This window comes from Dermochelys coriacea, chromosome 24, assembly GCF_009764565.3.
Source record: "Dermochelys coriacea isolate rDerCor1 chromosome 24, rDerCor1.pri.v4, whole genome shotgun sequence".
Taxonomy (NCBI): Eukaryota; Metazoa; Chordata; order Testudines; family Dermochelyidae; genus Dermochelys; species Dermochelys coriacea.
Window position 1 is genome coordinate 7,721,044 of NC_050091.1, and position 125,835 is coordinate 7,846,878.

General features: G+C 55.1%; 3 protein-coding genes across 9 annotated transcripts; all 3 read left to right on the forward strand.

Annotated features, from left to right (window-relative positions):
- Positions 1-7,957: 7,957 nt before the first annotated feature.
- Positions 7,958-14,648, forward strand: C2CD4D (C2 calcium dependent domain containing 4D). The gene is made up of 2 exons (XM_038383284.2): positions 7,958-8,290; positions 9,905-14,648. Exon 2 carries the CDS (start codon positions 10,023-10,025, stop codon positions 11,178-11,180), a length of 1,158 nt encoding a protein of 385 aa, XP_038239212.1. The 5' UTR covers positions 7,958-8,290; positions 9,905-10,022; the 3' UTR covers positions 11,181-14,648.
- Positions 14,649-24,293: 9,645 nt separating this feature from the next.
- On the forward strand, positions 24,294-104,655 carry RORC (RAR related orphan receptor C). Of its 7 annotated transcripts, XR_006276953.1 has the most exons (13): positions 69,153-69,452; positions 77,487-77,572; positions 78,058-78,199; positions 80,915-81,433; positions 81,988-82,109; positions 84,934-85,066; positions 85,891-85,998; positions 87,316-87,426; positions 88,987-89,096; positions 89,916-91,650; positions 95,733-95,736; positions 100,205-100,211; positions 104,646-104,655. XR_006276953.1 is itself a non-coding variant. In XM_038383332.2 (11 exons), the coding sequence occupies exons 1-11, from the start codon at positions 24,435-24,437 to the stop codon at positions 90,075-90,077; spliced, it is 1,569 nt and encodes a 522-aa protein (XP_038239260.1). In that variant the 5' UTR covers positions 24,294-24,434; the 3' UTR covers positions 90,078-94,393. The 7 variants fall into 7 exon arrangements, 6 of the variants coding, with proteins under 6 accessions (XP_038239260.1, XP_038239258.1, XP_043358152.1 ...); XM_038383332.2 differs by lacking the exons at positions 69,153-69,452; positions 95,733-95,736; positions 100,205-100,211; positions 104,646-104,655 and adding exons at positions 24,294-24,480; positions 45,469-45,498 and having other exon boundaries at positions 89,916-94,393; XM_038383330.2 differs by lacking the exons at positions 69,153-69,452; positions 95,733-95,736; positions 100,205-100,211; positions 104,646-104,655 and adding exons at positions 39,348-39,529; positions 45,469-45,498 and having other exon boundaries at positions 89,916-94,393.
- LINGO4 (leucine rich repeat and Ig domain containing 4) lies at positions 95,230-119,272 on the forward strand. Its single transcript, XM_038383475.2, has 5 exons — positions 95,230-95,484; positions 97,665-97,714; positions 99,919-100,148; positions 114,239-114,371; positions 116,501-119,272. Exon 5 carries the CDS (start codon positions 116,513-116,515, stop codon positions 118,322-118,324), a length of 1,812 nt encoding a protein of 603 aa, XP_038239403.1. The 5' UTR covers positions 95,230-95,484; positions 97,665-97,714; positions 99,919-100,148; positions 114,239-114,371; positions 116,501-116,512; the 3' UTR covers positions 118,325-119,272.
- Positions 119,273-125,835: the final 6,563 nt, after the last annotated feature.

The following is a 125,835-nucleotide window of genomic DNA, read 5'->3' on the forward strand; positions in this document are numbered from 1 at the left end:
TGGCGCTCAGCATGGAAAAGATGTTCTCTCCTTGTCAGGTGCTTTCTGGTACTGCTCCATGGTCTCCCAGGGGAGTGGTGGACTTGTTTTGGCCAAGCTGGGGAAAGGAAGTTGGAAAGCAGGGATTGGGTTTGCCTTTAAACCTCTGGGACTTGAGGCAAGGGGCTGCTGGGAACAGTGGATCCCTTTCTGGAGCAGGCCAGCAGATGGGAAGCTGGATGGGCGTGAAGATGATCGCGTCGGAAGCCGGAGGTTGGGAGTTAGAGCTATTGGCTGTAGGTGGCGGGTTCAAAGCCGGCTTGAGTGCTTATGGACTCTCATTAAACTCCCTTCTACCACACTGCCTATTTAAAAAAAACCCTCACTAGTGGCTAGGCAGCTGCTGTGCTGTGAGTGCGGCTTTCGGTGCAGGCTAATATTGTCTCATTGTCTAATTTCCAAGAGGAGTGGGGCACCTCTGAAAATGGGTCAGGCTCTCCCATCTGCCTGACTTTATTCACCTGCTGTCCTATACATCGAGTGTAAGCCTTTTGGAGCAGGGGCTGGCTCTGTTCTGGGCTTGTACAGCACCTAGTGACGGGGCACTCTGGTCTATCATTGAGGGGAACCACATTTTTTAGAGAGCAGTGCCTGGTGGGTTTTCAAAGGGTGCCTAACTCCCATGAAAAACAGCCTGAAGGCTTTGCACACAGATGACCTGTTTCACTAGGGCACTTTTTCTGTGTACCTGGCAGCAGCCTAAATGCGCTTGGGCTAATGGACAGGGCATGTGAAGCCAAAGCTGAGGAGGTTCGCGCTTATCCTGGGAGTGTTTTGGATGAGGACAGAGGTTCGGTGCTTTGGGAAATCCCATTAGGTGCCTCTCTGCATCTTTAGGCACATAAATACCTTTGTAACCTGGCCTTGGAGCACAGCTGTGCTACAAATAATAGCAATTGAAGATTAGAAGCATAGCAATACCCGGCTGGAAGGGACCTTGGGAGGCCAGCTAGTCCAGCCCCCTGCACTGAGCCAGGGTCAAGTAAACCTAGAGCACACCGACGGGCGTTTGTCCAACCTGTTCTTAAAAACCTCCAGTGACGGGGATCCACAACTTCCCTTGGATGCCTGTTCCAGAGCTGAACTACCCTGAGAGTTAGAAACATTTTCATAATCTCAGTCTAACCTAAATCTCCCTGGTTGCAAAGTAAGCCCATTGCTTCTTGTCCTACCTCCAGTGGACCTGTAGAACAATGGATGGCTGTCCTCTTCACATATTTGAAGACTGTTATCAGGTTCCCCCCATCCGTCTTCTTTACTTGACACTAAACCTACCTGTTTTTTTTTTTTTAACCTTTCCTCACAAGTCAGGGTTTCTAAACCTTTGATGATTTTTGTTTCTCTCTTCTGGACTCTCTCCAGTTTGCCCACATCTTTCCTAAAGGGTGGCACCCAGACCTGGACGCAGGTCTCCGGCTGAGACCTCACCAGTGCTGAGTAGACTGGGAAAATGACCTCCCATGTCTTACGTGCGACACTCCTGTTGATACACCCCAGGATGATATTAGTCTTTTTTACACCTGCATCACATTGTTGACTCGTTGTCAACCCCAACTGCGGGCAGCTGTTCAGAGGTGAAATGAGCCTGTTCTTTTAAGCTGGAGCTCATCAGATGCGTGTCACCCTCCCAAAACTTCCCCCAGTGACCGATCCCTTTCGTTGGTTGCTGCAGCAGAGATGTCTTGGACTGAATGAGTTAACCCCCCCGCCCCCTCAGTGTGCTGCAGTGGGGGCTCGATTTGGAGAGCACGGGGGCAGCTTGCCCTGCTCCCGCTTGGAGATGAACAAGGCGAGCTCGAGTGCTCTCACTCCAGCACTCCATTATGGGAAATGGGTGTCGCTCCATTGAGATCAGTGGCGCTGTGTCATCTGCTTCCCTGGTGCATTTGCCATGGAGTTACCCGGCTGGTGCGCAGTCTTAACGAGGCCAGCCCTCCTTGCTGAGAGGCCTGTGCTAAATGATTGCTGGAGCGTTCGGCCCAGCAGGTGCCGCAGAGATTCCTTGAAGACATTCGTCTGGGTCTCAGTTCTCCAACTGAGCTCAGCGCCCCCCCCCCCCCGCACTCCCCCCCCGGTCTTCCTTGTTGCATGTGCTGTTTGACTTGTGCGCCTTTCCTGTTACACGTAGCGCAAACACGTCCCTCGGAGAAGGCATTAAGGGCTGCGTTAACAACAAAACCAGCTGCTGCTGCTCTGAACAGTGCAGCTTAGAGAAGAACTTCTGGGGCTGGGAGTTTCCAAGGGATGATAGCACTCCAATTCTCACTGATCTGGGCCCTGGTTTGCCCGGTGCACTGTCTGTGCAATAGGAGAAGGGGAGTTCAGTGGGGCAGCATTTCCAGGGTTTATTTAACCAGACCTCCTCCGTTCCCTGCTGCCAGCCTGTTCCCAACACACACAGCGTCAGCGATGTTGGGAAGAATTTGACCTATATCAGTGAGGTGGTGACTTAAAAATGGCCTGAAGCCACAGTCTAGGCCAGGGGTCTCAAACTCAATTTCCCTTAGGGCCAGGGCCAGTCCTCAAATCCTCCCAGCGGGCCAGTAAGGTCACTGAAGATGGTGTTCAGACAAGAAAACGGTTGTCTTGTTTTTTTTTTTAAATAGAATTTCTTAGAACTAATAAAACTGTCATACAACTTGATACAATTCTTCCCCTGCCAGAGAGTTTTTAGTGTTTGCCAGACACCCGGCAACGCTTCCCTTCTGTCAGTTTGTTGATGTTTGGCCTCAGGGACGGAGCAGTTGAAACCTGCAGGATTGCAGCAAGGTGGGCGTCAGATAGTTGTGTTCGGGATTTTGATGCTGCTGCCATGGCTGACTCTACCCAGCGACTAGTGATGGTATCGCTGTCCCTCTCCCCCAGCCAATGGGAGCTGTGGGGGGTGGTGCCTGCAGCAGACAGAGCCGGCAGCATGTCTGCCTGCGTCTCTCCTCCACCAGTTGCAGTGGGGAGGTTCTCGGGCCGCAGATTGCCTGCGGGCTGGGACTTTGACACCCCGATCTAGGCGTTCCTCCTCCTAAAGGTCATGATTTTCTGAGCCCCTGCCCACCACGTGGTGCTGCAATCCTTGCTTCAGGACTGAAAGGGGACACAGGGATGGCTCATTTAGCCTCGTTCGTTGACAAGGTTGAAGTCTCGGACGAAAGGTCACTTGTCTGGCCTCGTCTTAACCTCCTTCCTGTTTCAAAAGCATCTTCCCGCCCGGCCGGGGTCCTGCCTCCTGAATGGGAGGCATGAAACTGCGTCACCGCACAGCGGCGCGGGAGGGTAGAGCCTAGCAGTAACTTTGCTCAGAAACTCATGCGGTCAAAGGAGTAAGCGTGTGCCGATCTGGCTCAGGGTAGGCCAGATGGGAGCCTACGCTGGTATCTCCAGCTACTGTGTCTGTGGTACCTGGCTGATCTCTAGAGCTGGTCCTCCCTTGGCCAGGGAGTTTAGGGGTCTCCTAATATATCAGGCTCTGCAGGCAATCTCCTCTCCCTGCCATAGGCCGAGATCCAGACTACCTGCCTGGGGTGGAGGGGTGTTGAAAGGGCCACTGTTAGGGCAGTGAAGCCGGGTCAAAGCACATCATTCCTATGAAGTTCAGCTGTGCAAAGAGATGCCTACGACGTTCCCTGCTGCCATTAAAGGCTCAGAGGATGTCACCTCCAGGTGAGCCCATGAGCTGGTTGGCAACAGAAAAGCAGATGCCAATCGCTTAGCAAAGAGAGCAGAGCCCAATCTTTCCTTCCTGCAATGGCATCACACTGGCGGCAGACCTGGTCTGGTTTTGTCCCCCAAGCGCTTGTTGTGTTGGGTTTCACCTGCTGCATTCCTCTTACTCATCGGCAGAACACATTAGTGTGTCCCAGTTGGCATTGTGTTCGAATATCATCCCAAACAGACCCCCATTGTACGGAGCCGGTACGATGCTGATTGACGCTGCTGCCATCTCTCGCAGTGGTCAGAAGTGCCCACGCAATATCTGCACTGAGCAGCTCCTCAGATTGACTTTGATGCCCACCAAGCCCCACGGCCTGTGTGTTTCTATGGAAATGACACGGACATCAGCCTACAGAGTACCTTAAAGCACAGAACGTGCCTCTTCCATCCCAGCTCTGCCAAGGACCTTGGCTGCTACCAGGAAAACTCCAGGGCCTGCTGGAAGAAGACTTTTTCCTCTGGTCTCCCTTGCACCCTGCATTGGTAGGACGTAGCTTAAGAATATAAGAATGGCCCTACTGGGTCAGACCAATGGTCCATCTAGCCCAGTATCCTGTCTTCCGACAGTGGCCAATGCCAGGTGCTCCAGAGAGAATGAACAGAACAGGTAATCATCAAGTGATCCATCTCCTGTCGCCCATTCCCAGCTTCTGGCAAACAGAGGCAAGGGACACCATCCCTACCCATCCTAGCTAATAGCCATTGAAGGACCTCTCCTCCATGAATTTATCTAGTTCTTTTTTGAACCCTGTTATAGTCTTGGCCTTCACAACATCCTCTGGCAAGGAGTTCCACAGGTTGACTGTGTGTTGTGTGAAGAAATACTTCCTTTTGTTCGTTTTAAACCTGCTGTCTCTTAATTTCATTTAGTGACCCCCTTGTTCTTGTGTTCTGAGAAGGAGTAAATAACACTTCCTTATTTACTTTCTCCACACCAGTCATGATTTTATAGACCTCTATCATATCCCCCCTCTTTTCCAAGCTGAAAAGTCCCAGTCTTATTAATCTCTCCTCATACGGAAGCTGTTCCACACCCCTAATAATTTTTGTTGGCCTTTTCTGAACCTTTCTAGATCTTTTTTGAGATGAGGCGATCACATCTGCACGCTGTATTCAAGATGTGGGTGTACCATGGATTTATAGAGAGGCAATATGATATTTTCTGTCTATCTTATCTCTCCCTTTCTGAATGATGCCCAGCATTCACCGTCTCAGTGATGTCTGATTTAGTTTGATGATTTAGTTGGGAATTGGTCCTGCTTTGAACAGGGGGTTGGACTAGATGACCTCCTGGGGTCCCTTCGAACCCTGATATTCTATTCTATGATTCTGCAGAACACTGGGGGCTCGGAGGGGAAGGAGATGAGAGATGAACTATTTTGTTTCTATTTCTGTGGACGTTCTTATACCGCACTCATCACCGCAGTGTCTGAGCGAGCAGCATGACTAATATCTGTCTCGTGTGGCTTGGTTGCTCATCCTCTCTCCCCAGGGGAGATGTGTGTGCAGTGGAGTGTCTGATGTTGGTAGCACACACATGGCTCTGTGGTACAGAAGGCAGGTCAGAGAAATGTCCCTTGCCCTTGGATGGGCCTTAGTTCCTGGGAGAGTCGTTCCACAATCTGGGATTGGCCCCCGGAGAAAGTTCTGCTCCCGCTCAGATGAGTACATCATCCCTACGGCACCCCGTGTGTCAGAGGAGTGAAGTTATCACCCACAGTCTTCATCCTGCAGAGTCAGGCTCTGTCAGCCTCCCCGGGCCCAGGCCATGGAGCGCCTTGAAGAGGAGGAGCGAGACCTTGACTGGGATTTGCTAGTCAGTGGGGAGCCGGCGCCGTGAGCGGAGGACAGGTGCGATGAGCTTGCGACAGCCTGTGTTGCTGAGGAGATGCTCAATGCTCCGGGGCGCTGAAATCTTCGTGCCCAGGTCTGCCCGATGCTGCAGCAGAGCCGAGGGGTGACCAAAGCGGGACTAAGTGAGGCCTTAGCAGAGCAGAAATGGCAGAAAGTGTCACTTGCATGATCCAGCCTCATCCCCTCCCATGATCACTCCCTTCCACCCCAGGCCAAGATTTTGACAAGGAGGCTTGCGGGGAGGCCTCCATTTCTGGGTCCAGATTCTCAGAGAGTGTCTGCCAAGCAAGTTAGAGTCAGAGTCTAAAATCAGCAGGGACCCCCCCACAACATTGCGTCTGGCCTGCGCACCACGGGCCACCAAATGTCACCCTCGTATGGAGCCCAGCAACCTGGATTAGATGCAAATCTCACAGCCCTCCAGAGACTAAGCCCACAGGAGGCAGAGCCTGAGGTCCCTGCTATGGCAGGGGGTGATGAGGTGAGATATGCCCTGTGACCCATGCCACATGCTGGCAGGGAAGGCGAACTTCCTCCCCCGCACCCAGTCCTTGCCAGTCAGACCCCAGGGGAAGATTCTGAAAGTGACGATCCATATGAGACGCTTAACGTGTTCATCTAAGGCCAGCTGGGACCATCATGAAGCACCGCTCTCACCTCCTGCCTGGCCTAGGCCCAAGATTCCTGCTCCAAATCTGGGACTTCTGTTTGAGCCAGAAGCCGATCTTTCAGAAGCCATCCCGTCTTGCTCTACCGGCTCCCAAAGATGGTGACTCCTCCCTGTCTATCAGTTAGTGCCCCTCCCTCTGTCAACGCTGGACTGCCTGAAAATCTCCTTTCTTTGTCACCCTTTTGCAACACTGGGCCAACTTCAGGCCCACCCTAAGCAGGTCTGTCTATGGTTTTTATACAGCCCCCATCACTCTCCTCTTGAAGCACCTCCAGGTCTTTAATGTAGTTATTTTCATAGCCTCCGCTGTAAAGCAGGACAGTGCTCTTAGCCTCATGGGACAGATGGGGAAACTGAGGCACAGTGCAACTCTGGGATTTGCCTTGGGTCATGCTGGGAGTCTGTGGCAGAGCGGGGAATTGAACCCAGGTTTCCCACAAGGCAGAGGAGCACCCTAAGCCTTGTTAGCCTTCCCGTACCCAGCTAGCTCAGCCAAGAATCTCAAGGAAGGTGCTGCTATGATCTACCAAGAGGCACAAAGGTTCTGTGCGTGTCCCAAACACAGCAGTGAAATCCAGCCACAAAAGCCTCTTTGTCTGTGTTATTGGATGTGACCCAGTGCAATCTTGGGCAGCGCGAGGGGAGCAAAGCCCTAAGAAGAAGTGGCATCAAATTAGTCAAAGTCTGTCAAGCGTTTGATAAGGGGAGGGAGGAAAGATGCAAAGTCCCAGGGGTTTCCTGGTGCTGCAGGGACTAGTGAGATGGGCCTGGACCAGGGAAGGGCTAGCACGGGCAATGGAAGGGCAAACTGTCCCCACGCTGATCAGTGGGGACAGCTCTTAGGGGAGGTCAGTCGTCACAGCCCATTCAGCTGCCAACGGACACAATCGCAACGGAGGTTTTCCAACGTGGCCGCCTGCCCATGGCGTGGGGGCTGAGACCCGGCAACTTCTTTCCCTGAGCAGCCACCGGCTGGCAGAGCCTTCCCCTCGCTGCCAGCCGGGGCCGGATTCAAATCCAACCACCAACGGCTCGGCGCGGTGTCTCGTTATGAAGCCAACCAGTTCTGCCAAGGAGCCGCGCCGGCCTGCAGCGCACTATTGTTTGGCCAGCACCGCTCTCAGCGAGGCAGGATGCGGCTCCCTTTGGTGTGGAGCCGGAAGGAGTGGGGCCAGGGGATCAGCCTCTGGTAAACAGGGAACCTACTCTTTGCTCCTTCCCCAGAGGATTATCCTATTAGTGCAACTAACCATTGCCAGCCGGGATTCAACCATGGGCCACCTCAGCCAAAATAAGCTATGTAGAGATTACAGGGATTTAGGCCATTATTTTTGGGGGAAAGGAGGAGATATTCACCACTAACATCAAAAGCTGGGACAGATGATGTCAGCATGCAGCTATAGTAGGCTCTTATCCTTTATGTGAGTGTGATGTAACTGAGCTGTGCGCTCCATTCATAAGGGCCGTAGAGCCCTGCGGGGAGAGTCAGGAACACCGCCTTGTCCGGAGGCCTCCACCTTGCAGGAAAAGCGGCATTTCAGGGCATCGGGATTGGAGTCGGGAGATTTGAACCCAGCGCCATGGCAAGCGCAGCAAGAGACTCCAGCAGGGGGAAGAAAACGCCCTTTGTACCGCTCCTCCCAGCCACATTGCCTGAGGCACTCTCCCCTGGTAACACAGGAGAAACAAAGTGGATAAAGTGCCCAGGCACGAACTGGAAACAAAGGCATCTTGCCTGCCGCAAGTGGCGTCTGTGCTGAGCCAAGTTGCGGCCAAGGGGCTGCTTCCTTCCTTCCTCGATCCATGCGTCATCATAAATATCCAGCGCTTCCTCTTTATAAAGGAGCCCCCTGCTGGGGAGTGAATCTGCAAGCACTGGGCTCCTTGTCTTCCTTCCCAGCAGCTGGCTAACTAAGAAAGTGACGCTGGGAGCCAAGCGCTATGAACCCCGTGGCAAAGGCAGGTGGTTCCCAACTGCTCTGGCGAGCGTGAAGCTGAGCTCTCTGCTGAGGAGAGCAGGTAAGGACGGGGGCTGTAGTTCTGGGCCAAGCCTTGATCCCACTTTGAAGAGGGAGCTGTTTACACCAGTGAACTTTTCCAGCTTGGCTTGTACAGGGGCGGGAGAGAAAACCAGCCAGGATGCAATGAGGGGCTTTGATGGCAGGTAATTCAGGCCTGGGGTGACAGGAGAGATGGGGATGGCGGGTACAGTTTCTAAGCATGGCAGTTGTTTTTTTTTTTTGTCTTAGTGACATGGCTGATTACCCTTTGGCGAGGCAGCGCTGGCAGCTCCCCTGGCCAAGGCGTCTGGGGGAGACACACGGCCTTTCAGAGCAATGCCACCCCAGGGCTCAGTAGTGCAGAGGACGGAGGACTATCCCTGTGGGTTTGGGTTGGGAAACGCAAATCGGGGCCTGCTGGCTTTGCAGATGTGTGTTGGGGGGGGGCAGGATGTGAGGTTTAAGAGCTTTTAAAAATCTCCCATTGCTATTGACAAAAACAACTCCAGTATTTTAAAACATCAGCGCTGCTGATTAAAGCAGATGGGGGCTGGGAGTTAGGACTCCTGACTTCTAGTCGTAGCTCTGGGAGGAGAATGGGGCTAGCAGGTTGGAGCTGGTGATGCTGGGAGTCAGGACTCCTGGGTTCTATCCCCAGCTCTCAGACAAGAGTGGAGTACGGTGAGGTGGAGCAGGGAGCCAAGGCTCCTGAGATACGGAGGCAGTGCTGTCCAGTACCTACAGTCCTGCAAACCTAGGTTCTAGTCCCACTGGGTAAAGTTCTAGGACTCCCTGCTCCTCTCTGCCACAGTTACCCCATCTGTGAAATGGGCACAATGATATGTGAGGTTTAATCCACATTTGAGATCCTCCAACCCAAGGGCTAGACAAGTGCAACGTGTCGGCTGGTCCTTCTTTGCCACTTGAGCAACGGGGCAGATTCTTCCATCCCACCCGAACTGCTATGCGCCTCTCCGGCTATTAAACCACGAGGCCGCATATCAGGGCCCTAGCCCTTTGCTCCACGGCCCAGGCCCCTAGCACGGCTCCGCCCTGCCCCGAGAGATTACTGCCAGCCCAGGGACTCTGGAATCTAAGCAGCTAGATGGTTTCTAGCAGAGGAAAACACCCGTTCACAAGGGGCCACAGGAGATGTTTGCTGGGCCCAAGGACGTCACTGCTCTGCCATGAGATGACGCCTGGCTCCTTTCTCCAGCTGTGCTGCCTGAGCACCACCCTTTAGGCCAGGGCATCATCTGCCCCTTTCCCCACAGCTCCTTGCGCGCAGGGCAGCAGCGCCCCGGTGCCCTCGGGCGTGAGCCATGCTCCGTCGGTAGTGGGTCCCAGGAGTCATTTGCCTTGAGGGGGCTGCTGGCTGGGGGGTAGCCGCTGTGAGATGAGTGCCGTAGGGGTCTGCACGGCATGAGCACTGGTGCTAGCGTTTGCCTCCAGGGCTGTAAGGCGCAATAGAGCCCAGCCCCTGCCCGCAACAGCTCTGAATCCCTTCCCCACCCTCAGCCCCACTTCAGAAGCAGCTCTCTAGGGTGAGGGGAGGACAGGGGCCTCCAGGGCTGGCGATCCAGCCCCTTGCCACCCTCCAAGGCTTTAATGTGCTGCTTCTGGTTCTCCCTAGGAGGCTTTTGACTCCAGGCCCTGAATCAGGTTTCCTCTGGAGGGGGCACCTGCCCAGCGACCTGCTCCCTGGTGGCTGACTCTCTGCCCCTGCTCCCTCAGCCCCCGACTCCACCGAGATGTTTCTCTCCAGACAGAGGGCCACGAGCAAGAAGCCGGGCCCGCTGCCCACCTGTCCCAACGTCCTCACCCCCGACCAGATCCCCAAGTTTTTCATCCCCCCCAAACTCTCCACCCTGTATGGCAGAGCCCCGGGCGGGAGCCCTGGTTCCCAGCAGAGCCCCCAAGGGACCAGGAGCCCAGAGACACACATCACCCTGATCAGAGCCGCCGATCGGCATGTCATCCACACACAGGGCCTGCACCAGGACTCTGCGGCTGGGGCAGAGGGTGAGGCTGGCCAGCAGCTCCTCCCTGCCTGCTCCATGCCCCAGCTCCTCAGCCTGGGAGGCTTCCCCCTCCTACCCGAGAGCCCCCACACACGCCGACGGGAGTCCCTCTTTCACACCGTGTACCCACCCCACCGCGTCTCTCTCGACCTCTCCCCAGAGCCCGGCGCCAGGCTCTCGCCCCCGGAGCTGCGGCCCTGGCGGCCCGTCTCCCAGCCCGGCGCCTTGGACAGCAACACGACCTCCTCTGCAGGTTCCTCGCCCTTCGGCTCCCCGGTGCTGGGGCGCTCGCTCGCCTGCCAGGCCCACTGGGGCCGGCCCCTCTGCAGCCGCACCCCGGATGCCCAGGCGATGGGCCGGGCCAGCTCGCTGTGTGCCGAGGAAGCCAGCTCTACGGATGACAGCCCCAGCCTCCCGCGCCGACAGGCCGAGCCCAGCTGGGGGGCATCAGCCAGGTTGGCCCCGCCACCCTTCTTCCCCTTGCACTTCATCTGCCGCCCCGCGCCGGTGGCCCAGGAGAACATGGTGGCGCTGAGCCAAGGCGGGTGCCTGCATCTCTCCTCCGAGTACATCCCGGCCAGCAGGCGCCTGCACGTCCGGCTGGTCAGCGCCGAAGGCCTCTACCCGCGACCCTGCGACCCCCGGCACGTCGGCTGCTGCGTGGCCCTTCAGCTGCGGCCGGGCAAGGCGCAGAAACAGCACAGTGCCGTGGTCAAGAGGAGCCGGAGCCCCATCTTCAATGAGGACTTCTTCTTCGAGGGCCTGGTGCCCCACGAGCTGCCCAGCCGCCACCTCAGGCTCAAGGCGCTCAACGCGGGCTGCGGCGTGAGGTGGGACGCCGTCCTGGGCAAGGCCGAGGTCCCGCTGCCTGCCCTGCTGCCCCCCTAGGGCCCGGCGGGGCCACACGGCCGCAGCCCAAGACCTGGTGCTCGGGCCCTGGCTTCTAGCGGGGGCCTGGGAGGAGGGAGAATGAGAGAGCCAAGGTTTGGGGGGGCTGGAGGAGCTATGGCTACTGCCCAGCAGCCCACCCGTTCCTCCCCTCTGCCCTAGCCCCAGCCCCGGATGGACAAGGGCTCGGTGCCCCCATGCCCCTGGCCCACCAGGCGTGGGGGCGCTCGGTGGGGCCGCATGCTGGCCCCCAGGCTCCCTGTGCAGGGCGCACAGAGAACTGATTGTTTATCTTTTGATGATGAAAAGGAGCCTGCACTGCATGGGATCCTGGCCATGGCTGCATGTGGGGTGGGGAGGGGGGCAGGCTGAGCCGGGGGCACGGGGCGCAGATTGCAGCAGAGCGAGGGCCAGGGCTTCATGGAGGGAGTGTTGCGAGCCACCCCTTGCCCAGCCCCCCAGCCCCTCCCCTCCCCTTCAATTGCCTGCCTCCTTCCCATTCCCCTCCCATTGCCCACCCCCGCCCCCATCCCCTTCCCTGCTCTGACTCCAGCAGTTTCTCTCCACCTGGCAATGGGGGGAGGTGTCTTGCTCTGCCCGCAACATGCCCCACCTCTGGATCCGGTTCCTGCTGCAGGGAGGGGTGGGGGGGATGGGGAGAAGAGACGGGATAGCCGAGTTTGCAAATAGAAGAGAAAGCTGACAGCCAGCAGCCCCCTCCTGCCCCGGGGCTCTGGGCTGGGGGAGAGCACAGCCCCTCCTGGCCGGGGTCTGAACCGGGAGCCTCCAGTACTACATGCAGGAGGCCCTACTGCCCGCGCTGCAGGTGGAACTCTAGCAACAGCTCCCCGTAGTAGGTTCTTACCCTCTTCTGTGCATCGGCCACTAGAGGGCGACCTGACTCACACTGCAGGTGCCACAAGGGTAGAAAGCAACAGCCTCCTCCCCCCACCCCGCTCCCCCGGGGTGGCTGAGCGGGACACCCTCAGGCTGCAGGGGGAGAGGCGGGCGCAGGACGATGTGCACCCCAATGGGCCTGGCTGGCATGAAAGGGCCAGCCCCCCTTGCCCTCCCATGGGGCCTGAGTGAGGTAAATGAAAGGGCTCCAGCAGGCTTGGCTCAGGCACCGAGGGGTCTGCGCCAGAGCTGGGGCAGGCCAGGGACCCCCCACCTCTCACTGGCTCAGGGCTCCCAGGGGTGCTGGCATGGGCACCACGCAGCATCATTAGTTGCCCTGCGTCTCCTGCGCTGAGCAGCCTTTTGCCAGCCCTGGGGGCACGGACGGGAAACCCACAGGTGGCCATTCTGGGGGCACCCCACAACAGTCCCTGCTCCGTGGCCAATTCCTCACAGGGGAGGGGGGATGGCAGCATGGGGTGGACTCTGGCCCTGAAGTCGGAGGGCAGACCTGCAGAGGGAGATTGGAGGGCTTGCAACAGGGTATTCCACACCTCTGCCCCCCCGGGGTGGGCATTGCGAGGGGCTTTGGGGCGTTGTTCTCAGGAGAGCGTGCGGCACCCGGCACCGCAGCAACCAGAACGCGCCTGGCGCTGCACGAGCAGCTCTGCTGGCCAGCCTGCACCTCTGCTCCTCGGGACAGGGAGAAGAGCGAAAATTTCTGGAGAAGTCTCCCCCGGTGGGTCGGAACAAGACCTTGGGGGAGCTGACACAGAGCCCCCATTGCCATTGGACCTGAGCATCTCATAACACCTTGATCCTGACAGCCCCCACCCCTACCCCGCAGTGCACTGGGGTGCGGAAGGGGAGATTGGCACAGATCTGGGGGGCTGCCGTGCCAGCAGAGAGCAGGGGCAAGACCTGGCACATCCAGGCTGTAGGGAGCAGGGAGGATTTAGTTCATGGCAGGCACTCAGGCCTCATGGAGGGAGGAAGCCCAGCTAGCAGACCCCTGTGTGTCTCACCCAACCGGTCTCACTGCAGTGCCCCATGGCTCTTCCCCACTCTGGCCCAGCCCCCCCAACCCCAGTCCCTTGTGCTCCCCACCCCCAACAGATTCCCCTCCCAGCCATTCAGCTCTGTTGATCTTTGCAGCGGGCAGGGGAAGGTTTGTTTGCCAAGGCCCCGCTCTGCAAACAGCAGGATGACACCGCTGCCCTCCACCCCAACCTCCCCGCCACTGAGAACCACCCCCTTCTTCATTCCCATCAGTGGGTCTGTGGGGGAGGGCATGTGGGGCTCAGATTGGCGCTGGGCTGGAGAGGATCAGAACCAGGGCATGGGGAGGCATGGCCGGTTTTGTCCCATCCTTTCCGGCGCGAGATCCTTGTGCTGCCCCAAGCAGGGTGCGACTGCGACATTCGGGTGGGTCTATAGGGGCAAGCGAGGCCCCTAAATCCACCCCTGAAGGGGCAGGGTGTTGAATGGGCAAGATGCCAACTAGCTGGGAAGGATGGAGTGGCTCAAAACCCTAGACTACAAGCAGCTGGCCCATGGGCTGGGCCTGGTCTGGCCTGGCCTGGCCCGGCAGGATAGCTGCTGGCCTGGGGGGGAGTCTGGTGTGCCAAGCCCCCGTGGAACAACGGCAAAAACGGCCTTCAGTGGGATGCCCAGCAGAGGGCACTGCTGGGCAAAGGATCGGCCTGGCTGCAGCCCCGTTCCCCACAGTCTGCCTCGGCCCAGCCAAGGGGAATCAGGTGTAGGGGCTTTTCCTTAATCTGCGGGGGGCAGAGTGGGGCACTGGGAGTCAGGAGTCCTGGGTTCCATTCCCAGCTCTGCCACTGGTTTGCTGTGTAGTACTGGGAAGGGCGGGGGAAAGACTCTCTGTGCCTCAGTTTCCCCTCATAGGCGTTTAGGAGCCAGGGCAGGTTTCTGTTTTTTGTTCTGGGAGGGGAGAGGGGTCTAGTGGTTAGTGGAGGTGACATGGAATCAGGACTCCCATTCCCATTGACTCACTGTGACCTTGGACAAATTGCTTTCCTTCTCTGTGCCTCGGTTTCCCCATCTGTAGAAAGGTCTCCTCGTATTGGGGTGATGAGGCTGAATTAATGAATGAAACCCTCCAGTGGAAGATACTAGCAAAGACAAAGAACCCTTGATTGTTTGATTCTCTTTTGAAACCTGTTGAACTGGAAGGAACTGGGCCCCAGGAATTCTTGGAATAAACACAGGTAAAGCTGGGGGAATGTTCTTTAACAATGAAGCTAGATCTATTGTGTAATTAGAGAAGAAGAAATCAAGGGAAATAATTTTTAATACCCACTTGTTGCATCTTGTCTTAGCTTGTCTGTGGCTTCTTTGGGGCAGGGACTCTCTCTCAGTCTGTCTGAGCAGCACCCGGCATGACAGGGCCCCGATCTTGGTTACTCTGCATCTGGGCAGCGCCTGGTGCGATGGGGCCCTGATCTTGGTTACTCTGTGTCTGGGCAGCGCCTGGCACAATGGGGACCCGATCTCGATTACTCTGTGATTGGGCAATGCCTGGCATGACGGGGCCCCGCATCCGATGAAGTGAGCTGTAGCTCACGAAAGCTTATGCTCTAATAAATTTGTTAGTCTCTAAGGTGCCACAAGTACTCCTTTTCTTTTTGCAAATACAGACTAACACGGCTGCTACTCTGAAATCTGTGTCTGAGCAGCACCTAGCATCACGGGGCCCCAATCTTGGTTACTCTGTGACTGTGCAGTGCCCGTCAGAAGGGAGTCCCTGATCTCAGTTGCGGCATCTCAGCGCTACTGTAATACAAAGGAATAACAATGGAGAGTTGGCTGAAAAGCACTTGCTTGCTTTCAGCGGTGCCCAGGAGACATACACTGTACCCCTATCACTGGCTCAGAGGGGTGGGAAGGGGATATGGATTCACCCAGACCCGCAGCATGAACAGTGGCCAGCTCTGCCACCAGTTCTGCTGGGTGAGGCTCCAGGCTCTTGGGAGTTCCCACAGGACACTATCGGGAAGACACCCAAGGGGGTGATGGGAAGGAAACGGGGCTGCCCTGACAGGCCAAATCAAGGCAGGGATTGGGAAGGCTCCTCCCTGCTGGATGGCCCCAGGGAGCCCTGCTATCTCTGCATCGCTATGGCAGAGCCTGGAGGACACAAGCACCAAAAGTTGCACCAAGTCAGGAGACGGATTCCAAGAGACGCCAACCTCCAGTGAAACGCATTAACACAGAGCCTGCGCTCCGGGACGGGAAGGCTGCAGCCTGCTGAACCCAGGAGAAGATCAGAGAGATTGCTATTATGTGTAGCGGGCAGTACCTGGCTGAGATCAGGGCTCCCCATGGTGCCCAGCGCTGCCCAGATCCCAGGGCTGCTCATGCAATTCCATGCTGGCTTGTAAATCTGATCTACCCATTTCACCTTCTCTTGTTTAGTTGCCCCATGGATGGTTGTTGTCCGACTACAAATGGCCTTTTAACATCTAGTACGAGGCTGGCAGCTGTAGGGGCTCTGGGGCCAGGTAAGCTGCCCAGGCAGGAGGAGGGACCCGGAACCCATGCCAGCACCTGGTTAGCCACTGGCCCCTAAGATCTTCTGTCAGTGAGGAGGCCAAGCGCAGGGCACGGAGGGGAGTGGAAATTCTGGCAGGGCTGGAAGCCAGGTGGCTGGATTTAATTGCCTTTAAACACAAATGGGAGCTGGTTTCTAAAGGAGGGTCTGCCCAGTTCACTGCTACCTGGCACCAACCCTCCCAGAGGTAACAGAAGAGATTTGCTGAGCAAGTACAGCTGTGCACATCTGGCTCACACATGCCTCTCCACTTCTAGATGCTGGCCACAGCTGGTCCACACATGGCTACGCACTGCTGGCCTCTGGGCACAGCTGGGATGCCTGTGCCACATCTGGCACAGGGGGTGGAGCCTGTAGCCTGGCCAGGGCTCACCTGGGTGGGTGAGGAGGGAATCCTGTTGCCACAGAGGAGAGAGGCTTTGAGACTGGCTGCAGGAGCTGCCCCAGGCCAGGCAGGAGCTGGGACATTCGGTGACGCCCCCAGGGTCACACCAGGAGCCTATGGCCACACTGGGAACAGAAGCCAGAGCTCCTGGAGCCCAGCCCAGGGCCCGACTCACAAACCCACCCTTCCTCCCGCGCGGGAGGGGAGGTTCAGCTCCCACTCCCCCAGAGCCACTGCATTTAGCTGGGGCGAGGGAGAGGGATCAGGGGACCCAGCCCCGCAGGGAGTTGGGAAAGGGGCGATTGGCAGTGTTTGACTTCAAGTGGTGGCTGTGGTTTCCGGCAAGCAGGGCACATGAGCCAGACAGGAGCTTTGCCGAGTGGCCGGCCCGAGATGCCAGGGGCAGATAAAGGTCCAGGGCTGCTCCTGTAACCCTAACACCATGTGGGCAGCACTTACCGTCAACCCTTATCGCAGCCCTCCCATGACGCGCCCGAGTCTGGTGCAAAGCATGCATGTGAGTTAGCTGCATGGCTCCACTCTGGACCCTGGGGTGTGGAGATGCCCCTCAATCCCCACCCCTCCCACCCCCGCTGCTATTCCAGCCCTGAAGGCGGGGAGCTGTAGATCAGGATCAAGGGGTGTCGGGAGATCTGTGAGAGTGCGGGGAGGGGAACCAGGGCTGGGATAGCAGGGGGCTGTGGGTCAGGATTGAGGGACACATCCCTCTGTATATGTCCCCCAGAGCAGAGCTGGTTTGCATGTTACTGAAGCGTAGCCAGAGAGGAGGAGGGGGTTAGCACATCCCTGCCCCCACAGGCTGGAATCTCTGATTCACGTCCGACCACAGGTTCTCAGCCCCTCTCAGGAGCGTAACCGTCAACACGCAACTTCCTCCACAACCCCCGCCCCCCACCCCTCCGATCAGCCCCAGGCTGCCTTGTTTGCAAGTTGCCCTCAAACTCAGCCCCGTGCCTGAGCCAGCCTGGCAGCTGCAATGCCCCTGGGGCTGGCACGGGAGTAAATAGTAAATCAAGGACCGACAACCCTACTGACAAATCTCATTCCCTGCCCCTTCTAGGCCAGGCTCTGGGGGTCATGCTGCCCTTAGCCTCTCTGCGGGCAGCACCAGCCAGGAACAATCACGGCCAGTGTTCGCAGCCCTATAACGCTGCACAGGGACAGCTCCCCCAGTGCTGAATTGCAGCCACTTCTCGGGGGGAGCCTGGCAGCTGGTTCAAACCCGCACTGCATTGCAGCACGGGAGAGTAAGAGAACAGCAGGGGCTGGGCCCAGATGCCAGCTGTCCAGGGCCAGGGGCTTGCGAGCTGCTAGGATGCCCGGCCACAGGCCCATTGCTGCACTCAGCCAGGTAACTCCCTTGGGATACAGCGGCCAGAGCTGGAAGGAGGCAGGGGCAGGGCAGGAGCTGAGCCCTCAAGTTCCCTGCTGAGGGCAGGGCCACCAGCAAGGGGTGGAGACAGGGGCCCTGCAAGAGCACCCCAGTAACAAGGAGCAGGGTGCCGGGTGTGGGATCCCGGGGGATTCTGGGTAACAGAGGATGGGGCGCTGGAGCTGAGCAGGGGCCCCAAGGCCCTGCAGAGGGTGACGTCATTTCTCTGATGTACCCCACTGTCCTCGCAGAGCCAGCCCTGTCTGCCACCGCCTCTGTGACACACCCGGTGCCCGACCTTCTGGGCCTATTCCGTGCCAGCAGCCAAAGCAGTTTGCCCACAGCTCTGACGGCACATTACCAGAGACATGAACCTCCACGCTGCACCCCACAGGGACATGCCACAAACCCAGCCCCGCCCACACCCACCAGTCACAGCCCTCACAAACCCACCTCCAGCCACACCCACCAGTCACAGCCCTCACAAACCCAGCCCCGCCCACACCCACCAGTCACAGCCCTCACAAACCCAGCCCCGCCCACACCCACCAGTCACAGCCCTCACAAACCCAGCCCCGCCCACACCCACCAGTCACAGCCCTCACAAACCCACCTCCAGCCACACCCACCACTCCAGCCCTCACAAACCCAGTCCCGCCCACACCCACCACTCACAGCCCTCACAAACCCAGTCCCGCCCACACCCACCACTCACAGCCCTCACAAACCCAGCCCCGCCCACACCCACCAGTCACAGCCCTCACAAACCCAGGCCTGCCCACACCCACCACTCACAGCCCTCACAAACCCACCTCCAGCCACACCCACCAGTCACAGCCCTCACAAACCCAGTCCCGCCCACACCCACCAGTCACAGCCCTCACAAACCCACCTCCAGCCACACCCACCACTCACAGCCCTCACAAACCCAGCCCCGCCCACACCCACCAGTCACAGCCCTCACAAACCCAGGCCCGCCCACACCCACCAGTCACAGCCCTCACAAACCCAGTCCCGCCCACACCCACCACTCACAGCCCTCACAAACCCAGCCCCGCCCACACCCACCAGTCACAGCCCTCACAAACCCAGGCCTGCCCACACCCACCACTCACAGCCCTCACAAACCCACCTCCAGCCACACCCACCAGTCACAGCCCTCACAAACCCAGTCCCGCCCACACCCACCAGTCACAGCCCTCACAAACCCAGCTCCGCCCACACCCACCAGTCACAGCCCTCACAAACCCACCTCCAGCCACACCCACCACTCACAGCCCTCACAAACCCAGCCGCCCCACCACACCCAGCAATCACAGCCCTCACAAACCCAGCCCCGCCCATACCCACGAATCACAGCCCTCACAAACCCACACCCACCAATCACAGCCCTCACAACTCCCCCCGGCCACACCCACCAATCACAACACCCCCCCACCACACCCACCAATCACAGCACCCAAAACCCACACCTGGCCACCCCCATCAATCAGAGCCCTCATGAACCCACCCCCTCCAGCCACACCCACCAATCACAGCCCCACAAACTAATCCTGGTGACACTTGCTTATCACACCCCCACAAACCCATCCCAGCCACACCTACCAATCACACCCCCACAAACCACTCCTGGCCACACCCTCCAATCACACCCCTCCACAAACACACACCCTGACCACACCTACCAATCACATCCCTCAAAAACTCACCCTGACCACACCTGTCTATCCCACCGAACAAACCCATCCCTACACACCCATCAATCACCCCTCCACAAACCCACCGCAGCCACACCCACCAATCACATCCCTCAGAAACCCACCCTCGGCCACAGCTGCCAATCACACCCGCACCCCATGCCACACCCTGCCCCACAGCAATACCTATCAATCACATCCTGCACAAACCCACCCGGCCACGCACATCCACATGGTGATGCCTGGGGAATAGCTTGTAGCTGGGGCTGGTACAGCTTGAGACGAAGAGCCAAGGCCCAGAAAGGGACCCATCACGCACACTCCCCAGTGGGTGTAGGTGACACCCCCAAACCACACACCTCAGTGCGACACAGCTCACCACAAGGGGACACACAAACATACCTGAGGCCCAGACACAGCCCCTCCGACACACCTCCATACCTCCTAGTCCCCCAAACACCGCCAACCCACGTCTTGCAACCTGGCGCTTGTGGCCACCCCACAGACACCCCCTAGGTCCCAGTGAGAGACCCTCCCCAATACACACAGCCCGGGCCCTTTCCCTCCTGCTCTGCGCAGCTCTGCCCTCTCTCCCTGGCTGGGTGGTTCAGGGCCAGGAGCCCGCAGCACCGCCCAGCTGCGTGCCAGCTGCGTCTCTCGGTGGGCGTAGCTCCGGCGAGCGACTCACCTGACGAGAACCGGGAGACTTGTCCCGACACCACCTGGCTGGCCCGGCCTGTCCCTGGCTGTTTTGGCCCGGGGGAGGGATGCATGGAGGGGTCCAAGTCAGATTCTGCTTAGCCGAACCGTGGGGGCATGCAGGGACGTGGGACGGGGCAAAGGGCATCGTCCTTAGGGACGTTCCTGGGAGACCCCCTTTCCCACTCCCGATGGAAACAGCAGTGCTTTGTGCGAGCCTGGACTCGGAGACCGTCCGCAGTAGGGAGCCAGGGAGAGCCACAGGGTCTGTCTGTGTCCAGCAGCCTCAGTCCAGAATCCCCCTTCGGATCCAGCCCAGCCCTGGCTGTTCAATAACATGAGGGACATTTACACACCACTGAGGGAGGCAAATCGGGATTGAGGAGCACCACAGAGCGGTAGAGAAGCCACGCACAGGAATAGTGGGGGAGCGAGTGCTGCAGGTTGGGACTGGGGGACACTGGCAGAGCTGGGGGCTAGGGCTGGGTGGGGGAGAGACCAGGGCTGGGATAGCAGGAGGCTGCAGGTGGCTAGGAAAACAGGATGGGGGGTGGCGGATTGAGTCTCCTGAACAGACAGGTGATCCTGATTATTCCAAGCAGCCTGGTGGAGTAGGGCCTGCCCCACACCCTACCCCAGTCCACACCTGCTGCCCCATGTTACACTGGTTGCTCTTTGGGGCTGAGACAGGGCAAAGGACCCTGTCAGCTTTACTGGGACACCTAATTGCCTGGGACTGGGTGCCACCCTGTCTGTGAAGGGGTGGGGCAGTGCAGGACTATTCCCAGCCCTGCAAAACCTGGGGCAAATGTCTCAAGTTACACGTCTGTCTGGGAGGGTGGACCCAAGGGCCTTTCCCCTGCCATTTCAACCCAAATTTTACCCCAAGGAAAAGACAAAACCAAAACAGTAGCACTAACGTGGGGTAATTTCTGTGTCATTTCCTAGGGTCCAAATCCTGTTCTCAGTTACCGTAGTGTAAACAGGGTGTAACTTGCTGGAAGTGAAGGGAGGGACATGGTGTAAATCAGGAGTAGCTCCCTGAAAATGAATGGGTAGCTTCATGGAAGTCAATGGAGTGATATGGTGTAAATCTGGAGTAGCCCATGGCAGGCAATGGGGGATGTGGTGTAAATCTGGAGTAGCCCACGGCAGGCAATGGGGGACGTGGTGTAAATCCGGAGTTGCCCGTGACAGGCAATGGGGGATGTGGTGTAAATCCGGAGTAGCCCATGGCAGGCAATGGGGGAAGCGGTGTAATTCGGAGTAGCCCATGATAGGCAATGGGGTATGTGGTGTAAATCCGGAGTTGCCCATGGCAGGCAACGAGGGATGTGCTGTAAATCCGGAGTAGCCCGTGGCAGGCAATGGGGGATGTGGTGTAAATCCGGAGTAGCTCATGGCAGGCAATGGGGGAAGCGGTGTAAATCTGGAGTAGCCCATGATAGGCAATGGGGGACGTGCTGTAAATTCGGAGTAGCCTGTGGCAGGCAATGGGGGATGTGGTGTAAATCCGGAGTAGCTCATGGCAGGCAATGGGGGAAGCGGTGTAAATCTGGAGTAGCCCATGATAGGCAATGGGGGAAGTGCTGTAAATTCGGAGTAGCCCGTGGCAGGCAATGGGGGATGTGGTGTAAATCCGGAGTTGCCCATGACAGGCAACGGGGGACGTGGTGTAAATCCGGAGTAGCCCGTGACAGGCAATGGGGGACGTGGTGTAAATCCGGAGTAGCTCATGGCAGGCAATGGGGGAAGCGGTGTAAATCCGGAGTAGCCCATGATAGGCAATGGGGGACGTGGTGTAAATCCGGAGTAGCCCATGATAGGCAATGGGGGATGTGGTGTAAATCCGGAGTTGCCCGTGACAGGCAACGAGGGACGTGCTGTAAATCCGGAGTAGCCCGTGGCAGGCAATGGGGGATTTGGTGTAAATCCGGAGTTGCCCGTGACAGGCAACGAGGGACGTGCTGTAAATCCGGAGTAGCCCGTGGCAGGCAACGGGGGAGGCGGTGTAAATCCGGAGCAGCCCTTGCCCATGCTGCCCGCACGTGCCGCCCGGGGGCGGGTCCCGGCTGGGCAGGGCCCGACACGCGGCGGCGGCGTGGCGCGCGGGGGGAGGAGCGGGCAGCTCGCGGGCCGGTCCAGCCTCCTGCACCGGCGCTGGTTGTGTAACAGGGGCGCCCAGGCCCGGCTAATCGAGCCCTGCTCCCGGGAGCCACCCGTGGAAAACAGTCAAGGAGCCTGGTCCCTGGGGAGGATCCCGGTGCGGGGGCAGGGGAGGCAGTGGGTGCTCAGCTCCTCTGGAAATCAAGGGTGCTGCCAGCGCCTCGGGTCATGGGGGCTGGAAAGGAGAGGGGGCGACCAGGGACATTAACACTCCCCCAGGCCCTCCTCTAGCCAAGGATCTCAAAGCACTTTTTAAACACCCACTAGCTTCCTCTCCCCCATGCAGGGTGTTACTGTCCCCCCACCTTCACATCTGGGAAACTGAGGCACAGCCAAGGCAAAGTGACTTGCCCCATGCCGTGAGGCTGGGAAGGGAACCCAAATGTCCTGTCCTGCAACTCTTCCAGCGCCCCTATCTCCCACCGGCATGGGGAGTTTGCAGTGGACAGGCCATGAGTGGGAGCCCAGCGAGGCCATGGGGCGGGGAGGGGGATTCCCTTGGGGATGTAGGCCTCTATGCCTCTTCCCTTAACTCTGCCCCCTACTAGGTTGCAGTGCCCTGCACTGCCACTGGGGGGGAGTTCCTATGCCCCCTCCCCGCACCTCTGTGCAATGGTGTCAATCAAGGCCCTGATGAACTGCCGCCCCTTTCCCCCTAGTTAGGGGGGCTTTTGCTGTTTTGTCCCAGGAGCATCCCCTTCTGGAGGGGGCCTGGGCTCTCTCCCCGCCACGTTCAGAACTGGGTGCTGCCATGCACAGGATGGGGGTGACCTCTGAACCGCACCCTCCAGCACTGTGGGGAGAGGGTGGGAGGGTGTCCCTAGGGGAGAGCTATGGAGGGAAAGTGGCAGGGGGGGGGCAAGGGGGAAATGGAGTCGGGGTGAAGCCCTGCCACTCACGGCATTTACACATGAGTCCTTCAATGCCCTGGAGAGGTGATCGCACAGAGCAGGGGCAGCAATGTGGGAACCACTGAGTCGTAGCCCCCATTGCTGCCAGGCATTCACAAGACTCCGGCAGTTTTGCTCCTGTCCCCTCTGCAGGGAGGGGCAGGTTGGGCTGGGGGATGGGGGCTCTTCATGAGTTTTGTCCCACCTCTCAGGGCCCTGAGTCAGGGCTCTGCGCAGCCTGAGTGCCCAGGCCGGGAAGCTGGGGCACGGGGTGACTGGCATGGGAAGACAGCAAAGTCTGCCAGTGCTTTGCCATTCTCCAGCCCCTCCGCAAGAGGTGGAAAGCAGCAACGTCTCCATTGGACGGGGGGGGTGGAAAACTGAGACACAGAGCCAGGCTTTCCCCCAAGGTCACATAGAGAGCAAGAAATAGAACCCAGGAGTCCTGACTGCCAGCCCCCCCCCCCCCCGCTTTAACCATTAGACTTTATTCTCTTTCCAGAGCTTGGACTAAAACACAGAAGTCCTGACCCCCCACCCCCTTTGGTGACCACGAAACCCCAGCTTCCCTAGGAAGCTCACGCAAACCATGTTCCAGGCATGGGCAGTGCTTGCAGCTTTATATCCAGGGAGCAGAGAATTGCGGGGGGGGGACTTCCCCTACAAAAAATCTGAGCTGGGGAGGCAGGCAGGAGCTTTTCTCTGAGGGGTTCTTGGGCCACACTCCTGCTCAGCCCCAAGCTCTGTGCTGGACCCATTGACGCACCTCAGGGTGCCCGGGTACCAACTACAGGGGATGCGATGGGAGGGTGCAGGGCTGGGCTAGAAGGAAGGAGGCTGTGGGGTGCAGGGGGCAAGAGGAGGGATAGGAGGTTGCGAGGGTCATGCAGGGCTGGGGAGATGCTGCGGTGGGAGGAGGCTGGGGTGTGTGCAGGGATGCAGTGGGGAGACGCTGGGTTGGGGGTTCAGGGGGATGCTGGGATGGGGGGAAGGGATGCAGCGAGGAGATGCCGGGGTGGAGGATGCGGAGCTGGGGGGAATGCTGGGAGGGACAGGGATGGGAGGATGCAGGGGAATGCTGAGGGTGCAGGATGCAGTGGGGGTGGGAGTGGTGTAGGGCAAGGCTGAGCTGCGCGGCTGGGCTAAGGAGATGCTGGGTTTGGGGGTGCGGAACTGGGCTGGGGAAGACGCTGGGCTGGGGGCCCTGGGGAGTATGGGGCGGGGCGGGGGCAAGGATCCAGCGGGGAGATGTCGGGGTCGGGGGTGCAGGGCGGGGGACACGGATGGGGGGGATGCTGGGGGGGCAGGATGCAGCTGGAGATGCTGGGGCGGGAGGGGACCTGGGGAGCGCAGGGATGCAGTGGGGAGCTGCTGGGGGTGCAGGGGGCGGGGCTGGGGAGCCGGGGTGCAGGGGGCGGGGCTAGTGCAGCCGCCGCTCCTCGGGGAGCGACTCCTCTCCCCTGCCCGGCGCGTCCCTCCCTCCCCAGCGGCGGCTGCAACCGCCTGCCCGGGCAGAGGCGCCGAGGGTCCGGCCCCAGCGCGCAGCGGAGCCCATGGAGCCCGGCGGCGGCAAGCGGCCGCGGGACGGAGCAGGCAGAGGTGGGGCTCGGGGGAGCTCGGCACGGCGGGCCGGGAGCGCCCGGGGAGGGGGGCATCGGGGCAGCTGGCGGGAGCGGAGCCGGGGGGGGGGGTGTCGGGGCAGCTGTCAGGAGGGATCCCCCAGGGGGTACTGGGGCAGTTGTCAGCAGGAGCCGGGGGGGGTAATCGGGGCAGCTGTCAGGGGAGAGTGGGGGGGAGTGGGGGTATTGGGGCAGTTGGTGAAGGGGATCAGGGGGGTATCAGGGCAGCTGTCAGGAGGGATCCCCCAGGGGGTACTGGGGCAATTGTCAGCAGGAGCCGGGGGGGGGTAATCGGGGCAGCTGTCAGGGGAGAGTGGGAGGGAGTGGGGGTATTGGGGCAGTTGGTGAAGGGGATCAGGGGGGTATCAGGGCAGCTGTCAGGAGGGATCCCCCAGGAGGTACTGGGGCAGTTGTCAGCAGGAGCCGGGGGGGGTAATTGGGGCAGCTGTCAGGGGAGAGTGGGGGGAGTGGGGGTATTGGGGCAGTTGGTGAAGGGGATCAGGGGGGTATCAGGGCAGCTGTCAGGAGGGATCCCCCAGGGGGTACTGGGGCAGTTGTCAGCAGGAGCCGGGGGGGGTAATCGGGGCAGCTGTCAGGGGAGAGTGGGGGGGAGTGGGGGTATTGGGGCAGTTGGTGAAGGGGAGCGGGGGGGTATCAGGGCAGCTGTCAGGAGGGATCCCCCAGGGGGTACTGGGGCAATTGTCAGCAGGAGCCGGGGGGGGTAATCGGGGCAGCTGTCAGGGGAGAGTGGGAGGGAGTGGGGGTATTGGGGCAGTTGGTGAAGGGGATCAGGGGGGTATCAGGGCAGCTGTCAGGAGGGATCCCCCAGGGGGAGTATAGGGGCAATTGTCAGGAGGGAACCCCGGGGGGGAGTATCAGGGCAGCTGGTGAGGGTGGAGCAGGGGGGTATCGGGGCAGCTGTCATGGGGGAACAGGGGGTGATAAGGGGGAATGGCTGGTGGGGGCAGTGGGGAGCGAGGGGCAGTTAGGAAGGGGAAGCGGGAGGTGTCGGGGCAATTGGTGAAGTGGAGTGGGGGGGCATCGGGGCCATCTGTTAGGAGAGAGTGTGGGAGGGTATTGGGGGCAGCAGTCAGCAGGGAATGTGGGGTTGGTAAGGGAGTATGACTGGTGAGGGGTAGTTAGGAAGGGGGAGCGAGGGGTGTCAGGGGCAGTTGGTGAAGTTGAGCGGGGGGCGTCAGGGGCAGTTGTCAGGAGGGAGTGGGGGATATTGGGCAGCTGGCGAGGGTGGAGTGGGGGGGTATCGGGGGCAGCTGTCAGGAGGGAGCGGGAGGCATCGGGGGCAGCTGTCAGGAGGGAATGGGGGTATCGGGGGCAGCTGTCAGGAGGGAGTGGGGGTATTGGGGGCAGCTGTCAGGGAGAACAGGGGGGTGGTAAGGGGGTATGACTGGTGGGGGCAGTGAGTGGTGAGGGGAAGTTAGCAAGGGGGAGCAGAGGGGGTCAGCAGACGTCATGGTGGCTGGCAGAGCAGCAGAGGAAGCTGGAGAGCAGTGGGAGCAGGGGATGTCCCTGGAAGGGGCAGGGCAGAGACCTGTGGGCGTCATGACACCCAGCGGGTGTCAGCAGGGCACTGTGGGCATCGGTGGCAGCTGCCAGGGGAGGTGGGCCGAGCAGTGCTGCAGGCGTCACGCTGGTAGGTGCATGGGGGGGGGACGCTGGAAGGAAACTGGGATCACATCTGGCCGCGATGGATGGCTTGAAGGGATCACCCTGTGTGCGCTTCCCAGCCTGGCCAAGGACCTGGGGACAGGCTGACCCCTCTGCTGGGGGCACCTAGATGGGTGAGGGAAGTTTTTACCCTCTTGCTCCACTTTGTCCTGTCCCATTTTGCTGACTTGGCAACCTGGTCTCTGGCCCAGTGTTGTTTATTCTGTGTGCTGTTGTTTGGTTTTGCTTTATTCCCGTGCCCCTCTGCCCGCCTGGTGCATCAGCAGTGGAGCTGTGCCAGCCAGGACCCTTCCCTGGGTGCTGCAGTGTACATGTTCTTATGCAACATTGCCCTCTGCCAACAGGGATCAGAACTGTGCAACTGTGTGTCATGTGCCCTATACTGCTCAGCCAGAAGGGAGAGTGTCCTCTAGTCGGGTGGTAGTGGGGCTCTGTGTCCTACCCCCTTGCTTAGAGAGGGAGGATGGCCTGGTGGATAAGACACTCTCCTACAGCAGGAGAGATTAGTTCCATTCCTTCCCCTCTCTGGGCCTCAGTTTCCCCAACTGCACAGTGCGGACAATGACTCTTCCTTTGTCTGGCCTGTTTATGTGTGATCTCTGTGGGACAGGGATGGTTTCTCAAAGGGGACCTGATCCCAGCTGGGACCCTCCTAGGTGCTGCCGTAATCCATCTAATACGGTTTCCTTTTGCCGTGAGGTTCCGAGAGGTGTAAAGTCCCTGCGGATATTTTTTTTAACAGTTCAGGTCTCTCCAGGTTGTGATGTTCCCTCCCTCTTCTTTTCTCCCTGAGTTGTAAACAAAATCAGCTGCTTCTGTCCAGAACCTTCAGCAAGTGATTTGCACGGTAGCTGCGGCGTGGTGCTAGACCAGGGAGCGTCTGACCATAGGCTCGTTTCTGCACCGTGAATACAGATCTTGTGGCGGCCTGTCCGGTGTCCGAGTTACTGTTCCTTGCTCCTCTGCCTTTTGGAGGGAGGCTTCTTAATCGCCTTCCGCATGACTAGCGGGGGGAACGGCTTGCAGAATTTTGCCTGTTGCTTGCAAACTCCCTGCTGCAGGCACCTGTGACAACAGATGCTTCCCCTGTGCAGAGGAAACAGCGAGGGGCTGGGATAGGCAAGGGCCCTGTGGGGGCATTTTCCTTGGTGGCCTATTGCTTGACTCTGAGCTGTGAGGAGGGACCATAGGTCCCAGGCAGGTTTTAGAGGCAGCGCCACCCCGATCCCAGAAAACTGGGGTGGAGGGATATTGCTAGGCCCGGGGTGGGGGTGGGACCAAACCCTGGCTGGGCTCTGAGTGAAATCCTGGAGAGGCAGGATGGCTTAGTGGTTACGGCCCTGGCCATTTGGGGGACCTGGGTTCACTTCCATGCTGTGCAACCGGGCAAGTCACTTAGCCTGTGTGCCTCAGTTTCCCCACTGAGTCAGTGCTCAAGTCAGTGTTTCTTCACCCTCCTGCATCCCCATATAGACCCACTTTAAGTGCAGGCAGCAGTGTTGTCTAGTGGCTAGATCTAGGGACACGGCACCATAGCTGAGAAGGGGGAGTGTGGTCAAAGGGCTGTGCGTTGGGACCTCTGGGCGTTGGGAAGGGAACGGGGTCTAGTGGTTGGAGCAGTGGACTGGGTTTTAGGAATACTTGGTTCTGTTCTGAGCACTGGGATGGGGAGTGTGTTCTGGTGATTGTGTGTTTAGGGCTTCTAGTTTCTGTGCTGGTTGTGGGAGGGAAGGAGATAGCTCCAGTGGACAGAATGGGGCAGAGGCTGGAAGGTGGGATTCCTGGGTTCTATCCCTGTCCCTGTGAGAAAGGGTGACCTTATGATAGAGCAAAGGGGGAGCTGGGGGGTCAGGAGTCCAGGGTTCTTTTCCCCAATTCTTCCACTCTCCGTGGGGCTTGAGCAAGTGATTTCTCTGTGCCTCAGTTTACTACTTCCCTTTGTCGCTGTCCGGGAGGGTAGAGGTGTGTGTCATGAGGCTAAGTGAATGCTGGTGAAGTGCCCAGGGATCTCAGAAGGCAGCGTTAGCAGCCGTCCAAGTGTTCTGGTACATGTGCTTGCCCCCAGGGCCCCGGCTAATGCCGCCATGCAGGAGCAGCAGGTGGACAGTGGTGGATGCACTGGGAGGCGCCGGGGTGACTGGCAGAGGCTAACGCCGGGTGAGTTGCTGTCATGCAGACGAGGCTCTTGGTTTCCCTTTAGGTGTGTGTGTCTCCTTGGAAAGGGCCAGCGCTGGCAGCGTAGGTGCCCGCACGCTGGTGGGGGTTGTGGTGGAGGGATATTGGCGAAGCTGTTCGGTGCCCAGCCAGGGGACCAAGCACCAACTGGGATGTGAACATGTTACTGGAGGGGCAGGATGGTCCAGTGGTTAGCAGACTAGCCTAGGACTTGGTTTGATTCCACAGACTCCCTGTGTGACCTGGGACTCATCACTTAGTCGCTCTGTGCCTCAGTTTCCCCATATGTACAATGAGGATGATACTCTGGCCTCACATGGGGGCACTGAGGATAAATATGTTGACAGTGTGTGGTGCTCAAATACTATGTCATGGGGGCCAGATAGCTCCCGGCCGATGGAAGATTCAAGTAACCATGAAACCCTGAGCCTAACACCTCCCTTGTCCTCTCCCTCCGCAGGGCTTGGACCTCTCCTGGGGGAAGTGGAAAAGCCTGCCTCGCATCCCCCTCTGATGGCTGGTCTGCTAATGCATAATAGCCTACTGCTGCCGGGGGATGGAGTTCCTCCTGCAGTCCCAGTGACAGAGGGGCCTGGGTGGCTGTGTTGGAGACTCTGGGTTCAAGCCAGGGTGGGGTGGGGTGTCAGGGCGATTGTTATAAAAGCATCAGAGCGATGAAGCCCCTTTCCCATTGGGAGAACAGAGCATCCAGGGCGCACAGATCTCCTCACGGCAGTGGCTTTGGTGTATGAACACCCTGAGCCCTTGGGAATCCCAGCAGACACCTGTGGACTAAGGTTAGCTGCTCTTGGATCCTAGGCTGGTCGCATTTACACAGAGGGAGGTAAAGCGGTTAGAGCAGGGAGGATTGGGAGTCAGGTCATATTCTCCGCTTGGGGAGAGGAGTGGGGTCTAGTGGTTAGAGCAGGGTGGGGTTTGGAAGTCCGGAGTCCTGGGCTCTAATCCCAGCTCTACTGTTGGCTTGCCATCAGACGCTGGGAGTGTGTCTCAGTTTCCCCATCTGTAGGAAGGGCATAACAATACTGGCCAAGCAAACTTTACAAGCGTGTTATATAAGAGCTAATTGATGTTGTGAGTAGCAGCGAGGACTGGTCAGCTGGCTGAGAGCATGTGTCGGGTGTGATTACTAGCGAGCGCGTCTGTAACCACCTCTGGGATACACAGTGGCACATACCACTAGGGAATTTGCTAGGGAGGTGCCTCTGTGTTTCTCATCCCATGCAATACTCAGGGTGGGGTCAGCCCAGCACAGAAGCCTGGGCATCGCCCTCCCCTGGGATCACCATTTTCCCATGGCTTTATTTCAGCAGGGATCCCCGGCATAAACCTCAGTGACTGATCCGTGCCCCCATCCCTCATCTCTGTAGCTCGGCTCCCAGTGTCGCCCTGGGAGGGACAGAGGACCTGGCTTTGGGCCGTGCCACAAAATTTGCAGCCAGGAAAGAGCCAACATGGCTGATGCCAGCATGACCGAGTAGCTGGGGCACTGACGTGGGGGACCTGGGTTCTGTTCCCCGCATAGGCAAATTACTTCCCTCCGTGCCTCAGTTTCCCCTCCCACCCTCCATCCGTTTAGACTGTCAGCTCTTCGGGGCTGTCTCTTGTTCTGTGTCTGTACAGCGCCTGGCGCAGTGGGCCGCGCTGGTGCTACTGTAATGCACCTAATAATGCCCTGGTGGAAACCAAGGGGTACCCCCAGGCACCTTGAGGCTGATCTTGATGGCTTGCTTCACAGACGGGGCCGGTGAGAGTGGCACTGTCCCTTGCAAACTGCACGTACTTATGCACCCCCCCCCGCTTTTATTTTTAACCAGAGGGATGTAAGCTAATTATGTTAATGCTCTGGCTGTGGCGCGGGGCAAAGCCGGCTCATGGCGCTCGACGCTGCCTGCTGCGTAATCCCTTGGTAATCCCCACCCGGGGGTCACCCCCGTTTCCGCAGCTAGGGCCTGGCTGAGGTGAGAGAAGACGCAGGCAGCACCAGGGACACAATCCTGCCAAGTGCGGCACTCCCCCAATCCATGGAGGGCATTTGGCAGGATTGGGCCCGTCTGCACAACTCCCTCTTTGCCAGGGGAGAGCCACCCACCGGGCGAGATGGGCCCTTGCTCTGCTCCAGCCTTGCCCGCCCTACTTCAGCCTGCAGCTGCTGAGTGTCTGCACCCCTCTCTCCATCCCTGCTAGTGGATCCAGATTTGGCCAGCGCTGCTAGCGATGACCAGCCCCGGCCCAGCTCAGCCAGGTGCCTTGTCCGAGGCACCCCGGGCTAGCGAACGTGGGGGGAGCTGCGCCCCTCGGCTGCTATTGAAGCACAGCCCGTGCCGCCTTGGGTGCACCTCTTCCACCTTTCTAGGCTTCGCGCCGCCTTTAATTGGTGTGAATCTGTGCCGGAGCAGCCCACGCCCACCGGGCGGCCTGTTGTAGTCAGCATGTGGACGCCTCTGGCAGACGGAGCTCTTAGTTTCCTTCGTGTGAGGGGGCCATCCTCCCCCGGCCTTTCCAGCCCCCCCAGCTGCAGGGGCAAGGGGCTTCTGCATTAGCCCAGCACACAGGCTGGGCCCCGGCATCAGACTCAGGACATCTGGAAAGGGCAGAGACCAGCTCCTTCCGTCTTTTAGGCCCAAGAACCCCCTTGTGCCTTCGTCCCACAGAGAGGGGATCCGCAAGTACCCTGGCACCCCTGGGGGCTGAGATGGAGAGATGGCATCCCCTGGCGTGAGTGGGTGCAGTTCACAGTGGAGAACTCCAGGTGGTGTTTAGGAGTGGTGTCAGCAGTGGGATAGTGGCTCATAAACTATCGGAACGAGTTAAAATAAAGAATCTGGTGTAATCAAAGAGGTTCTTCACATGGAGAGGAGGTTGCTAAAGGTGGCAGGGGACCACCTGGCCTGGGGTCCCAGTATGGCAATGAGGACCCCAGTGTGGAAGGAGGTCAAGCACCTGTTGGCGTTGTGCCTAGAGATTTCACCTTGCCGGTACGACAGGCCGCAATCTGACCCTCTATGCAGATGCTGCTTTGGCTGCTCCTCGTATGGGATGCTGATGCTTTGCTTCTCGCTCCCTTTAGCCTTGTCTCGCTCAGTTATCTGGGACTCGGCTCACGCTAGGGGCTGTACAAGCCCGGGACAAAAGACTGGTCCCTGCCCCAAGGAATGAAAGGTCCCTCCATCAGATCTAGGCCCCCATGCGAGCCAGTCAGAGCCCTCCCATCTGTTCCCTTGGGAGTTGCTCTTGCTGTGGCTGGATTAGATGGATTTGTGCCCCTTCCAGTGCTGGCTAGTCTCTGTCCTCCTGATACAGTCTCCTCCCCACACCTGCCCCCTGGCCCCTTTCCTGTAGGGCTAGTGAATAGCAGCCAAGGGGGAGAATTCACAAGTCACAGGCCAATGAGGGCAGGGGTGCCTTCAGCCGAGTCTCAGAGTGACATGGGGTTTTGGAGTTGGATGCAGAGAAGAAGGCTCTTATGCCCCACAGTGACGGGCTGGCAAAAGTGGCTGGTGCCGGGGTGGGAGGTGTGGAGGAGAGACTGGCAGGGTATTGGGAGCTGGATCCCACAATGCTGGGGTGGGGCAGTGGGTGGTTGGGTGCTGTGCTTGGCACAGGAGCGTGGAGTGGTTGGCGGGTGCTGTCCTTTATGAGGGCTTCTGGATACCTGCTGGGCACGGCGTGGGCTCCACATAAGGGCATGGCGAATGCCATGTGGGGCACAGGCCAGCAGGTAGGTGCTGAGCGGCGCTGGGCATGGGCAGGTGCCGTGCGGGCACAAGCGCTGGCAGGAATGTGAACTGGCAGGTGGGGGCTACCGGTGGGTACTGTGCATGGCCTGGGTGCTACATGGGGGCAGGGTGTGTTGTTGCTGCATGGGGCGTGGGTTGGCAGGTGGGTGCGGGCATTGTGGGTAGGTGCTGTGTGGGTTGCTGCTGCATGGGGTGCAGGCTGGCAGGCCAGTGCTCTGTGGGGGCCTGGCGGACAGTTGCTGTACAGGGTGCGGGCTGGTGAACAAAAGAACGGCCACACTGGATCAGAGCAATGGTCCATCTAGCTCATGTCCTGTCTTCTGACCATGGCCAATGCCAGGTGCTTCAGAGGGAATGAACAGAACAGGGCAATTATTGGGTGATCCATCTCCTGTCGGCCAGTCTCAGCTTCTGGCAGTCAGAGATCTGGGGACACACAGGGCGTGGAGTTGCCTCCCTGACCATCTTGACTAATAGCCATTGATGGACCTCTCCTCCAGGAACTTGTCAAATTCCTTTTTGAACCTAGTTATACTTTTGGCCTTCACAACATCCTCTGGTGGTGAGTTCCACAGGTTGACTGTGTATGTTGCTTGAAGAACGAGCATGTTATGCTCGTTATGTTAGTTTAAAACCTGCTGCCTGTTAATTTCATAGTCTGACCCCTGGTTCCTGTGTTCTGTGAAGGGGTAACTAACACGTCCCTCATCACTTTCCGCGCACCGGTCATGATTTTATAGACCTGTCATATCCCCTCTTCGTCGTCTCTTTCCCAAGTTGAACTGCCCCAGTGGTTTTAATCTCTCCTCCTATGGAAGCTGTTCCAGCCCCCTAGTCATTTTCGTTGCCCTTCTCTGAACCTTTTCCAATTCTAATAGATCTTTTTTGGGGGGCGTGACCAGAACTGCCCACAATATTGCAGGTGTGGGCGGACAATGCCTTTGAATAGTGGCGTTCTGGTATTTCTGTCTTGGTGCCGTGCTGTGGCAGGGATGGGCTGGCAGGCGGGCGCTGCATGGGTTTGCTTGCTGCGCGGGTGCAGGCGGGCGCTGCGTGGAAGGCAAACGCTGCGCGGGGCACGGTGCAGGCCGATGGGCAGGGACTGGTGACGGGCGTGGGTCTGGCAAACAGAGGGGCTCGCGTGACACCAGGGAACCCACAGAGATCCGCTGGGGTCAGGGTCTTCCTGCTGCCAGCTGGGATCACATCTCCATTGCCGCTGGTCCACCGGAGTAGCCCGGTGCCCCAGCTGCCCCGGCCAAGTTATGTCACCAGGAGGCTGCTGGGGAGCGGGGCGGAATGCACCTGCCAGCTGGGGTTAGCGCTCCAGAAGCCCCCACCCGCCACTCAGCTCTGCCCCGCTTCCCCCATCCCACCCTCTCCTGCTCCCACAATGCCCTTTGCCACCCGTGAGCCACCTTCCATGGGTCCCCTCCCCTCAGATCCAGCTGTGCTGGGCCAAACGCCTCCCTGGGGATTTCAGTTGCCTTGCCTCAGAATCGGGTTTGGCATGATGTCCAAGCAGGGGAGTGGGGTCTAGTGGTTGGAGGGAGGTGGGGGTCCTGGGAGTCAGGACTCCTGGGTCCTGTTCTCAGCACTCAGAGGGGATTAGGGTCTAATAGGTTAAAGGAAGGAGGGCTGGAGGGTTAGAACTCCTGGGTCCCTTTCTCACCTCTCAGAGAATATATGGTCTGGGGCAGGGGTTGCGTGGCCAACCTGTGGCTCCAGAGCCCCATTCGGCTCTTCAGAAGTTAACATGTGGCTCCTTGTCTAGTTATCGACTCCGGGGCTGGAGCTACAGGCTCCAACTTTCCAATGTGCCAGGGGGTGCTCACTGTTCAACCCCTGGCTCTGCCATGGGCCCCGCCCCCACTCCACCACTTCCTGCCCCCTCCCCTGAGCCAGCCGTGCCCTCACTCCTCCCCCTCGCCCCCAGAGCCTCCTGCATGCCATGAAACAGCTGATCGGGAAGGAGGGAGAGGCACTGATAGGCTGCAGGTGGGCAGGAGGTGCTTGGAACCGGAGGACCTGATGGGGGGCTGCTGACGTATTACTGTGGCTCTTTGGCAATGAACATTGTTAAATTCTGGCTCCTTCTCGACTCAGGCTGGCCACCCCTGGTCTAGGGGTTGGAGCAGAGGGAATGGGAGCCGGGACTCCTGGGTCCTATTCCCAGCTCTGCCACTGATTTGCAGTGTAATACAAGGGAAGTCATGTCTCTCTGTGCCTCAGTTTCCCCTTTTGTAGAACAGAGCGGCGCTTAGCTTAGATTCATAAATTCCAAGGCCAGCAGGGACCTGGAGCAGTGACCATCTCGTCTGACCTCCTGAATGATAACCAGCCCGAGAGCTGCCCTGAATTAATTCCTCTTTGAATTAGAACAGAGCTTTTAGAAAAACATCCAGTTTTGATCTAAGCGGGTTAATTTCTCTTTGTAAAGGACTTGTTAAACCCTTGGCTGCGTAGCTACTGGGCATTTCCCCCTGGGGAGCAGATCAATGTGTGTGTGAGCATGCGGGGAGAGGGGCCTCTGCTTGCCAACTCGTAACCCTCCGTGCGGGGCCGTTCCAGCCCTGTTTGCTTTGCACTGAGAGGCTCTTTGTGTCAGGGGGCTGTCGCTTCGTCCAGCTGAAATAACAGCCAGCTCTGGGGTGGGACCCGGTTGCTCTTTAACAGCCCACAGCGACAGGCCCGGGAAGCAAAGATCCAGTCAGACCAGCAGGGGCGGCTTGGGGAATGAGGGTGTGCTGGCTTTGGAGAGTCGCCCAGCGCGGTGTCCCAGCGGGGTGCCGACCATTTGGGGAACAGGGAGGCTGTGATGTGCAGGGAGCAGCTGAGTCAGCGCCATGGAATGCTGGGAAGGCTGCCATGGAAATGTTGGCTGTAAAAGTCCCGGCGGGCCACAGCAGCACCTCTGGAATAGCACCTCTTTCCTCCTGAGCGAAGTGCAGGAGCTACTGGCGGGTGCTGTACGGGTGGCAAGCAAAGCAGGGGCTGTTTGGGGAAAGGGCAGCCCCCGTGTCTGTCCCACTCCACCCTCCCCGGGCATCTGCCCCCTTAGGAATTTACAGGACTGGATAATGTTAGAGATTGCAGCCTCACGGCCCCCGAGAAGGTAGGTCCATACTTTAATGCCCATTTCACAGAAAAGGAAACTGAGGAAGCTGAGAATAGAACCAAGGAGTCCTGGCTCCCAGTCCCCTGCTGTAACCATTAGGCCTCACTCTGCACCCAGATCTGAGAAGAGAAGTCTGCAGTCCAGGGATGGAGCATGCCTAGGTCACGGGCACAGAGGCCAGGAGTCAAGGCGCATGTGCTCTAGTTCTGCCTCTGCCACTCAAGTCGCTCTATTGTTCCGTGCCTCAATTTCCCCATCTGTGACCATATTCCTGGGGGGGGATTGTGAGATTCGCAGAGTTCCTGTCTGCCAAATCCTGGTTCATCCTCCATCCAATGGTGGGGTAGGAGGGCAGAGTGCTGTAGTCAGACGTGTCCCATCGTGGGTGAGTCGGTGGGAAGAGTTCCAAGAGGGGACGTTTTGGGTGCAAGATTTCACCCCAGGAAGGGATCGGTACAATTCCGTGCAGGGGTTCAAGGCGTCACGTGTTGCTTGAGCATTTCACAGTGGGGACTCACCTGCCTGGGGGATCGGAATAGAGGGTCCCCTCTGCAAAGCTGCTCTCTGCATTATTATTCCTGTCAGTTTCCCTGCATAGACCAGCCCTTTGCCCTCAGCAGGGAGTGTCTCCTGTCCTGGCTGGGTGTGCTGGGAACCAGCACTTCCCTTGCATTGTAAATCAAACCAGACCTCTGTCCCTGCCCCTTTTGCAGCCAGGCCTCCAGGATCTGTTGCCTTTAGCCCCTTCCCTCTCGCCGGCTTGCGCGGCCCTGAGCCGCCCGGCTTGGGGAGAAAGGGGAGCTATTTGTAAAGGGATTTTTACCGCAAGCTGCTTTGTGACGCCTGGCGAAAACCTTTCTACTTTCGTCCCTCTCGCTTGGCAGCACTCCTGCAGGTGGGAGATTATTACATTGACGTAAGGGAGGCAGGAGGTTAGTGATGGCTAAGCAGTATCCTTTCCCAGGTCGCCTGCCGCTCTCCGGAGCCCCGATCGAAGAGCATCGGAGCTGTGCTCACTTCCTCGGAGGCGGCAGAACTGGCTGCCGAAGGATGAGACTTTAGGCTAATGCCGAGAGCATCTGGTGGGGCCATCTCCCCAGGAGAGCCCCGTTGCTTGAAACACTGCCCCTTGAGGGGAGGCACGCTGCTCCTCGGGGTGGAGGGGACGCGGTCGTGCCTAGATGGATGGCCCTGCTTCACAGAGCTTACCATCCAAGCAGAAGGGTCACGATCCCCATGTTACAGACGGGGAAACTGAGGCTCGGGGGCGGGGAGGGGGACGAAGCGATTGGCCAACAGGCGTGTGTGGCAGAGCCAAGAATTGAAGCCGAATCACCCCAGAACTGTAACTCCAACACCCCGCGTCCCTTTCTGCCGGCAATATATCTGGGCCTCTGTCCCAGCATCCCCTTCTCAAACCAGCGGGGCCTGGGGCTGGTCATTTGTCCCATTTCATTTCCCTATCTGCAGCCTAGTCCTGCTCCTAATAGCCCTGAGCTCTGGGGCGCAGAGCTGGTGACCGGGACCTTGTATTGACCAGCAGGGTCGCTTGGCCTTCCCAGGAGCCCTCAGCAGGGCAACTGCTGCACAGCTGGGCTGTGTCATTGCAAACATCTGGGCCGTGGGACCGCCCCACCCCTCCCTGGGCGGACCAGACGCAGCAGCCAGCCCTAGGAAGCCAGAATCCAGCCTGTGGCAGTGGGGTGGAGAGGGTATGTGGCACCGACTGGCACGTGGTGTTAGCAGCTTCCCAGTAATTTCTCTGCAGGGTTTTTAGTTAGTTAGTTTTTTGTCCTCCTTGATGTTGGCAGGAATTCGCAGCAGAGCCCAGGGAAGGGTTGGGCTGGAGGAGGCTGCATCTGGCCTGGCGGTGCCATGCAGTGGGCTCAGTTGTGGGTCAGGTTTACACCCCGCTGCACATGGTGAACGGCAGGCTTCAGCCTGAAGACCCCCGGCCCAAGGTTCCCCCCACAGCTCTGCCGGTGTCCCTCAATCCTACTCCCCACCCCCCTGCTCTGCCAGTGCCCCCCAATCATGACCCACAGCCCTCTGTTTTCCAGACCTGCCCATGCACCCCAATCTGGCCCATATTCTCCTCTGCTGTTCCTGCCCTAATCTCAATTCAGCTCCGGCTGTGTTATACTTGGAGGGAAGCAGCCACTAGTGGGTAGAGCAGAGAGGGGTTGGAGGCAGGACTCCTGGGTTCCCACTCTGCCACTGACTTCGTACAAATATACGATACTGGGCAAGTCACTCCCTCTCTCTGCCCCGCTGTGATGTGGGGTGCAGTTCACATTTGAAAAGCTCCCTGTTATTCTTCCAGGCTGGTTTCTCAGCTCACTGGCGGTCGCCCTGGCGCGAATGACGACTGTTCGGTGGATGGTATCTATGATTTGGACATGCACTTCTTGGCAGTGTGAAATCCCCGCCAGCCATGTCAATTTGCCATCCATCCCAATTTACACTCCTGCATTGCAGCTAATGCTATATCTGGGTTTAGGTCTCCAAGGTTGAAAACTGCAATCTTTCCGTTGTCTGTTTAAGTTGTGAGGCAGAGACCGTCTCTCATTGTGCGTCTGTGCAGCTCCTGGCACAACAGGACCCTGATCTCAGCTGGGCAGGGACTGTCTCTCGTTGTGTGTCTGTGCAGCACCCGGCGTGGCGGGGCCCTGATCTCAGCTGGGCAGGGACTGTCTCTGGCTGTGTCTGTGCAATGCCTGGCAGAACGGGGTCCTGATCTCAGCTGGGGCAGGGACTGTCTCTCGCTGTGTGTCTGTGCAGAGCCCAGCACCACGGTGTGCCGATGGGAGCTGTTTGGGAATTTTTTCAACAAAATGTTTTTTGGCCAAAAAACGCTAATTTTTTGGAAAGTGAAGTTGGCTGAAACGTACCGGGTTTGATGAAACTTTTGCTAGGCAGGTTTCTCAAGTCCGGGGTGGAATTTCTGGAGGGGGAAACCCCAGCATAGCCAATGGCCTAGTGGTTGGAGCACTCCCCCGGGGCATACAAGACACAGATTGAAATCCCTTCTCTGCCTGATTCAGAGCAGGGACTTGAACTTGGGCCTTCTGTGCCCCATAACCACTAGGGCATGGGGTATTCTAAGGTCTCCCCCTGGGGTTCTGTAGAAGATTCCCAGAGCTCTCTGTGCCCCCCCCCATGTGGAATCAAACTGAATGCGACTCATTTTGAGGTTTTGACGAAATTGAATTCTTGTTTTCTGGCCCGGTCCCGGCCCTGATCTTGGCAGGGGCGTTTCTGTGCCTCCATCGCACAACCAGGCAGTACCAGGAATAATCCAGATGCTGAAACAGCCCATCTGGATCTGAACCGAGGAGCGACTTGGTTGCTGTCCAACAAGCTGCTCTCGGCTGAGGGACCAGCAAAGCAGCTCTGGGCTCTGTGTCCCACCCCCGCTTCCAGCAATCTGCTGCTGCAGCACCTTGCACAGCAACAGTTGGCACATCCCTGACTTCCCCGCTCCTAACCGGGGAGAGCTCTGATCCCTGTGCCAGCAGGGTGTGTGTGTTGGTCGTTATGTAATAGCTGCCTACTGAGGGCGTGTTGTTTGCCTAGGTGTGAGATTATACAAGAGCTGTGGGTTCTGGATACTCCCTGTGCAGATCACAGGAGCCAGAGTCCTGAGTGCCGACCATTACGCCATGGGAGCAGCTCTCCTGGGCGGGGAGAGGGTATCCGGCCGCTGGCCTGGGGTTCTAGAGAGATGGGTTTGAATCCTGGCTCTGCTGCTGACTTTTTGTACGAGCCCTGGCAGGTCCCTTCCTCTCACAGGCATCAGTTCCTCCGTCTGTAAAATGGGGAGAAATCAGCCTGCCTTTGTGTAGTAGATTGTGAGCTCTGTGGGGCCGGCATTGTCTCTCGCTGGGTGTCTGCAGCGCCTGGCACAATGGGGCCTTGATTTCAGGTGGAACAGGAACTGTCTTCGCTGTGTGTCTGTGCAGCGACTGGCGCAGCAGGGCCCTGATCTCAGGTGGAACAGGGCCTGTCTCTTGCTGTGTGTTTTTTGCAGTGCCTGATACAACTCTTCTAAGCGCTGCTGTAATATAAATTATAATGACTTGGGATGTGGTTCTCTGTGGGCTTTTGCAGGGGCCTCGGATCATGGATTTCTGCTGTTTTTTCCCCTCCGCCATGTGGGCAGGGCTTTGGGCTTCCAGCAGTGAGCTACTGGCAGTATCCCAGCTGAGCCTGGCTGGGTATGAACCTGGAACGTTCTGTGCTACAAACACCATCTTCTAACCCTGGAGCTAAAGGAGCAACGCCATTAGCGGGTAGCTATAGTAGACTCTTATCCTCTTAGACAGACCAGCTACTAGAGGGGGAACAGAACCCTACACTCTCCTAGCGAGGCGTTATTATTACTGCCTGCGCTGAGCCCCAGGCATGGACCAGAACCCAGGGCGCTAGGCGCTGTACAAACCCAGACCAGAGATGGTCCCTGCCCCAAAGAGCTGACAGTGTGAGATGGGGCATCTGTCCTGTGTTGGTTCTTGGGACTGAGGGAGAGGGGAGATGCCAGATCCTTTAATCCCTAGATTGCGAGTTCACCCCCGGCCCACATTGTAGGCACGAGGTGACTCAAGGACTGGGAGTGAGCACCCCAGGTGAGGGGGTCCCTCCAGGTTGGCAGGGGAGCAGTACAAGGTTCGCCTGTTGTCTGCAGAACTGCCAGTCCAGCATGTAAACAGCCAGACCAGGTAGGGGGGCTGCAGAGGGCAGCGCTGCTAGCCGACGTGAGGCTGCTTGTGTCAGGCGCAAACCCTCTGGCGCTGCCCTGGAAGAGCTGGTGCTGCCAGCCAGCTCCCAGAGGGTGGCTGGATGGCAGGGCCACTCGGCAAGCAAACGGGGCACCAGCCCAAGCATCAGCCCCAATCAATGGCTGCGACTCCCCAGCGGGGGCAGGCTGAGAGCTGGCAAGCTAAGGGGCACTGCGGGGGATGTCTGGGCCCGGCAGCCTCCTTAGAGCATCACCCTCTGGGCTCCTGCAGTGCAGGTTGGGTTGGAGTCCCTGTCACTCCGCCGGAGGGGAGCCCAGTGCTGCCCCTTCCCCCCTGAGTTTCGTGTAGCGTTGCTGTGAGACTGTTGTAAAGCCCCGTTTCCTCACCCCAAAGGTGGCTGCATCTCAGTGCTGGGCAGGGGATGCCTGTATGAACAGCCCTGGTGCCCCACCCCAGAGGTGGCTGCATCTCCATGGTGGGCAGGGGATCCCTGTATGAACAGCCCCAGCGCCCCACCCCAGAGTGGCTGCATCTCAGTGTGTGCTCCAGACTGGGATAAAAAGCTGTTGGGAGGCAACGTGGCTGCTGGGTGTGCAGGCGATGGCTGCGAGGGGTCCCAGGCCCCATGTCTGTTCAGGTGCCTCCCTGCGCTGTGACTCAGACACGTGTGGCTGGCAAGTGGCCAAGGCACAGGAGCTGGATTATGTAAGCAGGGAGTTCAGGCAAGGCCAGCGTGGGGGTTGGGCCACACTCCCCCACCCTGTCCTGCTTCCCCTTATTCAAACCCCACCCAGCAGGGGGCAGCAGGCAGCTGAGTGGGCACGGGGTGGCATGGTGGGGCTGACAGTACAGGGGTGCCTAGGGGCCCCGACCTGGATCAGTGTGCTGAGTTCTGCGTTTGACCTAGAGTGGGGTCCCAGTTGTGTCAGTGCTGCATAGATCCCACCCACCCACACATGCTCACCCTGAGATCGGGGTCCCCCTTTGTGCCAGGCGCTGCCCAAACCCAGACCAAGATCAGGCTCGCCACAGGAACCCAGGGATTGTACAGGCTCAAGTTCCAAGATCAGGGGCCCCATGGGGACGGGACCCAGGACTGGGCCTTACAGGCCCCAGGACTGAAATCAGGCCCCCCACGCTCCAGAATGAGACAGTCGCTGTCCCGCAGAGCCCACAGCCCAGGGGGGTACAAGGCCGGGGAGAATCTCGTCTCTTTCGGCCTGAGATTTTTCCTCAATTCTTCTCTATCTTGTGCCACTAACTCTCGGCCCCGCACGTGGCCGGTGCTTGAGCCCTTCTGACTGGAGGCTGGCTGGGCTGCCAGATGGGACGAGAGCACCATGGTTCCTGCCACAAATTCAAAACCTGCCCCCCCACCCGCCCGCCACACCCACACTGCGAAAGGCCCATGGGCGCTGGCTTAAACTGGGCCAGCTCTGCTTGGGCCTGAGGGGGTGGGAGGCTTGGAAAAGGGAAATAAACTAAAAGCTGCAGGAGTAGACTCTGGGATTCTCTGCCCATCAGGTGCCCGGTGCCACGGCTGACCCGCCCTGAGGGGGATCGGTCCCCCTGTTACTCCCCCGAGGGGGATCAGACCCCTCGATAGTTCCCAGGAACAAGGGTCTGTGCTGGGCCCCGTCTCAGAGCCCCTTACTCCCCCAGGTCCATGGGCCACAGCACTGGCTGCTGTGAAGTGTCTCTGCCCTTGAGTGGGGAGCATGTCCCAGATGGGGAGAGGGCCGTGAATTGGGGGGGGGCAGGAGGGAGGTCCCCACTTCAAGCTTCAGCACAGCGAGCCGGGACAGTCTCAGCTTCTAGTAGGGCAGGGCCCCCTCCAGCCCCCCAAACCACCAGCTGTTTGGGAGAGAAAGGGCCAGGCCCGAGGCCAGACCCATTTCCTCTGCAGACGGGGCTGGACTCTCCCAGCTGCAGCAGGGGACACACGGGACCCTGAGTGCACCTTGAAGCCCCAACTGCCCCCCTGGGGGAGCTCTCCCCACTTGGCCAGCTCCGTCCTGGGGTACCAGCCCCAGCCCTGTGCAGAGATGGCCCCGGAGCCAAGGGGGTTAAGGTGAGGAGCGAAAATAGCAAAGCGGCTTAGAAGGGTGGCATGGTGAACGTGTGGCTTTCTCCAGGCTCAGCACTCAGGGACGCTCAGCAAGCTAATCAGATTGATTTTCCCTTTTGCGGGGGCGGGGGGGGTGGAGGCGCAATTAACCCTTTGTTGTAGCCCACAGGTCGGGATTGAGGGGCACTGACTGAGCTGGAAGGGGCAGGGCTGGGCTAGCAGGGGGCTGTGGGTCAGGATTGAGGGACAGCGACAGAGCGGGGGGGCAGGGCTGGGATAGCAGGGGGCTGTGGATCAGGACTGAGGGTCAGCGGCAGAGCTGGGGGGGCAGGGCTGGGATAGCAGGGGCTGTGGGTTGGGATTGAGGGGCAGCAGCAGAGCAGGGCGGCAGGGTTGGGATAGCAGGGGGCTGCGGGTTGGGATTGAGGGGCAGAGGTGGGGGGGCAGGGCTGGGATAGCAGGGGGCTGCGGGTTGGGATTGAGGGGGGGCAGGGCTGGGATAGCAGGGGGCTGCAGGTTGGGATTGAGGGGCAGCGGCAGAGCGGGCGGGGGCAGGGCTGGGCTAGCAGGGGGCTGTGGGTCAGGATTGAGGGGCAGCGGCAGAGCGGGGGGGCAGGGCTGGGATAGCAGGGGGCTGCGGATTGGGATTGAAGGGCAGCAGCTGGGGGGGCAGGGCTGGGATAGCAGGGGCTGTGGGTTGGGATGGAGGGGCAGCGGCAGAGCGGGGGGGCAGGGCTGGGATAGCAGGGGGCTGCGGATTGGGATTGAGGAGCAGCGGCGGGGGGGCAGGGCTGGGATAGCAGGGGCTGTGGGTCGGGATGGAGGGGCAGCAGCAGAGCGGGAGGGCAGAGCTGGGATAGCAGGGGGCTGCGGGTTGGGATTGAGGGGCGGCGGCGGGGGGGCAGGGCTGGGATAGCAGGGGGCTGCGGGTCGGGATTGAGGGGCAGCAGCAGAGCGGGGGGGCAGGGCTGGGATAGCAGGGGGCTGTGGGTCAGGATTGAGATATTTCTCCCACTATCCCAGCTGTGGGCTCCCTAGGTCTGCCGATGCCCCCTCAGCCCCCACCCTCTATCGCAGTCATCACCCCCCGCCCCACCGCCACACACCCAGCTCTGGGATGTACTTTGGTTCCTGGAGGGGGAGGGGAAGTGGAAACTCTCTAAGTAACTTACAAAGCGCAGGGGAGGGGAGGGGGGTGGGTGGGTGCTGGGGGAGGCTGAGGGGGAGTGTGCTGTGTCTCCCTGGCTCAGTCCCAGGGGGCACGAGGTTTCGTGCTGCCCAGGTTCAGGTGCTGTGGGGCGCAGGCAGGCTGGGCTGGGTTGTGCTCTGCCCCATGTGATTCCTAGAAGAACTGACCCCGCAGGGTCCTAGAGCATTGCAGGCCTGGCCCTGCCAGGAGCCTCGGGGAGTGTCCACTGCAAGTCCCGCAAAACTCCCCCAACTGTGTCCACATATCTATTCAGGGGACACCATCATAGGGCCTAATCACATCAGCCACACTATCAGAGACTCGTTCACCTGCGCATCTACCAATGTGATATGTGCCATCATGTGCCAGCAATGCCCCTCTGCCATGTACATTGGCCAAACTGGACAGTCTCTACGTAAAAGAATGAATGGGCACAAATCAGACGTCAAGAATTAGAACATTCAAAAACCAGTCGGAGAACACTTCAATCTCTCCGGTCACTCGATTACAGACCTGAGGGTGGCAATTCTTCAACAAAAAAACTTCAGAAACAGACTCCAACGAGAGACTGCTGAATTGGAATTAATTTGCAAACTGGATACAATTAACTTAGGCTTGAATAGAGACTGGGAGTGGATGTGTCATTACACAAAGTAAAACTATTTCCCCATGTTATTTCCCCCCCCACCCCCCACTCAGACTTTCTTGTCAACTGCTGGAAATGTCCCACCTTGATTATCACTACAAAAGGTCCCCCCCGCCCCTGCTCTTCTGCTGGTAATAGCTCATCTTAACTGATCACTCTTGTTACAGTGTGTCTGGTAACACCCATTGTTTCATGTTCTCTGTGTATATAAATCTCCCCGCTGTATTTTCCACTGAATGCACCCGATGAAGTGAGCTGTAGCTCACGAAAGCTTATGCTCAAATAAATGTGTTAGTCTCTAAGGTGCCACAAGTCCTCCTTTTCTTTTTGCGAATACAGACTAACACAGCTGCTGCTCTGAAACCGTTTATTACTGAGTCACTTATTAATCCTCCTGATAACCCTACCCAGTCACTGGCTTATTAATCAGGGTATTTGGTATGAGCTTATGGGGAGAGATAATCAATAAGCGATGGCTCCCACTGAGTAATGACCAGCTCCGGTCTTTCCTCTTGGCTCGCCTCGGCAGCTTGCAGCACCCCCCTGCCACCCTCCCCTCTGGCCTTGGTGCGTGCAGCCTGCTGCAAGCCAGTACTCCGAGCCTGGGGCTTTGCCATCTCACCCCTCCCCCCCTTGGCATCTTGTCCCCTCCCTCCCTGCCATCCCGCATTCGCTTCCCCCCTTTGCTCAGCCCGTGGTCCCAGCCTCCAGCACCCACCTGGTCTATTCTCTCACCATCCCCTTGGCGCTCTCTCCTGTGCAGCCCCGCGCTCCCGGGAGGAGCTCCCTGCGAACCTCCGCACAATGAGCTCATCTCCTCCCGCACGGCCCTCCTTACACCTTCAGAACGCCTCCGCCGGGGCTGGCCTGCCACCATGCTGCGAGCCCGGCCCCCCAGCCTGAGCAGAGGGGGTTCACTGAGCTCCCCCAGCTGCCTGGGTCCGGCTGGTCTTGTGTTTAGATTGTCAGCACGTTGGGGCGGGGGCCGTCTTTGTTCTGGATTTGTACAGCGCCTGGCGCCAGGGGGACCTGGTTTGTGACTGGGGCTCCTAGGGGCTACTGTAATATACCTAATCAATAATGTACAGCGCCTAGCACTGTGGGGACCCGGTTCACGAATGAGGTGCCTCGGTGCTACCCCAGTGCAAACAGCGATAATAATATTGTTTTGACATACCAAGCACTGCGTGTGCGTCATTCCGAGATGCTCTGGTTGGTCCCTGCTGTAAGGTCTGCAATGGGGCATGGGGTCACTTGCACTGAAAGGGGGAGGTGCTGGATAAATTGGGATGGGGAATGGGTTGTAGAGCGTTTCTCCTGGAGGGTCTAGTGGTTAGAGCGGGGGGGTGAGAGCCAGGACTCCTGGGTTCTATTCCCAGCTGTGGGAGGGCAGTGGGGGCTAGTTGAGGGGAATTGGGGGCTGGGAGGACTGGTAATCAGTCCCCTGGGTTCTATTCTGAGGGGCTGGGAGCCATGCTTGGTGCCTCAGTTTCCCCATGAAGCTCCAGTAGCCAGCAGGCTCTTGGGGGGGATGCCTGCAGGGGTCCTGCTGCTGCTGCCGTCTCACCCCGTCTCTCTCTTGGTTGCAGGCCCGATCGCCATGAAGAAGACGCACACCTGTAAGTACAGTGCCTGCCAACGGGCCTCTCCCCCTTTGCACTGCGCCAGGCATCCTGTCCCAGTGCGGATCGCGGGCCCTGCCCCTAATTGTCTACAGAGCACAAGGGAGATCTGCAAAGCCCAGCACAGCTTAGACCCTCTCGGCTCACATGGGGATGTGCTGTAGCAGAGGCAGCATGGTCTAGTGGGCTGAGCAAGGGGACTAGGACTCCTGATACTGTTGAAATCAAGCCAGGCACCCACACCGTGCCTCAGTTTCCCTCCTGTACAGTGCGAACAGGGATACCTGGCCAACTCTCCGGAGTTGGGCAGTTCTTTGCTCCTGATTATGGTTCTGCTTATAAAGGGCTAATAAGCAAGGGAGAGGTTGGTTAATTAATTATAGAGTCTTGTAATACCCAGGAGCTCAATAGCTGGTTGATATTAGTCTGTGGTCCCTTCTCACAATGTAGATGCAGCCAGCTCACGCCTGGAACAGGCTTATGGCGTCTGTTCATCCTTTGTTGCAGCAGGATAGAGTTACCATTGAAACTCGTTTACCACTTAGCAGCTGGCTTTGTCTCAGGGCTCTAAAACCCACCGGCTGGCTTGGATTGCTGTCGGGCCTCGCCAGGGTGGGGGGGGGCAGGGCTGCAGATCCAGAGTGGGCATTATTTGATCCAGGGGTTCCTGAGATACAGCCCCCCTGAAAAGTCACGTGACAGCCAAATGTTAGGGGTTTTAAGGGGAAGGGGGCGATGGGGGGACAAAGAGCCCTTGGCATGGGGGGAAAAGGGCACCCAGAGCCCCTGGCATGAGGGAGGAGGGGAAGATGGGATGCAGGAGAAGGGGAGGGTGAGGGTTGACACGGGGGGAAGGGGAGGGAGGCGCCCTGGGAACGGGTGGCGAGAATGGAGAGCTGCAATGAGCTCGGCCGACGCAAGCTACTCAAAGCCGGCGTGGGACGTTGGTCCAGAGCCCCCCAGGTTCCTCCCCACGCAGGGGGTGCCAGCACTGAGCGTGAGTCTTTAGGGACTGTCCCGTCCTGCCCCGGGAGGGGTGAGATCTTTAGCAGGTGGTGGATCAGCCTTGTCCCAGCTTTGACCAGCCGGTGTGTTGGGGCATGAGCAGGCGCTGCTGGGAGAAGCAGAACGGAGGCCAAGAACCCCCCGCCCCCTTCCCACCTTGCTCTCAGGAGAGGAGCAGACAGAGCTTGTATATATTACACCCAGCTCTTCCTGTATTTGCTGTTCCAGCATGGCTCCCTGTCTCTTCATCTGGGCCGACGGAAATGGGGACAACGCTGGGGATATTTCCAAACAGGGCTGGGTAAACACCATCCTTGCAATATCGGCTTTGCAAGCCTCTTGCGTGCCAGATTTCTCTGGCATCTGTGCCTGCCAACCCCCGCAGCAGCAGCCAGCGCTTGGTGCCGCACAGAAAGGCTCCGGGTCCAGTCCTGTGATGCTGCCCTGTGATTCCTTCCTGACCCTGAAGGCCTGAAGCATGGGAGTTGCCATCATTAAAGTATCGTCTGGTGTGCTCTGTCTCCCTCTGGTGGCTGGATTATGCCAAGAGGTCGACTCGGCTGCTGCTTTTGAGCTAACAGACGAGCTGCAGCCGAGGCTCGTGCATTCGGAACGAGGGGGCTGTGGGTTCGGTGGCTAGCCCGCCCTGCCTTGGCAAGCCCCAGGTCTGGGTACCCGCCTGTCTGCAGCAGGCATCCCGGAGGTGCACAGCCCCTGCCTTTCCTTTTCTCGGCAGGCTGCCCTGTTTAACCCCGTGCTGCTGGGGCTGGCTGGGCCTAGCTGCGCCTGCCAGTGGGAGGGAAGGGGGGCCCATTTCTCCCTGGCTCTGCCTGGGGGCTCCCTCTCAGCCAAAGCCCCTGCAGTGCACGGTAAAGGAGAGTGCTGCGGTGAGCGGCAGGTTTGGTTTTCACAGCGCTGCGGTTAACTTGTCCCGAGGTGTGAACGCTCCCGGTTGGGGGGGGAGCGGGGAGGAGAAGGAAGCCCGGAGGGGGGTTGTTCTCTCCCCAGCCCACCTGCTGCAGAGGCTGGTCTCCCTCCCCCCACCTCGCCACAGGGAGAGAACCAAAGCACAGCTGCCCCGGGGCTGAGCTGGTGGCGGGGGGCCCCACAGGCCACTTCCTCGGGAGGGGTGGGGGATCTGGCTGGGGGGATGGGGACCATGCCAAGGCAGCAGGGGTTGTATCAGCTGAGCCCTTCCCAGCGGGCCGTGCGGCTCCGTTGGTGTCTGTGTCGTGCCCGGGAGGGAGTGGGTGAGGGCGGGCGTTAGCAGGGCCCTGGTTGGCGCAGGCGGTTGTCGTGGGGCGGGAGATCCTGCTGCCTTTCTGGTTCGAGCCCTGCTTTCATGAACTGAGGGGGGCCAGGTCCCATCTGGCTCCTAGGGGACCCCTCCCTGCACCTCCTCCAAGACGAGGACCCTGAGCTGAGAGACCAAAGGACTCGGTGAGCCATGGGCACCCATCTCACCCCTTGCAGGGCCTAGGCATTTCAGGAGGCCTGTATTGCTGTGGGGTGCCCCTCGGCCGGGGCCTGCTTTGCTGCTCTTCAGAGACAGCAGGTGTCTGTGCCCCCCGGAGCTGCACACCCTACCGATGCATCGGGCCCCTGCCGCCAGGGTTGTGAACCGTCCGGAAATCTTACTGTGCAGGTGCAGGGCAAACCACAAGGGTTTCCACGGCAGGTGTGCCAGCGATCTCCCTCCACCCAGCCCTTCCTCTGCAGCCAGCGCAGAGTGGGTGTGCACTGAGCTTCGCCACGCTTTCGAATGCACGCCATCAGGGAAGCAGCATTGCCTAGCGGTCAGCTGAAGGAGGCTGGGCGGCAGGACTCCTGGGTTCTAGTCCTGGTTGTAGGAAAAGAGTGCGGTCTAGTGATTATAGCGAGGTTACTATGAGTCAGGACTCCTGGGTTCTGTTCCCAGCCCTGTCTGGGACTTGCTGATGGCGGCTCTGGTGCCTTGCGGAGTCTGCCGGCAAGCTCAGGGCGAGTGGAAAGCACTGTGCCTGGTTCTGTTGATGGGAGTGTGCGGTGTTTCCCGTGTTGCCGGTGCTCCAGGGTTAGACATGCTGAGGTGATACCCGCACCGTGCCACGGCCTGGCCAGGATCCGTGCATTTTGTATGCCAGGCGGCGATGCTGGGGAAGCTTGAGAAGCACAGAGAGGATTGGTATATAAAGAGCCTGTGGCCCAGGAACTCAGTGTAATTCACTAGGAGAGAATTGGAGAGATTTTAAAGGGCTGGGATTGTATTTAGTATTTTTTCAGCTACCCCATTTGGATCAATAGCGGTGTAGATTTGCCTGGCACCCAGTAAAATCCACGTTAACCTCCTCGTCTATAAAACCCTGGTTCGTTCCGTTCGGCCCTGCTAATATTCCCTTGCATACAAAATTCTTCTCGTTTCCTTTGTCCCACCCTGTTGTGTTGAACGGCTCCCACGTTCCACACCAGAGGTGGTTGCATTGCAGCGCCGTCACACGCCCCACATTCCTGAAGTGTGCTGGGCTGCAGGGTGCTGTGGACAGGGCGGATGCGGTGCTGCCATTCATGTCGGGGTGGGTGACTTTCCCTGTGTCACTGAGGCTTGCACAGCTCCGGGATGCAGAGCTGAGGTGCTGATGTGTCTCGCGCCTGGGGCTCAATCCGCAGGTGGGTTACCTTTTCCTCTACTGGTGGAGGAAAGACGGCACACAAAACGCACGGCTGCTCACCGTAGCCTTGCTGGCCTCCTTGTCCTCCCACCCTGCTGCACTGCCCATCGGTGTAGCAGCTTCAAGCCTGACGCAGCTAACAACTCACCACATGGCCAAGCTCGGGCCCTGGGAGCAGAGTTGAAGATTCTGCCCTCTGGGCTGTGGCTGGAGGGAAAGCAGGTCACTAAATGACACCAGAAGTTGCGGGGGGGGGGGGGGGGGGGAGATGCGTGTATCTATATACACACATGATTTAGTTGGTGTTGGTCCTGCTTTGAGCAGGGGATTGGACTAGATGACCTCCTGAGGTCTCTTCCATCCCTAATATTCTATGATTCGATGATATAAACAGGATTTGGTTAAATTCACTGCAGGATTGAGGCACCTGGGTTCTGCTCCTGACTCTGGGAGGGTAGTGTGGCCTAGTGGTTAGAACACGCTGCCAGGAGCCAGAACTCTTGGGTTCTCTCCTAAGCCCTGGACGGAAGTGATTCAAATTGGGCGGCTGGGAACCAGAACTCCTGGATTTGTCTCTTGCCAGCTCTGGGAGGAGAGTCGGGGGCTAGTGGGTAGCTCCAGGGGCGTGGAATCAGGACTCCGGCACCCTCTCCCCGGCTCTATCCAAGGGATGGAGTCTAGAGAAGATTGAGTGGGGAAGGCTGGAAGAAGCAGCATGTTGCAGGGCAAGTCACCCCCCCCCCCCGCGCCCTCTGCCCCCCCTCCCCCACACACACTTTGCGCAGAGCCTCAGGCTCCCTGATTGTGAAATGGGGAGCCTGGTGCCCAGTGCTTAATTTGTGCCAGGGTTTGCCAGGGCTGAGCCCCGGCACCTCTGGGCCGGGCAGGTGGGAGCCCCGGCACCTCTGGGCTTGCCATATCAGTTATGAAGGTAAAAATGTGCTTGAGCCCCGGCACCTCTTTCCTTACAAATCAAGCGCTGCTGGTGCCGACCCACTGCCCCGGGGGGCTAGGAGTATATCGGCAAAGAGCCCCGTGCCGGAGAAGGGGGCGCAGGTTTTAATGCAGGAGAGAGTCACGGACTGTCGCCGGAGAAGCACAGGCTGGCCGGGCCCAGGGCTCGAACCCCCGGCCATGCTGCCCCCCTCTCCCCCAGCCCATCTCACTCAGCAATGGAAACTCGGCCTCTTGTGGCTTGTGGCTTTGGAACTTTCCAGTCGGCTGCCATTGGTTAGCCCCAGTGCATGGCGGGGGCCCTGATTGGCCGGGGGGGACGCCTGTCAACCGGTCTTGCAAAGCCACCTGTGCTGGCAAGGCTGCTTTCAAATGCAAGCAGCCCTGGGCAAAGCATGGCACCCCGGGCCCCGCGCTGAGCTCCCCAGCTGGCAGCCAGAGGCAGGTGCTGCCGGTGCCCTCCCCAGCCGAAGCCGCCCCACAGAGCCGCTCACGCCGCCGGCACCATGAGAGGTGGGTGGTTTTGGGGGGAGATGGGAGATAAAGGGCCACCTGGAGCAGCAAGCTGGAGGGCTCCGAGCTGAACGGCCCTGGTGCATGGCACAGACGCAGCCCTGTCTGCCTGCCTGTGGCGGCGAGCGGGGGTTACGGCTCAGGGCTGGCAGGCGGGATGTCTGGGTTCTCGCGCTCTGGTCTAGAGGGGAGCAGCGTCTAGTGGTTAGAGCAGGGGGGATCAGAGATCAGGACGCCTGGCTTCTCGCACCCTGCTCTAGCGGAGAGCGGGGTCTAGTGGTTAAAGCAGGGGAGATCGGAGATCAGGACTCCTGGGTTCTTGTGCCCTGCTCGAGCGGGGTCTAGTGGTTAGAGCAGGGGAGATCGGAGATCAGGACGCCTGGGTTCTTGTGCCCTGTTGAGCGGGGTCTAGTGGTTAGAGCAGGGAAGATCGGAGGTCAGGATGCCTGGCTTCTCGCGCCCTGCTCTAGCGAGGAGCGGGGTCTAGTGGTTAGGGCAGGGGAGATCGGAGATCAGGACTCCTAGGTTCTCATGCCCTGCTCTAGCGGGGAACGGGGTCTAGTGGTTAGGGCATGGGAGATTTGAGATCAGGACGCCTGGGTTCTTGTGCCCTGTCTAGCGGGGAGCGGGGTCTAGTGGTTAGAGCAGGGGAGATCAGAGGTTAGGACGCCTGGCTTCTTGTGCCCTGCTCTAGTGGGGAGCAGGGTCTAGTGGTTAGAGCAGGGGAGATTGGCGATCAGGACTCCTGGGTTCTCGTGCCCTGCTCTAGCAGGGAGTGGGGTTTGGCAGTCAGGGAGCAGGGTCTAGTACTTAGAGCTGGGATGTAGCAGTCATGAATCCGGGTTTCTCTTGCCCCTCTCTAGGAAGGTGTGGGGTCTGGTATGTAGCAGATGGGTGGTAGTCAAGTCTCCGGGGCCCAGATTGTCAAAGGGGGCTAGTGATTTTGGGAGCCTGACTTGAGACACTGTGACGGGGCCAGACTCAGATCATTCAGGACAGCTGCTCTATGTAGATCAGGCTCCTTTAAGGGGCTCCCCGAAACAGTAATTGCTTTGGGAAATCTTGGCCCCTTGTTTCTTGCTCTGTGAGGGAAGTAGGGTCTAGCAGTTAGTGAGTTAGACAATGGAGGCTGGGAGTCAGGACACCTGGGTTCTGTCCCGGCTCTGGGAGGAGAGTGGGGTTTTGTGGTTGGAGTAGAGTGGGGCCAGGAAGTGAGGACACTTGGGTTCCGTGCCTAGTTCTGCTGCTCGCTCTCTGTGGGACCTTGAACAAAGCACATCCCCCCCGTCCGTGCCTCAGTTTCCCCATCTGTAAAACGGTGAAAAAAGTCTGACCGGCTCGCTGGGGGGTTGTTGCGAGGCTAAATCGATTTACATTGGCAGGTCATTTCCTGTCCCTCGGACAGAAGGCACTAAGTACATCCAAAATCTTCCTTCAGGTGGGGAAGGCCTGGCTCGGGGGTGAAGTGGGGGCTGAAGTCCAGCTTCTACCAGCCACGACCCATCCGGATGCAGCTTTTCAGAGCAGCTCAGGGTGTTGGGTGCGTGCGGGTGACGGGTCTGTGTGCCGATGTGCATGCTAGGGAATGGTGCCACTGACTGGGTGGCAGGGCTATGGCCAGATGTCGAGGGGCCTCTGGGTCACTAGGATCCCAGAGGGGGTCAAGGTCCAAATGGACCACGGAGATCGGGCTCCCCGCCCTCTCTTGGGCTGAGGCACATTGGAGGAGATTTTCTCAACTCCTGCTTGTTATGTGCACGGACGCCAGTCTTGGACGCTACCGATTCTATGCCTTTCCGCACTGCCCAGCTGGCTGTTTGAGAAGCCCCCTGTCATTGCAACCACGTCCCTCACGGCCTGATTTCCCCGCCGCCCCCTGCAAACCGGATCCTGATCTCGGTCACCCCCGTGGTGTAAATGTTCTGGCCATCAGTGGGGTCACTCTGCATGGTTGCAGAGAACAGGATCCAGCCCGTCAGGTTCTGAAGCTGACGTTTGGAAGGCGGAATGTAAACCGTTTCCCAAACTGGGACGTCCTCGCCTCTCGGTTCCGAAAGAGCCATGCCAGCATCACAGCCCATATGGGTTCTGGAGGAAATCCCACGGCAGGGAGCTATGGAGCCTCCCTGGGGTTTGCAGCGGGTTTGGAACAGCTGGTCTGTGAGGTTGGAGCTGCACGTTGGCAAGGGGAGCCTGCTTTTCGTGTGTGTGTGATAATGTGTCTTTGTCTTTTTTATACAAGTGTATGTCTTTGTGTGTGTGTGTGTGTGTGTCTAGATTAACAATGTGTGTATTTTGTGTGTGTGTCTCTGGAGTAATCGTGTGTGTGTGTGTCTTTGCTTTTCTGTGTACGTGTCTGTGTTTTGATATATAACATGCCTGTATGGGTCTGTCTTCCTGTCTGTGTCTTTCTTAAATATGTGCGGGGACCTTGTCTGTGTGTGTGTGTGTGTCTGTTCGGATACAGAAGATGTGTGTCTTTGTGGGTGTGTTTATTTAGACATCTTTGCTATTGTGTATATGTGTGTGTCTAGGTTTAGATAGATAATGTCTGTGTGTGTGTGTGTGTGTGTGTGTGTGTGTGTCTCTCTGGATTAATCGTGTGTATTTTTGTGTGTGTGTGAGGGCACATTGCAGCAGCTGAAACCATCTAAAGCTGCCCCATACGGCGGAGTTCCTATTGCGTCGATACACCCCTCCTTTCCCTTTTTCTTTTCGACACGGATTGGCTTCTGGTCCTGTTCCCCTCCCCCCCCCCCCCCCCGGAAGGGATACGTGTCAATTACATGCATGTCACCCCCGGCTGTGGAACAGGGAGGTGCCAGGGTGTAAATCAGCCTGCAGAAGTATCGAGGGTGAGATGGGGAGCCCGGTGCTAAGCCGGCTTCTGCAGGCCTCGCAGCTTTCGCCTGGCTCCGAGTGGTGACGGACGAATCCCCGGATACCCACAGCCCTGTGCGCTCTGGCAGAGCTCCTTGTTAGCTAATGAACTGGCCGAAAGGCCCGGAGAAAGTGGACAAGGACAGAAATAGCACGATTGCCACCCTGGTGGGAGTGTGGCATCATACACTGGGGCCGCTGCACTTGTGTCCCTGGCCGATGCCCGGTGCTCAGCACAGCTGAGCCGGTAACCCACGGCTGGGAGCAGGGCTAGATTTTAGAGAGACTGGGGTGGGTGAAGGGGCACAAGGAGCTGGTGTGGCTGGGGTGAGCCATGCGGGGAGCTGGGGGAGGGCAGGCATGAGGACCCAGTGTCCAATGGGTGGGGGGCACATGGGAAGCCATGGGGTGGTGCAGGCACAGGTACCTGGTGTCAGAGGGAGGATCTGAAGGGGGAGTGAGGAGATGGGGGGCTTGTGGGAAGCAGAGGACGTACAGGCATGAGGACCTGGCAAGGGGGGTGGGTAGCCTAGGGCGGGGGCACAAAGGTGTGAGGACCCAGTGTCAGGGAGATCAGAGGCTGGGGAGTTGAGGAGCCAGGTCTGGAGGAAGGCTGTGGGAAGCTGGAGGGGGTGGCCACAGGCACCTTGGGGAGGTGGGAAACCTGAGGGAGGGGTGTGAGGAGCCAGTGTCGGAGGGGGGGCACCTGGCACTGGGGAGGTGGAAAGCCTGTGGGGGGGGGCAGGTTGAGGAACCGATGTCTCAGTAAGGCATGTGAGAAGTTTGGGGGGGCACAGACACGGGGACCCGGTGTGTGTGTGGGAATGTGTAGGAAGCTGGGGGGGCACAAATGCGAGGACCTGGCATGGAGGAGGCAGTGTAGGAAGCTGGGGGGGGCATAGACATGAGGACCTGGCGTGGGGGAGGCTGTATGGGAAGCTGGGGGTGTGTGCAGATGTGAGGACCTGGTGTGGGGGGATGTGTGGGAAGCTGGGGGGGTGCAGACGTGAGGACCTGGCCACGGGGGAGGCACAGACATGAGGACATGGTGTGGGGGGGGGACGTGTGGGAAGCTGGGGGGGTGTGCAGACATCAGGACCTGGCTGGGGGGAGGGGGTGTGGGAAGCGGGGCGGGGCGCAAATACGAGGACCTGGTGTGGGGGGATGTATGGGAAGCTGAGGAGGGTGCAGACACGAGGACATGGTGTGGGGGGGACATGTGGGAAGCGGGGGGGGTGCAGACATGAGGACCTGGCCAGTGGGGGAGGCACAGACATGAGGACATGGTGTGGGGGGGCATGTGGGAATCTGGGGGGCACAGACGCAAGGACCTGGTGTGGTGGGGACATGTGGGAAGGTAGGGGGGCGTGCAGACATCAGGACCTGGCTGGGGGGGAGGGTGTGTGGGAAGTGGGGTGGGGCGCAGATACAAGGACCTGGTGTGGGGAAGTGTGGGAAGCTGGGGGGGCACAGATGCGAGGACCTGGTTTGCTGGGGGGGCACACAGACGCAAGGGCATGATGTGGTGGGGACATGTGGGAAGCTGTGGTGGGCGCAGACACAAGGGCCTGGTGTGGGGGGAGACATGTGGAAAGCTGCGGGGGGCACAGATGCGAGGACCTGGTGTGGGGGTGTGTGTGTGGGAAGCGGGGGGGGCACAGACGCAAGGACATGGTGTGGTGGGGACGTGTGGGAAGTGGGGGGGGACGCAGACGTGAGGACCTGGCTCGGGTGGGGGGGGCACAGAGACGCAAGGATATGGTGTGGGGGAGGTGGAAAGCCTGGGGGGCGGGTGCAAGACTGAGACCAAAGTTTTCAGCATGTGGGTGCCTGACTTTGCAGGCCTCAAAGGGCGCTGATTTCCAGGGGGCCGGGGGCTCAGCACTTTCTAAAAATCAGCCCCCTTTATGGTGTCTCAAGTGGGGCCCAGAAAACCAGGAGCCGCCTTTGAAAACCTTGTCCTAGTGACTTGTCCACACAGTCACCCAGGGAGACTCTGGAAGAGCCAGGAATTGAGCCCAGCTCCCCCAAGTCCCAGAGGCGCAACCTAACCATTGGGCTGTCCTGCCTCTCTGTTGAATTCCCCGAGGATTTAGGCAGCTGATTTTGGCAGCTCCTTTTGCAAATCCCTAGTTTAGGATCCTCAAGCCAGATAAATCCCTCTCATCCTGGTGCAAACCCGGCATAACTCCAGTGACTTCACCCCGGAGGGAAGTAACCCATAGATAACAGAGACATGGCGAGTCCCTGTCAGGGCACTGAATCCATTTTTCTGCTGTGCATGCTAGCACCCAGCTACCGGGGATCCTGCTTCTCTTCCCTTTGTTCTGTGGTTCGGCACGCCACCCTGTTTGAACTGGAACCCCTCCATATTTCAGATGGGCACTCCCTGCTTCATGCCCTGATGCTGAGTCTAGGCCCAGGATTGGAGAGCTCGCCCCCCCGCCCTTGAGGATTAGGCGTTTGGCCCCAGGGGAACAAATATCTCCTCACCTATAGAACCTTTGAATTTCCACCCAGGCTCCCAGCCTGTTCTTACGTCACTGACTCTTCAGGGACGTTTTAGACTCACTAGGCCAGATGCTCGGCTGATGTGAATCGGTGTCACTCCGTCTAATCAGCAGCGCGATGTTGATCCACAGTTGGCTGGGATCTGCCCCGTTGGTGTCAATGGGGCGATGTGGATTGACACCAGTTAGGGGGCTGGCCCATTGACGTCAATGTAGCTGTGCTATTTTACTCACACTGAGGATCTGTTCCATTGACGTCAGTGGAACCAGCTGGGGATGTGGCCCATTGACATCAAAGGAACTACGTCCATTTATGCCAATTGGGGTTCTGGCCCAGCATGTTGTTCCATTTTCTCCCCTGTGCGAGTGGAACAAATGGTCTAATTTAAAACCCCAGTGAAATTGTGTGGAGTGTCGGATGTCACGCCCCTCTCACAGGCTTTTAGCAGACCCTAAAATCGACAAGGCAAAATAAAAATATACAAAAAAGAAATTAACGAAGCTAAAATAGATAAAGGAATGGCCCATGTAGATATAGTGTAGACACCACTGAGAATGAGTACTTGTGGCACCTTAGAGACTAACAAATTTATATGAGCATAAGCTTTCGTGAGCTACAGCTCACTTCATCGGATGCATCCGATAAAGTGAGCTGTAGCTCACGAAAGCTTATGCTCAAATAAATTTGTTAGTCTCTAAGGTGCCACAAGTACTCCTTTTCTTTTTGCGAATACAGACTAACACGGCTGCTTCTCTGGAACCACTGAGAATGCAATCATATTCCTTTAGCCATTGTCTGAGCTCAAAAACACCCCGACACTGCAACCCCCCTGGCAGCGACCTTGAGCAGAAATCCAGCCCACAGATACTTAAAGTCCCAATCCAGTAGGATCTGGGCTGGGGGACCCCTGCACCCATGTGGATCTGGCCAATGTTTGTGATCTCGCTAGCTTGGCAATTTGTCACATCCATTCCTCGGCCCTGAAAACTGTTTCTTGCCCATGACGGAGGGAAATCTGATGGTTTGTGTTTCTAACTTTTTTTTTTTTTTTAAAAAAAACAAACAGCGGACGAATTTAGGGGTTTGGAACAATTGAACTCCTTTGGGGAAGGTGGATATCTTTGTTCCTTTTTGCCCCACGTACCCAGCGCTGACCTCTCTTCAGGCTGCAAATACTCTGTAGAGCGCACATTTATCGTGGGAAACCTGTAACCTTATCCCACTTCCTTACCTATGATGATTATTTATTTATATTTCAATAGCATCTCATGGCCCCAGCCGAGATCTCCGCCCCATTGTGGTAGATGCTCCATGAACACCGAGAGAGAGACAGACCCTGCCCCAAGAGCTCACAGTCTTTAAACAGACAAAACAGGCAAAGTGTGGAAGGGGAAACTGAGGCACTGATTAGGGAAGTGACTTCCCAAGGTTGCATAGCAAGTCAAGGGCAAAGCAGGGAATAGAACCCAGGAGTCCTGGCTTCCAGTCTTGCTCTAAGAACAAAGGCCAGGCTGTCTCTCAAAGCCTGGAATAAACCCCACAAGTCCTGGCTCCCTTTGTCCCCTTCTGACTCCTAGGCCACACTTTTGCTCAGAGGCAGGAATGGACCCCAGGAATCCTGGCTCCCAGTGTTGTGCCCAGATCATGAAACTCCCCCCCCCCCCCCGTCGCCTCCTTGGGTCAGCGCTCGCTCCCGGCACGGAAATTCAGCTGGGTTTAGAGCTTGTGTTAGCTCGTGCCTTCAGCTCAGACTAGCTCAAGGGGAATTTTGTTTAAACAACTTTCTGAACAGTTCCTTTCAAAGAGCCCACCCCAGCCAGCCACAAACAGCCTCCTGGCCCCCTGTAGAAGTCAAGGTGGGGCTGGGCTTTCTCTCGGCTCCAGGTTCAACCAGCCACCACAACTCTGACTCGGCTCAGCCCACCTGAGCTGGAGACCCTTTGCCCCTCACCCCCTTGCAGCCACTGCCTGTGGAGGGCCCTGGCAGCAGGCGAAACAGAACCTCAGGGCGGGAAGGGAGGGTTGTGGGTTTTCTGCATTCGATGCCACACGTACAGGTTAGTGCTGAAGAGGTGGAGGGAAAGTTGCTGATTAAGGTTTTTTTTGATCTGCTGAGGGACTCTGTGGTCTGGCTCTCCGTTCACCTCCCCTCCGCTCAGTTCATGCGCTGCTCCCAGGCTGGGGCAGTCAGATGTGTCAGCGCCTTTAACTGCTCTGGCCAGGAAAGGCAAAGCAAGAGCTGCAGAAATCTCTGATTATCAGCCCAATGGGCTCCTTCCTTCCTTGGTTTGTGGCTAGTGATGCTCGGCAGTCAGTAGCCAGATTCCCCTTTGCAGGGAGGTGCAGTTTCTTCTAAGGCAGTGGAGCCTGGTGGATTTGAACCTCCTCCCCCTGAAAACAGTCGCAAAACTACAGCCAGATCCCCAATCTCCATAGCTGGGTTAATTTCATTTTAACTGCCCCAGTTTACACTGGCTGAGGATCTGGCCTGGGCTGGTTTAGGTGGTGCAGGATCGGAGCCCTATTCACCAACGCAGTCTTCCTCCCCGCCCATCTGCCTGCCCAGCTGTTGTGGGACTCTCCTCTGTCCCTCTGCCACTTGCGGTCAAAACCGATTCCAGGCCCACCCCACCCTCTCCCGTTGCCGTTCTTTTGATGACATAACTCGCCCCATTCCACCGCGTGTGTCTGTGGGTGGCAGGAGATGGTTTCCTGAAGCCATCTGAGGGCATGGGAGCAGGAACCCCAAGCAGAGAGGGCCCTAATAACAACTGTGGGCTGCTTTTCAGACCCTGCTCCCCCTGCTGTCCCGGGACCAGGACACCTGGGTTCTATTCCTGGGCCCTCACACACCTCTCCCCTGAGCAGCCACCTGTCGGGCGTGCTCCAAGGGCAATGAGCAGCCCGAAGCCAGAGATTCCTAGAGGCCAAAGCCAGGGAGAGCCCATCGAGCCTCCTGCAGTCCACTCTCTCCAGGACTTTGGCCAGTCCTTCCATCAGGCTCCCAGGCTGTTAGACCTTCCCAGCGACTTCCAAGCACTCAGCCCCCAGCAGTATCCCTGGAGAATAACAGAAGCTGTGCTGCGCTGCGGAGAGGGGCTTAGTGGTTTGTTGTTGTTTTCTTCCCTCTAATCTTCTGGTGTGTGTTGTATACACCTGGGCAGAGCGAATACGCTACTGTCGGAATCACAGACATAAAATCAACCCACCAAGCAAAGGAATTAAAATGTTTATTCTGTGTCTATACAGTGCCCTGCAGGGCAGGGTTGCAGTCTGGGACTTCTAGTGCTACCGTAGTATACCTAATAAATAATAATGTGCAATGCTCAGCACAATTGGGTCCTGCTCTATAACAGGGGATCCTGAGTACAGATAGTATACGGGAAAAATTAGCGTATCAGTTTCTGCTTCCTTACATTTACTATCCCCTTTTATTTATCCGATACCTCTGCTGGGCTCTCAGCCCACTTCATTCTTCTCTTAAAAAACGTTCCGTTTAATAATTGGCTGTTCCAGTAATTTGTGTGTTTTTGGAATTGGTGAATTTAAAAATGATAAACCTCAAACCCCACTCCCCCAGATACAGACCTGACCTCGGCTTTCCCTAGATGCAGTGACTTACAGGATCTCTGTAAATTTGCAATAGGAAATTTCAGATCCTTTTTTCTTTCCAAGAGCCTTTTGAGAAACAACGGGCCAAATCCTTAGCTAGTGTAGATCAGTGTCATTCCATTGAAATCAAGGTAACAACCTACTTTATACACTCTGAGGATCTGACCCAAATCCTTTGCTTCAAGATGTGTTGAGGGTTTTTTCAATTAATATTTTGTGTTACCAGAAAAAAAAAGATTGCAACTCATAATACTGTTTCTAAGTGTGTCCTGCATACTTGTATAGTTTCAGTAGAATTGCTTTGAGGTTTTGCTTGTGTGTGTGTGTAGAAAATGGGGAGACATCAGGTGGATTGATTTAAATAGAAGCGATTTAAATCATCACTTTTAATCATCTTTTAAATCAGCAAATAGGAAACCTTAATTTAAATAATCAGGTTTAATTGTGCTTTGTGTTTGTCCCTTTCAGTTATCTTCCTAAAGAAAAATTGATTCTCATTGGTTAGTAACCATTAGAACATGTTGCTTTGCAACTAAAGATAGCCTTCACACAAAATTTGGTGCTGTTTTAGCTAGGAGGCTATGCTATATCGACACGCATTTATTTAAGCAATTTATTTATAGCATTTAACTTACTTTTATTCAGATTTTAAATTTTTTATGATGTTAGAAAATGGTGAGTGATGCATTTCTCATTTACTGTATATGATTAATTTTTTATTTATGATTTGTGTCAAGTTGTATATGGATGGACATTGCAATTCAAACAAAAATGCATAAAAGCAGTGTTTTCAATTTTTTTAAAGTTAGTTGAATAAAAATACCTTTAAATGTGCTGTATTCATAAGAAACAAAAATAAGTGAATCAAAACATGTTTTGTATTTCAAACTAACTGATTTTCCTGGAAGATTTTAGAACTAATAGAGTTTGTCCTCTCACACCTTAGCTTTTATTCATAGATTGGAAAAAGGAAAATAAGCTTTCCTGCTTTGTCAGCTCCCAGTTGGTTTCTTAACTTTGAATGAACTAGCGATTGAATAAACTGAAATGACGAAAGTGTTCTTTCTGCCTGTGCTCAAGAGGTTGCAGCTGTCAAAAGCTGATTTAGAACGATTTCAAACTCTAGTTGCAGGCGCATAGCCGGTGACTAACACGAATTCAGTGGTTTGACTTTCTTTAAAATTTGGCAGCTGCTTACTGCTTAATATTATTTTCTGCATTTGATTGAAATGATTTTAATAGATTATAATGAGTGTAGGTCTTAACATAGGTGCAAATTTATTTTTAAATAGTTCACTTAAAAATGTACCTGTTTTTAATTTAAATTTAAAAATATGATTTTTAAGGGTTTTTTTAAGTCATTGATTTTTATCCAGCCTGGGAGGCATGTAGAACTGGAAATCTGATGTTAGGGCCTGATTCTGCATAGCGCTGAGTGCCTTCAACTTCCATTGAAGACGTTTTGCAATCTTTATAATTATGTGTATTGTGGTTGCACCCAGGAGCCCCAGTCACCATGGTACTAGGTTTGGTACCGAGGCAGAACACAAAGATGATATGAGTTTTGCTACACATTTTCTGCCTGGGGATTGTAGCGTTTGTGGTGTGGTTTAGCGCGTGTGTAACCCAAAAGTAGATACAGCTGAATTCTGTCTGAGCTCTGATAGAATTTCCACTGATCTAAGAATTCAAAGCTCTTAGGATAACCGGTTCCCAGACTGCATCTTCTTTGTTGTGTGGTTTTCTCTCAATGTTGTGAATCCCAATAACCATTGCAGTTTCCTAAAGGCAATATATAGAAGTGACTAAACTAGCTAGCCGTGCCCCAAATCAGGGTATTTGAAATGTTGTTCTGTAGTGAAAGCAATTGTAATAACGTAGTTTGAACTGATTTGCGAAAGTGATTTCATCTCCTGTGATCAGTTAATGCAAATATATTTAACTCTTGGACAAAATATAGTTTCCTTGTCAGTGATATTCAAGCCTCTTATCTGAGACACTGAGAATATAATGAAAGTGTATTCATTGGGAGAGTGTTTTGCTTTGAAGGGAGGCGATAAACAGATACATACAGAGAGAAGAATAAAGGGTCGTAGCAAGAGCTGAGGTTTTACAGACTATATTGATGCGTTGGGTTCTTAAACCCGAAACTGCTTTTAAAATACATCTCTTTTCCTTTCCCACATTTCAATTAGTAATGCCATAGTCAGATAAATACTCAATGGTTTTTTCCAAAGCCAGTCAGTTATCAGAGTGGGACAGAGAGGAGTGGGGTTCGTAGCAGTAAGTGAAATGCCACTGTTGTCTCTTAATCTGAGCGCATATTTTGTCAAATTTCATCTCCAACTACATGTATATTTCCAGTAAGATCCAGGGCTACAGCTCTTACAGTAGAAGCCATGGGCAAATCAGACGCGGTATGAATTGGATGAATATGGGCTATAAAAGATTTGCAAAAGATTTACAAGGAATACTTCCGCCAGCAGTTCATTCGTTCTTTCTTAGAAATGGTAGCAATTTGGGGCCAGATTCTGCCTCCTGGCTAGACCGGACTAGACCTCCAGCCCCACCAGAATCCAAATGTGCTTGCAGACAAATTTATTTTTGATGCACGATTTTATCTCTGCAAACAGGAAATAATTATATTCTCCCCTCCGATATAAAATGCTTTGAGGTCTATGGATGAAAAGTTCTACGTAAGATATAGGGGTTATTATTTCTTCATATTACACACAGAGGACGTGATGATGTGACTTCTAGAATCAGAGTCCCCTGGGATCTAGTGAAATGATTTAAGGTCTGGTGACCAAATGATTTAGAGGATTGAATAGATCTGGTGATTGAGAAGGGGGATAGTTATAGTGTAAGAGTATACACAGGGTTATAGTGTAAGAGTAAGGAGCAGAACTACAAGAATGGGTTGAGCTCTGGAAAACTTGCCTGAGAGAGAGAGACTGAAGAAGTTCAATCTATTAATTTATCCACAAGAAGGTTAAGAGATATCTTGATTACGGCCAACCTGGGGAAGAGATTTTTGATCGTAGGTAGTTGTTTAATCTAGCAGAAAAAAAGCAGAATTAAATCCAGTGTCTGGAATCTGAAGCTAAACAAATTCAGACTAGAAATAAGTGCACATTTTAAGCAGGGAGGGTAACTAACTATTGGATCAGTTTGCCCAGGGCTGTGGTGGATTCTCCATCTTGTGGAAATTCTCAAATCAAGACTGGATGCCTTTCTATAAGGTAAGGTTGAGTCTTTAAAATGCCACCGGACTCCTCGGACTCCTCGTTGTTTCTAAAAGATAAGGTCCTGCTCAATCAGAAGTGAGGCAAAAGGTTAGACCAGAATAGAGGATCATAATGATCCTTTCTGGCATGAACTTTCTGATGTGAACTCTTTCTCTACCACAGCCCAATCTTGTGACTGGGGGAGTCAGCCTGGCCAGGATCTGTGGAACAATTATAGTTTTCTGTGAGTGTGGAGGCTATGGGGGACAGGGGGGAAATGCGTTTGCAGTATGGGATTTGAGCATAGATTGATTGTTGATGCTTCGGCATGGTTCTGAATTCTTTTCAGCAAATTGGGGACCTGATCCTGTGAAGGATTGAGCTTCCTGATCTCAGAATGATAGGTGCTCAGATACTCTAGTGATTGATCACTCCAAGTCACTAGAGAGAAGCAAATCAGTCAGTAATAAAAGAGACAAATTAACTTTCTTAGAGATGGGTCCTAGAGATTGCTGCATTCTCAATCTGAATTCTCTCTGTAGAGGACCTAGTGTGTGTCTTGCTGGGTCTATTTTGAAATTGACTAAGGTCAGAATTTTCCAAAAGACCCCAACACCAATTTAATTATTATTATTTATTTCAATTTAAACCATACTTTTAAAAAATGCCCGTGCAAAATGGCTCTAAAATTAATTAGAGTCACAGCCACAAATGATTACTACCCATAAGCAAAATAAAACAAACTTTGGGCACCAAAAATATTTAGACAGCAAACTAAGTGGCTAGATCTTCAGACAAAGTCACAACGTCGGTTGCTGAGCCCATGAAAATCTGGTTTTGTATGTCATAACTTTTTGGGTTTCTTTTTTTAGTGTCTGATTCAATCTGTTACTGAAATAAACCTCTGATCTTGGTCAATTCATCTCTCGCCTCAACTGACTGAAGATGTTTATATGTGTTCAAAATCCCCAAATTAATAAGATGGAACAAAAGACTTAAAATCTTTTCACTTCTTTCCAAGAAGTATTTCAAATCTGCATCGATTGGAAAAGTTGGGACAACACAATTAGGTTTTGGACAGTACAAAAATATCCTGAAAGTATATCTCAGCCTGTTGCTGTTTAATAACACAGCAGAATGCAAAAAGTTTATTTTATTAATAAAAGCCATTTGCTATGTTGTGAGTAAATTTCATTTTCACAGAATATTTGAGGATCTGTTAGTGGGGAGAGATATCCCAATGGTCCTTTTAATTCAATTATAAAGACTAATTAAGTCCTACTCAAATCCAGCTGGTATCAATGCTAAGCATCTTTCTAATTAGTGTAGTGCTTAATGTAAATTTTAAAAAATGTTTGAGATGTAAAATAAAAATAAATACTCAGAGGGAGAATGAGACTCCTAAATATGTAGTCAATTTAACAATAGTGAAGTAGTGTTGTATTCATTAGAATATGCTGATTATTAAAACTTTATTTAAGAATTAAGCAGATCCATATCTTGTGCACAGTTATGCAATTGCTTTCGTTTTCGCATAAATGAGTTTGACTTTATAGAATAATTATTGTGTGTTAATTAAACACCACATTATGGTGGTTTAGCAAGATACACATCTGTCAGCTCTTCACTCCTCCATTGTGTTCAAACATCGGTTTGCTTAACATCAGTTGCTTTTTGATGATACAAGATTATGAACTGTTTGATAATGAAGTTTCACAGTCAAACCAAAACGACTCTTAGACCTTCTGAGCAACGGCTATGGAAAAACAATACGATCTATCAATTATTATGAACATCTTTCTTGTGTATAATGGGTGTTTAAAAATTCTTCGGGCCAAATCCTCAGCTGATGTGGTGTCTGCTTCGTTTTATTGGCTCTGGGATCTGGCTCTTAATTTCTGATTTGTGTGGAATTTAGAGCTAGATTTTCAATACAGTTGAGCTCCTGTAGGTGCTGAATTCTGGAAAATCTTTATTTTGGTGCCTAAATAATAGCTGAGGTCTTTTGAGGAAATCTCTCCCTTATTGCCACTTGCGAATCTGCCCCAAAATAAATGCGTGATCCTGCAGCGTTGAAACTTGAATTTAGTAAGAGAAACAGCATCATTCTACAAATTTTTTATTTTAAATCAGTAAAACATCTTCAGATGCAAATGCACAACCGAGACTTTTGTCAAAGGGTAATAACAGTGTTGTTCCCTTTGCATGTAAAAGGAACAGAAAGGAATGGTTAAACTTTAGAGCAAGATGCTGGATTGATCAGACGCATGTCCTAAATTAAAAAAAAAAACACCTCTGGGTCAAAACTTTTGGAAAATACACAATGGAAAGTAGACACTGCTGAGTGCAGCATCTTGCTGCTTATGTTAATTGCACGTTTCTTAAGCTTCTGCTATCTAATTAGCATGCTGCTTCCCTCTTAGCCCAGGTCTACACTTCAAAATTGTCCCAGTATAATTTATGTTGGTTTGGAGTGTGATTGACTGATTGGCTTGCTTGCAGATATAGTTATATCAATATAACCCCTAGTGTGGGTGCAGTTATACTGGTATAGTATAAAGGTCCCTTATACTGGGATAGCTTCTTCCCCAAATTGGTACAACTTTTAGTACTGACAAACCTGTAAAGTGTCATCATTTTTTATGTGCAAAATTCTCTTGGAAGAATCTTTCAGCTGCTTTCTGTTGTGAATTTAAAAAAGCTTTCGATTGGTTTGTTAATTTTATATATAATATATATATAAATCTTGCATTGCCTAAGCAGGGACAAAACTCAGACAGACAACAAAAGACCTGTAGACAGTATTTAGTCGATGAACGAGGATTATTTTTTGCTAACAAATGACCTGATTTTTTTCAGCACTAGCCCAGTTTATAGAGGTAGGCAATTGACACACCATTAATATTCACTGAGGAGTCATTTTTCAACTGTAATATGCTGCCCAGTCTCCCCATTATTCATAATTTATCTGGATTCAACATACCTTTATTTTTTATTTTAAACGCTGTCTGTCTAATCTAGTTTATCTACTTTATCTATCTGTCGATCTGCCTGTCTGCTGGTCTAACCTGTTTTATCTTCGTACTCCCGATTGCCATGATATCCGGGTGTCTTTCACATAACATCAATAGCAGATAGCTGGGTCTCAGTGGACTTTCTCCATTTTTCGTCGTCAACATCCTGCTTGTGGCTGGGTTTTGGGGGCTGGGTTTTTTTATTTCAACTTTTAGCATCACTGCAATTTTATTTCAAAACTGTCAGTAACAAAGACTTTCAAGAAATAATAATGGTGATGAGTGACCCACTTGGGGGACAGATATTTAAAACCAGCTCAGCACCCACTTAGAGACCAAAATAACAGGCTGGATTTTCAGGAGTGCTCAGTATATTGGGTTTGGAAAATCAACTGCTTGGAAAACCTGGCTGTAAGCAGGTCAGTGGGAGCTGGGAACTTCAGAGCTGTGCTTTTTGGAGGACCTGGCCCCTGGGTATGACAGCGAAAGAGACTGCCTACAGCCAGGGCTATCACGAAACACTGGCCCTAAACTTGTGATTTTTTTGCACAGCCGACCTGTGGGAGGTTCCTTACCCTCAAAAGTGGGGGAAGGGGGGGCTATTTGCCTTTTTTCTGCAGCCCATCTTGTCTTCCCTGACCGGTTTGGCACCCCCAGAACAACACCTATCTGAGGCGCTGTCTCAATCTCCAAACCTAAACTAAAAAAAAACCCAATCTTTTTAAGCTGGGGGATGGGGGGGAAACCCAGCCTGAGACACCGCCTCCACGTCTAGACCCTGTGGGCCTGTTTTTGAAGCTGTGGGACTCACAGGGCCCCCAGATCTCAGGATCTGCTTTGTTCTGCAGACACCCAGAAAGCTGAGTAACTAGTTGGGGGCGTGGAATGTGCCTTGACATCGCCGCGAGTTCATAATCGGGTGTTTTCAGTTTGATTAATGTGGGGAAAGTGTTAACAAGTCACCCCGCCCTTGTGGACACTCAAACCCATTCCAATAAGTCACTTTTACTCAAATAGCCCAGCCTGGGCCACGCACTGAGTTAGTTTGCCGAACAAGAGAAGTAAAAAAAACACCTCTTGATGCTTCCTCACGGGCGTCCCCATCGAGGTATGCGAGGGAGAGGAATTTTGCCTTTCTCTCCAGCCTGGTGACACTGAGAGCCCATGGGTGTCAAGGCGGGGCGGCTACGGCGCTGGAGAGATGTGCCAGAGGGTATTGCAGGCTGCTTTCTAAAGCCAGTCCAGGAGGCAGAGTTGCAAACGATGCCTTGTTAGGTCACAGCCTGTCATCTTTGCTGATTTCAAGGAGAAAACAGTAACGATCCATCCCCATGCTCTTAACTAGATAAGAGAGCTCCTGGGGAGAGCTTTTCACCAGTACATCTCAAAGCCCTTTCCAAAGGAGGTCAGGATCATTAGCCCCATTTTACATATGGGGAAACTGAGGCACGGGGCAGGGAAATAGCTCGCCTGAGGTCACCCAGCAGTAGAGCTGTGAATAGACCCCAGATCTCTTGAGTCTGAGAATCTGTCTACGCTGCAGTCAGAGGCTTCAGAGTAGCAGCCGTGTTAGTCTGTATTCGCAAAAAAAAAAAAAAAAAAAAAGGAGTACTTGTGGCATCTTAGAGACTAACAAATTTATTTGAGCATAAGCTTTCGTGAGCTACAGCTCACTTCATCGGTGACTGCATCATGTGTAGGCATACCCCTGCTGGCTTTGATCTAGCCGGCTCCAGTGCCAACAGCAGAGAAGCTGCAGCAACATCGGCTGTACAAGATTGCTGGGGATCCTGGGGACATGCTCGAACAGCTAACCCATGCGTCCAGGGTTTCACTGCTGCTGCTGGTTTTCGTGCTGGCAAGATCAAAGCTAACCCAGGGGTTTTCTCCGCATGCTGCGGTCACAGCTGTGTGTGCGATGTAGGTGGATCCTCGCTCCAGGACTCTGTCCATTAGGCCATGCTGCCTTCCTGCTACAGCCTCTGCGCCCACCCTACAGAATGGACTCAAGCTGCCTCACTTTAGCTTCGTTAGCATTCTCTGCCCCTGGCCTTTGAGAGTTAAATTCCCCCGCGGTGTCTGTCGGGAGGCCAGGAAGGCTGCGCGTGTCAGGCTGCAAGTTCCCCATGGCAGGAGGGAGTCCCAGGCCTGACCCACCCGGTGTCGCCTGGCTCCAGGCATGCTGTCTCCTGCCTCGCGGCTGGCACCAGCACTGTGGCTAAGCTCCAGCCGCGGCCTCTCTTTGCAGGGCTCCAACTCGGGCCCCTCCATGGCGAGTAGATGGGGTGGCGGAAGGTGCATGTGGGCAGGGCTCAGCCCCATGGCAGCCGCTGGCTTTGTCCTGTCTTCTTGCAAGGCAGCACGGAGACGGGGCTACCGGACTGCCCTAGCTCCATGCCACGCGGGCAGCAAGCAGGGAGCTGGCCAGCACAGCAGACGGGCACCTGCCCTCTCTGAACTGGGCCGGGTCCTGCATTCAAGTAGGCAGCCAACCCCGCCAGAGTCACTTAGCCCTCAGATTGGCAGCTCTTTAGTGCTGGATGGGGAGCGGGGGACAGAGATTGGACAGGCCTGTTGCGGGAGCGGGGGGTCGCTGGGAAAGAGGAGTGTGTCGTGAGTAGAGCAAGGGATTGGGGAGGGGGAGAGGTAAGAGTCCTGGGTTCTGTTCCAGGCTCTGGAAGAAAGTTTGGTCCAGTCTGGTGGTGAGAGCAGAGGGTCAGGACTCCTGGGTTCTATTCGTGACTCCACCAGGGGCTGCTTTCTATCAACAAACCAGGAGCGATCGCCCTGCCTGTGAAGAGCCTGCAGCTCAGCTTGGTTTCCTCCGCCAGGCAAGGAAGCTAGCCCCTGCTGGTGCCAAGTGAGGGGAGGGGCATCTGCTTGCACAGGGGATAACCCTCCTCCACCCCGCCCTGCCCTGCCCCTGGTTTTCCTCTAGGGCGGAGGTGTTGCTCAGTTCTGTTTTACGAGTCTTCCTTGGCCCCGGTTCTGTAATGTTTTGTTAGGACAGATCAGTCACCTGGTATTAACTGAGCCTCGTGTAACACCACCACCCCGCGCCCACGCTCCCCTGGCAGCCAGGCATCCTCCCTGCAAACATGGCTAAGGCTGCGCCGCTAAAGGTTGCCGTCAGCCGTTTCAGACGGGGAAAACGAGGCACACGCCGCCGCAGTGACTCGTGTGAAGTTACACAGCAAAGTCAGCGGCAGCGCTAGGGAGGGGATCCTGGAGTCCTGACTCCTGTACCCATGAGACCTCTCTCCCAGCGCTGGCAGTAGAACCCAGGAATCCTGACTCCCAGTCCCCTGCTCTAATCACTAGATTCCGCTCCCAGACTTGTGGAAGGAACCCAGGAGTCCTGGCCCTGCCTCTTCCAGCAGATTCTGCTCAGATGTCGAGGGCGACGTTTCCACCCCTCACATTGGGCGTCCACGTTAGATCCGGAGCCACCGCTGTGCAAAGGGCCCAGTTTGCAAAGGTGCTGAGCTGTTGTGGTTTGCGGCTGTTCATCATCTTCAGCAAAGCAGGTCACGTTGAGCACCAAAATCTGAGATTGAGGAATTTAATTCTGGCCTTCAGGTGTGAAGGTAAATTTTAGTTTTCAGCAATTAAAGCTATTGACACCATCAGGATATCTGACATTAAATACACAGAGGGGTCTAATAGAGCAGCCAGCTGGAAGGCAGGACTCCTGGGTTCTCTTCCCAGCTCTGGAGAAGGGAGCAGTGCCTAGTGGTTAGAGCAGGAGGGAGGCAGGGCGGCAGGACTCATGGATTCTATATCCAGTTTTGTCAGTATGTGTGACCTCGGGGAAGTCTCATCCATGCTCTGTGCCTCAGTTTCCCCACCTGAGGCATTCCCTCCTCATGCAAAGTGCAGTGAGATCCAAGGGCCGAAAAGGGCACGTGCAGGGCTAGGATTATTTTGCTGGCTATGGCTTTGCTGGTAGGTCCCGAAAGCCCTGTAGGTTCTGCCCGAGACCTGAACTACGGCCCGGAGGAGTGGGGAAGGGAAGCACATCTAGTTCCAAATCAACCTGTGATCTTACCAGCCCCTCCTCCTGGTGGCTGCTGCATGGACGATTTTCTGTTTTCTATTAATATGTAAATAGGCTGATCTTTCCTGGAACTCAGCGTGGGGATCACCACTACGCACCCCTGTGCACCCCACAGCTCGAAATGCGACCCCCTCCTCCCCACGGCCACCTGATTTTTGAAAAGTGGAGCAGTGGGAGCACGTGCTGGGGGTGGTGGGGGATTAAACCACCAGTTAAAGTATGGATCCGCCAGGTTCTTGTGCGGTTGATCTAAAAGCCTCAGCTGCTGACTGGGGGCAAGGAAGCCAGTGACTGCTCAGCATTATACAGGCCAGGAGTGGCCTTCAGCTGGGGATCTCAAAGCGCTTTGTAACCCTTACGTGAGTCTCACGAGCCCCATTTTACAGGGTGGGGAAGCTGCAGCACAGGGGAAGCGGGGAGCGGCTTGCTCAGTAATTTATCGGGCAATGCGACCCCGGTGTCCTGACTCCACCCCTGCTCTAGCTACTCAACCCTGCTGCCTCCCAGAGCTGAGAAAAGAACCCCAGAGTCCTGATTACCAGTTTTCTGATCTAACTACTAGACCCCACTGCCCCCCCCAGAGCTGGAACAAGAACCTTGGAGTCCCCTGCTCTAACCACTAGTTTCCCCTGCTCCCCAATTAGTGTGAACACCTGAGTAGGCTCTGAGAGTTTTGCAAGGGATCCTCAGAGTTTAGTCTGCGTATTGTGATAGCACCCAGGGGCTCCAGTGTGAGATTGGGGCCCCTTGGGGGCCGGCCCTGTCCTCATGCGTCGCGTCGCTCTCCAGGCCGTGGTGCAGAGGCGACTGAGAGGGCCATGACCCAACTGTGTAGCTTATAAGCGGGGACGAAGAATACAGAGAAATCCCTCCACCTGCGCCCATCCCCATAGCATCTGGGCTTGGGCTTCCTCCCCTCTCGAGTGTAAACACGGCACATTGCACAGCACCGCTGGGCAGCAGGCTATTGGCTCGCACAGACAGGGAGCTGAGCCGCAGAGGTCACCCAGGGAGCGTGTGGTCAAGCTAGGCCCATGCCTGGCCTAGTTCCCTAACCACTGGGCCATCCTCCTTCTCCTGCGGGCTGGGGTAGGAGGGGTTGGGCCATTTCTGGCCCCGCTGCCTCCGTGCCTCTCTAGTGTGCCTGCCCTGCAGGGCATAGGCCCCTCAGCTCCGTAGCAGCGCTGAGCATCCCCGAGCTTTCCCTTCTCCCGGCCCCGGCTCAATGCAGGCCCCTCAGACGGCCGAAGCCAGCATAAGGAGCAGCAAGCACAGGGTGGCTCAGCCTGGCTTTAAGTAGGCTGTGCCGTCCCCGATGGGCCAGCAAAGCCTGGGCGGGGGGGCAGGAGCGGGTTAAATGATATCATGGCAGATGGGGGGAGATGTGGGCCCAGATTCTCAACGGTCTGTAGGCTCCTCATTTCCATTGGCAGGAGCCTGCGTCCCTTTGAGGACGTGGGCCTTGGAGACTCGGCTAGCCAGCCAAGCTAGAGCTGGGAGCCCCCCCAGTTGGGACTGAGCCTTGTCTACATGGGAGCCGCCGGTCCATGCATGTTACATGGCCCCCTTGGGAGGTGTCTCTTAGCGGCCCTGGCTCTTTAGCTGGAGCTGCAATGACTCTTGCCTTCGGTTTTGGAGGCCCACGGAGCTGACGGGGGGGCAACCGACACCTATCACCCGCACACGTGCTGGGTTAATTAACGCTCTGATTTCGGCCGATGGGTGCCTTGAGCCTGCTCCTAATCGATGCAACTTAAGCCGGTTTAAACGGGACCGAGAGCAGCCCCCTCCCGGCCTGTTGCACTGGTTTAGCGGAGCAGGTTGAACGTCACACTCCGCGTTAAACCTCTGTCGCCCATGTGTCCGGACAAAGCTGCGGAGGGGAGAATTGGCCTCCCGGAGCCCTGCTTTCGTGTCCCACGCTGCATCTGCTTCCCTGCTCCATTACCCACATCTCATGACTTAGCGTGTTTTCCCTGCCCCGTTCCCATGTGACCCCCATAAGTCCCACGTGCCCTACCCCACCCCCAGCGCGGGCGCATGGAACTTCTGTGACGCCATGGGAAGCGTGACACGGACCTGCCTGGTGACGCCCCTCAGTGGTTAAGTCAGGAACGTTGATCGGGGCCAGTTCCCAGCCAGGTTACGCTGCACTTTTTTGGTATCAAAGGATTTTGGGGGGGGGGGGGTTGTTGCTTCCTCCCCTCCGAAGTCTTGGCTTCATCCTCTTACTCAGCCACCCGCGGGCATCACACATCGATCATGGGGCTGCTGTGGGGGAATTCGCCTGAGACCTCGCTGACCTTTCTCAGGTCGAATTTACTGGCATCAGCCATCACCTGAAAATGAGAGTTACTGGCAGCTTGCTCTCTGGCTTTTGAATTTTTTGACTAATTCAGGCACTGGGTTCCTGTTTCTGAGTCAAACCCTGAGCCCATTCCCACCGATTTGATTTGCTATAGATAGATTGAAAAGACCAAAAACAACAAAAAAAAAAATTACAATCATTCTGTTGTGAGGTTAGGGGCGAATCAATTGAAGCTTGTGGTTTTTTCTTCTCGTTGGGTCTGAGCAGTGGGTAGTTGCAGAGAGGAAATGGAATGCGTAGGATAGAGGATGATTGTTATCAGACAAACTTACTAGCCCCCATGTTGTTTAAGGAAATACAGGAATGTATCAGCACGCAAAAGCCAGCCCTGGCTGCGTTAGGGCAACCTGAAAGAATTCCCTTCCTGACCCCTGGCTTATGTGATGCCCTGACGCAGGGGAGTCGACATCCCTTCCAGTGCTTGCTATTGTAACTCTGGCTATTTTCGTTAGCCCCATAAGAGTCCAGCCCCTTCTGCTATGCTGCGGAGCTCTTGGCTTCGGGCAGATCTTGTCTCAGTGAGTTCTGCAGGCTAATTCTGTGCTGTGGGAGAATTGGATTGAGGGGGGTTGAGAGTGCGCAGGTGTGTGCGCACCAATTGTATATGCACAGTGTGTGATGTAAGCACAAAGCAGCAGACCTGGGACCAAAGGAACCCCTGGTGTAACTGTGCAGAAGTCCCTGGGTTTGGGCTAGTTCTTTGCTCCTTTTTAATGGTCTGCAGAGTCCTGTTGTATTCTCTGGGGTGCCATGGATCGTCTGAGTGTACTTTCTCCTGGTGAATGACACCCGTAGCTTGCCCACAGCTCCCACAGGCAGCAGCAGGGTGAGGGTCAGACACACGGTACCCCCGGCCCACCTGGAGAGGGGAAGTCAGTCTCCATTATGATTCCACCCATGGGAGTTAGGCACCTAAATCCCTTCAAAGATCAGGGCCTTAGTGTCTCGGGTCAGGGCCAACTGTAAATGTTCTCAAACGTGCTCCTTTTTGCGTCGGTCTCGTTGCAGCCACAGCTGCAGTCTGGGTGGCTCCTTGCGAATTTAGTTAATAAATCTATCCCAAAAGGGGTAACCTATGAATACCGCTGTCTCTCTAACGAGCCGCGGCCCAGCAGGGGGCATGGTTTATAGAACGGCTACAAGGGGGCTGCAGGGTGCAGAAGGTGTCTCCGAGTCACAAGTGGCTGAGCCTGGTCATAAAGGTCTGTACAGCTGTGGTCCCAGCGGGCTAGGAGCTCTGGCCCTTTATCGGTGTTGCTGCTTGTACCAGGCTGAGGGGAAAGGCCTGGGTCAAGCGAGGTTCAGCCCATCTCGCTGCAGCCACATCAGGATATCTCAGTGCTCCGTCCCGCCTGCTCTCCCAGCTCCCCCCTGCACCAGATCAGACCATGGGACTCACCTTGCCTTACCCCCTCCCCCTGACTGAATCACAGCTCGAAAGGCCGAGGGGAGCAGACTAGACAGGGCAGATCAAACATTGTGACCCATCTAAGCCAGGATCCGCTCGCAGCCCCGCCGATTCCATCTAGTCCCATATCCTGCTTTTGTCTGGAGGCTAGGAGAGAAGCAACTCTTTAATTCCACAGTCTGGGCCTCCTCCCTTCCTGACCCCTGCCTGTGCAATAGCCCTGGAGCCTGTGATTTGCTAGCCTCATGGGGCCTTTAAAGCCCTGTATCAGCGTGTTTGTGCCGATGGAAAGTTTTGGTGCTTCCCCCGCCCCGTGGCCCCATTAGCTCGCTCCTGCCGGGGGGTGATGGGGAGTTGTTTACTGGTACCTGCTTGCAAGCAGCAGGTAGGGGTTTTCACCTGTTGGTGTGTGGTGAGCAGTGGAGGGGAGGCCGTGAGATTTCTCTGCCCTGGAGAAGTTTCTGCCTTCCTGCGCGGTGGGAGGTGCGTCCCAATTGTGGGTTAGCGTCAGGCGATCTGCTGCCTGCTGAGGTTTCGAAGACGATGGGGGGACGAGTTCTCGGTCCTTATTTAGGGCGCTGATTGCCTGGGTTCATTACGCAGCAGGGTGGGGGAGGAGGAAGGGGACATCGATAAGGGAAGCTCTAGAGAGGAAGAGCAAACCAAATGGGCGCCTGGCGTATCACAGAGCAAACCAGCGCAGGAGCTGGGCCGGTGCCAGGGGGCTGCCTGCGGGGAGGAGTTGCTCGGGAAAGCAGCTGTTGGGCCTGGAAGGTGCAGGATGTGGTTACGCGCGGCCCTTCGTGAAGGGCTTTCAACTGAGGGACTGGAGCTCTTTGATGCTCATGGCTCCCTGTGGCCAGAGGCCCAGGGGGTTCAGGAAGACGCAGGAGCTGCTGTCCTGCTTCTCATCCCTGTTGAATCTGCCCCTCCCAGAGCTCAGCATGGATCCCAGGAGTCCTGATGCCCCGTTGCCCCGTTCTAACCACTAGGCCCCACTTCCCCTCCCAGAGTTGTAGATCCAGGAGTCCTGGTTCCCAGGCCCTCCTGCTCTAACCACTAGACCTCACTCCCCGCCCAGAGCTGGGGATGGAACCCAGGAACCAGATTCCCAGTCTTCTGCCTCACATACCCTCTCTCTCCCACTTTCCAGCTTAATTTTGGCATCACATTCCCACCACAAAGCAGCAGGGGACTCTGTGTCAGTCCCCACAAACCCCTTGCTGTCAGCAGAGCCCCCAACCCCCTGCTTGGCTCATGGGCCTCGACCCTCGGAGACATGCGGACTTGGTGCCAAACTCTAAGCCCCAGTGACACTGGTCGGACCCCAGGTGTTTACGCACGAGCAGGGCACAATTCCCCAGTTTGCTGTTTATTCACCATCCCGACCCTCCTTTAAAATTGCATGCCAGCCCCCAGCCCCTAGCAGTGACAGGCTTGGGGTTTTTGCAGGAATTATTTCAGTGGTAGATTTTGTTGCCCTTCTTGGAAAAGTTTACTCGGCACCAGATTCCATGAACCGCAGTCTGGGGCCTGACACATGCCCAGCAATAGCCCCGCCCCAAACCGCAGCCCCGCCCCTCCTGGGACCAGCAGTAGGTTGGAGTCCCCAGGAACGAGGCTGTTCACACCTCTCAGAGCTGTTGGTGTCGGCTGTCTGCAGATTCAGGCGGGCATTGGTTACGCTCGGGGCCTGTTTTCGAGCTTCTCTGTGCATCCTTGGGGAGTAACTTTTCTTTTTTAAATGAAAGCTGAATTTCTGCGCTTATCCCCTAACTCCAGCAGCTGGGGCATTAGGCACAGACTTTAGTGCCTGTGCCTTAATCCAGACTTGATCCCCACAGTACACCCCTGCTTATTACCGCACGATCCTAGGTGTCTCAGTGTCTTCTGAGATGATTTGTCTCGGTCCCAGGTATTTCTCAGCTGTGGTTACAGCAGGGTGTGCCGGGGAGGCTGGGAGCCAGGATTCCTGGGTTCCGTTCCCAGCCCTGGGGCGAGGGAGTGTGGCCTAGTGGTTAGCGCAGGGAAGTTGGGCGCCAGGACTCCTGGGTTCCATTCGCAGCACTCAGAGGGGAGTGCCCACGCAGATGCAAGCCTAGGGCTGCCAATCCAGTTCCCTAACGAAACCCCCCTGGCGAGCAGAGTGCCCAAGCAGCAGCTGCCTGCGAAGGGGTTAAGGGGGCCCCTGCAGGCCTGGCCGGCCGATTATGAGATGATCTCCAGGTTATGTAACGGGCCATCATGTGACGATAATCTCCGGGGGGTGGGTAGGGTGCTTATCAGTGCGGAAGAGCTTTACTCTGGCTGGATAAATAACGCCCAGAAAGAGGAGCTGCTGGGCTGTGCAGTGGGGCACAGGGGTGTGGCTTAGGCCCAGGGGGCAGCCTGGCACAGGGGAGCATGGCCACAGGGTGACCCCCTGGGCTGGAGCAAAGGGGTTATTGCCAATCTGCGACTCGCTGGCTCTTCCCAGGACACGCTGCTGCCCTCCCCAGCCCCACAGCCCTCCCTGCCCTCCGGGAAGCTGGTGCCCTGGCCTGTCCAGAGCTCCAGCCGCATGTTGTTCTCGCCACAGTTCTGCTGAAGGGTGGGGATTGGGACCCTAGTTTGGTGGTTCCTGGGTGAGTGTCTGGGGTCGCTTTCCTGTCCTGGCTCCCTCTTGTGACCCGCCCCTTCTCCCTGGCTTTCCCCACCCTGCGCCCTTGGCTAGGCCAGCCAGCACCACCGCTCGCCTTCTTTTGGTCACTGGGCTGGAGGCCTTGGAACATGCCCTGCACTATGGCCGGGCTCGGAGAAGGCTTCGTTGTGCAGAGGGATGTGCCATGAGCCACGCTGCCTAGTGGTTAGAGCAGTGGGTTGGGTGTTGGGACTCCTGGGTTCTGTGCTCTGCCTTCGGAGGGAGAGTGGGATGGTGTGGGGGCGGGGGTGTTAGGATATCAGGATCCCGGCAGGTTTCTGTGGCTGACGCTCAGCGGGATAGGAGCCAGGGCTCCTGGGTTCCATTCCCAGCTCTGCCCTTGCCTTGCTCTGTGTTTGAGCGAGTCCTTGCGGCTCGCCGTGCCTCAGTTTCCCCATCTGTGACATCGACCCCATTCCTTCTCCCTCCCGCGGGCCCTGGGAGCATGGCTGGGTTCTGCCCCTCTCTCCCTGCTGAGCTTGGCAGCTGACTGGAAGGCATAGGCGGGACTAGCAGAGGTGCGCTGTCTGAGCGACAGTCCCAGCAGCCAGTTGCTGGCCGGGTTACCGCAGCCTGTGATCCCTGCGCACTGCTATCCAGCGGGGCGAGCGCCCTGTGCCCTGGGCAGTCTCTGGCATCCGGGTATGGGAGGAAATGTGAGACGAGGGTGCCCCTGTGTGGGCAAACTCTGCGTAACACTCAGCACTTTGCTGGGGAGTTGGCAAGATAAATCCTTCCTCGCTGTTGGCGCTAAGCTAGTTTATTCACATAAAGGCTCCATCCGCAATCCTGGTGGCTGATTTAGCCACTTAAGGACCCCAACTCTGTTCTCTCTTAAATGGGGTCACCCCACAGGGTTCATTGAGATGGTCTGTGTAATAGAACCCAGGAGTCCTGGTTCCCAGCCTCCCTCCCGTGTTCTAACCCATTAGGCCCCACTCCCCTCCCAAAGCTGGGAATGGAACCCAGGAGTCCTGACTCTCAGCACCTGCTCGCTGTAAGAAGCATTAGACGACAGTACCAAAGAGCCAAGCGAACACATGCAGGGCATGCCTAGCGCACTCCGGCCCGTGCTCATGCTCATGATCTTTCTCTCTCAAAATCCTAGCACAAATAGAAGTGATCCCATGTAAGATCTGTGGGGACAAATCGTCAGGGATTCACTATGGGGTCATCACCTGTGAAGGCTGCAAGGTGAGCAACACCCCAAATCCCCACTCCCACTCCACTCCCCTGCCCCTGCTTGCCTGATCTCTGCCACCGGGGGCGCCCCGGATGTGGGATTCCTTTCCAATTCCCTTGGTGCTCCCAAATACACAGAACCCTGGAACAGCGCCCCCCCCCCCCCAGAGGGGGCCGTGGGCCAGTGCCGGAGCAGATGCTGCCCAGGGTCTGCCAGTGGGGCTGTGGGACCATTGAGTTCTGGCCCTGCTTAGCATTCGCCCATCAGCTAATCAAGCATGCCCTGGCCCCTTGGCCCCTTACCGCCACACCAGAGCGGAGATTGGCCCGTCATGGCTTGTCCAGCTCTGGGACCAATCAGCACCAGCCACTGTGTTGATTTTATGCCGCAGATGCTCCTCCCCCAGGCGTTGGTACCCCTGGTTCGCTTCACACACAAGCCGCCAAGCTGCCGTGGTCAGTCTGTGTGCCTCTCTCTCTCCAACCCGTTGTTTCAGGGGTTTTTCCGCAGAAGCCAGCAGGGCAACGTGACGTACTCCTGCACCCGCCAGCAGAACTGCCAGATTGACCGGACCAGCCGCAACCGCTGCCAGCACTGCAGGCTGCAGAAATGCCTCAGCCTGGGGATGTCTAGAGATGGTAAGATGTTTGAAACAGCTGCCACACTCCAGCCCAGAGGTGGCTGCATTTCAGTGCTGGGTGAGAGATCCCCATTTAAAGAGCTGCCATACCCCATCCCAAAGGTAACTGTATAATAGTACTGAGTGAAGGATCCCTGTTTAAACAGCTGCCAGGCACCACCCCAGAAGTGGCTGAATTTTGGTGCTGGGTAACGATCTCTGTTAAAACAGCTGCTGCCTCCCACCCCAGAGGTCCCTGCATTTGACTCATTTCTTATTCCCTGAAGTTAAAAATACCTGGCTCTGGCTGTAAAAATAGGGACATTTCTTTTGCGTCTGTCCTCTACTCCATCTAACCCGGTCTCATCTCTGACAGTGGCTGGTACCAGCTGTTTTTTGGGGTTTTCAAACAAAAAAAACTAAAAAAAAAAAACTGTATTTGTGGGAGGGGGGGTTTAAATGTGGTTTTCAATTAAAAAAATTGTTTTTGTTGAAAGTAAAACATTTTAACTGAAAATATTCAGCTTTTGACCAAAAAAAGTTCAGGTTTTGGTTTTAAAAAACCTGAAAAATGTCATCGGGAAAGATTTTTTTTTCCCTATAGAAATGTTTCTATTTGACCACAAGCCATTTATCACCAAAAATCTGTGATGATGGACAAACAGCAGCTGGCCCCTGTCGCCATCCCACTGGTTCCCAAGTCCTCCAGTTTAAGAGGCTCAATGGGAGAGGGTCTAAGCTCCACCCCCTGCAGGTGCCGATGAGAACCTGCAGCCCAGGTGCGCACCCTTTTCCTTTTATGCTACTCTAAGGGTTGAAAGCACCTCCTGTGTAACTTGGAGTAGTCTAGCGTGCTCTACGTCTGGACTAGTGTCCCTATTGTGCAGATGGGGAAACTGAGGCACAGCTTGCTCACAGTCTATAGCAAAGCAGGGAATTGAACCCAGGTCTCGTGAGTCAGAGGTTAGCCCCTGAACCAGTGGGCCAAACTATCTCTAAGTTAGAGCAGCCTCTGCAGAGCTACTTGTGGCACAGGGTAACTTAGCCATAGCTGCATGTGCTCTGGCCCTGCCCCCAGCCTGCCCCCTACACCAAGGCTTGAAGTGGGGGTAGGGTCTGCAGAAGGCCGCCAATGGCAGCCCAGCGCAGTGCCGGAGCCTGCAGAATTCCCCCTCAGGCCCTTGCAGGCTGCAAAGGCCTCTGAATGCCAGCAGAGCGGCGTACAGGAGCTGGGGCATGAGCAGGGGAACCGCCCTCCTTTGCAGCCCGGAGAGGGGTTGAACCTTCATTCTATTCCACCCCCTGGGCATAAAAAAGGTTCGGTTCTCGAGACGACATCAGACTCCTCAGTGAAGGAGGAGTCCTTGGGCTGGGGATTATTAAAGGTGCTAAAAAAGCTACAAGTGGAGGCCAGAGGAAGTGAAAGAGAAGTGCAAATAGTGAGGGTTAGAGCTGGTTAGGTAGCACCATCAGCGCACAGCCCTGAGCCAGGCGGGGGGTGGGTGGGTGTTAAACCAACCAGGAGGAGAGTGAAAGTCGCAAAATAGCACACACACACACACACACACACACACACACACCACCAACCCAATCCAAAGAGGATGGAAAAAGTAGCTCAAGCCTTTAGCTGGGTGTCTCTCAGTGGTGAATATGTAGGTCGCTCGAGAGAGCCAAAGAGCCTGACCACGTGGCACATGCGATCAGCCTCCCGTTGCGACCGCGGTTTCTCTCTGCAGCTGGGTAGATGAGGCTCCTGCTCAGACACGCGACCACATACAGACCCACACGACCACACGCAGAGCACGCACCATTGTCCCCGCTCCCAAGTGAGTGTGCTGAGATAGCCGTCCCCACCCCTAGGGCCACATTCAGATCCTGGGCGCTTCCCTAGCGCGAGGGATCTCAGGCTGGGGGTCACGCTCTCTGCCTTTCCCAGATTGCTGGAGGGGAGGGAGCAGCTGGCAAGATGGGAGCTTCTGGGGGGAGAAAGTCTGCGAATTGCCGCTCTGGGGCCTTTCATCCCCAAGGATCCCAAAGCATTTTATACCCCCTGTGTTTGTCTACTTCTGAAATTCAGTCACCTCTGGGGTGGGCTATGGGAGCTGTTGAAGCAGCCGCAGAGCGGTGTTGTCCTAGGGCGAGAAGTGAAAGGGATTGAAACTGCGGGGCAGAGTGTAAATGACCCGAATTGGGATACGGCCAACAGCCCTGCTCCAGAGAAAACGCCCAGGGCTCGCTAGTGATCCAGGTTGCGTCTCTTCCGCTTGGTGGGCTTTGCTGCTGGAGGGCAGTGATGGGGGTTTATTGACTTTTTTGGGGGAAAGCACCTCTGTTAGGTAGTCACCTCCCTGCTGCACCACTGTTGGTGTCTCCCCATCCCGTCCGAGTGCTGCCTGGGCCCCGCCCGCTTAACAATCAAGACAAACCTGATGGGTCTTGATAGGCACAAGGAGCCAGACTCCACCGCTGTCAAGGGAGGGCGGCTCCATCAGTCACTCGGCAGCTCTTTCTGCCCTTTCCATCCCTGGCACCTCGCGGCAGGCTCCTTATGGGACCTGCTGCCCCATTATGTCACCTGGATTTCCCAGGAGATGGAGGCCGCTGCTCAGGATCTCCAGGGAAGTGGCTGGGGCCAGCAGAGGGAGCCCAGGGGCCCCCTCACAACGGCTCCAGCCGTGAACCCAGAGTCAGTCTCAGCCTCGACTCGACTCATCCCTGCCCTTTCATTCTCCAGCCGTCAAGTTTGGCCGCATGTCCAAGAAGCAGCGCGACAGCCTCCACGCCGAGGTGCAGAAGCAGCTGCAGCTGCAGCAAGGCGGTGAGGTGGTGGCCCCGGCCTACTCCCTGGGCCTGGCTAATGGCCAACTTAAGCTGGCCTCCTCCCCAGACCTGCTGGAGTCCTCAGCCTGCTCCACGGCCCTCCTGAGCGGACAGGCGCGGCTGAGCCAGTCTCCGGACGAGCCGGTGGCTCTGGCCTACCCTAATGGACTGGCCAAGGGCCACAGCCGGCTGAGCGACAACCTGCGCAGCCCCTTCGCCAGGGACTACAGCCCCGAGCGGATCAAGATGGAGAGCAGGGCCAGTGTCTTCTACGCCCTGGAGATGCAGGCGTCACCAGACCTCTCCCGGCTGGACATCGGCGGGGGCAAGCGGGGCCAGGCTGGGAGCGACATCGGGGAGGCTGTTGACTTCTACACGAGTCCCAACTTTGCCAGCATCCTGGAGTCACCCAATTCCTCGGTGACTGAGATCGGTGAGTCTCTTGGGGCAGGAATGCCAGGCTGGGCAGCCTCGCCCTTCTAGGACCCCCACTCAGGCAGTATTACTGGGGGGTGCAGGTGGGGTTGACCATCCACAGAGGGATTACAGGTCTCATCCAGCTGTCAGCCGCGAGTTTAGTCTCTTAGCTTGAGCTGCTCTTTGTTCTGTTGGTCTTGGATTCGATCCCCGGAGACAACTCAGATGATGGTTCTTACACTCAGCTCCCATCATTTCATGGGAACATCTTGCTCCATAGAGGATAACAACCTACTGCAGCTACCAGCTAATGGAGTTACTCCCCCACTGATACAAGAGAGGCCCATGCTATTAACACTGAAGGTTCAAACCCTGCTAAGTGCCGGGCTGGGGAGGGAGGGGGCAGATCGTTACACACACAGGGGCCTGTTTGCCAAAGCTGGCAGTGCAGAGCGATAGACTCAGGAAACCACAGAAAAAAAGTGAAGGGAGAATCAGGGCTGCGGCCCAGGGACAGGCCCAGCCCTTCCCCACTCGCCCCCTCTGAGCCTCGCCGCCTGCCATCCACAGAGCACCTGACCCAGAATGTCCTCAAGTCCTACCGGGAGACCTGCCAGCTGCACCTGGAAGACCTGCAGCTCCTGAGGCTGGAGACGTTCTCATGGGAGGAGGTCAGGAGCTACCAGAAGAAGGTAAGAAGGGGGATGGGGGACGTGGCTGGGAGCTGGTGGAGACTTCTGCCAAGGGTGGTGCAGTGACTTCTATGCTCGACTGACGCCCGGCACGGGATAATCTGGTAGCCAGATAACCTGGGAAGCCAGCACACTATGGTATGAGGCTAGGATAAACACCTCCCTTCCGGGTAGCTAAGGGATCAGTGGGGAACGTGAGCAGAGCAGCGGGAAGGCTTCCCAAGCCCAAATTCTGTTATGTGGGCCAGTTGAGACTGGACCGGCGACTGGGCAGGAGGTCACATCTCTAGTGGTTTGGCCGAGAGAAACCACCAATGTTCTGCTCCTGGTTCTGATTTACTCTCTGGCCTTTGGGCAAGTCCCTTAGGGCCAAACTTGTTCCAGACTGAATCAGTTTTCCCAGGAACAGAATCAGACTGTCCACCTGGAAATAGCCTGGGGGGATTTAAATAGAGAAGGGAGGGATGGTTTTTCTGCAGACATTCTAGACCAGCCTCCAGGATTTTCTAGCAAGGATATAAATTCTATAAGGTTGGCTTAAAAATTCTCCCCAGAGGATGATCTCTGTTCAGGTCTATGGGACCTTATTAAATTTTGGAGAATTTTTCCATAGCGGCTGCCTGTAAATTGTTTTCCTAAATGACACCAGTTCCAATTCTGGTGTTTCCTCTTGCACCACAGTGGAAGAGAATATAGCAAAGAGTTTTTAGCTGGCACGAAGCCCTAGCAAGCTTGTGGTCAGCGTCCGCTCAGCACTGGCTGCAAGAGGGGACTCGACTGAGTGACCCAGCGCGGGGTGTCTCTGACCTTTTGTGGCACTTTGGGGTTTAACATTGGCTGCATAGAACAGATGCTGACCCTTTATTGTTTATTGTGACTTCATTCAGCGCACAGGGGTTTGTGTGAGTCACTGCTCGCTCGGTTGGGTTCAGATGAGGACTTTGCAATAAAAATCAAGGGGTGGGACAGAAGAAAGAAAATGAGTTTGTTTGATTCAGCAGCTAATTAAGATCCATTAACTAAATGGGAACCTCTGTCTGGTTTGCTAAATGCTTCATCAGCTTTCCAGTTGTTTTGGAGCAATTCATAATGGCCCTGGCATAAGAATATTCAGATCAATACAGACTCCAGCTTTGGGCCCGGTGGAGAGAGCAAAGGAAAATGGTTAATGTATGAGCAACCGCTGGGCTTCTGTCCTCTGGGGAGGAGACTAAAGGGTTAACTGCCGTGGCAGGACTCCTGGGGTAGAGGTGCAAAGTGCAGTAAAAGGGGCAATGAAAACCCAGAAAGAACTGGGGAGGGCTGCTCAAAATATTCTGTGGTAAATGGTTTGGGGCAGAAACTTGGGGTTTCAACTCAGTGAAATTTTGCCCAGAAAATTTGCCCTTCTAATGGGAAACTTCAGTTTTTCATCAAAAAACCGAATGCCCCCAAAATGGAAAATTTCGGCTGAGAAATGCCCCTGTGGTAACTCATGCCTCTGTTCTCCTCTCTGGTCTGGGATCTCCGGCCGGACTTCATCCCCCACATTCCACCAGGGCCAGGGACACCCATGATGCACTGCCTCCCCTCGCCAAGAGGGGAGACCGTGGTGCATCATGGGAGATGTAGTCTAACCAGGGAGCCCGGCCTCTTCAGCAGAACGGGAGTGTAGGGTATTGTGGCAAAGGTCCTCCCCTGCCTTGGTGGGTCCTGTGCTTATTGGCAGATTTGCTCGCCCCAGAGGTTCAGGGCAGCCCTCAGTTTGGCCACTTTCATGGCTCAAATCTGCCATTCACTCAGTTAGCCTCATCACTGGCCAGCATGGGGAAAAGGAAGAAGAACAATCCCCACAGCCTCTGCTGATTCACCTAGTGGATCGGGGACCAGGCCAGAGACCTTCCCCTCTGGTGGAACCCAAAGTCCAGGTCAACTCCTCCAGTATCAAGTTAGGAATTGGGGGGATGGAGGAATGGGGGGAACCCAGGCCCACCCTCCAGTCCAGGTTCCAGCCCAGGGCCCTGTGGATTGCAGCTGTCTACAGTGGCTCCTGTAACAGCTGCATGACAGCTACAACTCCCTGGGCTACTTCCCCATGGCCTCCTCCCAACCCCTTCTTTATTCTCACCATAGGACCTTCCTCCTAGTGTCTGATAATGCGTCTACTTCTCAGTCTTCCAGCAGTACATCTTCTCACTCTCAGCTTCTTGTGCCTCTTGCTCTCAGCTCCTCCCACACACACACACCACAAACTGAAGTGAGCTCCTTTTTAAACTCAGGTGCCCTGATTAGCCTGCCTGTCTTAATTGATTCTGGCAGCTTCTTGATTGGCTGCAGGTGTTCTAATCAGCCTGTCTGCCTTAATTGTTTCCAGAAAGTTCCTGATTGTTCTGGAACCTTCCCTGTTACCTTACCCAGGGAAAAGGGACTTACTTAACCTGGGGCTAATATATCTGCCTTCTATCACTCTCCTGTAGCCATCTGGCCTGACCTGTCACAGCACCCAGACTACAACTCCTATGAGGCACAGCGATAGTATTTCCAAATTGAAATATTTCACTTTTTTGACTATTTGCCAACAAGTGGGCTTATGGGGCGGTTGCTCCACATGACGTAGGGCACACGGGGTGGCTGCATCAGGCATGGCACACGGTTATGGGGCAGCCACGCCATGTAGCATGGGGCACATGGGGTTTTGGGGCAGCCACACCAGGCATGGTGGGTGGGGTAAGGAGCAGCTTTGCTCTATGGGGCGTGGAGGAACCAAGCGTCATGGGACACGGCCCGTGGGCCGAGGGGCAACCAGCCGTATAGCGCGGTACAACTGCGGGCTTCTCTCTTCCAGTCCATGGAGGAGATGTGGGAACGCTGCGCCTGCCGCATCACGGAAGCCATCCAGTACGTGGTGGAGTTTGCCAAGCGGATGGGCGGCTTCATGGAGCTGTGCCAAAACGACCAGATCGTGCTTCTGAAAGCAGGTACGCGGCTGGAACTGCTGCAGCCAGGCCCCAGCAGGGACGCCCCCTCCCACAGCTGGGTCAATAACGAGGCCATCCCTTGAGCTCTCAGTGAGAACGACCTCCCTGGGAAGCAGACCCCATAGGCTCTGTATTCAGAGGCACAGCCCACGGCCTGCAGGGGCTGTTTGCACCTGGATCTATGCTTTGACATTCAGCCCGTCTCCTGCTGCAAGACCCTGTCGTGCAACCGGGGCTGCCATGCCTATGTCCAAACCACGAGCATCCTTGGGTGGGAGCTGTGGGCTCAGCCCATGTCCAGCACGCCCGCTGTCTCCGATAGTACCTCCAGGGTGGATCGTACTCTGCGAATTTCCCAGCAGCTCTGGACGGGACAGCGTGACTCAGGCCACATCTGCGCTGCAGTCGGAGGGGCGCGGTGGGGTGACTGCATCCCTGCACCAGCTTTAATCTAGCTAGCAGGGCTAAATAGCAGCGAAGCTGCGGCAGCGTGGGCAGGTCCCTGGGTATGTGTTTGCATTGCCAGCCCACGCCCATGCCACCATATCGTGTCACTGCTATTTTTATCCATGCTAGCATGGGTAAAGCTAGCTCAGCCATGCCCACCTGGGCAGCGGGCACCCATTTGATGGCAATGTAGACGTAACCTCAAAGGCTGTGTCCCCTACCCCCCAAACGGGCAGGAGATACCATGCCGGGGACTAGTTTACTTCCCTGGACTTCCCGGCTCTCATGCATGAAGGCAGAGGCTTCGGGACCTCCGCTGAGTCTGTTTACTGCTTATATTTGCAACTTTTTCACTCCCCCCCACTCCGTTTTTGCAGGCGCCATGGAAGTGGTTCTGGTGCGAATGTGCCGTGCCTTTAATTCAGAGAACAGGACGGTCTTCTTCGAGGGCAAATATGCAGGCCCAGAGCTCTTCAAATCGCTCGGTATGATATCGGTGGTATTACGGTAAAGCCCAGAGGCCCCACTTTGCGCAAGCATAGGGCGAGAGACGGTCTCTGCCCCAGAGAGCTCTCAGGCTAATGAGACACATGGTCATCCTCCTTTTACAGACGGGGTCACTGAGGCCCAGAGAGACAGACCAAGATTTTCAGCACTTAGCTCCCATTTAGGTAGTGGAATGAAACAGCCAGGATTTCAGCAGTGCCCGGCTCCTCCCTTTATTCCCATGCTGGGTTGCTGAGCGTATTTCTAAACACCTTGCCCAGGGTGTCAGCAGCTGAGCCAGGACTCGAACCCGCATTCCCTGAGTCCCCATCCAGTGCCTTAACCACAAGGCCGCCCTCAATCTCTTGCTTATGGGCTGGCCTCCCGACCCGGCTTTATTACCCCAGCTGTTGGGAAACCTCTTCCCCATTGTAAAGGGATTTTCACTGTTCTGCTTCTCTTTGAACCCTGGGTGAGAAATTTCTCTCAAGGAAAAGAGGCTGCCCTAAGGAGTAACTGCAATTCGAATGTGGTAGGCCGTGCCCAGCGCCCCACAAGTATATGTGTCTGCTTGGCAAACATAGGCAGCTCTCTGCCAGCAGCCAATACTAATGTCTCTGCAGAGATCATCTCAGGAAGGGAGGTTGATGAGTCCTTCCCAGCCAGAGCAGCCAGTGCTGCCTGCTGAGGCCCTGAAGAAGACGCCTGCACTTGATCGCGTCCAGCGTGATGCTCTGTTGTGTTCAGTCCGGAGCGGTGGCTTTGATTTTTGCCTGGCCAATATCCGAGGGGCTGGTTGGCAACAAGCTGTGGTGCCGTTTCCTTTCTAGGTCCCTGATTCAAATCTAGCTCATGGCGCTAAGGCCCAACCAATGGCCACTTAGGCTCCTTGGGCCAGCGGGCATCAGTTACTGTGTGTCTGGGCAGCGCCTAGCGCCATGGGGTCTGACTGGGCTGAAGCTTCTGGGAATATTAAATAATATCTTCGGTGGCCTCTGACCAGTTCCCGGCGGCCAGGCGTTCACATCACAGCAAACCCCCATTGTTGCCAATCTCAGAAGAGACGCAGAGGGTTATATGAGCCCTGGAGATTGGACTTCCCTCCCAGTCCCAGCAGGTGGAGGAGGTTTGTCCTGTGAGGTTCCTCAAAAGGTTTGGATCCCAGGGGGGACAATGCGTAGTCAGCGATGCCTGTAGACCCTGCTGGAGGCTGGTTAGAAAGGAAGGCTAATCCTGCCTCTGGGTGGCGCTGGAGAGGGGGCGGGGCCGCCCAGGAGGAAGCCGCAGGTGACTGATGGCTCTGCTCCGTTTCCCAGGGTGCCAAGAGCTGATCAACTCCATCTTCGACTTCGCTCACAGCCTGTGCTTGCTGCATTTCTCGGAGAATGAGATTGCCCTCTTCACCGCCCTGGTGCTCATCAACTCAAGTGAGCATCTGCCGCTGCTGCTGCCCCTCAGTCCTAGGGCTGCAGCCCCCATCGTGGGGGGCAGGGGGATACCTGATGTTAATTGCCAAACAGCCACATAAGTAGAGCTGGTCAGAAAATAAGGGCGGGTTCTCTGGGAAATGTTGACTTTTTGATGACCCCCCTCCCCGGAAATATTTCACTTCATAATGGCACCGAATAGGGATGTAAAGATCAGTTTAAAAAGTTAACCAGTTAAATGATTAAAATTATATTGTTTAACCAGTTAACTGTTAACTGAGGTAGCCTCGGTGGGCCTGGCATGATGGGGGCTGGGGCTGGGGCTCACTCTGGCCCTGGAGTCCTACTGGCCCAGCCGGCATGTTGTGGCCAGGGCTGGTGTCCCGCCGGTCCAGCACGGCTGGGGCTGGGGTCTCTCATGCTGGCGTGGGGCTGCTGGAGTTAATGGTTAAGGGTGGTTAACCGGTAAGCCTAATGCTTACTCGTTCACCTTTTACATCCCTAGCACTGAGGTGCCTCATGGAATTTGTAGTTCAAGTGCCTCATGCTCCCATTCTCCTCCATAGGCCATGTTCTCTGACTGGACTACACATGATGCACCACACTCTCCTCACTTGGTGAAGGGAGGCATTGTGGGAAATGTAGTCCAGCTGGAGAACCTAGTCCATAGAGGAAATGAGGCAGCGGAGGCACCGACACTATTGCTCCAATGAGAAATTGCGGCACCTTGTAAATTGAATTATTTCCGTTTTTGGCCAAAAAATGTTTGGTTTTCAAGTGGTCGGTTTGATCGATGAAATATCACAATTTTAATGACAAAATTCCTGCAATCAAAACCCCCGTTTTCCATCAAAAACCGATGGAACATTTTCAACCAGCTCCCGCCCCCAAACCCTTTCCTTCCTGAATCCAGTGTCCTCTGCTCTCCTGCCAGCACAGGTGGGCAAGCGGCTGGGTTTCACCCTGAGGTGCCCATTTCCAAGTCAGCGCTGAGAGTGCCACCCCTGTCCTTCCCCCTCTGGTCATTGCGAATGGAACCAGAGAGAGATTGACGGGGCTTTAGAGTCACCCCTTCTCAGCCTGCTGCATCCTGCAGGCCATGCCATCCTGAGCCACCGTCCTCAGGGACCAGGGCTCAGATCCTGAAAGGGAGCTAGACAGGATTATTATGGAGGGCGAGATGTCACTCCAATCCCATTGGGAAGCCACAGACTAGCATTCGGCCAGGACCCCAGGGCTGAAACTGAAGAAAAGTTCTGCAGGAATCTCTGTGTTGCCACTGTGGGGTGTTCGTGGCTGGCCAGACACGGTTGCAATCCTCAGCCTCAGTGTCAGGTCGCGTGGACAACCCCAAGCACTCAGCCAGCTGAGATCCATCCATCCTGCACCTTAAATTGTCACACAGCATAGCTCCGGGCTCTAGGGAGCCAATGCTCTCCCTCCTTCGTTCAGGTAGCGTTGGCCCATTAAGGGAGGTGGGCGGGGAGACCAAGACTCCTCCCACCCCCCCCAGTCAAGCTTGGGAAATGCTCATCAGTGTCTTCTCCTGTCTCGGTGCAGATCGGCCGTGGCTGCAGGAGAAAGGCAAGGTGGAGAGGCTACAGAATAACCTGGAACTGGCCTTTAAACACATGTTACGGAAAACCCACCGGGAAGGCATCCTGGCCAAGGTAGGTGCATGGTCCCACAGCCTTACCTTCCTCCTCTGTCGCAAGCCACATGCCCGACCGGCGCAGGGCACCTCTCGAATGCTGCTGGTTTTGTGAAGACCAGGCGCAAGGACTTGAGGGCCTGCTTTTTGGTCCCTTTACTGTGCCCCATCTCTGGGGCTAGTGGGCCCCCAGTGCTCCCATGCTGGAAGGAGACGCTCATAGCCAGAGCGCGGTGCTTTCACCACACAGCTCTCGTTAATGTCGGGGGAGGGAGGCTTGGGCTGCTGGACCTGTAGCTGGATACACATGTCCAATGTGGATCGGGGGCTGGGTCACTGAGGGGAGATATCTGCCCTGAGCAGACAATACACTCAGGTTGGACATTAGGGACTCTCACTAGAGGATTCTGGGTAATTATGCAAATGTTTAGTAGAGGTGGAGGGTTCTTAAAATGGGATCATGCTCACAGACCAGCAGCAGAGCACGTGCATGTAAGCACGTGCACACACACGGACACACTCTCACACGCTCACACGCACACGTGCACCATGCACACACACTTTCACATGCACACACTCGCGCAGCCCCCCCCACTCCAGACGTGTTCAGCAGCATCACAAGAGCTCACAGAAGCCCCAGGTGCTGCCAGACCAGTTACTGCCCTGATCATGCTAAGACCTTCTGAACTTGTTTCACCCTATGAGGCCCCTGGCTGGCTGTGGAGTGGCGATGGACGGCCGGGTTGGTCTGCGAGGGCTCAGCAGAGGGGCTGGGGCGGCGGGGGCCAATCCATGCCTGGAGATCCACCTTTATACCACGTGCCTCTCTCCCCTTTAGCTGCCGCCCAAAGGGAAGCTGCGCAGTCTGTGTTACCAGCACATGGAGAAGCTGCGGTCCTTCCGGCAGATGTACCCCATCATCGTCCACGCTGTCTTCCCCCCACTCTACAAAGAGCTCTTCAGCTCTGAGTGCGAGCTCCAGGGAGCAGCAGCAGAATGATCCCCGCGGGAGGCCGGTGCCCAGAGACGGACTCCCATCTCGCACCGGTCTGTGGCCCCCCGCCGCCCCGGGATGGGAGGTTGGTGTGGGGAGGGTTGGACCAAATTAGAACTCGCTCCCTCCCATCCCCTCCCAAACAGCACAGCAGAGGGGTGCGGTGCAGGAGGGGGTGCGGCCAAGTGATCAGAGCAGACAGCTGGGAGCCAGGACTCCTGGGTTCCATGCCTGCCTCTGCCACCAACCTGAGCAAGTCACTGCCCCTTTCTCTGGGCCTCGTTCCTCTCTCTACAATGCAGCAGGGAGGGAGACACCCTCCCACACACTCCATGGGGCGGGGAGTGATGCTTAAATAACCGCATGAAGCTCTTTGAGGTCTCAGCGGGCAGATGCTACCAAGGTGCAAAGTATTATTGGGGAGACACTCCGAGCCGAAACCCCAGTGGGACAGAGATCAAGGAGATCACCAGCTTTTGCTGTAACATAATCAGGGCCAAGGAAAACACACTGCCCACCACATTACTCCAGTGACTAGAATCTAGAGACCGGCCCGGGTAGTTCAAATACCTCATTTAAAATAAAATATTTTTTTTTTGGTCTCCTTACAGATTTGTGGCAGGAGAATTTTTAACCAAGCTGTTTGAAAATAATAATTGTACATAACATAGAGATCTATTTTTAAACGTTTGCCTTTACGTCTACTCTGCAGCACCAGGGGACCAGCCTCCACCCGCCCAAGCTATTGTATTTCTTATTAATGTCCAGCAATTGACCAGAAATTGCAGCTTGGTAGAAAGTTTGGTTCCTGTGTCTGCGAACTCCGCTGCCCCCTGCTGGGAAGAATCCCCATCCCCATGAAATTCTCAGGGTTTCAAACCCAATAATTTGCTTTTACTCATAGTAAAATATATATAGCTACTTTATAAAGTTAATATAATAAAAGGCTGGTTTTTAATGTTAAGGCTATTTTTGAAAAGCAACAAATTCTAATTTTCTTAAGTATGGGGCTTTCACTGAGCAGGAGCTGATGGTTATTTACAAGGGGAATGATTTTCGAAATTGCCTTTTTCTAAAAGAGCTTTTGTAACCCAGTGTGTGTAAAATGATTCGGATTGAAAATAGCTGGGGGTTTGTACAGCTCAGATTCGGAAGGACAGCCACCGCTACAGGAGTCCGTCCATGGACCTCAGCCGGCTTTGGATCAAGCCAGTAGATCATGAAGGCACAATCTTAACTTCAAGGCCACAGTCGGTCCTGGTGATTTCATGGGCCACTGCCCCATAGACGCTGCATGACATCGCTGTGAGGGGACTGCCTGGTAAAATGAAGCACTGCGGAGGGTTTGCAGAATCAAATCCCACGTTCCTTGTCTAGGCTCCTCCATTGCGTACGAGCGCCGTGGAGCACAGCCCAAGGAAGGACCTTGGTGTTTGGCCCCTCCCAGCCAAGTCCTGCCCGCTAATGCTCACCAGGCTCGCACACGCGTCTGACGATGGGACACGACCTCAGGGGGCTGCAAGGGAGAGCCCAGCAGCCGAGGTATTTAGCTGAGAGGGCTATGGTGATGTCAGGGCCAGTCTGGGGATGACTGCAGCTTGTGTGGACATACCTGAACTAGCTTTAACCTTGCTAGCTCGGGCACCCATAGCAGCCAAGGCAAAGCAGCATGAGCAGTGACCCACAGTTCTGAGCGGGCTTGTTTTGCTAGTGCTTCTGTGGCATCACTGCTCCGGTACCCCAGTGAGCTCGACCAAAGGTGCGTCCGCACACGCTGCCATCACATATCATACATACGATCAGACAATATCAGGGCTGGAAGGGACCTCAGGAGGTCATCTAGTCCAACCCCCTGCTCAAAGCAGGACCAATCCCCAATTTTTGCCCCAGATCCCCTAAATGGCCCCCTCAAGGATTGAACTCACAACCCTGGGTTTAAGCAGGCCAGTGCTCAAACCACTGAGCTATCCCTCCCCCCTCCACACCCTGGGATTGCAGGGCAGACACCCCCAAAGTGTTTGAGTTCCAGATGCCCAGCTGTGGCTAGGGGGGTAAAGGGCATCCCTGGGGAGAGGCATCAGCACAGACCAAGGTACTACCCTCAGTTAGTCCCTGCATACCTGCCTCTAACTTGCCTACCTTAGTGTCCTGTTTGCCTCCTCACCATCTGTCCTGCCCATGTGAATCCTTCGTCCTGTTGGAAGCACTTTGCTTGTATGAAAATCCAGGGACGAGGACACAGCAATAGCTGGCAGGGGAGCAGAATTCTTTGCTGGTCTCCAGTCCCAAAACAATCGGCTTGATGAGCCGTCTCCTCTCAACTGGCACTTTTAAGATTATTCAGCGAGAGCTTTACAGAAAGGAAGGTTGCACGTAGTTTGTCACCAGACCGGGTGCGAGTTTAACAGAGGCCTGATTAATGATGGGAAACGTGCATGGACTCCAGGCTTTTTGTCTTGCCGAGTGGATGCTGGGCTCGGACGGGTCAGAAGTACAGAATTCATGGAGGAGACGGCCCAGCTAGCGATGCGGTAATAGCCAAACTAGAGCCGCCTACAAAGTGCAAGTTATTTATCATAGGAAATATGTGGCTGTGGCGAGGAATCATTTCCCACCCCCCTCTCCTGAAGTTTCTGATCAAAATGTTTGCAGTTTTTTGTAGAAAAACCAGCCCCCGGCCCAACTTAAAAAAAAAACCCATACAGATGTTCTGGTTCGAAATGATCAACAACAGGGAAAGGGGAAATTTTGACTTTTTAGACAAAAACACTAGAATTTTTTGACCAAGATTTTAGTCAAAAGCCATTTTTTTAATTAAAACCATTGGCCTGGTTCTGAGTGAAGCCAGCTCCGGGTGCAGACTCAGCCAGCTGCAGTGCTACCGTCTAACATGGCCTTTTTGCCAAGAGAGTTTGGTTTTGAATCGACTCCTGGATTCATTTGATAATTTCAGCGTTCCCCACAAACTGCTGATGCAGCGAATACAACCTAGAAGACACAGTCTTGTCCACTGCCAGGGGACGTCTTCTGCAGTGGCTAGAACACAGAACTGAGGAGCTCTGGGTTCGAATCCTGCCTCTACCACACTCAGAGTCATTGCACACCTGCTGAGCGGCCTCTCCGCAGCAAAGCAGGGGTTGGTTGGCCGGTTCCCTGTTGCAGCTGGCAGGTTCTTTGGTGCTGGATTGGACCCAAGGAGTAGCCATGCTGTAGAAGCCCTGATTTCCAGAAGTCACTGGAAGTCAATGGAAGCAGAAAGGGCTCCACCATCCCTGAAAATCAGGCTGGGACACAGGTATACACACACGGGGACACACAGGGAATATTTTGCCTTTCACAAGTGCCCAAGGGCCTGATTTTTAAAGGTGTGTAGGCACCTAAATCCCTTTGAAACCAACAGGAGTTAGGTGCCTAAATACCTTTAAAAACCAAGGCCTCAGTGACTTAGGAGCCTAAGTCCCATTTTCAAAAGGGACTTGGGCAGTTAGGCCCAGCACCTCAAAGAGAGCTCGGCACCTAAATACCATTGGGGAACTGGGTAAACATCCTCCTGTCCCGCTGGTGTGAATCAGGAGTCAATTCTGTTGAAGGCCATGGAGGAACCCCTATGCAAAACTGATGTAAGCGAGATCAGAACCTGGGTCTTTAAGGGCAGTTCACCCCAGATTTGTAACAAACACCCAACTTCCTAAGCACGTTTGTACCTTGCACTGTCTGGATTCCAGAGGAATTAAATTCATTGACCCTCAAAACCATCTGCCTCTTTAAGAGTGTCACTCGGACAGTCCTGTTTTCAGCACAATAAAAGACAATCAGACCCTCTCTGGCCTTAGGTCCTTTCTGAACATCTGCTTGCTTGATCCATAGCCGACTCTTAACCCAGCAACCCAGGGGATCTGCTTCACCAATCCGTTAACCTCTTTCCATTCATGTCTACTTTACTGTTGCTTTTTGGTTGCATTCTTTTAGTGTAAAATAATAATAATAATAATAATCCTATACATCTAACCTGCAATAGTGTCATTTTGTAAAATTGTTTAAAATATTTAAATATTTTGTCATGACAGGTTTGTAAATATTTGAAAGTTGTAATTTTTTTTAATAGAGCAATCATTCTTTAAAAAAAAAAGATTTTAGTTTTTGTTTAAATTAATTAAACGTATGGTGCATTTTTGTTTGTTTGTTTTTTTGTGGCCCAGGGTTATATGTTTACTTGCAAGGGTTTAAAAAATATATTATTCAGAATGCACATTGTAATGAAAAATTTATTGAAAAGTGTCCAGTTTTCTCTGCTATTTTCAATAAACTAGGTTGCCAAGAAATGGAGCCCGGCTGCTTATTCATGGCTCTGCGGTTATTCATAGGGTTGCAAACTCTTGTGGTTTTATCACGAGTCTAGGGCCGTTTTGTTATTTACTAAATTTCACCGTCCTCTGGGGCATGGAGCTCGGTTTGCCTGCTGGGCATATCTCACCAAGCCAGTTCCCTGCCACTGCAAGCGCGCTGGGCATGGATGACACTTCAGTCCCTTCCTGGTCTCTGTCTGTGCTGCACAATGCTTCAGTCTCCCGAGGACCAAAATGCTTTAGTCTAATTAGAATTTTGGGGCTTATATAGGGCTGTTTGAAGGAACATTTATTGGCCTGTGGTACACAAGAAGCCAGGCTAATGGTCCTGTCTGGCCTTAAACTCTTATGAAATCTGCTTATACTATGGTAGGACCTAGGAGTCACGGTCACAGATCAGAGCCCCACTGTGCTAGGCGCAGTACAGACACGGCCCCAAAGAGCTGATCATGAAAGTGTTTTATTAAAGCCCCACCTTCTAGAGTCATAGAATGACCGAAGATTTCATTTTTTAACAAAGCTGCTCGCCCTTGTGTGTGCAGTGGAAGGTTTGAAAGGCTCAGGAACAGCCTCCCCCCAGTGATTACTTTTAAAATTCTCAGGATTATTAAACCGCGCCCGTGATTTTCCAAACGCTTGGAGCTGGCGACAGTGGGGGCTCCCCAGGCGGGCTCGGGGCCCCTTTGCACTAGGTGCCATATACAGTAATAAAAAGGGGACAGTCCCTGCCCCAGAGAGGTCCCAGTCAGGGTTTATGACAAGGGGGAACAGCTGGACAGAAATAGAGCAGTGGGGTGGAGGGTAGCGCGGTGGTTTGCCCCTTAGGCTGGGATGCCTGGAGCTAAGCCAACCTCATCACAGAACGAGCCGCACCTGAGTGGAATCAGGGAATTGCCCATAAAGAGCCAGGCTAAAGCCCTGATGCAGGGCAGCTGGGGACAGAGCTGGATGGTGAGCTAGGGTAGGAAAGGAAGCTGAGAGCAGAGACAAGGGGGCCTGGGACAAGAGAGACCCTGACTAAATGGGAGAGATTAGGAGACCCAGAGAGGCAACAAAAAAACAACAAGGTGGGAAATAGCCCCGGTAAAACTGCAGCCCTGGTAAAGGGGCGGAGTGGAGCTAGCTGTTCAGGGCAGGGCCGCAGAGCCCTGCGGTGAGGGGGGAGCTGGGTTTCCCTACCAGCCCTAGCAAAGGGGGCTGCAGGCTGAACCTTGAAGACAACAGCCCCAGAGAGGGCAGAAGGGTCTCATTTGTGTTCAGACATTTCTGGCTGTTCAGACATTTTAGTTGGTGACTCCCAAAGAAATGGCCTGAGGACTGTGCCCCCGAGTGGGAAACCAGCACAGAGCCTCAGCAGCCATCTGCAGGGGGTGCCCTGCGGCGAGGGGACTCAGTGACCGTGGCAAAAGGGCACAGGCTTTTGTGTGACGTTTGTGGCGTTGTAGCACGTGGCGGCCCGGATTGGGGCCCCGCTACGGCAGGTGCTGCACGCACAGATGACGCCCAAACACCGAGGAGCTAACAAAAAATAGAGAGGCGAGTTACAATCTGCTCACACCTTGGAAGGGCTGGGGCTGGGGAGCACTGGCCCATCTGTCAGGCTGTCCCAGTGTCCTGGCTGCACTCTAGGGAACTGTCTAGTCACGTTTCAAAAACCAGAGTCTCTGCTACAGTAGGGACCCCCCTCGTGTCAGGCTGTTCCATCATGGGGATGGCCACAGGCTTCCCCCTGACTCGACCTGCAATCCCATAAGTTCCTCGCTACAGATCCTCCTGGTTTGCCACCATAGGGTGGGGTCAAACAGGCCCAGGGCAGGGAACCCCACCAGGGCGAGAGGCAGCCAGTGATCTGTGGGCAGCCCCCGGGTGGGGAGGCAGATGGCATAGGCGGGAGAGTCCCTCACTGGAGTCCAGTGGAGGAGCTAAGAGCTCATGCAGCGTCACCGAGCAGCAAGGCCTCACAGCAAGGCCTCTTGACTAATGGTGGGTCTGTCTTTGTCCTGCCAGGCTTGGGGCTCTGCCCCTGCAGTGTGGGTTCCTCAGAGCACTGCCTAGGGGCGTGATATTGCCAGATCCCACCAGCCAAGCAAGGCCAGTTCAAATTGTTGGCATCCTACTGCGGAAGGGAGCATCTTTTCTCCCAAATCTGCCTTAAATCAAGCCACGGTGTGCTGGGGTGGCAGGAGGCCTTGCTTTTCTGATGAGGAAGGATAGTCCAGTGGTTAGAGCATTCGCCTCATGCTTGGGAAAGCTGGGGTCACATGCTAGATGTGGGGAAAATATTTACCGGGGAGTCTGGCCTGCTTCCTGCCCCATGTGGTGCCCCCAAAGAAGGGCAAGCTGCACCTCTGAGGAGTTCTCAGTACAGCATGAGAATGTACAGTTATTTTGCCAGGCTGCCAACTTTTCCCTGGCCTGAGGGTATTCACCCTGCTGAATAGCAAAGGTGTATTGCAAACAATGGAGGTGTACGAGCCTCTCAAAGAAAACATAGCAAGAAGCCATTATAATGGAAAACGTTAGACAACGTAAATATAGGGCGCACTACCAACTCCCCCTGTGTGTATGTATGCAACACAGGTGAATGCAATGGAGTAATAACAAAAGCTAACTTAATGCACCATCCTGGTTGAGAATTTAAACACCTGCCGTTTGGAAAATTCAAATCCCAAGACTAAAACCTTGCTTGCGCGCCAAGAACAATGAACTTGAAAGACCACGAATCTCAGCGCCACCTGGTGGCGCCTGCCACAGCAGCGTCATTGTGGCAGCCTTAGACCCCATGTCCAGCCCTCCAGCTACACGCTCAGCTCTGCACTTTAGTACACTGCCGACTTCATGGTAGGAAACGTAGCCCAGGGGGTTCAAACCAGTTTTGTGAGCTCTGCACTGAGCATCTTCAGCTCTGTCCAAGGCCCTTGTGCTCGTTAAGGACTAAAGGGCTGGGATATATTCTACAAGGAAAATGCATCCCTGAGATAGCAAAGATTAAGGAGGAAAACAACAGTTCCGAAGTGTCTTATGGGGAGAAGAGCACCATTTTAGTCCTATATTTTTATTACTATTCTCCTCGGGTTCTTATACTGTGCCTAGCACAAGGTATCCAAGCAGCTTATGGCATCACTTAGCCTCCATGGAGATCAGGGCGCTGTTGCGCTAGGTGCGGTACATACACATACCATAGGAGCTTTGTTTCCAAAGTTTGCGTACAAAGGTGGAAGAAATGTACATTATCCCTATTTTACAGACAGGGAATTGCAGCACGCCGAGATGCAGCGACTTCCCCAGCACCATCCGGTGAGTCGATGGCAGAGCAAAGGGCTAAAGCCAGGTCTTCTGTGCCCCTACTCCCCGGTTTAACCATCTTTTCCCTCTCTGCACCCAGGAAGTCAAATAGAAATCAATATTTGCCACACAACCCCACTTTGGAGCGAGAACAGCCTAGAGGGTATTTTTGATTATAATGTTTTAAAGGTTTACCGTTGGGATCCCTTCTCATTCAGAGCTTCAGTCCCTAGGATGAAGCTGCTATACACACCAAGGCACTTGTCTTGCTCTGTCCTGAACTTTGGCACAGCGTTGCTGTGTGCTGTTAACTGCTGCGTTCCATCCCCGAGGTGGCTGCATTCCCATGGAAGTGATTCTTGGGCAGAAAGCACTCTAGGTTGAAAGGCCCTACAGAATCATGATCGTATTAGTCACGTATTTTTAACATCACCCTTTCTATGGGGCACCGACTCCCAATCTGGTAGATGTTGACCCTTCCAATCCTTCTTTTCATACCCTGGCAACTGCAACATGAGTCAATGCAGTGTTCATAGGCTTTAGCTATGCTGATATTCAGTGCTTAATTTGCTATGAAAGAGGTGCTGGGCCCCAAGCAATTTTTTTTACATTCAAAACGGATGCAGCAAACCCAGAGGTGCCGGGGCTACGAACTGCCAAGCCGAGAGGTGTTGGGGCTGTGAACTGCCAAGCCCAGAGGTGTTGGGGCTCAGCCCTGGCACTGCTGATATTTCATGCCAGGCCAGCAACAACAGTGCTGCAGTGGAAACAAGGAAAAGGTGATAGTCACGTTCTCTTTTGCTACAAGGGAATCCCCCTGGCTGACAAGCGGCCGTCTTAGGGTTTAAAAAATAATTGCTGGCTCACTGAGGCCCAATCCTGCGAGATGCTGAGTACCACAGATCTCAGGGAAGACTTGGTAAAGGGACTACTAAGTAGGGTTGCTTGGTGTCCGTTTTTTGACTGGAATGCCCAGTCGAAAAGGGACACTGGCAGCTCCGGTCAGTACTGCTGACTGGACTGTTAAAAGTCCGGTTGGCGTGTAGATGGCAGGCTCCCTACCCAGCACCACACAGCTCCCAGAAGCAACCGGCATGTCTCTCTGGCTCCTACATGGAGGCACGGCCAGGGGGCTCCACGCACACTGCCCCCACCCTGAGCGTCGGCTCTGCATCTCCGATTGGCCGATGGGAGCTGTAGAGGTGGTGCCTGTGGACGGGGGCAGCGTGTGCAGAGCCGCCTGGTCGTGCTTCCATGAATCGAAGGGACACATCGCTGCTTCTGGGAGCTGCCTGAGATCTGCATCACCTGGAGCCTGCACCCCATCCCGCACCCCAACCCCCTGCCCCAGCCATGAGCTCCCTCCTGTACCCAAACTCCCTCCCAGAGCCTGCACCCTGCATCCCAACCTCCTGCCCCAGCCTAAGTCCCCTCCTGCACCCTGCACTCCTTCCCGCACTCCTGCCCCAGCTCAGAATCCCCTCCCATACTCCAAACCCCTTGGCCCCAGCCCGGAGCCCCCTCCTGCAGCCCAAACCCCTCCTCCCCGGCCCCACTCCCTAGCTGGCACCCCAGCCAGAGCCCTCACCTCCCCCCCCTGCCCTCTGCCCCCACCCCCTGAAAATGAGCGAGTGCGGGGGGCGAACAACCGAGGGAGGGGGGAATGGAGTGAGCAGGGGTGGGGGCTTGGGGAAGAGGCAGGACAGGGGGCTGGGCAAGGGTGTTCGGTTTTGTGCGATTAGAAAGTTGGCAACCCAACCAGTAAGTGCAAAGAAAAGGGGGCGTGGGGAAAGTCTACTCCCAGGACTGCAGGCTGGGAACTTGTTGCTTTATTTAACTGCATCACAACAGAGAGTTGCTGGGTGGGGGGAGACCCCCCCCCACGGATAGGGGGAATCCTTATGCCACTAACCAAACAGGAACTAAGCGGGTTTGTGTGGAGCATGACTCCAACCCATAATACTCTGCGTAACCCAGTGAACCCTTGATGACCTTACCTACAGAAGTCAATGAGGATGGCGGGTTCCCTGCCCTGTGCATCCTGCAGCCAAGCCCCGGAGCAGCAGGCCAGTTGCAGCCTCCCTCCCTGTCCCTCCTTCTGTTTTTTGGCACCCTTTCCATTTCTATAGGGGAAGGGGCGGGGGCTGATCTCTGCTCAAATAAATTTGTTCGTCCCTAAGGTGCCACAAGTCCTCCTTTTCTTTTTGTGAATACAGACTAACACGGCTGCTGCTCTGAAACCTGTCATTCTGTATGAAGAAATCTTCCTGGCAGGCAGCAGCCATGAGACAAGCGAGCTCTCCTGGGGTGGCACATTGCCTGGGAAAAGTGAGAGCCACGTGGTTGAAAGGCAGCAGCAGAGGAGAGCAGGGATAAGACACACACTGACGACTGTCATCATGCAACCCAGAAGCATCCTCGCTCCTGCAGGCACCAGATGCTCCAGGTAAGAAGCTGCCGGGTGCCCTCTACTACCTGTTCACGATGGACAGAGGCTCGAAGGCGCTGCGTTCTGAGCCGCCCTGAGCTGCAGCCTCGACCCTGCTAGCAGTGGGAGGAAGGCAACTGATTTGCAAAACAGTTCTTTTGCCTCTTGGTTGGGTTTTGCCTTGGGAATGGGGGCAGCAGCACGTCGCTGCAAAGCCTGTGGTGGCAGGGCATGGAGGTGGGTTTGGGGGTGTCCTTCTCTCTGGAGAAGCCCAGACTTTGGGGAGATTGGTCCTTGGAGCTGATGGGTCGGGGGGAGGGGGGATACGTGCATTGCAAGATCCCCTGCAGAGCTCCATTGAGAACCAAAAAGACTCTGGTATCAGTCAGAGCATCACTGAAAATTATGGAGAGGGTTAGAAAACACAGAACCCAGCTTGTTCCATGACCTGGGACCTACCTGTCACCGGCATGTCGGACTCAGTGATTACAGCCGTCCCTTCTGAAAAAAATCAGTGAGTGGAACTCCATTGGCTTAGGAGAGAGATGCCGGCCGGGTCAATATTTTGGAGAAATTGAGATCCTGAAATGGGGCAGCTTGCCATGAGGAAAAGCGATGCAATCTTGTTCCTTAAATACAGCTGGTTCATTTCACTCGGGCAGCCCGATTTTTCAGTTCTGCCCTTTCCATTCTAGCTTTTCCAACACAAAAGGGCTTACCTTAAAACAGAGAGCAGACATTGGTTCCAGTTGCCTGTCGCCAAATTGCATGCTGGCTAAATTCTCCTGGGAGGCTTGGTCGATGTTTTTGTCTGGCGCTTTGCAGACTGATCACTTTTTCAATATGTTTTTAATATCCAGGGCAAGGATGTTACCAAGTTCGACCTGAGTTAAAATGCTTAGCAGCAACTCTGCAAATAATGGGTTGTTTTGCATGCTACAGTATAGCACAGAGACTTCACAAACATTTCCATGTGCTACTGCTTTTAGTCAAATGCCGTTCCGAATGAGAAACGGGGTGATTTTTCTTTAGCCTCTTGTTAATCAATCTTTTTCTTTTTTGTAAGGGCACATGGCTGTGATCGTGTGTGAATATCCTAATTTCTAATGCACATTTCTGAGATAAATGGCATTGCCGGCTGGAAGAATATATAAGTCTTTAGTGTTAATCCAGAGCATGATAAACCTAATACATTGGGATAGACCCTCAATGTTTGCAAACCAGCACGGCTCCACTCACCGAGTAGTTTGACTTGCCAGTGTACCTCAGTTGAGGGGCTGGCTCGGCGGGTTTTAAAAATAACTGGCATTTACGTGTTGATCAGCCACAAATTCAGCTGTGCAGAAGGAAAGGCAGGTGCATTGAGTTAAGATATTTGGTTCTGATGCGTTAAATAAACCCAATTATCTCCTACAGCCTCATCCAATTGATTTGAACCAGACTATTCATGGAGTAAGGTGTGAGTAAGGATGGGTAGGGCCATCGAGTCCAGTGCCCTGTCTCTGACGCTGGCCAGCACCAGCTGCTATCAGCCGTGCCTTAGAGATTGGCTTAAGCCCTGAAGCACACGGGGTAATATCTCTGCCAAAGGGATTGTTAGCAATAACTACACTAACCCTGGATCTTCTAGTTATCCATATAAATGTCCAGTCCCTCTGTGAATCTTGCTAAGTTCTTGGCTTCAGCCACTTCCTGTAGTGGTAAGTTCCACAGGCTTGTCACACATTGGGTGAAAAGGTCTTTCCTTCTGTCATCTTTTCATTTCGTTGAGCATCCCCTTGTCCCAGCATTGGGACACAGAGAGACCAAAATCTGGACAGCTGGAGGGTAACTAGTATCCGGAAATCTTCAACGGGGCGGAGATCTTTGGGAGCGCTACAAGTCTTTGGCCACGGGGCCCTTTAAAGGAGTTCAGCCAGTTTCTCTGGGCGCTGCCGCAGGCTTGTTGAGGGCTGAGTGCAAATAACAAGGTGTTAGCTGGTTTCAAGGCAAAGCCAGGAACTGTCATATGGAGAGCGGCATCATAAAAAGCAGCAAACTCACTTCGCTTGGGCTATAATTAGCACCGATCAAACTTCATGATGTAAATGCAGCGTCGTGCCAAGGTTGGCTATTTAAAGAGTCGCTAATGTGCAATTCTGTCTCGGTCAATAATCCTTGGTGGCTCTGTGCTGTCCCTGGATTTCTGGGAGAAACGTGTCCCTCTCGTGCGCTGTCATAAACTGCAGGTCGCCACTTCCAGGGGGTCATTTCCTGGCTGGCTCCTTCTGCTGGGATCTGGGCCCCCCCCCCGGAGATGAAAAGGATGGGTTAGTGGTTAGGGCACTAGCTAAGGTCTTCGGAGAACCAGGTACAATTCCTAGCTCTGCTTACAGGCTTCCGGGGTGACCTTGAGCAAGTCACTTCAGGCCAGATTCACACAGGGGACTTCTGTCTCTGTGCATTGCATGGGGAGAGTTAGGCACCTAGGAAAGGCAGCCCCAGGCACCAGGAAACTGCATAAGCTAGGAAGCAGTGCAAAACAGAGGTATGGGGGGCGGGGGAGCTGTGAGAGTACGCAACAGCCTCGTGGTTAGGGGTACACCTTTAGTATGTAGGAGACGCTGGGTCCAAGCCCCTGCTCCAGATCAGACGGAGCACAGATTTGAAGCTGAGTTCCTCCACCAGCTCGGGGGGGAGAGACATGTGTCATTGTCTGATCACCCTGCAGTGACTTGTGTTCGGGCGAGGGGTGCTCAGCACTCTCCGACTGGATCGCGCCCCGCAGGGGAGACAGGTGGGGAATCGCTTCATTTGAAAATCACCCTGGGGGCTGAGCAGTTCGTTAGTTGAGGAGCGGGGTCAGGACTCGGCTTTGCCCAGGCCTGACTGCAGAAATCTTGGGGAGGGGGAACCCTCGCTCTGGCAATGAACGGGTTAATGGGGGCTGAGGGGCTGGTTCTGCTCCCTGTCTGCACCAGGAGGCTGGAGAAGGGGCTGAGTGGGGTAGAGGCAGCAGGGACTAGGAGGTGCTGCAGGGAAGGAATTCCACAATCCCTTTCTTGGCCTTGGAGGGTGCAGAGGCTGGCCGGGGAGCTGGCTGGCCCCTCCAGGATCTGGGCTTCCAGTGGGCTTGATTGAGGGTCAGGTTGAAGGTCAAGCCCCAGGAGGGCAGTAGCTGGGTTAAGTTTGTACTTTGTGGGTTCCCGGGGGGAGCCCTGGGGTTCTGGCCCGGAGAGAAGGGTGAACCTAGAGAGGCTGTGGGAGAGGCCAGCTGACAGGCTACGGCAGGGAGGCAGCAGCAAGGGGTCTGACGGGGCAGACGTCAGCTGCCGGTTATAGGGTCCCTGGTCTGGAACCCAGTATAGAGCCTGGGCCGGGCTTCCCCCACCCGCCGCTGGGGAAGGTGGCGTGAGGCCTGTGAGAAGGGGATAAGGATGGCGGAAAACCCAGAGGGAAGGGCTGTGAGGCCCATGGGACCGAGGAGCAGACCTCAGGTTGTTGCATCTTTCTCTTGGGATCCCTGGTCCCCCAAAAGGAGTGGCACTAAACTGTGACCTGGCCGGCAGGCCGAGTCGCCAGATGGGAGCACTGCAGCGCTGGAGTAACCATTGCCAAGGTTCATAGTAGCAGCCGTGTTAGTCTGTATTCGCAAAAAGAAAAGGAGTACTTGTGGCACCTTAGAGACTAACAAATTTATTAGAGCATAAGCTTTCGTGAGCTACAGCTCACTTCATCGGATGCATTTGGTGGAAAACTTGGGAGGTTTTCCACTGAATGCATCCGATGAAGTGAGCTGTAGCTCACGAAAGCTTATGCTCTAATAAATTTGTTAGTCTCTAAGGTGCCACAAGTACTCCTTTTCTCATTGCCAGGGGGTGCTCGAGAGGAAAGCACTGCTATGCTAAACCCAGCCACGAGGGGACGCACCAGTCAGATTGTCTACAGGCTCATAAGGAGTTAAGCGACAGTGAGGAGCATGTCAGTGTCTCCATGTCCAGTGGCTCCATGTCTAGTTGGCAGCCGGTGTCAAGTGGAGTGCCCCAGGGGTCGGTCCTGGGGCCCGTTTTGTTCAATATCTTCATAAATGATCTGGAGGATGGTGTGGATTGCACTCTCAGCAAATTTGCGGATGATACTAAACTGGGAGGAGTGGTAGATACGCTGGAGGGGAGGGATAGGATACAGAAGGACCTAGACAAATTGGAGGATTGGGCCAAAAGAAATCTAATGAGGTTCAATAAGGATAAGTGCAGGGTCCTGCACTTAGGATGGAAGAATCCAATGCACCGCTACAGACTAGGGACCGAATGGCTCGGCAGCAGTTCTGCGGAAAAGGACCTAGGGGTGACAGTGGACGAGAAGCTGGATATGAGTCAGCAGTGTGCCCTTGTTGCCAAGAAGGCCAATGGCATTTTGGGATGTATAAGTAGGGGCATAGCGAGCAGATCGAGGGACGTGATCGTTCCCCTCTATTCGACACTGGTGAGGCCTCATCTGGAGTACTGTGTCCAGTTTTGGGCCCCACACTACAAGAAGGATGTGGATAAATTGGAAAGAGTACAGCGAAGGGCAACAAAAATGATTAGGGGTCTAGAGCACATGACTTATGAGGAGAGGCTGAGGGAGCTGGGATTGTTTAGTCTGCAGAAGAGAAGAATGAGGGGGGATTTGATAGCTGCTTTCAACTACCTGAAAGGGGGTTTCAAAGAGGATGGCTCTAGACTGTTCTCAATGGTAGCAGATGACAGAACGAGGAGTAATGGTCTCAAGTTGCAATGGGGGAGGTTTAGATTGGATATTAGGAAAAACTTTTTCACTAAGAGGGTGGTGAAACACTGGAATGCGTTACCTAGGGAGGTGGTAGAATCTCCTTCCTTAGAGGTTTTTAAGGTCAGGCTTGACAAAGCCCTGGCTAGGATGATTTAACTGGGACTTGGTCCTGCTTTGAGCAGGGGGTTGGACTAGATGACCTTCTGGGGTCCCTTCCAACCCTGATATTCTATGATTCTATGATTCTATGATTCTAGTGGTGCCTAAATCCCTGTGTGTATCTATCCCGTCTGTGCTCTGTGCCTCAGTTTCCCCATCTGTACAATGGGGATAACAGCACCGTCTGATCTCACAGGGGTGCATGAAGATAAATACAGTAAAGACGGCAAGGCACTCAGGTACTACAGCAAGGGGGGCCAGATAAGGGCCTTCGACTAGACTCCGCAGGAATTATTGGATCAAACACTTACCGCTCCTGCTTAATGAGCGAACATCTTGGAACTGTAGTGACAGGGTCAGTTGGAGGAGGCAGTTTGCTCCAGCGCACCAGGCTGGGCGCGGTTTGAGAATTCCCATTGGTTGGGACGAGGCGGTGGCTGCTGAGGGCTGGCTCAGGGGGTGGTAACCGGGAGGTGACGGTGCAGAAGGTCAGGCTAGGAGAGACTGGGGTGTGCCCTGAGGGTCAGGCTAGGAGAGAGTGGGGTGTGCCCAGAGGGTCAGGCTAGCGGAGGCTGGGGTGTGCCCAGTGGGTCAGGCTAGAAGAGACTGGGGTGTGCCCAGAGGGTCAGGCTAGGGGAGGCTGGGGTGTGCCCAGAGGGTCAGGCTAGAAGAGACTGGGGTGTGCCCAGAGGGTCAGGCTGGGGGAGGCTGGGGTGTGCCCAGAGTACAGAATTGTTCCGGAGCCTGCTCCTGCTGAAAACAAGTGGGAGAAACTCCGGGTGACATCGACGGAACAGCACTGGGGCCTGGACCTCTCGGACTCCGGGAGCTGTAAGTCGGAGAAGAACAGAATTCCTTGCAAAGGAAGACAGACATTGGGCCCATCCCCTGCCGGTGGAGATCAGCTCGCACAGGTTACCCTGGTGTAACTGAGTGGAGGGATTGGCCCTACGGCTTTGAATTCTATGGAAAACAGCCTCAAGGTGAATTTTAGACAGGTGTGTGCCATGAATGAAAAGCAGCCTGCAGCCCTCCCTGAGTTACCTGCCTCTCGGCCTTTCAAACCCTCGAGTTAGGCGCTTGTTTAATCTGATCTGCCAAATCAGTTGCCGCCCCTCTAGAGCCCGCACCCAGGTGGACAATTCGGGGACCCGTTAGCCCAGTGTGAATGCAGCAGTCCTGTCACCTCTGCTGATCACCTGGGCCAGTTTGGCGCTAGTGGAGATGTGGCCAAGATGAAATGATTCAACTAGCCCAACCCCCTGCAATCCCACGGTGCCCTTCTGGAAATCAGCCAGAGTCCGCTGCTTCTTACTCCGAAGTCACGGCAGCTGAGAGGTGAGGGCAGTGCTAGTGAGGCTGGGGGGTGAAACTTTACCCCTATTCAGAGAGGCTGGTTTGAATGTATTGGAGCATTGGGGTTGAAATTAGCAGTTCATTTCTCTAGCCTATAGCCAGAGCCCTCATGTTAAAACACTGTCCCCGGCCAGGAATGCGAGACCCTTACTAGCAAATGAAGGCTCAGACTGGAAGCTCTGCAGGGCAGGTATCATCTGGTTTTGTTCTGTGTTTGTACAGCCCCGAGCGCGGTGCGGTCTTGGGCCATGACTGCTGCAATGCCGATACTAAATAACAAAGCCTCATTTACGTCGCACCGGCCACCCCTGGGTGGCTGATTGGCCAGATTCGAAAGGCCAGCCAGCAGGGGGTGGCTTTCCAACCCTACGGCTGGACCGACCATTCAGACAACAGTTGTGTTATGGCAGGAGGATCGTAAAGCCCGGGGGAGCTGCTGGCATGGATGCAGTGCATCAGATCCTCTGGTGTGAGATGGAGGCGGGTATTTGAGGGGTGGACGAAGTTCTGGGAAATGAAAGGACATTAATAACCTTCCAGAACTTGTGAAGTCACTATTGGCAACTTAGTGACTGGCCAAGAGGTGCTAATTATAAGTGATATAGACATAGGCGAGCTGTTGAGCTGTCTTCCAATGACGTAATGTAAAATACCTTATGGTATTTTAATGAGTGAGGCAAGGTTGTAGGTTCAGGATTCCTGGGTTTTTTTCCCCAGCTTTGCTCGTCAAACAATGGTGAGTCCTTCTCTGGGCGGAGGAATGGCTCAGTGGTTTGAGCATTGGCCTGCTAAACCCAGGGTTGTGAGTTCAATCCTTGAGGGGGCCATTTAGGGATTTGGGGCAAAAATTGGGGATTGGTCCTGCTTTGAGCAGGGGGTTGGACTAGATGACCTCCTGAGGTCCCTTCCAATCCTGATATTCTATGATTTAATGGGTTGAAATGTGCCCTGTCTGTAAAATGGGGTGAATGAGACCCACTGTGCAGGGGGATTTGTGAGGGTCTGAGGATCCCCAGCTGTAAGATCAGACCCTTGGATGTTAACGAGGTGATTGGGTGAGGAGGGGGAGAGTCTGGGATACAGAGTTCAGATCCTTACTCTAGCCTTGTTCCTTTATTAATTCTAATTAATTTGAGTGTATCTAATTAATTGACTAATTCCATCATTAAACAGTCACTCCTGTTTCTGAGTAAATGTGTTGCGTGGGACTGTCGCTGGAGAGGGAGTAAAGCTGTAGGAACGCCACTGACTTGATGGGAATCACCCTGAATTGATATCTGAGCAGGACTGACCCTACCCCAGCTTCTTGCTTATTTTCCCATTCAGATACCTCTAGTGACAAAAAACTAGTTAACTGGGGTAGGCCGTACCTTCTGGCTCCTCCGGAAAACACCCCCATGTGAAGGAGTGTATGATCTACCCCTTTAAGATACAGGCTGCAGCTAGGAGCCAAAACAGGCTGGGTTGGGCTATATGAACAAGCAGCTGAACAAGAGAGAGGATTGTGGAACCCGTGCTGACTTCAATGGCTGGGCTGTGGCTCAGACCAGACACAGAGACTTTGTGGACTTTAAGCTTGGGAGCTCTGCACCAGAATCCTGAGCTAAGACCCTTCCCCGAGATCCTAAAGAGGACGTACTTATTTTGTTAGTTTGTTTTGGCTTCCCCTTGCCTGGATCCTTTACTTATTGATGACCCACGGGGCAGGAATAATGTGCAGTACCTCATCTGGCCACAAGGGGTGGGGTGGGGGGGTGTACGTGGCACATGCCATGAGTTGCACAGTGTTCTGAGGTTTGATAGCCCCAGTTCCTGGAGCTGTGATTTTTAGGAGCTTTTATTTAAACTTTTTTAAAAGCAAGTTTCCAGCCCCGTGACTAGGGAGAAAAGCTCGAACACCTTGCCCCCAAAAGGCCCACGAAGCAGACCGCAAATCAAAAGTATTCGACATTTATTTAAAAAAAAACAAACCAACAACTCGTGCTTTTTAAGCCACTCTTTTGATTTTGTTGAAGGGCCTGATTCATGCTTTCTGAACACTGCGGGTGGCAATAGTGGGGTTTTCAGTGGGACCCCAACATGTCCATCTATCAGCTTCTCTGGTATTGTAGTATAGTGCTCATCAAGGGGTTAACAGGGTTATTCAGAGAATTATGAGTTGTGGCCACATTCATAAATCCCTGAACTTCTAAGGAATGACTGCCCCCAGGCAAAGCTCAGTGTACATGGGATCAGACTAGGGTCACCAGATAGCAAGTCGGAAAAATCAGGACTGGGGAGAGGGAATAAAGTGGGGGAGGGGGTAATAGGGTCCTATATAAGACAAAGCCCCTAATAATCAGGACAGTTTTGATAACATCGGGACATCTGCTCAGCCTAGATCAGACAGGGAGTAGTTATTTGATAGGGGAGGGGTATCTTTCTACTAGGGACAATCAGGAATTGTATTAGATGACTGGAGCTGCTGTGTAAAATCAGGTGGGTGGGGGCGGTACTCTGTCCAGGCTCCACCCACTAAATAAACTCCACCCACACAAGTCACCAAAATGAGACCCCACTCATAACAAAGTCTATACAGATATTCAAAATATATTTGTGTTGCCACTGACCAGGCTGGGCTTGGCTCATGCTTGGTGGGGCTTGACAGTGTCTCCTTGGGCTCAGCTCCTCCCAAGTTGGGGGGGAAAATAAGTGGTGGCCTCTCCTGCACGTTACCCACTTGAGGCACGAAACGAGACGCCGCGCATACTAGACGGTCCTGATCTATGTCCCTCGCTCTGCTCTCATGCCAGGAATGGAAAGGGCGGACTGGGCTGATGTTTAAATTCTCATCACTGGGCGTCACAGTTCGCTCCTCCCCGAGGTGACCGGGGCAAGTCAGACCTCGCCGAGGGATTGTCCCAAGTTCCCCACAGTCCGTCGGTGAACCTCCAAAAAAGCGAAGAAAGCGTTTCTTCCCAGTCGTGCCTGACCTCTTAAAAAATGAAAGCGGAGACTCTGGAGAACAAGGCTGTGGGCTCAGAGCGGTGGTGGGAGGGTGCGTGCCAGCCGTTCCTGAGCGCTGGATAAGGTCCGTGAAAGCTAAAGGTTACCTGGATTGATTGAGAGCGCAGGAGGTCTTTGCAGAGCTCTCGTTACTCAAGATGAAATACAAGGTGTAGCACCACTCCGGACGTGCCGACGCCCACAAATAGGACCACAGCATTGCAGGGCCTTCGTCACAGAGATGAATTCCACCTTCCCCTTGAAGAAGGCTCCTCGCCTGGGTAAGGCAAACAGAGGTTCACCATCGATCCCAGCCCAGGCGTGAGCAGCCGCACGGCAAAGCCCTGCCCAAGTTACAGTGTCCTCACCGGTGCTGCGTTCCCCTGTGGACTTCTGGGGGCGCAGCCCATGGTGCTTTGTGCTGCTCTGAGTGGAGCTGCCTTGTGATTCTTCCCTGGTCAATTGGGGGAGAACTTGTGTGTGCTTCTAGGCATACAGAGGGCTGTCAGCCCTCGAGGGGTTTAACCTGCATCCTCACTGCCAAGTGAGCAGGGTCCCAGGCCAAGTAAAAGGGGGACCCGAGCTCTAATTTATAGCTCCAGCCAGGCCAGCTGGGATCGGAAGCACCAAACTTGGGGGAGATGGTTTTGTGTGTGGACAGGAGAGGGGGGAAGGGCAACGCCCGACTTAGCCTCCAGTGAAGACGTATCATGAATGCCTCACACACCCCTCACCAGCCAGGCTCTCACCCCGCTGAGTCAATAGAGAGTGAGCAGCTCTCTATCCTTTATTTATGGTTTTAAACACCAGCAGCGAATGGGCTCCACCTGGCAGGTGAACATCAGCCCGGCGTTGATACTGGCGGTGTGGCTTAAACCCACTACTGGGCAAATTCTCTCTGTTCCCAACCCAAGAGGCAGCTCAGCGACATGGGTGCAAAGTCTAATGGAGGGCAGAATCGGGCCCGTCACAGAATCCCTGGGCAGAGTCGGGCCCGTCGCAGAATCCCTGGGCAGAATCGGGCCTGTCGCAGAATCCCCGGGCAGAATTGGCCCGCTGGGTCTAAGCCAGTACCAAGTTCTCATTTCTTCCTTTGCACTGCAGTCTCTGCCCCCATCTGCCCCTCACCCCCTTTTCTCTTTGGCCAACACACCTGCATTAGCCTGATTAAATCTCTCTCTGCTCAGATCTCTGAATCTAATCACCATCCATCTGTCTCCTGGAGCTACTTAGGAGTTGGCAGCTCTGAGCTTGGACACTTAGGCTGTGTTTTTACTGAAAAAGGCCTTTTTAAAAAAAACTAATTAAAACTGTGTTGCCAGCACAAAATGATCCCGGAGCCAGATCGTGTTTGCAGCGGTTGTTTTCAACCCGTCAGCATTGGCCTTCCGTGGCAAAACGAGTAGGTGAGAAATTGGTTTCTCTTGGGGGGTTTCGACTGGAAAATGCCGTCCGTTCTGTACACTTGGTCTACACTTAGAATTTACAGCAGCATAGGTGTGTCGGGCAGGGATGTGAAAAAATCACCCCTGCCCAGCGACACAGCTATGGTGACACCCTGTACTGGTGTAGACACAACTATATCCACAGAAAACTGCTTCGGTCGGCCTAGTTAATGTCATTCAGGGAGGTAGTGTTCCTACACTGGTGGAAAAACTTCCTCTGTCGGTGCACGCTACATTTATACACTGGGAGGCTATGTGCGCATGCGCTGTGTAGGACAGGTGTAGCTTAAGCATCATTCCCCCAGGGTTGGGTGGGTTTGTCGTACCTTGGGAGTTAATTGCTAAGAAAAAATGCAGGGTCTCTCTCACTTAGCCTTCACCCCCCTCCTGTTGCTCCATTGCCTGTTTCCTCTGCGCCACTGCAGTTAGCTGCCGTAGGGATAATAATTCCCCAAGGTTTCTTTCGCCCTGAAGGATCCAAAAGAGCTTTGCAAATGATGACCAAATCCTGCAGTCCTTACTTAGGCAATTCTACCATTCAAGTCACCGGAGGTTTTGTCCAAGAATAAAAATGCACTTTGCCTGGCACCAAAATGCAGTCTGTTCTGGGGTGGAACACGGCAGCACACAACAATGCAACATATTTTATTTGTCATATATATATATATAAATATTTCTTTATCCTAAAAGCAAGGAGAGACACCGTACCGTTCCTACCATCTGTACAATCTAAACTCAATGTGACACCACAACAAGTGAGGATTGGAAAGAGACTGAGACTAGATTGGAATAACCCAGCCAGCGTTCTCAGCAGACGGAATGGGTGAGAATTTGGCCACGACATCAGGAGAGAAGCCCTTTCTCTTCCAGCAGCTGCAGTTCAAGGGCATTATCATTGCTCCATGGCTGAAAGACTTCACCAGCATTGAGTGGAACTCGGATCCCATTGCAAAGGGGATTCTGTACATGGAAATTGGATTGGTAGAAGATTATTGAGCCCTGGGAATCTAAGAGAACTGAACATAATGTTTTTTAAAGGGAGGCCACCTCTGCTCTCTGAGAACATCTTGTGGAGAGATGCTAAACTCCAGCCGAGCTGTACAGGGGATTTGCAGTCCTTGTTCCTCTCTGAAAACAGGGGACAAAACTGACACCTTTTAATTATACCTACAGCCCAGTCCTGCTCCTCTGGTGTGCCAGGATCTACCCGGAGTAGCCCTGCCGGAGTGATGCTGAATTTACACCAGCGTCACGGAGATCAGGATCTGTCTCCATCCTCTAGCCGGTAAAGAAAGACAACATTAGGAAGCGCCATGCGTGCCAGACCTCATTTCACCAATGACATCCTAGTCGAGTAGGGAAAGGCAACAGCTCCCATTCCAATGAATTCTTGTCCTCCCACCCCTTCCAAGCCCCCCCCACCTCTATGATGAATGTTCTCCCCCTTTTCAATCATCCCTTGCTTTGATGTCTGCGTTTTAATGCATGTGCTGGCAAGATGCCACAGGGGCACTCAAAGGAGATTGCTTTCCTTGGCCTGACTTGAGAGCCACAGCGTCTCGGCCTTTGCAAACAGAGAATTGCCAGCCGGCAGGGTAGGAGGAAGCCAGCCAGGCCTCTGGATTGGAGATGCAACCATCTCTCAGCGCTTGTACAAGCGTGGGCACATAACAGCCGTCTCCGCATTGCCCTAGCCACTATTAGACAAGGAGCGCTAAAATCTAGCTTTCAGCCTGAATAATAGTGCCCTGCCTAGAAAGCAGAGGTTCCCAAACTGTGGGGCATGCTCCCCTAGGGGGGCATGGAGCGGAGGAATGTTCGGGGGGTGGCATGGCAGGATCCAGGCCAGCCCCAGTCCCATAGGAGGTGGGGAGGGAGCTCCACCCAGCCCTGTTCTGCTCCCAGCTCTGCTCTGGCCCTGCTCACAAGCCATGGCTCCCAGCCCGTGCCCATACCCACCCCCTGACTGTGGCCCAGCTGCGGCTCCGTTCTCGGCCCCGTCCCTGCTCCCGCTCCCAGTCTCACCTGCAATTGAGGCCCCAGCCTTGGCCCCCTTGCCCCTGTCTGCATTCCCCTCCCCCCGGAGCTGGGGCCCTGCTCCCAGCCCTGGCTTCAGGGGGTGAGGGGAGGCTGGATAGAGGTAAGGGACGGGGCGTGACCCTGAAAAGTTTGGGGACCACTGCTATAGACAGTCTCCTTCTCCTGCCTGTCAGGCTGTTGCTGCGTGCTGTTAAAGGCTGCTGTACCTCACCCCAGAAGAGGCTGCTTGTCAGCAGTTCTAGGTACACTTCTAAAGTGCTTTGTGGAAGGTGCTAGCAGAGGGCAAAGTGGCTGGGAAGTATCGGCGGAGGGGAGGAAGAGTAACGGGATGAAGTTAGGGAGAGGTAAATTTAAGCTGAATAGCCAGGAAGATGAAGATATGGGTTAGGGAGGCAATCATCCCCTGGGGGCCAGTGGTAGATACAGCTGGCGAATATACCATGGGGCAGAGAATGGGCACTAGGCACCATGACCTGGCATTAGAGCGAAATCAGGGTCTTGTGTCTAACCCGCCGAGCAACCAGCCAAGAGATTTGAGTTCCATTCCCAGCTCCGCTACAGATCCCAGGTGTGACCTTGGACAAGTCACTTAGTCTCTCTGGGCTTCAACTTTTTGTTTTCTTACAGTCACCCCCATTTCCTTCACTCTTGGCCTATCTTGTCTGTTCGGACAGCAAGTGCCAGGGGCAGGGACTGTTCCTCCCTGTGGCAGTGCAGCACCTGACACAATGGGGTCTAGATCTCAGCTGAGTTGTCTGATCACAGGGGAAGACAGGGTGTTTCAAGGGATAGAGCACTGGACTGGGACTCAGGAGACCTGCGTTTGAGTCTCAGCTCTGCCACTGGGGGACCGTGAGCAAGTCCCTGACCCTCTCTGTGCCTCAGTTTCCCCATCGGTATAATGGGGATAATGATACTGACCTCCTTTGTAACACACTTGGCGATCTAGGGGGGAAGAGCTAGGTCGTACTGTTATCCCCATGTACAGAGGGGGGCACGGAGGCTAAGTGACTTGTGCAAGGTCACACAGGGAGTCGGTGGCAGAACAGGGAGATTAACCCATGTCTCCACAGTCCTAGGCTTGGGCTCTAACCGCTGGGCCATGCTGCCTCTGTAGTAGCTGTGTTTCTGCAATGCACCCTCCTGCTTGCAGTTATGGGGGTTTTTAAGGCTGCAGCATCAGATCCCTGCCCGCTTTGTCTCCAGAGGCTCAGCCTCCCGGGGCGCAAGTGACAAACACTCACAGGGACCTGAGCGTATCTTTGCCCCCGTCCTACAGAACCAGCCAGTTCCCTTGCAGATAGTTCCTACTGACGGGTGTCTCCATCTATGAATGACGAGTCACCGACCATTTTGATTCTCTCTCCCCAGCGGGCCATGACCTGCGAGAAGGACAGCGTGGCCAGTGGGAGCCCTGGGGAAACGCGGAAGTCGAACCAGAATCTCTTTGCTGCGATCTGAGCTGGCCGTGCCAACAGACACCCCGCCAGGGTCATGATTAAAGGTAAGTGTGTCTTCCCGGAGGACACCGGATGGTGGCTGGAAACTCGGGTTGGAATTAAATGACAAAAGCCGCCCGTCTCTGGGAAATCACATACAACGTGGCAGGGGCGTGTGTCTGACGCGCTGGGCTGGCATGGGAGAGACCTGGGTTCAAGTCTGCACTCTTGCACAGCTGCCTGGTGGCACCTAACCCTGCCGTGAAGGGCTGGAAGAACACCAGCTACCCACTGGAGAAGACCCTTTGCCGTCCCCAGCAGCCAAACCCCCTGCCGTGGGAATGGGGTGTGTGTGCTGGGACAGAGCATCCCTCTTAATGCTGCGGATAGAAACCCCTTGTTCAGGGCTTAATGCCAACCCTCTGTTGGGGAAGGGGCGGGGGCAGGTTATCCCGGCACTACAGGGTTTGTTGCACCTCCCTGTGGCAGACACTAGATGGGGCACTGGTCTGAGGGAGGCTATTTCTGCATTCCCCCGGGAGCAGCAGTGCCTCTGGTCGAGGACCACGTCCGAGCGAGGGGCAGGGTTTCCCTGCCTGTCTGGGAAAAGCAAGTGCCCGGTGTTTCATTCCTGCCAGATCCAGGCACAGGCTAGCAACAGCTTTAGTCCCTGGGGGCATCTCCACAGTAGCAGCAGGGGTAACTTCCAGCTTGGGCAGACGTTCCAGCCCAGTTCCCCAGCCCTCCCAGTTGGGATTCAGTCTCAGATCACTCACTTGCCCAACAAGATCCCATGGTAGCCTTGGCCGAAAATGAAAGCAGCTGGATCACCGGTCCCTAGGGATAGCTCCCTCCCTGGGATCAGACTGATAAGGCTCTGCACCATTGAAAGGCATCTTGCAGCAAATGACGAGGATGGGTGATGGCGGCCTCTTTGCCAACGCCAGGTCCTGTTAGGGACACTTTCAAGATGCTTGGTGCGACACCAACAGTGGATAAAACCCATCAGTAAGGCTAAGATTTTGTCACGGATATTTTTGGTAAAAGTCACGGACAGGTCACGGGCTTCCGTGAAATTTTCTTTATTGCCCGTGACCTGTCTGTGACTTTTACTAAAAATATGCATGACAAAATGAGGAGCTGCGGGGTCCCCAGGGTGGTACCCCGAAGCTCCCTGCCACCATGGGCAGCGGGGACCCTGCAGCTCCTGACTGCCACGGGCTGAAGTCACGGAGGTCTCTGGAAGTCACGGATTCTGTGACTTCTGCGACCTCCGGGACTAAATCGTAGCCTCCCCCATCAGTGCTGCAGGAATTTATGCTCTGAAGCCTTCCAAACTTGTCAGACGGCAGCTGTAGAGAACACGGTTTTCTACCCCTTGGGCGTTCGTTAGAGGGGAACTTGCATTTTAATAAATCATTCGAGGCTGGAAAAGTTCCCGGCATCGTCCTCTGGTTTAAAAATAATACATCATATCCCAGGGCCACTGAATTTCAGTGCTGAGCGAGATCCATTGTCCTTCACCTGCAATGCTAACCGGGACTGCCAACATGGGGGTGGGGGATAAAATACAGCCTTGGGTGTGCGTGTCGGACATGGAGAGGCATTTAAATCACATTGATAATGTCAGCTCTGCTGTGGGTTAGCTGGCATTCTCCAGAAGGCAAAGGTTTTATCAGCCGTGGTGTGATCCAGCGGGTGGAAGGCTGGACAGGGACTCAGGAACCCGGGTTCTAGTTCCGGCTCTGCCAATGATGTGCTGCATGACCTTGGACAAGTCCCTTTCTCCTCCTGGGCCCACGGGGGACTCTCCTCCTTTAAGTGTTTCTGAGGTCAACAGATTGCCAACGTATCAGGTGCTGTGGAGGAATTGTGACTTTAGGAGCATCCTTGCAGGGAGAGAGAGTCAAATGCTAACCCTATCCTGCTACCAGGTCGAGAGGCAAATTGGGGCCCAGATTTGGTCCTTGGGAGATAGCACAGTGACTTGCCCTGGCCCGACGCCATGGTGATGGGCACCAAGGGAAAGAACAAAGAGCCAGCCCTGCACTGGTATTAGGTTTGTGATACTGTGCTGTCTGGCTCTTAGATAGGTGGGCCTGCTGCATGGCTCTCCCAAGGCACCCATGGCCAGCTGCTGTCTAGGTGTAAAATTGCTTCGGTTCTCTTACTATGGGATGTTCTTGTTTTGCAGGAAGCAAGTAAGATGGTGGCTGGGCCTTTCCTAGACTCTCCCTTCTCTTGGGTTTGTTGGCATCCCCTGTTCTTCCTTGCCCTGGAGGCCCTCCTGACAGGATCCAGCTGGAGCTGCCCTTCCAGGTGCCACTGCTCCTCCCAGGACAGGTCTGTCTTCTGCAATCGCCGGCGCCTGACCACTGTGCCGGGCGGGATCCCCCCGGAGTCTGAGCTCCTGGACCTGAGCAAGAACCGGATCAGGACCTTGCATCAGGGCATGTTCTCCCGCCTGCAGCCCTTGAAGGAGCTGGACTTGAGCGAGAACATCATCTCCAACATCGAGCCTGGAGCCTTTAACAGCCTGCAGAAGCTGATGACCCTGCGGCTGAAGAGTAACCAGCTGAAAATCGTCCCGCCTGGAATCTTCACCGGCCTCCCTAACCTCACCATCCTTGACATCAGCGAAAACAAGATTGTCATCTTCCTGGACCACTCCTTCAAAGACCTGTTCAACCTTAGGAAGCTGGAGGCTGGGGACAACCACCTGGTCTTCATTTCACCGCAAGCCTTCAGCGGGCTCCTCCGTCTGCAGCAGCTCACCCTGGAGAAGTGCAACTTGACGGGCGTGCCCCAGCTGGCCCTCTCCCAGCTTCACCACCTGGTGGAGCTCCGGTTCAAGGTGCTCAACATCAGTGTCCTCCACAACTACTCCTTCCGGAGGCTGCATCGCTTGAATGTGCTGGAGATCAACCGCTGGCCTTTCCTGGCGACGCTGGAGCCCCGCAGCCTCTTGGGACTGAACTTGACCTCCTTGTCCATCACCAAGTGCAACCTCAGCGCCGTTCCTTATGAGGCGTTCAGGCATTTGGTTTATCTCCGGTACCTGGATCTCTCCCACAACCCCATCTCGGTGATCCATGGGAAGAGGCTGAGTGACCTTTCGCGCCTTCAGGAATTCCACCTCTCTGGAGGCAAGCTGGCCACCATCGCCACCAGTGCCTTCCAAGGACTCAGCTACTTCCGGCTGCTCAACGTCTCTGGTAACGCCCTGAGGACCTTGGAAGAAGGGGTCTTCCACTCAGTGGGGAACCTGGAGATCCTGCGGTTAGACAGGAACCCCCTGGCCTGTGACTGCCGGCTCCTATGGATTATCCGAAGGCGACGCAGGCTTAACTTTGGAGGGCAGCAGCCCGCCTGCGCGAGCCCCACAACGGTGAGAGGGAAAGTCTTCAAGGACTTCTCTGACGTCCTCCTGCCCAGTCACTTCACCTGCAGGAAGTCTAAGATCCCAGACAAGACACCTCAGCAGGTGAGTGTGGAAGAGGGGGGCAAAGCAACCCTGAGCTGCAAGGGCGAAGGGGATCCACATCCAACCGTCTACTGGGTGTCGCCTCATAACATCCGCCTGGACTCTACCCACAAGGGGCGGATGAGGGTCTTTGCAGATGGCACCTTGGAGATCGACTATGCCCTAGCCCAGGACAGTGGCACCTATCACTGCGTTGCCAGCAATGTAGCAGGGAACGACACTTTGCTGGCGCACCTTCTCGTGAGCAAGCCCTCCACCCAGTTGGGCAACGACTCCTTCCTGTTCTCCAACTGCTCGGAGGCCTTCCAGACGTCCCTCATCGATGTGGGCACGCTGGTGGGAGTCTTGGCCATGGGCATCCTGCCATTCCTCAGCTCGGTCACTGTCTGCTTCATCTTCATCTTCTTCTGGAGCAAGAGCAAAGGGAAGGTCAAGCATCACGCCACCTTCGAGTTTGTCCCTCATTATCCCCATGCGGCCTGGAACAAGCCGCGCAGCAGTGGCAGTGGCAAGTTTGCCATGAAACTCATGTGATGGGGGGGCCATTTTCTCACCTCAGGCCCCCATAGCTTTGTAAACCTGGAAATGAAAAAATGCAGAGAACTTACAAAAGTGGTTCATCTCTGTGAGCTGCCGATGCCAGCACCACGCTCCACCTGTGTAGCAGTGCGGGGGGCCGGGGAGTCTTGTGGTCAGCATGAAGCAGAGGTCGTTTATAGTTGACCTTTTTGGCCGACTCTCAGGGACCTGGCAATGATACTGGTGCAGGTTTGGTGTAAAGATAACATGTTAAGGCAGAAGCTAGAGACTATGGACTTGGAGGCGTGGGGAGTTGGGCCTGGATATGAAGACTTTCATCTCTAGGTCACTGGTTCTAACCCCGCCTAGGTTGGCAGGGGCTGGAGAGGTGGGGACCTCTGGGGAATGAGGTTAGTGGGGCGTGGTGAAGTTCCCAGGGGGCAGCTGTCACATCTCAATAACTGGATGAGCCATGGTCCTTACTCCAGGAAGTGGTCAGGTTTGAGGTGTGTTGGCTGGGAAGCATGGGGGGAAAACATAAATGTCCCACAGCTGTGGAGAGAGGATGTGTCCTAAAACAGCGAGGTAAACAAGGAAGGATCTTGTGGGACATTGTAAAATCATGGCTCCTTACCCTGGAGTGGAACAGCTCTCACAACATGGCAGAAAATAATAAAACTGTCCGAGCGGGGCAATTTGTCAGGGATTTTGGCAGTTCTGCTATAAAATGATGGGGGTAACCTGGGGAGGGTTAATAATTGGAAATGTCTTTGCCAGGCCTGGAGTCATCTTTGTCCCTGAAATCACCCAGATCCTTAATGGGCTCCCAGAGGGGAGACAAAATATTCATCTTTCCCCTCTCCTCGTGACCCTTTTAAAACCTCTCAATCTGCAGTGAATTATTCATGTCAGGCAAAAACCAAGAGTGCTGCTACATGCAATCTATTAAAACCACTGTGGTTGAAAGTCTTGTCTAATGCTTAACCAGATCGTCGAGAGCAATAAATAACACTCCACACTTCTATAGCAACCGCGAGCCAAAGAGCTCAAAGCCCATCACAGTCATTACGGGGTTACACCTCATGACAACCCGTTGACGCAGGTAAACAGCACAATCCCCGTGCTATAGATGGGGAAACCAAGGCACGGAGCAGGGCAGCGTTGTGTCCTTTGCTCTTTATGCTACAACACTATGAACAAGCCACCAGGCAGAGTTGGGGCTTAAATAACCGCGTTCATTCACTATACAGGAATGGGCCAGGCCTAGTTACACACAGCAGGTGGCTCTGGCTGGTTTCTGAAAGCTTCTCAGAACATAGTACATTGTGAGTGCCACTAGAGGGCTCACAAGCTATAGTATTAACACTTAATTGGGGAAACTGAGGCACTGAGAGGGGACATGATTTGCCTTGAGATCACACAGCGGAGCTGGGAATAGACTAGACCATGCAGCCTCCAGGAATTCTGACGTGCATCTCTGCTCTAACCACTAGAGTCTGTTTCTCAAATGTGGCCACCGTGGCTGCATGCGGCCACCAGGGGCTTATCTTGCAGCCACAGCCTCCTGGGCTGTGACTTGGGGGAGGAATCTAGCAGTCCCTCTGACTCCCTGTTGCTCCCAGATGCACTGCTTTGGTGTTGATTGCTGGGGCCGCCAGCAGGGGTTGGACCCTGCCTTCCTCTGGAGACACCTGGGGTACAATGCTGGAGGAGAAGGCAGCCAGTGAATTCCCCACCTTCCCAGGGGCACTGGGTCTTAAACTTTGGGCTACGGCAATGTGGTGGCAGGGCAGCAGACTCTGACCGGGGGGCCTCGAGCTCTGGCTGTGCAGCGGCAGGGTCCAGGCTCCAGTTGCAGGGCTTTGGGCTCCTGCCTCCCCTGACCCCCCATCCAGGGCTGAGTAAATCTGCTGTGAAAGGTGATACTTGTATGTTAAAAGAAAAGGAGTACTTGTGGCACCTCAGAGACTAACAAATTTATTTGAGCATAAGCTTTCGTGCTTATGCACAAATAAATTTATTAGTCTCTAAGGTGCCATAAGTACTCCTTTTCTTTTTGTGAATACAGACTAACACGGCTGCTACTCTGAAACTTGTATGTTGGTTAATATCACTTTTCACAACAGACTTACTAACTAGCACCAAATAAATTACGACAAGTTGGCCATGTATATGTGCACATTTATTTGTTTTTGCTAAAACTAATTAAGTATTTTAGGGGAAAATGTGGGGGCGGCCACCAGCAAGAGTTGGTGGCCGCACTCTGAGGCCACCAAAAAATTTGTCCTGAGAACCCCTGCACTAGACAACCCTCCCCAAGACACATGGGCCAGAGAATAATTTATATTCCCCACCAACTTTGCCGGGTGGCCTCCCTGTAACTCCAGACCTGGCCTCACAGCCTAGGGAACCAGGGATGACACGAAGACGCAGGAATTGAACTTTCATTCCTTTGCCCTGGATTTTGTTGGAATCATTTCCAAAGATATTGGCTCATAGGAGCTAAAGTGCTGGCGTCTCTGCTACACAGTGGCCGCTTTGCCCTAGAGCCCCACGTACGACCACGTTCTCTGCGGGGCTGCGTCGCTGGGTCAAGAGCATCCCTCCTTGGGCAAACAGCACCTGCCTTGCAATGGCAGATCTCCAGGCCCCCTGGCACAATCCGAGCCGGGGATGTTTATGGTCGGTCTGTCCCTTCCAAATTGCTTTCCCTCTTTGGTGAAGTAAACAGAAACCGCTCTGGGAAGCCAAGGGGTAAAGGAATTTCAGGCGTGAACAATATTTTTGAGGCAAGTTACCAGGCATGATGGGAGCTACGCTCGCTCAGGGGTGGCGTTGGTCACACAATGAGGTTGATGAGTCAACTCCTGGACTTGTGCTAAAGGGGTCTATTTTAGCAGACAGCCCAGGTTTGATCCCTCCTGCCTACAGCTAGCCAGGTGCTTTGCATTAGCAATGTGGGTCCTGAAGGAGCCCCGTAGTCCCCAGCCCCGGCGCTAGGTGCTGTATGCACACAGTCCCTTTCTCCTACTTGTAGCCCAGGTACAAGCCACGGGCTTGGTCCATCACACTGCTCCTGACCCTCGGTATGGCTTGTGAAACGCATGAATCTCCCGAATCATTTTTTCTCAACTGCATTTTTTCACTAGCTCCTTGGAGAAGTAGCCTGGCCGGGGTCCCCTGTGGGATTTTTGTCCCCTGCATTTTACACCGGCTTGGCCGAGGTTTGAATTTAGCCCTGTAGGTTCCTAATTGCAGCCCAAGAGCATCCTGTCCCTTGTGTGCTTGGGTGGGAGGCTAATTGTCTACGGGGGAAATTGACTCCTAGGCCTGAGTGCCAGCACACAGCAGGACCCTCAGACCATGATTCTCAGTTGCTCCGTTCCCGCACCAGGGGCAGGGATGAAAGGCCGGGAGTGGGGAGAAGAGGCACGACGGTAGCTGTGAACTTTAAGCCATCTTTCCTTTCCCTGTATCCTTGAGCTGTGCCCTGCCCGATCCCTGGGGTCCGTTAGAGCAGCCTCAGGGCTGCTCTAACATACACTGCTTCCCTGCAGGGGCATACAATGCAGAGAATAGACGCAGCCCAGAGCACTCCAGCTACCCCTCTGCCATGCTCCCTGCACCAGGGATGGAGGCCAGCTTGGCTCACTGGACATGTCTGCAAACAGCACTCATCCTCCAGCTTGAAACTCCCCAGCTGGATTCTCTCTCTTCACCAGGCCTAAATCCACAAGCCCCTGGACTGGGGGCAGGGTGTTCAGAGACGGAGTGTGACGGCTGTTCTTGGCCATCTCTCAGGAGTTCAAGGCTCGTCAGAGGTGTGAACCCTCCCCACACTCCCCCTGTGAGGGGAAAACTGAGGCACAGAGATTTGCTTCCAAGTTATACTGCAAGTCATTCAAACTGGGCTAGAGTACAGGACATGCCTGAGTCCCAGGCCCTGCTTTAATCTCTACCCCTCTTCCACAGCTGGGAATTGAACCCAGGAGTCCTGACTCCCAGTCCCCCCTGCTCTGACCACAAGACCCAACTCCCCTCCCAGAGCTGGGAATTGAACCTGGGAATCCTGACTTTCCTTCCTCCTCCCCGCTCTCACCTCTGCCCCCCAATATGCTGTAGCAGCCATATGCAGCCCAGGAACAACTGGGCTGATTCCCACAGGGCCTGCATTGTTCCCAGCATTTCCCTGGGGCAGGCTGGGATGCAGAGTGCGAGAGGGGGCTCAGGGCAGGGAATTGGGGTGCAGGAGGGGTGCAGGGTACAGCAGAGGGCTCAGGCCCCTTCCCCCAGGGGCCACAGGGATGTGGTGCCAGCTGCTTCCGGGAGCGGCGCGGGGCCAGGGCAGGCAGGGAGCTTGTATTAGCCCCACTGCACCACAGGGCTGGCAATTCCGCAGGCCAGATCCAAAGCCCTGACGGGCCGGATCCAGCCCACGGGTCATAGTTTGCCCACCCCTGTTCTAATGGGAAAGAGTGTCCAGCTGCCCCAGATAGCGGAACCAGGAGCTGGGCCATCACATATTTCCACTACAGCCAAAGACTCGGAAAGCCAGTTTTAACGCAGATATATTTAATTAGCTCGCTGAAAATGCATTGAAGAGTGCCATACAGTCTGTGTGTTATTCTCTGCACCATGCAATGGGAAAAGGTTTTACGTGCATCTCAGCAAAGCACAATTCGCTATCGAGCAAAGGGTCGATCGTTTCTTCCCTCTACTCCCAATCTCCCCACCTCATGGGCTTCCTGACAGTCAATTAGAACTTTGCTACTCAGTACCAGGCCAGGACGCCGGGGTTCTCTTTCCAACACTGCCATGTGATTTGTGACCTGGAACTGCTCTGCAGGCCTCAATTTCCCTGCCTGTACAACAGGAGGTAGGTGGGTCTCATTCCTCCAGATGGGGCTGCAAGGCCTCCTTTTTAGCAAAATCTTGGCTGACAAGGGGCTGGAGGGATTTTAGGGTTTGTTATTCTTTGTCTTCCCGGTCATTTTCTGTCCCCGGCGTTACAGCCAGGCAGGACAAATCAGTGCAAATGAAAAACGGAAGCTGTTTCTTGAGCCTCAGCCTAAATCCAAGACCCAAGCGGTGATTTGGAACTTGCGGAGGGAGAGAGATGCCAGGGTACCCGTGTGATGGCATGACGCTGCAAAACACAGATCTCTCATAAGGGCAGGGTGCGCAGGCTGTCAGATGAGGGAGCCCATGTTCACAAACGGCCCAGGCTGCAGGGAATAAAAGAGAAATAGCGGAGGGAGGCTGGGCTGGGCTTAGAGAAGAAATCAGGACTGGAGGGAGTTGTGGGGAGAGTCAGCCCAGTGGGAAGGGCGCAAACTGTCAGCAGAAGAGATGCTGCTATCCAGGGTTTAAACACTGAACAATTCCTGAGCCAAGCGTTGGTTCCCCAGAAATCAAAGCAGGGGGAGGAATGGACTAACTACAGGTCGCACAGTGAGTCAGTGCTGGGGCTGGGAATAGCATCCAGGAGTCCCAGCTCCCATTCTTCCCCCTTGCTCCAACCACTAGACCCAGCTCCCCTCCCAGAGCTGGGAATAGCACCCAGGAATCCTTGGTCCCAGCCCCCCTGCTCCAACCACTAGACCCAGCTCCCCTGCCAGAGCTGGGATAAGAACCCAGGAGTCCTGATTCCTCACCCCCATGTTCTAACCACATCCCTCCCCTTCTAGAGCTGAGAATAAAACCCAGGGCTCCTAGCTCCCAACCCACCTGCAACCGCTAAGAAGACCCCTCCCCTCCCTGAGCTGGGATTAGAACCCAGGAGTCCTGGTGCCCCTTTCCCATGCGCTAACCACTAGCCAGGAATGCTGACGCCTAGCCTGAGTCCCTGCCCTGCCCTCCATAATGCAGCAAAAAGAGCAGGGAGCGGCTGTAGATTTACAATCACTAAAGCCCTGAAGAGCTCCATTTCCCACATCCCAAACACACCCAGCAGCACAGACTGAGCTCCCCTCCCCCTCCAGGGCAGGGGGGGAGGCCCCGAGTTGGGTCAGCTCCCCATGCCAGGCAGGAAGAAATGAAAGAGTCTTGCTGGGTGCTGTGGGCCCCGACCCAGCCCACCCGTGGCGCTTGTCCAGCCTGGAGATGGGAGGATCCCGGCTCAGTCTGGCAGGTGGGGGGAGTGCCCTGGAGGAGAGGGGTACAGGAGCCCAGGGAAGAAGGGGGTTTCTTCTTGGAGAACCTGCTTGAAAGCCTTGGCTGCCCAGACTCTCGGAGAGAGGGAGGGGGGCTGGTTCTTGTCTGTGGCATGGCCTTGGCATGCTGGGGATGCTCCCAACTCTCTGTGGCTGGATTACGTTATCCCCATCGGGGGGGCAGATGCCCTGAGCAGCAGGGCTGGACTCTGGCAGAAACCATGCCCACCCTTTCCTCATGGGGGGCTGGAGGGATATAACCCATTACAGGCCCAATGCTGGGGCAGTCACCTGTCTCCCTAAATTCCCCCTTTGTTCCAGTTCAATAACACGTTTAAAATGGCTGCTGTGCTCCACCCCAGAGGCAGCTGCATGTCAGCACCGGAGAAGTCTTTCTAATATACAGACTCGAGCACTTTCAGCCCCCCGTGGCTAAGGGGAGAGGTACAGGCAGAGACATGGAGAGTGCGGGCAGGGTGGGGGGGAGAGGAGCTTATTCAGTGTAATGTTACTGAAAATGCAGAAGTCAGGCTGTGAAAGCATTCGAACCCAGAGTCACTTCCAGCAGAACCGACCCGGGTTGGGGAGCACAGCCAGGGGGTCGGAGAAGCTGAAATTCTGTCTGCAAAGGTGCAGAGGAAGGCAGTGAAAATGATTAGAGGATGGAAGAGCCGCCATCCAAGTGGAAATTGAGAAGACTGGGGCTGTTCAGCTTGGAAAAGTGGTGACTACGGGGGGAAAGGACAGAGGTCCAGAAAATCATGACCAGTGCGGAGAAAGTGATGAGGGACGTGTTAGTTACCCCTTCACAGACCACAGGAACCGGGACCACTCGCTGAAATTAATAGGCAACGGCTTTTAAACAAGCGTACAGTATTCTTCACAGAATGCAATTCTTCACAGTCAACCTGTGGAACTCACCGCCAGGGTATGCTGTGAAGGCCAAAAGTATAACTAGGTTCAAAAAGGAAAAGTTCCTGAAGGATAGGTCCATCAATGGCCATTAGCCAAGATGGTCGGGGGGACGTAACCCCAGCCTCAGACTGACAGAAATTGGACTGGACAACAGGAGATGGATCATTCAAAATTGCCCTGTTCTGTTAATTCCCCCTGAAGCAGCTGGCCCCTGGCCACTGTCGGAAGACAGGATACTGGCTAGGTGGGCCATTGGTCTGACCCAGTGTGTTCTTATCCTCATCTTGTGTGGCTAGGGCTCACTCGGGCATTCAGAAAGCAATGCCTTCATGGCTTTGCTCCATGCTCCATTGTCCTGGGCAGGTGCAAAGATAAAGAGCTCCACGCATCATTTGCAAAGCTGGTCTAGCCCAAAATGAGATCCCGAACAGCAACAGGTGAGCGCTCCCTCCTGTGGAG

Bases quoted from the DNA above. Each gene is read 5' to 3' on its own strand.
- C2CD4D (XM_038383284.2), top strand. From the start codon at position 10,023: ATGTTTCTCTCCAGACAGAGGGCCACGAGCAAGAAGCCGGGCCCGCTG.
- RORC (XM_043502215.1), top strand. From the start codon at position 69,257: ATGTCGAGGGCGACGTTTCCACCCCTCACATTGGGCGTCCACGTTAGA. The intron at 69,453-77,486 runs GTAAATTTTAGT...TCAAAATCCTAG, and splicing joins TCTGGCCTTCAGGTGTGAAG to CACAAATAGAAGTGATCCCA. The intron at 87,427-88,986 runs GTGAGCATCTGC...GTCTCGGTGCAG, and splicing joins CCTGGTGCTCATCAACTCAA to ATCGGCCGTGGCTGCAGGAG.
- LINGO4 (XM_038383475.2), top strand. From the start codon at position 116,513: ATGGTGGCTGGGCCTTTCCTAGACTCTCCCTTCTCTTGGGTTTGTTGG.